Raw genomic sequence first — 120,621 nt, 5'->3', positions numbered from 1 at the left:
ATCATGACTTGTATTTTTTAATTATTCAGCACTGTCTTACACCAAAAATGTGGGTTGTAGGGGGGTGCTGCCATCACTTTCGAACACTTTTACAGTTTGGTAACATAAAAAAATTAATTTGGCAGACTGACCCCCCCCCCCCCCCCCCCCAAAAAAAAAAAAAAAAAAACCAGACACTGCAGCAAAACCAAAAAACGAAAGGATTTTCAAGTCTTAGCTTGGGACTACCCTGAAAATAAGTAAAACACTGTTTATCCCTTCTGTTGAGCTATTTATCTTTCTCTCATCTACTGGTTACCCCGAAGCCACACAAATCAAAACAGATCCTCATTCTTGATGGTGTGAGTCGATGGCTGGGTGACTTCTTGCTGTACAGCTGTGGCCAAAAGTTTTGCATCCCCCTATAGAATTCCTGTAATTTTGCTTCATAAAGTCGAATGAAACCTGCTGAATAATGTTTCGTTAACATATTGAATTACATACCGCTTTGTAGTTTTCCATATACTTAATGAAAAACTGACAACAATTGGAAAAATGTTTAATTTCGAAATCTAACATGAAATACTGTACTAGTATTCTGGCTTCCGGTAGACATTTTGTGGTTTCTTTGGTTAAATGACTTCTGTCCAGACCTTTTTCCTGGGGGAAAACCAGTTGGTTTCCAATGTGAAATGCATTCCATCACCTTGGTCATGAGTTATTTGTTCTATGTTAGAGAATGAGAAGAATGCAGCATTGACATATATTTTCTTTCCATTTTGACAGTCAGTGGTGCATAGTTTGAGGTTTACATTAATAGCAGATTCCAAAGTAAGAGATGCACCAATAAATGAATGTCTAATTGACATTTTCAACAAATATATTGTAATATTAATGGAAGCAAGGCACAGCCTTTTAAAGCAACCACTTAGCAGAAAGGATGTGGGAGGAAAGTTAAACTTATTTCATATACTCTTAACAAAGACGTTCACAAACTCGTACATAAGCCGTAAGTACCGTAGTTAGTGCTATTGATACAAGATGTTAAATAGCAACTTGATATGGGTATGAAAGATTACAGTTCCAGAGTTTTCACCAGGATGTGTACACTGAAACAGATGAATCTACACAAGAAAAATACAGTTAAGATTATTGGGATATGCCATACCTGTATCAAGTTGCTTTTTAACATGCAAGGTTGAAACCAGGCTAAGGCTAAAATTTTAGATTAATACAGTCCATTTCTGTGTAGGCTGGCTTTTGTTTGAGTCTGGAAACGTACATAGAGAGGCCATGTAAGGGGTCATAACTGAGCATAAGAATAATAATGTCCAGCAGATGCATGCGCACAATGTTCAAATCTACCCACACATTCCTGTGTTGTAAAACGTTTCTACAGCATTGCACATAGTAATACTACAACTCAAGTTGTTTAGAATCTTATACTGTGCAATAAACACCCCACTTCTGAAGATCTCCATCTATATACCAGCTCTCTACTGTACAATACGAAGAGTTGGAAATGTGTTTTATCCTGTCATAAAGACTAACAGATCATTCCAGTTCAACTGAACCAAATTCTGGCAAGGGGTTTCCTGTTTGCGACTGATAAAACACAAAACCAAATGTGATGGAGAAAAAGGTTCCATGGAAAATTTCTACATGACCTAGATAAATAACATTAGTATCATTTTAAATCTTGTTTCAAGGACTTTCTGATTAAAAAAAAAAACAAAAAAAAAAAAAACGCAATCAGCTGGTATACATAGCAAACATACCGCCCACATGTACTGCACAGTATGTGGGACCCAGTAAATAGTAGCACTGGGTATTGTACTACTGTATGTAAATCAGAGTTGTAACAAGTCTGCTTGTGACGATATGATCACAGAACAGTGCTACAGGCTAGAAAGATGTTTTCTATTTCCTTAGCAATGGTCTTAACAACCATGGCAGGAACCTGTTTATGTACAAAATGACAAGATGACTGCATGTGTTAGAGAGGGGCTGCATGTATTAAAAATGAAATGAGAAGACAGCAGCTATGTGAGGTACGGTTGGAATTACTATCAGTCTGACAAAAGCTCATGCTGGGGTCACGCTCTGTTGCTGGTGTTAATGAGCGAGTGTTTTCTGTATCAACCGGGCCATTACAAATCATTAAATTAATGCAATTCAGTAAAACTTTAACACCTACAGTTAAGGTAATGAAATACTGTAATTAAATATACCATATACCAAACATTGAAAATCAAAGAATACAATTCAGAACAACTTCGACACATTACAGAACTTTAGGAATCATTAAACTTCAAAAAAGCCCTTACTGACGAAATAGAAGAAAAATTAAGAACGAGATGACTTAACTGCAACAATTTAAAGCACACAATGCTCCATCTAAGGTTTTGGTGGTCTGAATAATTCTGTAACTAGCAGAAGCTGTGTGTAATACACACCACACGTAATTCATCATGTGATTACAGGTGCGTTCAGTTGATTACACATTACGATTGACAAAGATCGGATAATTGAGTCTCTACTGTAATAATTTCAGTTTACTTTGGTTTGCAGACAAGAGTTTAAAAACTTCAGATTTAGACTGCATTTTATTGTCAAAGTTACAGTACACTAATTTTATACACAAACTCCCTTTTAATCATCTTTATTTATTTCAAATTTGCTTATACCTTAAGCGCATAAAAACAGGAACAAGAAAATTCAAATACACATTACTGCAATACCACAGTACAACAAATTAATCTGTAAATGTTGGAAATGATAGTGCCTAATCGCATATCATTGAAAGACCCCAGCTGCCTCAACTTTCCTGCTTTGTAAAAATGAAAGTAATTGAGCAATACTTTGAATTGAAGGAAACCTTATGGATAGCAAGATAAGACCAACAGCAATACAAAAATGTGACCCCCATTACATATCACAGGTCAAACACCTAAAATATAAAAACTGGCAATTTCCCCTTACATTTGAAATTTAAAATTGAAAAAATACATTCAGACACTATAAAAACAAACAAAAAAAGCATACATGTATATTTGAATAAATGTAGAAATTGTGTTACTAAAAATACCATATTACTTCGATTTAACGCCACCCTTGAATTAACGTCTCACTCAGATAGCAGCGTTTTTAATAGACGCCGCCACCTTGAATAAACGCCGCTCTCAATAAAGAAATGTAAAGGTATTTTTTTCTACCCCTGCTCAAAAAATAAAGAAAGAAATGCACAACTCTGCCTATGTACATGACACCCCCGAAGAGACTGCAACCTCAATCCAGCATGTAATACAAACTAATGTACACCCACCTTAGTAAGCAAATGTTATTTTATAGTACAGTAACGACAGACAACCCAAGATGAACTACTTATAGCACAGCAGTCCTTCATGTCCCTTTTTTTCCAGCAGAGTTCAGTGCCAACACAGCAGGGGATAAAACAAGGGCTGTCTTTTTATCTCATCGTCAGCTTGGATGGTGAAAACTTAAAGTCACTCTAAGCACTATCCGAAAGCTGGCTGAAGATATCTTCTTGTAGGAGGTTTAGTTGTTTTGTTTTTTATTAAATTAGAATTTTACTCAGTCCTGTACAATTATATATATATATAAAAAATTGCTTACTATCTATGAAAAGATTTAGTTTCAGTTTCTCTTACAGAGAAATTACAAACAAGCAGGTAAATTACAGTGAGAAATAAATAAATAACCGAGTAGGATATATTTGAGATTTAACAGAAATCAAACCGATATTCAGAGGTAATATTTTTCGTTAAGAAAAACAACTGCATCACCAGGAGGTCCCCGGTTCAAATCCCACCTCAGCCACTGACTCATTGTGTGACCCTGAGCAAGTCACTTAACCTCCTTGTGCTCCGTCTTTCGGGTGAGACATAATTGTAAGTGACTGCAGCTGATGCATAGTTCACACACCCTAGTCTCTGTAAGTCGCCTTGGATAAAGGCGTCTGCTAAATAAACTAATAATAATAATAATAATAATCACACTCAACTACTGTTCTCTCTCCTCTTCTTGTCCCGCCCCATAGCAACCAATACACACTCTTGATTCGCTGGTACAGTACTCCCCTGACCTCCCAACTCCCACCTAATAGGATCTTGTTAACTGTCAGTAAATGTACTGTATTGAAACCCCCAAAACACACAAGAGTATAGTGCTGCAGATCGGAGCCTCTCATGGCGTCGTTTCTAAAATGCCTTAAATCATTTAATAAAATATTGCAGTATTATTAATAAAGGCTGCTCTCGTATATTCACCGCCCTCGCTTAAGGGCCGCAGTCATTTTGATCAATTTAAAATAAACGCTGCAGCGCCAAATTGAAGTAATACGGTATATATAAGCGACTAATATACTGTAAAACTTTACATTAGGTGACATTTTAACAATTTGCTTAAAATCTTTGAATGCGTAAACACAATACAATGCATCTACCAGCCGTACATGAAGGGTGCATTTTAATATTCATATACTTAAATATACAATATTTGTTCAATGACAACATTTAAAAACACTAGGATTTAATCATTTAGACATTTCAGATAGGACCATAACACAATAACACAATTGATAACACAATAATTTGTTATGAACTAATGTTGAGCCATTACCTCATTTGAAATACAGCACCCCCCCCCCCCAACACAATATATATATATATATATATGTATCTTTAAACAAGCTTAGTTTGCATGCCTTACTTTCAGATGGCCTTGCAAATCCTCATCACCCCCCCCCCCCCCCCCCCCCGCCCCCATGTCTTCTTTAAGATCATTACCAACAAAATGTTTTCCCTAATGACACATGCTGTCAAATGAGGTGAAATTACCGAGGAAGTGTTAAGTGCAAACTGAGAACTTTCTATAGTCTTGTATGGTACCACGCTTCTTTCAAAATGGCAAACATGATGAGATCTGCAATGTACACTACTAAATGGAAGTGCACACTAGGTATCATTGTTTTAATTTGCTCAAAGAAAAAAAGTATTAAGTAATTTCAGGCATGATCTGAGATGTTAGATTTTTTTAATCTTTTGTTTTCAGAGCTCATACCAGAAAAGGTTTAAGTGTATATGGTTGAAGAGATTGTCTTCACTTCCTCAGATAGTCAAATTTACTCTGAATATGGAGAACTCATCTGAAAAAACAAAAAACAAAACAGTAAATATGTTTAGCATTAAGCACCACCTAGAGGCAGAAGACAGAATTTTTCAAATTGTAAAAATTCTGCATTTCTGGACAGGTTGTGTGATGATAACTTGGCCTACCAAATTGTAAATACAAGTATGTTCCAAGTTCGAAATAAATGTCCTTGTTGAAAGGATATTTTTTTACTGAATGGGTTATGAAGCTTGACCAATAGAATTACAGAAAACACAGCTGTACTGAATATGAAACCAAGTCTCTAAGCGCTTGGTTGGTATGATCCAGAAATAAAAAAAAATATGAAGTCAGTCTCTCAAATAGAATATGGTGATAATAACAACCATAAATACATAAGCTCCCCTTACAGGATGCTTAAACATGTACATGGTTATGATGTATTTAGACCTAGGCCACAGTGTAATTATTTGGCATATGTGTAACTTATTGTTTGTTAAAACTGAAGGACATACAGCTGTCTCGATTTCCACAGGACTGAGTTTCTGTGTGAGTTCATCGAACATCCCGGGAGACATGGGCAGAAGGTCGAGTGAGGAGAATGAGGCAGTCGAAGGATTTGTACTAAAACAATACAAGAAGCACAATGTTATGTTAAAAGGACCCAACGGTTTTTTGTTAATAAATTAGTTAATAGAATGTTTTAGTTACTTACAACTGGGAGACCGGGATGAAAACAGATGGAATATATTGTGATTCTGTAAAGAAAAAATAGAAGTACAAAAGTATAATTCATCAGTTGTTGGTAGCCGTCTTTTTGAGAATTAACCTTGGTGCTAAAATCATCACATACTGTATGCCTAGTATTTACCACAGTATATTTTGATTCAGCAGGTTGTGGGTTGTGACTCATTTGGAAATGGCCATCATAGCACATGGTAGACAAAAATAATAATAATAATAATAATAATAATAATAATAATAATAATAATAATAATAATAATAATAATAATAATAATAACCTACCTGTACTTGGTTGACTGTTGTAATGTTTTCCAAAAGCATCATCTTTCGGGATGCCTGGGTAGAGTAACTTTAGCGGGTTCTCCGGAACGTTTCTATCAACTATCACTTTGTAGTCTCTGATAATGTCAGCGAAAGGCAGTGCAGTCAGACGACTCTTGGTGTAAGGCTCCACTGAATTAAACTTCACTTCTCCTACAACACAGAACAAGTCAGAGGTCAATGTCACTCACACGTGTAGAATGGAGTGTTAACCCTGTAAATATGAAGCCACTTCCTCTCTGAACTACCCACAACGGAACCTGACCTAGAGAAACATACAATAAAATGTGTACCTGTTCCAGAAACAAAAGTAATAGCAACATAATTCCATGTCATCAAGACATTTTTCGTTGCTTGTTTTTGTCATCTAACTTGCATTGCACCGATTACAAAGAATTAATAAACAGCAACAATTATTAAGTTAATGCTCATCTTCAGCACAAAATGAAATGTATCCCCTTCCTCAGAACACAATAAAAAAATGAGCTTACCGTTCTCCGACTGATCCACCCACGTGAAGGTGATTCCTCCTAAGTGGCTCTCGCTGAATCTCAACAGGAAGGTCCCAGGCTCCTTCTCTTTCAGCAAGACGCGCTCAGTCTCCTTGCTCACAAACCCCATGATATATCTGAAGAGGCAGTTCATTCGCATTGGGCTTTGATTTACAAAAACAACTAAAAGTACTTGTATGTTATGAAACTATGTATCTGATCGAAAAGATCGGCAGTATTTTACACTACTGTCCAAATAAAAAAAAAAAACATTTATGGAACAAGAGGCAGGCAGGCGTGTGTTACAAATCAGGATGAGGAGGGACAATGTATTATTGTTTCAATCTCATGATTCAGCCGAAACCAAGTTGGTTTAGGCTGTATCTGAGGTAGGGACTGTACAGTTATTGGCTTTTATACATGTATGTTTTTATTATATATATATATATATATATATATATATATATATATATATATATATATATATATATATATATGTTTACTGTTGCTAGTTGGGGGGAAAACCCTGACGGTGGACATTGTAAGAGAAAAACATTTATCTACCTAAAATGTTGATAAAAACTGCATTTAAACCAATACTTACCCATCTACCCAAAGAGGCAGGAGGTACTTCTTTATTAGTTCCAATATTGAATCTAACCAGTGCCAGAAACTGAAAGGCTTCCCAGGTATGTTCTCCTGCGTTGGAAAAGGTGTGTCAGTTAAACTTCAACAAATATAGCTGTCTTTCACTGCTTTTTATTGCTGCTTATTTTTAAAGGCTAAAAACAATACAGGCTGTGTCTGAGGCTAGCATATTCAGTGTTTACCTTCACATCAGTGGCTGCAGCTGTCTGTTATTCTATTGCTGTTCTGGTTGTCTGCGCATATTAAAGCACATTTTACATGACAACAAGTAGCCTTCTTAGAGAGGAACAAACATACTTTGTTGGGTAAGAAATGTTTTTTAGGTCCTATTTTTTTAAAAGCAGTTCAAAACAACTAATAATGCCAAATATGGAGTGTCTTATCTTATTCATATTATACATTGCACGTTTAACATTTCAAATAAAAAAACCCCAGCTGATTACTAGTGCTCCTTTATATAATAGGAAAGCAGAATCAGAGTCCAATGATTATATATTCACATAAATAAAAATAAATAAGTACTATTCATTTTTTATAGCTTACCTTACAGAACTTTGACCAGTGAACCTGGCACTCATTGCGGGAAATGTGTTGACCTAGAAAATGTAATATAACAGTCAACTGATCCATTTGAAATATATTTCAGTACCCTAAGATATGGCGATGACCTCCAGTCTAGTATTCTCTTACAGAAACAGCACTTAGACATCTTACATTATAATTGTTAAGAAAATAACTAAAAAATGTATAAAAAGTGATACATAATCGGTAATAAAAGATGGATTTTATTTTTCATAAAGAGAGGACAGAGGGCTGTAGTCAGAAATGTCAAAGTGACCATCAATGGGTACAGTTGTCTTCTTGTTTTTACAGTCTTATATTTTTACAGAATGTAACTTACTGTCATTACTACCTCCGGGAATTCAACTGGGGGTTATGTATTTGATGTAAAAAAAAAAATATTAACTAAGAACAAAACAAACATCACGTACATATAAGGACACTATATGATCAAAACAACATCACTCTATTTGCTCCTACCCAGGAGTTTCTCTCCCAGCATGCCGAGTTGTTCATTATTGAGACCTCGTCCAACAAACGATGAAAACTGCCAGCTCAGTACTTCAGACAGCTGGCTCCAGGTGGCAGGGGGAGGGCTGGTGAAGAAAGACAGGTTCTGTGGGGAAAGAAATGTATACATGTGAAGACTTGAAAAGACATGTTTTCTCTTACTCCAGGCTGTACTGAATTTCATGATTGTGATGCAAAGGCAAGATTCTGGATATTGATGCATTGCTGCATGGTGTAGAAAAAAAGACTAATTGAAGTCTGTTATCCTTCTAATGCTTTGAAACGCAACTTTAAACCACCTGAGCTGCCTACACCACAGCTTTACAGACTAGGCAGAGTTATATGTGCTAAAAGAAAAACGTTTAAAAGAAGACTCCAATAGCGAGTGGGAGATTGGAGACAAAAAAGGTATGTGTTAAATATGCAGCACACACACCTCACGCCATTGAACTGAATCATTAGACTACCTACCGTGCTGTGCTATTTTGATTTTCTACGAGACTGTGCTATAGCTTTTCTATGTGCTTAACAATAAGTTATTTTACTATACAGTATGTCCGAAATGTATTTTATTTTTCACTTCAATTAAACTCTTCCATTTTAGCATAGCCCAACCTCAATTAAAATACATTGACACCCACTTCAGAGCACACACAAGTTTGTTGTAAACCCTCCTATAAATTCAGGTAAATCCAAAATGTGCCCTTTTTTCCCTGTTGTAAACAAATCCAGTTACTATTTATATCTAGCACTGTTTGAATCTCTAAAGTAGGGCCCTGCGTTGTAGTTTCTATGGTGGGAAATGGTTTGCATTTTACTGTAGAAAATATCCTACCTTAGGGTCGTCTGTCAATAGGTTGTACCAAATAACAGAAGCCCAGCCACCAGGAAGCTGACTTACATTGGAAATAACAACAACAGGCAAAGAGCTTGTCTGAAAAAGTACAAGATTACAGTTTAACATTTACTGGATGACACCTAGAAATGCATTTCATAAATGTATAGATCAGTCGACTTTGAGACGTTAATGAAAGGTAGATGAAGAGCACACTGGGCTGGATTCTCAAAGCTACTTACTCCAAATCATCATCAATGAAATTTTGTTTTTGAATGGAACCCCCACTTCCACCCCACCTCTTAAATTAAACATCTAAAACAAACAGAAAACAACTTCAAACTTAATGCAAGCCCCTGAATTAAAAATCGTAGTCTTTTCATTTCTGGTTTGGTAACTGTATAGGGTGTGTTTCTCCTTTCTGAAATACAATTGTGCTAATGACGAACTGGAGTAAATTGCTTTGGGAATTTAGCCCATTACCTTTTTTTATGAATTTAGTTACAAATACATATATATCAGATACTAATCCATACCTCTAAATCTATTGTTAATCCCTGTATACAGAATTGTGCCTCAAAACTTATGGAATGAAGCTCTTCTGTGACGAATAGAGGGCCCTGTGAGAATATTGAACTTAATTAGTCACAATCAAGTACAGTATCTAATAATGCCTTCAAATGCAGTATAAGGTTATGCTTATGCATGTAAATCTAAGAGTGGCAGATGTAGTCTAATTTATAACTTCTTGACTATAACCAGATTGTAATGGTTTCGCCTTCAGCTCAATGTTACTGCAATTTGTTTTTGCAACATAACCTCCAGTTGGAATAATCTACATCTAAAGCATTGCTATGTGTATTAAATATGGACTTTGAATTATATACATATTGCACAGATCCATGTTGTTGTAAATGTTCAAACAGTGAAATATAAACACAGTATACCTACATTATAGAGAGTGCCTTAGTTAAATCATGATGCAGTTGAAAATGCGCAATATGCGTAAGGGAGGTTTATAGTATATATTGATATACTAATAAAGAAAATAAGTGGTAAACTCAGTGCTTTTTCTCACCTCATTTCCCTTTGAGCCATTCACGTATTTGCGTTCCTTGAGTTGCTAAATAAATATAATTTTAAAAAAAGTACATTTAATACATTCATTTACTGACAACAAGCATAGCAAAATTTCATAAAACAAACATCACATTACCAGGTGCCGGAACTCCACAGACAAGCATCCGTTGGAAAATTCTTCTACGTCCATCAGTTTTGTGGCTGTTCCTAATATGAAAAACTGACGACTCCTAAAAAAAAAAAAAAAACCTCAAAAAAGGCTCTGTGGCGGAGTGTCCCGCCCCTATATTTATACGTGACTGTTTATTATTATTTGTATTATTGTTTGCGGCGCGGATAAAAGCGCCGCGTATTTGTTATTGTTTTTATATTTTAAAAATCTCGTGAGGATGCGTGGCTGATCAGCTACTGATTTATTTAACTAGCTGACAGTCACGCATCCTTACTAAACTCGTGCAGACTGGGTAATAAGATAATTAACAGCTAGTTAACCCCTCGGCCAGAGTATAAGAACCTGCAGCTGTCCGTGCTGCGGGAGGAGTGTACAGAGGAGAGTACGGGGAGCGGAGAGAGCGAGGAGAGAGAAAACACATTTAAAAACAACTGCTGAGTATCGTGCTAGTGCTAAAACTAGCACACTTTTGTTTGATTATTTGTTTGGCCAACGTGCCCTTTGGTTTTGTTGTTTGTTTGAATCTTGAATCTGAAACATTTAGAGCTGAGGCTTCCAAGAAGACTTGGAACAGAAAAAAATAGTACTTGACATGGCCAGATATTAAAACAATGTTGCAGTGAAACGTAATGGAACTGTAGAGAAGAAACACAAGAAAAACTGTACTGTCTGTCATGCACAAACCTACAAAGTCACACAACCGTAATACGGCACGGTAGCCATATTATAATGGCTCCAAAATAAGCACTTATAATTTGGGAGCACTCCGAATGTATCATTTGGGAACAAGGAGAAAAGGACAATTTCAGAGCTGTAATTTAAACACAAATAACCCATGCACAGAAGACCAGGTAACAAGTATCAACAAGTGCAAGAATGCTGTGGCTAAATTTACATTTTCTGAACTACATTTTGTACTCTTGAGCCTTCATTTGGAATTACCCAACCCAGCTGAAATTACCCCATCCTCTCAGTTTATCTGCATATTTTGCCTCTAAAACAGATTCATACAAAGACAATCCCATCACAATGAAAAGGCTGTTTAATTTTAAATTCTCAGGTAGTTCCTTTTTAGTTTTACTGAGGAATCATCAATCATTTGTGCAAAAGGTTAATCCTGTTCTTGGAATATGGATTTGACTCTTGTGTTTTGTGTTACAGAATTAACATTCAAAGAAAAGAAAAATACAGTTGTATTTAAAGATTAAATATAATCTTTTTGTCTTTTGTCAATAAGGGTTTAATAAAGTAAGCCTATTTAAAAAGAATACTTACACTCTGCCTGCCTGAAGATCCCTAAAAAATTACAAAATAAAACATTAAAAGACATTAATTAATTAGTAATTGACCTAGATACAACAGTCTTCAAAAATAACACCCAAAATTCATATAACTGACTGAAGACACGCACATTTAATCTTCCTATGGGAATTAATATGTCAATTAATTACATTACAGAACTCTGTATTTATTCAAACAAGACTAGAAAATGAAGATTAAGATTTGATGTTGTTTTCAAAGACATGCCATTTTAAATGTAAGTGTTACATCATCCAGGCTGTGTGCTGCATACATTTCTATTTGTATTTGTTTACATTGGTAATGTTTATGTTGTTTCCTTCAGTTGAATGTTGTTGTGTCCGTATAATCCAAAAGGAATGTTATAGTTGATGTCGCAACTTGTATTTTAACAGGATAAAAACACCATCCTGTTTCTGAAGGCTTTTGCTATAGCTGGTTCCATAACCACCGGTTAGTATTAATCTTGGACTACCTTAGCTAAGGTAACATTAGCTAGTGCAAGATTAGTGCCAATCAGGGTCTGTGAAACCAGCTATTTGTCTTTATGCATGATCATGTGATTATGTATCTGTAGCAGGGGGAAGTCAGTGTTGACTCTTCTGGTGTATTCATAGTGCTGCAGGAAGAGGGCAGCAGCTGTTCAATATCCGCCTGTTGGTCATGGCAATGACACAGAGAGGTGGGAGAGAGGGTGTGTGGGCTTTCCCTCTCTCTGAGTGGCGGGTCTTGGGGGGGATTGCTGGTCCTATAAAATAACATTCTGCTGTTCCCTCAGGTCTGCCCTTCTAATACGTGCTGAGTGTGTGGAAGCTCTGGTCCAGGACTGAGAAACGGCCGGGAAAGAAATCCAAAAGAAAAGTAGTGGAAGTGGGGAAAACCTTGGGCAGACGCCATAAGTATTTTTACAGCAGGCTGAGGGAGCAGCGAGTGTAGGACGGAGACCCAGGCCGTGCGGGTAGCGACGGTCGGGGTGACGCTGCCGAGTGCAGCACCTTTTATTTGTAGTTTGATTACTGTGTTTTATTTTCCTTTTTCCTTTCGCCTTTTGTTTATTTTTGTTTAGCACCTGTGAGTGCACCCGCACTTGAACTTTGTACCGCTGTGGTTCTGTCTACCATCGTTGGTAGGCAGACCACGGTCAACAGCGCCCTCTGCGGGCTAAAACGTGGAATCACCCACCATTAATAAAACTGGGCCCCTGTGTGGTGTTTCAAGTTCACCTTTCTGTCTCCCCTGTGTCAGTGAATTACCCACCACCTTTCCACAGTATCCTTAACTTTTAATTCTTTAACGTACTTGTCAAATGTTGTCTTGACCTTCAGCTGATAGTTTACTTCTGGTAGTTTAACCAGCAACCTGTGCAGAAACAAAGCAAGAATTGTTTTGTATTTTAAACTGCTATCTTGCTTGTGTTTCTTCATTCTGACAACACCCTACGATTACAGGTATGTTCCCAATTCTGAGGCCCTTCTCCCAATTTACTTTAATCATTCATTTAAACTGAATTACCACATAGGTGCAAGGAGCTGTAAGGTGTACTAGAAGGCTTAAAACAAGGTATATCAATAACACATGTGGTGTAAATACCATAAAAATGTAAGAATACCATGACCTACTTTGACAGCATACAGAATAGCATATCATATCAAATGTCCATGCATACAGTCGGTTAATCAAAACTGGACACGCTATTCCCAAGATCTAGCCTTTAAGGCATATACATGCCAAGTTTCATCATAATTGGATGAACATACACATATTATAGTAAGTCTTAGTCAAAAACCTGGACTGTTAACAGTGCTTGACTTGAGAACCACTGCTGATTTTCACAAATCATCCTAACAAATTATGCACATCAAGCAAATATCTGCATAAACACGATAGGAAACAGCTCACTGTACCTGAGCTTGGTGGTGAACAGCACTCCAGTTTTAATGACAAGTGGCCTCTGAAGATGGGTTGGCATGCAAGGTTGCCTTTCGACCACAAAGGAGCTAGTGTTGAAAGAAACAAATCAACTGTTACTCTTCACTTACAAGACAACTAGGACATTATTAGATTTCACGGTTAATAGTAATAGTTAGGATTATTTATATTGATGTCGATATGCAGTACATGTTTTACTGCATTGCTTATTTTATGGTTGCCACCTTTTGGATTAAAGGATCGACAATTAAATATTAAAACTGTAAAACAGCATTCCCTCATTTTTCATTCACAGTTAGGCCAGTTTGGACATACAGTATACTATACTATACTGTGTAGTGTTGAACCCATTACAAATTCACTGCCATTCATATTTCACACATTTGAATCTATGCTACTATACCTTTTAATGAGGTGGTAGGTCAATAATTTGACCCTTTCTTCCAGCTGAGGTTTTTCTAAGGGAATAGGGTCTCCATCATATGTTACTTTCATCACAAGCTCTTCCAACTTATCCAGCTGTCTTCTGACTTGAAATAAGCTCTGTGCTGTCAATGTAAACCTATTGGCAAGATGGAAAAAAATAAACTGTGGTCTGTGATGTTTGTAATATGCAATGCTGTTATATGGCTTAATTAATACGGCTTTACATTGTTCTTACACATATTATTTTAAATACAGATTATTAGGAATAAGGGGGCTTGTAAAGGTCAACAATGATTACTTCATATGTAACATACATGGGTTTCACAAAACCTCTGTACAATTTGCTTGGGGCAGTTCTTTGTTGGGAAGCTCACAGTGCCTTAGCCCTGGCTGTCTGGTTAAGGCCAGTGTCATTGTTAATCTAGAAATGATTTGTACAAACAAGACATTATTATTAGAACCCACTGGCAAATTAAGAATAAAAAGCCAGCCACGTACCAGTTCTGGAGCTGGTCGAGCCCTGTTAGAAGAGGCCCTCCAATGCAGGTGATCTGCTGCCGTCTCTTCCAGTCCATTAGCTCCTCATTCAGCGGCGTGTTCATTAGTGATTCGATTTCCTTTATGAGGTCTGTCATCTTACCAAGCGTTTCCTAAAGAGAAATTGGACACATTGGCTAAGATACTGGATAAGGACATCTGACATCTATTCTTTTTTTTCTTTCTTTTTTTAAATTTAGTGTGTCCAATTATAATTTCCCACTAATTTTCTCCCAATTTGGAATGCCCAATCGCTTTTCTCCTCACCGCAGCAATTCCCCACATGGCTCAGGAGACCTGAAGATTCAGTGGGCGTCCTCCAATCCCACGACCAAGCCAGCTTCCTTCTGTGTTATCCCTTCAAACATTTTCCATGGCAGGTTTACACAGTGATTTTGCAGTTTACAATGCTCTCTTCTCATGCCTTTAACCTGCTTTATCACAGTTAACCAAGTTTATTTTTCAAGACATGCTTCATCATACTCCTACGTGTTCCTGTGCTTTACCAAGCTTTCAATTTGCCATGTTTTTACAATCGTAATCCGCTGGAAACCTTTACAAGTTGTATTATTGCTGAGCACAAAATGTAGTTCTGTTGGAAAAAAAGAGAAAAGCAAAAACGTGTTTCCTGTGCTCCATTCTTACCTTCCTCTTGTAGTCCAGTGTGTTCAGCATATCCTGCAGTCTGACAACCTCCTGCCTCACATGGTCATTGTTCCTTTCAGCTGGGTCTGACAAAGGCAATAAAATGACAAAACACAACAGTCACAACATTTAACTAAAGCGAATGTTTTAATATCAAAATACAGACTGACTACATTATTAAAGAGTAAGAATAGTACCAGTAATGTAATAAACCAATAAAACTCACCTCTGGATTGTAGTGTTTTGAATCTGAAATCAAACTCATCCTGCATGTCTTCTAAATATTTCACACCTTGTTCGATTATCTGTTTTATAGGTGAGAGAAAAGGGCTCAAACTCATTATATGATCTTTTATGTGTTCTTCAAATCTTTGAATGCTAAATTGCTGCTTAATCTAAGAAACAATGTACACCCAACTGTATATATAATAAGGATGCAATTCTGGTAGGATGTACAGCTATGGCCAAAAGTTTTGCATCACCTACAATTTTTGGCCTGAGACATAATTAAAAAAAAAAAAAAAAAAAAACCTATATGAACATAATTTAGATATTTTGTTTATCGCAAAAGTCTACCGGAAGCCATAATAATAGTACAGCTTACCAGCACACTGCTCCTTATCACAGCTACTCTGTTTTCCAAATTTCTTTGTCTTTCAAAAACAACCGAGTTCTGCATAGATGTCTCCAGTGGTCCCTGAAACAGAGTCAAGTAAAGAAGGTGTGTTTGTTTTTTTGTTACACCTGTGAAATGTTTCATCATAATGTAATTTGTGTTTCTCTTACTAGGCATAGACACAGACTGGGGTCTATCAAATGCCATGCACAAACGTAACTACGTGATGCCTCTGTGTGGAGTTTTGTGAAAACCCTCACTTCAAGGTAGTGATCTGAGTGTGGTTGTGGGTCAAGGCAGTGCAGGAAGTTTCTGTCATGTTTAATTCATCATTTTAAAAGCAGAGACCCAAACTGAAACACACAACAGCTTCACCTGTAAAGGTAAATATAATCTTTAACCTGTCCTTTTTAATTCTGTAAATAGTGATGTCAATACAGTACCTGTTCCAACATACTTGAAGTAGCGATTATTCTCCTCTCCTCTCTAAGGCAGTTTGATATAACTCCTGCCATGTGCAAAGGATTTGCTCTATATTTCACCTGGAAAAAAATAACACAAGTTTTCATAGCAAAACACCTGACTTAAGTCAATAAAAATTCCCTTATTTGCAGGGTTTCTATTCTTACAGTAAATATTAAGTTTTATGCTATGTATAGACAGGTTGTTCCAACAGAAAGAGATGTATCTCTTTAACTATTAAAGTTGTATCTAAGATGAACTGTATATGTTATTCATTGTAGTGTTAACATCTAAACATTGTTTGATACATAAACCTGCCCTTTGAGAAGTTTGGAATGAGAAAGACCTCATCAGCAAAATGAAGCCTAATTTATACAGTTTGTCATTTCATGGGGTCTCCGCTGGGACTGTAAGGATAGAGCAGAGAAAGCAGAAACAAGCTATTATAAGACAGTATCGACCGGAGGACGTTTGGCTAAGGATAGAGTGACGAGCCCGTAGCTCGGAATTAGGTGTGGGCTTAGAGAGGCCCGGGCTTGAAATTAGGACCGATGAGCTCTCCTTTGCGTGAGGACAGAGCTTGGTCGAAGGTCACGTTCCTGAGGATCTGAAAAACATATAAAAGGGCTCTGCACAGCAGAGGTGCCTCTCGGGGTGATAGGAATAGTGCAACAGCTTAGGACTGAAAGGGGCGATAGTAAAGGGTTCGCTGACTGGTCTGGTGCTGCCCTTACAAGAGGTGAGGCACAGGCCTCTGAAGCCGGGAGCGGGAAGGCATCCCGCAGGGAACCTGCAACAGAGATGGCTTTGTCTTGGACTTGGGCACTGACAGCGTAAAGTGAGCCACATCCTGAGCGAAGGAAGGACAGTGACTCATGTGGTGAGGTAGAATAGGTGCATGAGCTGTGCAAGGATAGTGTGGCCGGGGGTCCCCTCTGACTCACTCGATGAGAACCCCCCTAGTGCGAGGACAAGGTAGCGTGGCTGACCTGAGGTTGGGGGAGTGGATCTGCGCTTACCCCCCAAAGGATGGACCCCCGTCTCCTTGCAGAAACCCTCACTGTGAGACAAACAATAGAGTCCCGCCAGTGCATAACATAAAAGGAACAGCTGGAAAAGATGGGAAAGGAAGGGACATACGAGGCAAACTGGAGAGGTTAAAATAGTGTTAGTGTGGTATGATTATGCGATTACCTGCCACTCAGTGGAGAGGAAAAATTTGCTCCGATCCCAAATTAATGGGGGGGGGGGGGGGGTATAAGATTGGGGAGAAAGGCCGGTTCTGGAGACGAGAGTGTTGAGACCATCCTATGTGTTAGTTAATACGGACTCGATCAGCGGTTTGCTACTATAACTGCTTGGAATGGAAAAGGTGAACTCACATTCAGAGATTTGGGTTTCACAACTCCAATCATTCTCCTAATAGTGGAACTCCTTAACTCATAATCAAGACAGATTTCCAGTCTCATACCACATCTTTCACCATGTATTAATGCTTGTAGTATTTGAAAGGATGAGCGGACATATGACTAGATTGCTGAGGAAGTCAAGAGGAAATGGCTGCCACAATCTGAGTATTGGAGAAAAGCTGGAGCGTTGGAAGCTCTGGAGGAGGGCAGTTGCAGATTTAAATGGTAAACTAAAGCAACTTTTGCCTGCTGCAACAGTGAGCAGATCTGCTGTAGTGAGGAGCGATCAACAGTAGAGGGCGGGATCTGCTGAACAGTGCAGAGATCTGAGGAAGTAAACGATGGAGTGCTGTCAGTAGTGTGCAGTGGTCTGCTGTAGAGAGCAGAGATCTGCTGAAGCGGTGATCTGTAATAGTGAATGGTGGTCTGCCATCGGTAGTGTGCGGTGGCCTGCTGTAGAGAGCAGAGATCTGCTGAATGCGGTGGATATTGATCTTTGAGTGTTAAGACAGTTTAGATGGAGCCAAAGATGGGGCTGCCTTCAGGCATTGATGAACAATGCATAGATCTAAGGCCACTGCAGAACCTGAGAGGAGGAAGAATGCATTGCTCTGAGGCTGCTGCAAAACCTATTGATTTGATCAGGAGCAGTCTATGAGTGGATTGTCCACTGCGGGGTAGGAGGGCGCCTTGACTGAAACGTTGATAATCGTAGGACGTGGTTTCCATATCTGACAGGTGGCTCACATCGACTGAAATATTAACTTCTGAAGTAAAATTGATCCTGATTTGAAAATACATGACTTTCGTAGTGGAAGAGGACCCGCTAAAATATATAGAACTTGTGGTGTTATACTGCTATCTAGATGTAATAAAACTGTTGACTTTAGAAAGTGATGCAGGGTAGAATATTTGATCATTGTGATTAATAACCCTCATGATTGGAATGTTTATCCTAAATGCTCTGATGCTGTATCATGATTGTATTTTTGACAGAGGGAGGTAGAATGGGCTGTGAATGCGCAGAGTCTGCAGGCATTGGCTCGCAAACCGCTGAAAATGCTGGGAGGAAATGGTGACCATGACTGGAGTGGAGGGCGGTGCTGCCGGCCTGTCCTGGAGCTCTAGGCGAGCAAGTTTGCGGAAGTGCGCTTGAGAAGCAGGCAGCGTTGTGTAGCAGATATAAAGGTACAATAAATATTGAACAACGCCATACTATCGCTTCCAGCCAGGATGTTGTATTGTTGTCGTGCAGGATTTTTTAAAGTTAGGCGAGTGGCCAATCCTTATAAAATAGCTGCTCCGGAGGCTGAGCCTGCTGGCGGGGGCGTTTGGATGTCCGTAATGCCGGGGCAGCGGGTCTGGTTGCTGGGAGAAGTCTGCATTAGAAGTAGACGGTACTGAGTTTCCATCTGAGAAATTAATGAGATATTGTTGAGGATAATCCGGCAGGGAGGTTTCCTGATCTGAATTGGAGCTGCACAGAGAACGGGTCGCAGCGTATGCTAGAAAGCAAAACACTAGACAGAGGAGTGTGATATTGGGGTTTAAATAGGAGGTTAACGATGATTGACATTAATTAATTAAGCTGCCCAGCTACCACCCCCTGAATTTCACCCTAAGGCTAACATAAAAACACAAGATAGCACAACAGTTTACCAGCCATTGCAGTTTGAAAACTTCAGACCTCACTACAAAGCAAGTAATCAAGCTAGTAGTTTCTATTTTGTTGTTAGAGAAGTATTAAAAATATAGCTTAAGTCACTCAATTTAATAAATTCAGTATTAAACGTCACATATTGTAAAGCAGTTTAAAATCAGCTTGTAACGACATTTGTTTTGGGAAACATACTTTGTATGTTAAGTTGCGCTTGACGAGTTAATGGAATTTTGTAACGGTACGTCTGACGTCTCATATGCAAATGTACCCACGGAAAATGGGAGCAGTTACATAAACCTTAAAATGTCAGATAATGAGCTTAACATTGGGATTTAAGTAGGAGGTTAAAAACCAGCCATAATTTAAATAATGCTGATCAAATCACACACCACAGTTCAAAATGCATTTGTAGTTTTAAGCTGTAAATGTTCTGTTAATGTTGTTCATTATGCAGATTAGCTTAATCAAATACAATCAGCATTAGTCTGAATTACCCAGATGAGGTTGTTTGGATTGCAGGACAAATACAAAAAAAAAAAAAAAATTATGAAAGAACCTCCAGCTGCAACCCACATAGTGGAAGGGATTTCCCCACAGCTTCAGTTCAATGTGTTCCTGGTTAACACGTGGGAGAACGTTCCTTCTTTAATGGAAATAAATATACAAACAGCTTTCACCTAAAAAATGTCAGGTGACTCGTATTAACCATATGAACGGGGGGGGGGGGGGGGGGGGGGATAAACAACCACAGACTGCACATGACAGGAAGCTCAGAAAGTTCTGTGCTTTTCAGCTTTCTACAGTAACAACACAAACACACTGGGCTAATGCCTTATCACTTTTATGTCTACTAGGGCTTTGCATGTTTCATATCAAGTTCTACTCCCAAATGCCTTTGTCTTTGCTTGTAGTATGCTGAACCTTAATCACATCTATGGTAACCAATAGGTCACATTTCCCAAAAAGGACACAAAGCACACAGAACAGTTAAACAATCTTAACATATTAATATTTTTTCAGTGAAATAAATGTAAACCATATATTAAACTACAGTGATGGCAAATATTGTAACACAATGACCCCACTAACTAAGGTGTTAGCTATTGAAGATGTTTTAACATAAAGTGAAAGATAACATCTTGTTGTCTTGTTTTGAGAGGTGCCCTGTGCAAATTCATAGGTGTTGGAGAATTATAGACTGGCATGTGAATTAGTCAGGATAGAGGTGGAAGTTGGCCAATACTGGAAATTGAAAAAAAGTGTTTATCCCAAACATCGAACCAGGGTTGAGTGCCCCCCCAATTGAGCCACAAACACCACTTCCTGTTGCACATGAGGCTGCTATTTTTGCTTTGTTGAAAATGAATACAAAAAAATACAGCCACATTCTTTCTTTTTTTTTTAAATTTAGTAGTCACCAATTATTTTTTATTATTTTCTCCCAATTTCGAATATGCAATTATTATTTAAGCTCGGGTCACCGCTACCACCCCTGCGCTGACTCGGGAGCAGTGAAGATGAACACACGCTGCCCCCCGAAGCGTGTGCCGTCAGCTGACCGCTTCTTTTCACACTGCAGACTCACCATGCAGAGCTACAGCGTCGGAGGACAACGCAGCTCCGGGCAGCTTACAGGCAAGCCCGCAGGCGCCCGGCCAGACTACAGGGATCGCTGTGAGCCGAGGACACCCTGGCCGACCTAAACCCTCCCCTGTCCCGGGCAGTGCTCGGCCAATTGTGCGCCGCCCCCTGGGAGCTCCCATCCACGGTCGGCAATTAAATAGCTTGGACTCGAACTGGCGACGTCCAGGCTATAGGGCACATCCTGCACTCCATGTGGAGTGCCTTTACCGGATGCGCTACTCAGGAGCCCCCAGCCACATTCTTTCTTAATTCATCTCCCATACCTTGTACCAGGTACATGTTTTATTTCACTCCCAGTAACATTGAAAACGTTTTACATACATTATGGGGTCTATTTTAATGATCTAAACATTGACAACTCTAAATACTGCCACTCTTTAACTCTATATGGGCCTTTTCCCCGGCAATGATTTTTACACCCACGTATAACATTACAACAGTAAAACTACATTGCAATGAGGTTTGAGAAATCTGGTTTATACATTTTAGGACGGTGGTATTAAGCAAGCCCGACACATTTAGAATTAAAGGGCGGCAGCACTGAAATTTGCTGCTGTTTAGATGCCAACATGTTTACTTTGAAATTAAAGTCAGCACTATACTGAAGATGAAAAGAGTTTCAATAAAGCGATCAACAGTCAGAGCTGCCAAGTGCCTGTGTCCTGTTGGAAAACTACACACTCAACGCCCCCCCCCCCCCCCCCCCCATGCCAAACCTTTATATTCATGCATGAATAAATAAATAATCACAATAATATAGCAAGTGAACTGTGAGAGTGTCACATGATTTATTTTAGCTGGGGCCACCAATTCTTGTGTCTTTATAAATGAATGCATGTGCATAATGAAGAGGGCCTTGCTTAAATGTAAGCATTGTGTGGTAGGTTATGATACACAGGGGCAATCCTTTAGAATCCAGACGTGGTAAATAGCATTCAGTTACTGAAGGAACTTTATTATCCTCAAGTGGGAACATACAGTGCATGTGGTCAAAATGTATAGTATAACCTATATAAAAGTTTCCCATAGTAAAAGCTCAGTGAAGTAAAGCATAATGACAACATGGTATCATATCATTAAAGTGGTTTCACAGAAAAAAAAAAGAAAAACACAGGCCTGTACCCTCTGTTGTGCAAAAATGTTTCTGTCACACTTTGTACCTTTCATTTGAACAGGATGTTTGAAACCACACTTTTCCATCCTCTCAAACAGTTTGGTACTATAGAATTCTTTAAAAAACAAGACATGATTCTCAAAAGTCAAACTAATCCATCAACTTTCAAGATGGGAGCTTTTTAAGCCTTTAATCAATAAGCCCTAGTCACAAAGCTTTAACTTGTGAGCAACAATTCTACGAGATTTGTATTTATAAAAACTGACTCTCTAAAAAATGCATACAGAAGTTTTAAAAGAGATCCGCTCTATCCGTTTTTCTTTTTTTTATGTACTTGATGTAATTTTATTAACAATTGCTATTGCATCTTTGAGATGTTCTACAAGCACTATATAAAAATAAAATTGATTGATTGATTAATTGATTGATTGATTGATTGATATAAATGGTGGCAATACGAAAATGAGAACACAGATCCTTAAAGTAGTAAAATATTCACTGATAATATTTTAAAACTAGAAAGAAACTAAGAACTGATAACTGCCTCTATCAACAGTGCCCTGCAAGTTTTCAGAAGCAAAAGAAAATAACTGAAAAAGCAAAAGAAAATAACTGAAAAAGGTCCTGTTGTGGAAGTCAATATTTATTGCTCTCTCAGGTACGGAAATAATTCTTAAGAATATATCTAGGATGAATGTGCGTCACACAGTAATTCATTTTGTTCTTTCTTCAACAAACTAATGAGTCACAGATACCTCATCAAGTGAAATATCAAAAAGGTGGTTTTGGCTATTACAGTGAGGCAGATTTCTTAGAAAACTTTTTCTCCAGCATTAGAGAGGCATATGAAAGAAAATGTGGGGCAATAAAAGAAAAACTGTAAGTTACATAACTGGAAACCAATTCAGAGTCTCGTAATCACTGTTTTTTAAGTTTGTTTATCATTTGATAACATTTTCCCTATTGCTATAAAAGTAAAACATTCATCAAACATAATCAGAATTTAGAAAAACCTCTGAAGAAGCACTGTAATTCTCAAGCCAGAGAATGTTTAAAACTGCAGACGTTACATAAATTAGATTGACTGGCTTTAAACAAAGCATTTCCACAATCTGCAGTCTGCTAAATGTTTTCTTGTTGTTATCATTTTGTAAAATATGTGACACTTTAGTCTGGTATAACCTTCATACTCAGTTGCTAAGTGCACAGCATGGGCTTTTTAATTGTTTATAGGAAGCTCAGAAATAAAAGCGTCTCCTTGCATCGCATTGTCGCATAACACTGTGTTTGTAATATGGAATAAAAACAGCTGCAGTCTGCTGAAAATCCCAGCCTGCTGTTTCAGCTCTAATCTTGAACTTGTTTTACTTAAGGAAACATTTGAACTGCAACTTTTAGGAGCTGTTAACAATTAAAAATGTCTAATTAAGCATAGTATTAGTTCAATTAAGGGTTTAGTTAAGTAACTGAGAGCTCATTTGGAATGAAAACCAGAAGAAACATGGGGTCCCCAGGACCAGGGTTGGGAAGCCCTGCTTTAGCCACTATCACAAGCCCATTCAACCTTCAACCCTTCCTTATATATCTTTTCTATTTTTCATTAAATGGAACCATATGAACAATACTCTTCATGTCCCTTGTAAAAGTTTACCATTGTAAATTTGTATGGTAATTTTGCAGTTTTCCCATTTTTACCCATGGTTATACTTTGCCTTTGCCATAGTTTACCATGATTTGCTATTTTTTAAATATGCTTTACCATACCTCTCTGGGCTTTATAATGCTTACCTATGTTGTACCATGATTTCACTATGCTTTATTACACTTTGCTATGCGTTTACTATGTTACTCTTTTAAAATGGGTATACATTACAGCCCCTTTAACAAAAAACCCTTCCACCACACAAACAACATCATTTAATCTGAAGACACTGAAGAAAACTTTTCAAAACATGTGTCTGCTGTATATCATTTTAGAGGAATGCGTTTTGTTTGAAATTGTATTCTGCTTCTATAGTGTATATAATTAAGGAGTGACTGGCCCTGCCCTTACATCAGATGATCCTATCTGATGTGAGTCAGAGGTCGGTAGTAGTGTACATTGTTTAATAAGACAGGGTGGAGAGACTTACTTCAATCTGCTGTTTGATTCTTTTCAGGTTGTGTCTCTGGAGAAACATCTTCTCCTGGGAACACTGCTCTTCCAGCTGTGACAGTAGATTGTGAAAGAGGACTGTGGCCATTGACTCACTGTTTGAAGCAGCATCCCTGTTTAAAAATACATATATTCCCATGTACACATGAAAATAATAAATATGTTCATTTAACATCACAGACGTCACAATTGTTTTCCCCCCACCATAAAACAAAAGTCTTTAAAGTCTTCCTCAAGGATTTTACTCATTTATTTTAGTAGTTCTACTCAGATGTTTTATTTATTAGCATAATTGTACTGAGTGTCACCTGAAAGAAACAAGCTGCACTACAGCAAGACAGGGCACTTAAATGAATTTCTGGAATTCCTTGTGGTGTGTACTACTGTTGTCCTCCCACTGTTTACATTTGTATTTATGGATATGTGAGGGTAACTTACGGTTAACTGTGACTTTTTTATTTTATTTTCCTCAGTTATATTTGACTCTGCCTGTCTGCTTTTTCTGTTTCACTATTAGAGATTTTTTTTTCCCTGTATTTTTTTTTTTTTTTTTAAGTGGGCGATCTATTTAGCATTTTAGATTTGCTTCTGTTTCGGGTGTGGGCCTTGCTGATGATTCTGGTGTGGGTGATCTTTTCCCAGCAGTCTCCGCCTACCGTGTCAGGAAAAGCAGAGGTAAGATCCCTGTAGTGACGCTGATGTAAGCTTAACTTGATTTTAACCAGGAAGAAGCCCATTGAGATGGATCATCCCATTTTCAGGGGAGTTCAGGGAAGATCACAGAAAGAGATGGGGGCACATTCATACGTTGCTTACATATAATTACAAACAGCATAAACAGGTACAAAACAAAACATTTTGCTTTTAAAAATGTGCCTGGGTATCCAAATATTAAGAAAGAAAGAAAGAAAGAAAGAAAGAAAAAAAAGAAAGAAAGAAAGTAGTGTCTAGTTACTGTAAACTTGGGACAGATAACTAAAAGCAAAAACTGCTTCAGTGTATATATATATATGTGTGTGTGGGCAGCAGTGTGGAGTAGTGGTTAGGGCTCTGGACTCTGGACCGGAGGGTCGTGGGCTCAATCCCAAGTGGGGACACTGCTGCTGTACCCTTGAGCAAGGTACTTTACCTAGATTGCTCCAGTAAAAACACAGCTGCATAAATGGGTAATTGTATGTAAAAATAATGTGAAAAAATAATGTAATTGTATGTAAAAATAATGTGATATCTTGTAACAATTGTAAGTCGCCCTGGACAAGGGCGTCTGCTAAGAAATAAATAATAATAATAATAATGTTTATGTGTGTATATACATATATACACTGTCTCCTTTTCAAATATATGCAAATTATGAAGCTGCCTCATAAGTAAGGTGGTCCTCCAAATATTACAGCCAATACTGAATGACTGGATGGGACGTTTGTTCTTAATTTTACTATGAACCACAGTAATGGTCCAATAATTTCGGTGCTAATAATTTGGTCACTACATCTCCCAGGATGTCTGTGTTTTGACAGGTTTTCCAATATGAGCTGACTGGCCAAGTGTCTTTCAGAAAACACATTTTATGGAGAAACACCATGTTCTCACAGTGACAATGTGTATGCCAGCATACACAGACATGCTGGTAAGACTTAGGCTGCCTGCAAAAAGTTATTATAGGAACCAGATAAAGCATGGTTTTCCACAGTGCAAACCTTAAAGGTCAATCTAAAAATACAAAACAACCAACTACTCATACCAGTCCTGATTTTCAATCCAGTCTGCTAGAAACTGTCGAATTTCCATGGGGAAGTTGTCATCATAAAAATGGTCCACCTGCTCCAAAAACTTAATTTCTAAGTGCTGGACTTGTTTCCATTGAGTCATGCTGTGGAAAAAAACTTAATAAAAATCAGTTACACCAAAAATCTGACCTGAAAATTGATTGAGACTTATGAAATTATGTTTCCAACTGTAGCAATGAATTAGCTGACATCTTTAAAATAAAATGTTGGCCCTTGTATAATGATCTACTGCATTGCCAAAATAATCTACACTGTGTTGTCTGTTATTTACTCATAGAAAATACATTTTCAAAACTAATACAAAATAAATCCTATATATAACCAACTAAACATGTTCTGCTTTTCTCATAATTGATTATAATTTGAATATAGACTTTTAAGGTGTAACTCCAACAGTCTATAACTTTCTACATCTGATTCAAGCATTCAATATTCTAAAAGGTATTGCCAATGTCGACCCAGGGGACTTTTCAAACTTGAAAAAAGAAACAAGGACCAGGGGTCACAAATGGAGATTAGATAAAGGGGTATTCAGAACAGAAAATAGGAGGCACTTTTTTACACAGAGAATTGTGAGGGTCTGGAACCAACTCCCCAGTAATGTTGTTGAAGCTGACACCCTGGGATCCTTCAAGAAGCTGCTTGATGAGATTCTGGGATCAATAAGCTACGAACAACCAAACTAGCAAGATGGGCCGAATGGCCTCCCCTCGTTTGTAAACTTTCTTATGTTCTTACATCTTAATTTCTCAAAGCCCACTGACATGAAACTGACATCGTTCCATACTGAAAATGTAAACAACCAGAAGGACATTTTGAACTAGACTAAATGAGTGTAAACTTAAGATGAAATGCTACAGTATAACTTTACCAGTTTAACAGTTTCATTAATAACTGGCAGAAAAATATGTTCAAAATAAATACATTAAAAAGACCAGCTGGTGGGAGGCAAAACTCTTAAGACTGACAACTTTACCAAAACAGGGTGAGGTTTTGACTGTAATAAAACTTTTTCTTGATAGTCATGTGTTTTGCCAGAAATACTTATTAAAAACAGATTAAGGATTATGAAGAATCATGGCCCACATAAGCAAATATTAACAAACACAAACAATTTATTACAGGCATATGATATGGCTGCATATTACTGATATATCTGACATACTGTAGGATTCTAAGGTAACAACAATCTTCAATATGTAAACACCATTTTTATAACTCTAGGGATATATCTCTAAGGATCTAGCTGGGTTCTAATTAACATTAATCTGCACAGGAGTTAATTTAGTAATTTTACATGGAGAGTTTTTTCTAATCTCCTGCACAATCTGAAAAGCCATATACAATATTTTTGTAAACATTATAAAGACCCTGAGAATGAAGGTGTATGATGCAATTGCAATCACTCAGGTTAAACAATGTCTTGTAATTTGCCCAAAACATCCAGGGAGTATTGTAACGTCCTTCGGGTCATACAATAACACGTTTTTATCCATATGTCTCTAAGCAGAATACATAATAATAATAATAATAATAATAATAATAATAATAATAATAATAAAATACTTTACATTAAAAAACCCGAAATACTGTGTTTAAAAAAAGCGAAAAGTCTGTATGGTTTCTGAAGTACTTTACAGTGTTCCACAGTGTGTCCTGAAAAAAAGGACACCATTTCCAAGATGCTACTGTGAAAAATTGATTTTTTAGTGAATTTGTATAGGAAAAGTCCGATACAAATTGATTGCACATGTACCACAATCTGACGAAGTACCACTGCCGACATTACACTACACCGGTGCTTGGTAGGTACATGTTGTCTGGCTGCTTACCACCAAGTTACCAAAACACAATTTACTGATTATTATCGACAAATACAACATATTTTATTAGTGTTTGGACATCTACAGATCACTATAGCTTGCATTATTGTTTTCAATTACATTTCGACAATAATATTCATACTATTAAATAGTACGGTACCAAAATGAATACCCACAGCATCTTAAAGTAATATAATAATAATAATAATAATAATAATAATAATAATAATAATAATAATAATCACATGGCTATAGTGTAAAATCTGCACTCACCTGGTGTCTTTTTAGTAACCCCTGGATTCGGGAAGCCCCGTGGATTAAACTCGTTCCTATAACTAAGTAAACCTGTTTCTACTTTTTTCTCTTGAACAGCTCATTTGTTTTCGCTGGAAAGTGCACGCCCCCTCGCAGAAAATAATGTAACAGTTCTTTAGACTACCCCCGCCGCAAACAAAAAAAAAAAAAAAAAAAAAAAAAAAGCATGACGACTTTGGCTGTGAAAGGCAAGTTTCATTTATGTCAGTGTCATCCACAATAACATTAATTTACATTTCTGCATTTACAGCACGTGCTCAACGCCTGCCCTATAAAAAAACTTGTTTTTGACCCACATTATTCGTTGTGACATAGTTTAGTTAATACATTTCACCGCATTTTTGTTTTAACATGTCTTAATATTCTGTGGAATTTGAGAACTAATATAAATTCTTACAGTCAACCAAAAACATTTTTTATTGATTTACTAAGACATGTTATTTTTACATTATTATTATTGTTTGTCAATTACTATATGCGAGCGTGCAGTCCATCAAATAGATGCACTATTAAAATATCAGTAAATCGTTTAATATAAATGATACAATAGTCACGGTAAATGCGTTCCCGAGTATATTTGCATGTTGACAAAGCGTCATTAAACTCAGATGTCCTGTAATATACATATGCGTGGATAAAAGTGCCTGGGGTCTGTAAAAATCTGCACAAAAACAAAACAACAAAAAAAACCGTTGGGATAAAAAGGAGGAGAAGGCCATTTTATTATACTTTGGTGTCACGTTTTAACTTTTCACGTGCTCTTTTTATTCATATGTCTGCCCTGCACAAACTCTTAAACTCAGGGGAGACGTTGAGGAGGACAGAGATGTTTAAAACTCCTTGTGGTTTATGTTCGAGTACTGGACGAGCAGCGTGTCCATACAACCTTCGTTTAATCAAGGGAATCAAACAGACTCATTTATTTTGAAGTTTTTACGAATCAGAGCGACTTCAGTGCTCCTTCGGTTTATTAAAATGCTTTTAATATTGGATTGGTAGATTGCGCCTCTCACCAGAAGATTTTGCACTCAATTCTGGGAGCCGTGCCTATCTTGATAAGAGACTGCTTGAAGCCAGCTAGTGTATCAGGCAGTAGTAGTTTCTACCATATGGTTTTACATGGAAAGTATACATAGTATTTTCACAATATTTCTTACAGACTAAAGATTATTAAGCACTACTTCTGGTTACATTACATATCATGTTATCAATACATGTCGTTTTAAAATCATCCAGTCCATGTCCAGCAGATCCGCACGTTCCCAGCAGGTTTCAAAGTCTGTGTCAGGTTCAGCTCGAGTGGGTTCTGCAAAGACCACCACAGGCCCTTTAATCCAGTGTCTCAGTGGTCATCCGTGACATTGGCGATTTATTTCTCTTACTGGATGACACAGGTATTGATTTTTTTTTTTTTACATTTCACCTAAGAGTGTTGGGAACTACAAATTATAAGTGAAATGGTGCTTTTGCTGCGCCAGTATACCCTGAAAACACGTTAACTATCCTTGCTGTATAGAGTCTGGCAGTTCTTGCTGACAACTTTCTTGCAGGAACTGCCTTTCTTCTCAATACCAGGATTTATACGTTCATGTTAAAAAAATAATTCCATACTGCTCGTGCGGTTCTTATTTGTGTACAATACTGCCACCTTCTGTTGGCTGCCCGTAATTAATCGAGGTGGAACTACCCCTTATGTTCCCAGCATGCTTTGTGAAGCGCCAACCACTACCGTATAAATTGGAATCCACGTGGGTAGAGGGGACAGGCAGAGGGAGAGCTGTAGTAACAATCGCTGGAGTCAGAGCGGTAAAACAAATGAGAACATCATGGATACAACTGAAATAGGTAATGCATGCTACCAGTAGGGTACGGTGTCATGGGGCTAGATGCAGTTGCCGTCGTAGTAAAGTTGCTCTCAATTAGTTTAGTAAGGACATGCTGCTAAATAATGAATGATATAAAAATGAGTACCAGCTGGTTTTGTATTCTGCTTCCAATTGTAGTAACTGGTCAAATGTTAATGCTTAATTTATATGTGCGTCTGCTTTGTTTTCCCCTGTGCACGACGTTGCTGAGGTAACGACATGTACTTGCAGAGGATTACAGTACTGCAATTGTAATACATTGCCACTTTTCATTTTTGATTGAAATAAGAACGCCAAGGTCGAGATTGCAGGCAGATGATGTTGCAAAGGAGTCCAGAAGTTTAGGTTAAATGTTATGGGCAAACTTTTAGTATTTAAGGGGGTTATAAACCGGCTGTATATGTTTTGTATTTGGATCATAAAAAATTCAGATGTATACAACATTAACAACAAATAGACATTACATTGAACTATGTGTCTGGTTCTCTTTGGGCCTGGTTTTAAAAGTTCTGTAAAATGACAACTGCAAAGCTTTATGTTTTTGTCATTAGTGTTAATACTATGTTCTAATTTGTGATGCGTAAACAATACACTGTTTGCTGCACTGTTTTTTCAGCCCTGTTCAGTGTCTCTGATAAGACTGGTCTGGTAGACTTTGCTAAGCGCCTGTCTGCCATGGGTCTGTCCCTAGTTGCCTCTGGAGGGACAGCCAAAGTTCTGCGAGAATCGGGACTCCCTGTCAGGTAGGTCTGTGTGATACCTGGGGAACCTCACCCCCCCCCCCCCCCCTTTTGAAGGTGCGTTATCTTGTAGGATGGTTACAAATATTTTAGTTGTTTGATTTTGATGCTTAAGAAAATGAAGTTCTAACCTGTTGCTGCTTGGATTAGCAGGAGCATGTATATTTGATTCATAGAGGGATGTTGTGGTAAGAACATTTTAAGCAGGAAATTAGAACTAAAACTATGGTGAACAACTTGTACTGTCTAGTGTCTGCTTTTTAAAAAAAATAAAAAAAAATAAATAAAAAAAATCAAATGTAATTATATAGGGTGTATCAGTGGACTAATTGAGGTCATGTATTAATGGTGTGGGCTTTGTCTAATCCCTACAGCATGATGAAGGCCTTCTGGATGCTATGTTGCTTTGTTTTTAACTTTTTTTTTAATTAAAGAATTGATCTAGAGTCTTATGAACTTTTCATGGTGTTTTTCTCTGTTGTGAAGTGTGTAGATATACTTGTATTTATTTATTTCCACCGCAGGGATGTATCAGATCTCACTGGGTTTCCTGAGATGCTGGGGGGAAGAGTGAAAACGTTACACCCAGCAGTTCATGGAGGTAAAAGTTTCTGGGTGTCTATTCAACTGATCTAAACGGTAATCTAAACCTGGGGTTTGCCAATATATTACTGCCATAAAATAATTCTCTCCACAGGGATTCTGGCAAGGAAGACCCCATCAGACGAAGCTGATATGGACAAACTCTCTTTCAGTCTTGTGAGGTACAGTATGTGTAATATACTTGCAGTACATTTAACTGGGGGGGGGGGGGGGATTTTTTCACCTTCCTTTTTTAACCTTCCTTTTTTAATAGAGAAACTTGCATTTCCTTGTTCTTTTGGTGATCTTCAAAGGATTGTCTCCCTGTATAATTGAATGAAACTCATGTGATATACTCCTGAGTGTGGGGAAATCTGTGATCATGCATTTACCAGGGTATTGCTGGTCATGCGTGAACAATTTGAGTATGGCTAATTAAAGGACTGCTGTCTCCTGTTAAAGATGTGAATATAGGTCATGCGTGATATCTTGTATCAATTGTAAGTCGTCATGGGCTCGGCTATCTGTTTCACTCTGGTGTTATAGAATACCTGAATTCCGTTATTTGTTGTATTTTATTAATTCATTTAAGTCACCTTGGTTATTTAATTTGTTTTCATTGCTTTTGTAATGTGATCTCTTAGGGTTGTGGTGTGTAACCTGTATCCATTTGTGAAGACTGTCTCCTCTGCTGAGGTCACAGTAGAGCAGGCTGTGGAACAGATTGATATTGGTAAGCTTTAAAGCTGCAGAAGCAGAGTGTGATGCTCACACTCCACCACAGTCATTTTTGTTCCACAGTATACATGTTCAGTTTCTTTGGCTGTTCAAAAAAAACTTCTGAGAAGTGAGTTATGATTGGCAACTGTATTGTGTAGGTGGCGTGACACTGCTGCGTGCTGCGGCGAAGAACCACGCCCGGGTGACCATTGTGTGTGACCCTGATGACTACGACAGGGTTGCCAAGGAGATGGAAGGTTCTGAGGCCAAGGACACTTCTCTTGAGATGAGGAAAGTTCTGGCTTTGAAGGTATTGTAGGATAATTAACATTCACCTCCAAAGAACATTTGGAAAGAATTGGTATCCTAATATAGTTTCTGCAAATTACCTGCCTTTACTGTATAATACACTGTACTTGTGTAGCAACTACACCAAGTTGGTGGGCAAGTTTTAGGTGGCTTCTCTCACTTGCTCTGCAGGATATGAAAACTGTATTTCATTATAATTGATGTACAGCTATTGCATGGTATAGATTCTACAAACTTTAGAAAATAGTGTTGTAAATTGAACCTTGGCGTTGACATCGATTTTTATGTAAGTTCTAATGACGATTTATCTAATTATCGAGAAATGCTTTTAATAATAATAATAATAATAATAAAGCCCACTGTCCAAAAGAGGGGAAAAAACAAACATGGTTTGAAAACTACATTAACATTATGGCCTATCCATGGCTGCAGAGATGCAGTTCGCTTTTTGCTGCCCTATTTTAATCAAAACTTTACGTGACTTTGCATATCCACTTAGATTTGCATTATCTTCAGTGAATACATCGTCATTTTTCCAAACAGTACATAGAGGTAGCCTACCCTTTCCTGCAATGGAACATTCGACAGGGAGAACTCCTGTTAATTTTTTGTGTCTCCTTACTTGAATATGTATACGCTTTGATACATGTGTGTGGATTTATTATTAATTGATTTGCTGCCCACATTGCAACCAAGACCACGTTGAGACCACGTCTCAACCAAAAATGCGTCACATACTGGAGTGCTCAGAGAAGCGTTTCGCCCATATGGATTCGCTTACACTTTTACAGTACATTACTAAGGCCCTACCTATTTCACGGCTGTGAAAAAAGTGACCTGAACTATGAAATTCATTCTTCACTGTGAAATCTATTTTGTGTACTTTTTATCTTGCACTTAAATCCAGTTAAGTTGTGTATCGGTCTAGGTTCCTGATGTGATTTTTTTTAGCTTGTTTAAATTTCAAAAAGAGAACTGGACAGGATTTTTTGATTGACACTTAACAGCAGCCAATAAACACTCTGGGCTCTCCTCACTGATTGGTAGGTATGGGCATCCCAACTGATCTTGTTAGTGTCCTTCCAGCGATTTTGTACAACTAATGAAAAGTATTTTACGTACCCCAAAACAAACTCCAGTGTTCCGTTTTACTCAAGTTGCTGAAAGCAGTCTCCATTTTAAGTTTTTAAATCAGCATTTTGGTAAACGGGAAGCCTGCTTCAGTGGTTGCTATGGAACTCCTCTCGTTGCTATATGACGTGTGCAGGGGAAAGGAAGTGTAACAGAAATGGCATGGCTAAATATTAATTAAACTACTTATTTAACAGTGATATGTCTTTTGAAGTTTGACTCTCATTCATCCTAACAAGTACTAGTAAAGACTGCAGGTACATTATTTGAGTTCAGACAGGGGTGCCCTGATTGTGAAATAAGATATCTTGTTTTTATGAAATTACTTTTTTACAAAATGTTACTGTATTACTACCATGTTAAATTGTAATCTTACCCACGCTTTTGTAAGGCAGTCTCTGTTTTGGTGTTTGGACTGCAGTCTGACATCTTACTATGCTGTGCTGGGGGAAATGATTCTGATTCAGTGGTGCCCTCTACGCTATCCTTTGCTGCACTGTTATTTATGCTTTTGTGATCTTTGAGACTTGCAAGATCTGTTAAATAAAATAATTTATAATAGGACTAACAATTAATGGCATACAGGGCACAGATTACGTTCTTGACAGTAAGATAATATATACAAGACACGTTTTTTAATTTCATTAATGTTATCGATTTGTTATCCTGGGATCCCAATCTAAATAATTAGATTATCATTACAAAGTTGTTTAACTAGGACTCCTTCTGTTAAGGGTTTCCATTGAGGTAGACAAATGCGTTACAACCTAATCAAATTGACGCATCCAATTTTAATAATTGGTTCCTAGTAAATTAAGATAATCTATAGCTACAGATGTGAGGACCATTAATCCAAATTAGTTGTTCAAAGGGTTTGTAAAGCTTGTGTTACAATTTTGAATTAAGATCCTGATTTAGACTGCAGATGGGGTTATCAGGTCCACATGGTTCAAGGGGTTTCTTAAAACCTTTTAATGATTAACCATTAAATATGCATGTCCAAATATACACCAGATGTTGAAGTAGATTGTAAGTAAACTCGATGCCTTTTGTTAACCAATTCTTAGACAGGACACATTGTAAACACGAACATGATGAAGCACTTCGACGGTGTATCCTGTATAAATATTTTATTAAATAAAGAGAGTCTTTATTACAAACATTTCTCTGACCCTTGTGTGGTAGAGAGAGAGGGATTTCACTGTATATCATATTTTATAAAACTTCTTATCCATTCACCAGCACACCAGTGTTTTACAAAAGTAAAATGTATCCTCATTTTCCTTTCTATCTTCAGGCTTTTACTCACACAGCCCAATATGATGAAGCCATTTCGGATTATTTCAGAAAGGAGTACAGCAAGGGGGTCTCCCAGCTCCCCCTGCGCTATGGGATGAACCCCCACCAGGCACCTGCTCAGCTCTACACCCTCCGCCCCAAGCTCCCCATCACAGGTATTGCCCTTCACCCCCTCAGCACTGTCTGTTACTGTTTTATTTATAAAAATAACCAAGTGTTTCATCAGTCTGTCTCTGCCCAGACAGGATAGGGTGAAATTGGGCTCTATTTTAACATACTTTTTTTTTAAATGTTTTTGGAAGAAATAAAATTGATAATGTACAATAAAGAATAAAGGAAAATAAATTAATAAATTGACTAAATACCATGATGCCTGAAGGTTTAAATAGAAAGGAATGGTAGATTGTTGCATCAGTAGTTACCATGGCATCAAAAGTCTAGAAGCACCTCCACTGTTGGTTTTTAAACACACTTTCCCTTGACAAAGGTATGTCAAATACACTGACGTTGTCTTTTTACGGAGGGAGAACACTGTCAAATATTTGTATGTGTAAAGAATTTGTACTTTAAATTACAGGTACAAATCAAATACGAGTACTGTCTGAAAAAATACACTGTCTGTTAATAACTGTTTCATTTAAAGTTGCACATTTACGTCAAAATCGGCTTGTATTTAGCTCAGTTCTCAGTTGTACGGTAGCTAATCATGACTGAACATTTTAATACAGTAGTCTAAAAGTATACAAACATTATTTCACTTAATTATAGAGCAATAGTAGTTATTAGTATATTATGCGGATTGTGATTAACTGCCTGGGATGGAGCCTGGTGAATCGCCAGCTCGTTACTGCATCGCCAAAAAGGTACAGACAGGGAATTACCTGCATCCGTGGATGATCCAAGGCCGTGTACGTTACGGTCGGTGTAGATTAACTTCAACAAAACTAGTTGTTTTTGCTAAAGCATGCTTTTCAAATTGCAAATTCTTTTTTATACAGTATATAAAATGTATGAATAAACCAAAATAGTTCACCTATTATAATCCCACTGCTGCTATACGTTGTTCATAATTACATTTCTGCTATTCCATATAATGTAAAAATATTACACTGCATGTGGACCGCTCCCCCCCTTTTTGTTAAATTTAATTTTTTGCTGAAAAATCTCCTTGTGTTAGTCTCACACAACGTCACTTATTCTCTTAAACTTTATTTGATCTATGGATATCAATGTAGAATTAAATAAATTCACTGGCTATCCCAACCACTTGACAGCCAAACCACACCCTGGTCTTGTCTACTCATGAATATTCATGAGAGCCTGCAATTTCGGACAGCACTTCGGCGCAAAGAGCCCTTGTTAGGCCGAGTGAAAACATTGGTCGTAGAAATAACACGTATGTGTTAAGGAGGGGTATCTCTAAACAAATCCAGATACTTCAGAGAAAGCTTTGAATAGGAAATGAAGCAGACTTTACATTGTAGAGAGGAGAAAAGTTGCCACTGGAACACTCAGGATTCCCATGATGCACCGCATCAGTGGGGATGGGAGAAAAAAAGGGGAAGTTGACTGTCGTGTGTGTGTGTATATAAGGTCTTTGCTGAGACTGTCCATCTGTTGGTTGACTTTGTGCCATATTCCCGCTCTGACAATTCCATCTACACATTTCACCAACGTGCAGCCACTCCTTCCCTTCTATCAACAATGCAAGGTGCTGGACGCATGCGCTGTTAAATACTCATTGATGTGTTCCCCCAATCAGCAGCCTGTCCTGTGACCTGCTATGACGTATTTGACGGTGATTTCACGCTCTGTCCAACTCAATTTTGTGAGTTGTAATCGTACCTTTTTTTGACTTGTAGTCGTAACTTTACTTGATTTTTGTACTTGTAATTTTCTGATTTCTACTCTTTTTTTTTTTTTTTTCAGTTCTTTTTACGCATACAAATATTTTTGACCGTGATTTCCCTCTATCTGTTGAGCAAAAACTAGATATATCTATCTCTGTCTAATCTATCTGTAATCTCACATACAGGTATTGGGCCTTCTGGTTCACAATTAGGAGGGCAGAACCACTTATCTGTGCTATATACTCAATCTCCCAAAATGACAGCATTGTAATTTAGAGCATCTGTTGGAACATTCTGTGAATACAATAATGCACTCTGTCAAGGTTTTTATTTAAGTGACTGGATTATTTCCCTGTGTCTTCAGTGGTGAATGGCTCTCCTGGCTTCATCAATCTGTGTGATGCTCTGAACGCCTGGCAGCTAGTGAGAGACCTGAAGAAAGCCCTGGGCCTACCCGCAGCCACTTCTTTCAAACATGTGAGCCCTGCTGGTAAGGATAGAATAGGTTTCTTAACCCCTCCTTGAGACTGCACTCTGTAGCTCTGCAACTGTAAAATCATATAATGTACGTTGTCGTCATCATCCCCTTTAAACTTTCCTAGTTTAGGAGTCTTACCTGCACTCTACTAATTGTGGTGTTTTGCTTATGTACACTGCAGGAGTCACCCTTGCAAATGTGTGGTTTGATTCAAATTTAGTGGAGGTTATTTGCTAGATACATTTTCAGTAATTGTGAATTTAGAATACATGTAGATATATTTTAAATTTAACCATAAAACCTGTCTATCTTAAACTTAATTATTTGAAGACATAGTATGCAGTAGGTGTACGTTTTGCTCTCATGATAAGTTTGAATTAATTCATTAAAGTCCCATCTACAACTGTGTTCTTGCCGTTCTGGATGAATTTAGAAATGAAGTCTCCCTGTATCAATTTGTCCACTAGGTGCTGCTGTTGGTGTGCTATTGAGTGAAGAGGAGGCTAAAGTTTGTATGGTGCACGACATGTACAAGGATCTTACACCACTGGCAACTGCTTACGCAAGAGCTAGAGGTAATGGCAGCCTCACTGTTAATGTCAAAGAGAAATATATGTACAAATTATACATGGGTACTGAAACCTACATTTTAGAAAGTGATGTGCACTGGCCATTTTATTAGCCCTGCCTGCTGCCCCCCCCCCCCCCCCCCCCCCTCCCCCACTTGCATTGGCCATCTGCTATTTACATTTCCAAACTAGGTTGTATAGTTTATTTGGGTGGGTGCTAAGTGAATATATCATTTAAAGAATGTCCCAAAAAAAATTCTCAATAAAAACAGTGACTTAAAGTGATTATCTTTTCGTGTATTTATTTTTCTTCTAAATGTATAAGTCTGTTCTTGTTTGTTTCCAGGTTCCGACCGGATGTCCTCATTTGGAGACTTTATTGCTGTGTCAGATATCTGTGATGTTCCTACTGCCAAAATCATCTCCAGAGAGGCAAGTTCAAGCAGAATGGCTCGAAACAACAAGTGAATGAAACAGACTTTTGTGGAGACTTTCAGCGTGTTGAAGTCAGTTATAATGTATTTTCAGACTTGAGCTACATGCTTTGGATTTGTTAACAGTAACTTACTCTGAACAAAATGGGCAAAAAAGATTGTCAAGAAACACTTGATACACAACGTCATTGTCAGACACAAAACAATTTTGCTTCCATTTTATTAGTCTAGTTATTTAGAAGCACAGTATGTAGTATACAAATGCATTTGAATTTCTGATGTTCAGGTTGTGGTCTTTTATCTAACCCCCACTGAGCCATATTTTGGTTGGATTGAGGCCTAAAAGGCAAGCTTTTCCTTCTTAGAAAATGCATTATTTTCACAAAAGCCAGCATGATCATTTTGAATAAATGCCAAAGTGTAATCTTTTCATTGACAGGTATCTGATGGCATAATTGCTCCTGGTTACGAAGCAGAGGCGTTAAAAATTCTGTCCAAGAAGAAAAATGGAAACTATTGTGTCTTGCAGGTGAGATCTAATTTTAAACATGCTTCTGCTGTCTGCTATGATGATCTTGGTCAAGTAAGATTCAGTGTCCAAAAAAACCTGACTGTTTAGCGGTCCTGTTTAGCTTCAGGTTGTTGGATGTTGAACATACAGATGTTGCAAACTGAGAGCCATTATGTGCGTGCAAAGGGCTGCTTTGTTTCTGTTTTTATAAAAACAATGACCTTGTTTTTTTCCATGCTGTGTTTCAATTAGGTGGACCCCGAGTATGAGCCAGATGAGACTGAAGTGCGTGTTCTCTTTGGGTTACATTTGATGCAGAAGAGGAACAATGCGGTTATTGACCGGTCGCTGTTCAGCAAAGTCGTCACCAAAGGAGAAGTAGGTCGACCAAAATGACAGATTGTGTTAACAGTAACTGACATTTATTACTCTGTGAACCTTGTCATTTTCAGTGTGCCAGCATGAACTATGAAATTCAATCACCAGGGGGTAGCATAAGCACCAGCATATTAAATGAGAGATGAAGAGAATACAGTACTTACTAAAGTAGCAGTTGCAGTGTACAGGTGATGCAAGTGCGCCAAACGACAGACAAAGTTCACCGGTCTTATTTCTTTTCCCAGTTTGCAACCGGTTAAATAGTACTGGCTCTACACAACAATGTGTATCACCAGTATATAAACCACGGGGTTCAGTCCTGAAATACAAGAATCACACAGACACGGTCACTTCTCCTGATAGTGAGTGCTCTTAGTGCAGGTGTGGTGACCATCCAGTACGAGGCACACTGTTCCTCTTACACAGCGCCCTCACAGGTTGGGAGGGAGATAGTGAATGAATCCTAGTCAACAATCTGTCACACTCCCCCAAATTGGAACTTGACTAATCAAATGCACAAATTACAAGTGTACTTTAAAAAAACAAACGTAAGACTTAAGTGGTTTGCGAATATACCATCTGTACAGTGGTTGTTCAATGTGACCAATACAGCAAGGTGCTACCTGCATATTCTCATTGCTTACCTGCACACGTTTTCCATGGATCTCTGTGAACCAGTAACACAATTGTTTGTACACTAATGTTAAAAGAGTAGTACTGACATTTGTCTGTTTTTTTCCTTGCTTTTCCCCATAAAACAAAACCCATTCATTTTCCAGGAAAATAAAATAAAAAATAAACTTAAAAGTCTTCAACGATTACTGTCCAGAAAATAATTTTGGATAAACATTAAACTAGATGTTCCAAGCTGATTGCAAATTTTCATTGTTATTTCAGCTGCCTGAGCACGCAGTCCGGGACCTCATTGTAGCCAGCATTGCTGTCAAGTACACCCAGTCTAACTCTGTGTGCTACGCCAAGGATGGACAGGTAACTGGACTCAGAGAGAAAGCTGAGGGGATTGTCTTTTTGGAGGTCTGGCTTCACTCGGATACATTAGTTATAAAGTATACATGATGATTACTCATGAACAAGTATACAGAGCACTGCCTTTATGCTCATTGGGGTGTAGGCACAGGTTCACTATTGTACACAGAACAAGCAAGACGGTGATCTCATTGGACCTGGCCCCAGAAGGCAAAGTGACTGAAAGCCAGAAGACACAATGAATGTCTGGCCAGAAAAGACAGGATGACTTTAATTGAGGACTGGGGGTGCAAAGGAAAAAAGTTCTTGCTGTTAGAATGGCTTGTGAACAGCAGGAGACCTGCTGGGCATAAAGTGGGCTTAATATTTAAAACTAGAACGTTTTATTGTGAAATAGCTATGGATTCCGTGGTACTGTTACTCTAAATTGAGACTTGTATGACTGTTTGTTTTAGCATAAAACATTAACTGGTGTGTAAATAATGGCGGCAGCAAACTAGCCAGTATAATAAATAGCTGTAAACTGTTTTAGATTTTGGGGGTGGGGGGGCGGCAAGTCATATTGGAAATGTGTTTTTGTAGCTGGCAGCCATCTTGGCTCAGGAGTGGGAACAGCTGGGAGCCATGATGGCCACCTTTACACAGCCACATAGTTGTTTAAGTTGGTACTAGATATGGCAAGGCTGGGAAACAGTAAAGTGTAGAACATGGTGAGGTGTTAATTGATTTATTGATTGTCAGTTAACCCCTCGCCACATGCTTTAAAAGAAGCAAACAGTTTGTTTTGAGAAGGAAAGTAGAGGATTGGGAGCAGCAGGTTGTCTTCCTCGTTTATGCGGCGAGATAGCCGTAGCTTGGGTGCTGTTTTTGTTTTAAACCTTTTGTTTTGCTAAAGATTAAGTGTTTGAAAGCACTAAACTGCAGCTTCCTTAATTTTACCATTGACTGACTAAGCTTTTTTTTTTTTAATGTTATATAATATGTTATAAAATTAGTGCTGGGACAAACAAGGGATTTTCATGTTTGGATATTGGTTTGTTTTCAAAAAGTAATTGTATTGCTCTGAACGCAGGCAGAGACAGCATAGCAACAGAGGGTGTGGACGTAGCCGTGGCCCCTGTGTGTGCCTTTTATTTACAGCAAGACCTTACAATATGTAACAAGTTAAAATAAAAAATTCCCAGGAGTAAAGAATAAGTTGTGTATGACTTTCTTTACCCCAGTGAATTAACTACAAAACAAAGAATGTTCAAGTTAAATATTTTGTTTATTCCCGACACAAATAGCACATAAAGCTGACAACGCATTTTATTCTTTTTTTTTTTTTTTTTTTTTTTTTTTTATTCATTGCCGTTTCTTCACAGCAAACCGTGGCCATAGACATGTTTTCATAAAGTACAGTAATAACATGAAAGTTTACTTGTGCCTTTTTGTAGCTGAACAAGCAAACAAACCGAAATGTAACTTTAAACACTTCAAATAAAACAAACGGGGAAATGGCATTGTAAAGTGAAGGGGAGAAAATTCATTGTTTTGGTTCTTGTGTACTGCATTCCACATTACAAAGTCTTAACAAAAATAAATTATATTGCAGTGTACAATTTGATTTTGAAGATGGGGATTTATTTATTTATTTATATGTTTGTTTGAATATCTATTGAGACCTGAGGTTGAAAGGAATAGCAATTTTGTTAAATCATGCTGGATGGAGTGTAGCTCCTCTTACTATGTACAGCATTATTCTGGAACTATATTATTATTTATTTCTTAGCAGACGCCCTTATCCAGGGTGACTTACAATTGTTACAAGATAACACATTATTTTTACATACAATTACCCATTTATACAGTTGGGTTTTTACTGGAGCAATTTAGGTAAAGTACCTTCCTCAAGGGTACAGGGGCAGTGTCCTCAACGTGGGATTGAACCCACAACCCTCCGGTCAAGAGTCCAGAGCCCTAACCACTACTCCACACTGCTGCCCGGAGATTTGTTACCCCTGTGTTTAGAATTGACAGAACCTCATTTCATATATATATATTTTTTGTATTGTAATATAAGCATTGTGAACTAATTCTATAAAGTTGGACTATCAAAGTCACTGCTATCAACAGATATGTAATTGCAGTGTGTGTGAATTCTTCTTGCTGCAGCATCTGTTATGTTAAAGAGGAAGTAGTAACAAATTGCATTACAATGTTAGGGTTATCTTCCTGTTTTATAATTACCCAGAACCACTCAGAATGGCAAACAGCAAACCTTTTTAATTGACAAAGTAAAACAAAGAAACTAATGAAATTAAGCTACTTCCTCCTTTATGATAAATTGAGGGTCTTCAGGTGTCTTCCACCCATATGCAGAAATGTATGAAATGCCGTTTACTCATTTATCATATGCCCCTTGACTGGGTAGGCATAACGAGCATACCCTCACTAAAAGCAAAACCAGTGCTTCTGAACTCCAGGCCAACAAGGTGTGGTTAAACGTTGTACTGGTATTCCCTGCGGTGACTAATGAGAAGCTTCTCCATGCAGCCCACTCCGGTCCTTCTGATTTACATTGCTGTATTTGTGTTGAAGGTGATTGGTATTGGTGCTGGACAGCAGTCCCGTATCCACTGCACACGCCTGGCCGGTGACAAGGCGAACAACTGGTGGCTAAGGCACCACCCCACCGTGTTGTCTATGCAGTTCAAGACCGGAGTGAAGAGAGCGGAAATTGCCAATGCTATTGACCAGTATGTTAGCGGCACCATCGGTGAGGTAAGGAAACTCAAAGCTGAATCTTCATCGGCGTTCTAAGGAGGAGCAGACTTTGAGGATTTTAAAGGGATTGAATGGGCAGATTCCTTGATTTACCAAGGCATGATAATCTACCAAAACACTTTTTGTTTTTGCTGAAAGCATCATTCTAGTGCCTGTTATTTCAGTAATGTTATGTGCAATTACACCCCAGGCTTAAACACTCCTCCCCTTCTTCCAGGATGCTGATCTGGAGGCGTGGAAGGGGTTGTTTGAGGAGGTCCCTGCGCTGCTTTCTGTGAACGAGAAAAATAACTGGATCAGCTCACTGAAGGGGGTGGCTCTGAGCTCTGATGCCTTTTTCCCTTTCAGAGACAATGTGGATAGAGCTAAAAAGGTACCTGCCATCTGCTTTCATTCCTAGAGCGCCAATACAAGTGTGTTCCTGTCAAATTAATGTGTCTATATTCAAGAATATAATTTTGCATCAATTCACTATACTGGCCACTTGAAATATAGATTCAAAAGGCCACATCTTGGACTGATCTTTTGAGTTTTTGTAACCAAAAAAATAGGTGTTGCTTCAAAATGGTGATTAACCCCCTATATTTCTCTATTGGTAGGCTTTGTTATGCACACTATTGTTTTAAAAGTTGTTTTGGTTTTACACTTTTTTTTTTTTTTTTTTTTTGTTTCCAGAGTGGAGTGGAGTTCATAGCAGCCCCGTCTGGATCTGCAGCTGATCAGGTTGTGATTGATGCCTGTAATGAGCTGGGGATTGCTCTGGCACACACCAGCCTGCGTCTCTTCCACCACTGAATCTCCATCCTTCTGCTACATTCCACTTACATGTTTACCTCTTCATATGAAATACTCTTGCATTTATTTGTAATACTAGTGAGTATACTGGAACAATAAATGTTTTCTTCTGTATAAACTTGGCCTGTTGTCATTTTAGGACTGGATTAGGTGTTTATTTTCAGAAATCTCCCCAAACCCAAATAAATACAAATTCACTTCATTGTAAAAAAGTGGTAATTGTGTGCATTATTTAGGTACTCTATAATCATTGTACTATACTTTTGGTACAGTTTTCTGATAAATAAATAGTCCTGTGTACAAGCTGAAGTTGCATAAAGCTGCACTTCCATTTTAGTACATGTGCCTATTTGTGTGATTTTTATACTGTAAATATGGCATGTTACTGAGTGGGTTATCAAATATAAGGGTCATTCTACAGAAATGGGACAAATTGAGTCCCCACCTGAAAGTAGTGTATTTAAGTATTAAACAAAATGAAATATTCGTTTTATTTCTTTAGCTGTTAACATTTAAGCAAATATGCATAATTATTTTTATGCAATATCAACTTTTTTTAATATATAAAAGTGCAGTGTCCCCCACTTACAGCTATTCTACTTTCTCATCAAAACAAATGTATTTTATGGAATAATTTTAAAACATTTTTAAACTATTTAAAAAGAAATGTTGTATCATTGTATAATGTTGAACTAGTATTTTAAAATATTTCTTCTATTCTTGAATAAAGTGAAAGGTTTGAATGCTGAACGTCTGGAGGAACTCAGCAATCAGAATTCAGGTGAGAGATAGCTAGTGGGCATGACATGCGGCGAGAGCCTGAGAGAGTGAAAGAGGGGGTCAGTGGGTGAAGGAAGGAGTTAGGGTCTATTGGTTTTGTGGCGTGGTCTTGGCCCAAACAGGGACCGTGTTCTTTTGATTTAATAAATTGATTATTAATTGCATCTGGCAACGCTCTCCATCTGCTTTATCAAGGGCACGGGTCATTACAATATTTTGTAGTACATATTCCCTTGTAAGATGGCCTTGTGATTTGAAATATTTGCCTATTAATAGTAATTTAATATAAATATTTTGCTCTATTTAACAATGCCAAGATATGTAGTCAGTAAGGGGGTTATGTAAGGTGAAATGATCACTAAAGGCCTCAACCCCACCAAATCAGTGTAGAAATGCACACAGAATAAAGTGGCCGTGCAGCGCATAGCCTCATGCTTTACTGTGTTTACACTTCATTTTTTTTTTAGAGTAAAGGCCTCTACACATCGGATGTGATGCGACAAGCGAATGTGTCGTACTGCACCACGACAAAAAAAAACAACCCAAAAACTTTTCTTTTCTGTGTGCCAAAAGGGGCTTTGCTGCCCTTCCTCTGACATTTATTTTGTTTGCTTTGATTTTTGTGCCCCACAAATCTCACACAGCGCCTACTGCTCTCTGCACTGGCAGGAGTGAAAGTTATATTAGCAAAATGAAAGCGTTTGGTATACTTTTAATAATTGCTAACATAGTTTTTAATTCAATATATTGGTACAAAACCTGATAAGTGACAAAATTAAGTAACTAATTTTTAGTCAATAAATATGAATTAATTTCTTCAACCAACTAATCAATTTTTATGTATTTCTTTATACAACAGTTTTTAGTTGTGTTACAGTAATAACAGATTTATGTTTATGCAGATAAGATTTTTTCTTATTTCATTTTGGTTGTTTCACTAAAAAAATCTCACCTCAATGTCTCAATTTTTTGGAACCCCAATTTGTTTTCTTTATAGAATGACCCACATATATAATCCATGCCTCTTATTAAGGGAAATAGCATTTTAAAGTATTGTGGATTTCTCCCATGCCATGAATATCTGTGCAATCTGACAGTTTTTGAACTGTCCATTTAAACGTGCAAGTCCGACTACATCTTGCACAAATTTGCATGCACCATCTTGGCATTCTGCTGTCATCCTGTGCTTTAGCCTTTGTGGACAGCAACAATGGCTTTAAGGCACAAGAGACCTATTTTCTTCGAGACGAACTTCACAAAGTAGGCATTTATGCTACACTAAATTAGACTTGGAATGTTTTCCTTAATTACTGGATGTTGTGTTATGTTGAGAATGCCAGTATTTTTCCCTTTAATTAAGTCATACGTTACCGTTACAACACTGGAAAATAGTGCTCCCTTGGCACAACTCACCCTCACAGTTAAGTCTCACCAACTGTTTCCAGACAGTATTAAGTATTGCTCCTGCCCCAATACCAAGTTAGCTGCTATAATAACTAGCATACAAGTATTGGGACTGTTAGATACTGTCCAGTAGCTGGGGATTTGGGCACTTGTTGCAAACTCCAGCCACTTTGCTTAATATCTTGGTTTTATTGCACATCAACATGGGCGTGCATGTATTTGAAGATGGTTGTACCAACAGCTCCAGTGGGAACCCAGTCGTTAGACAGCCCATGCAGAACTGGGAGGGACACATTTATTTAATTCCCAATTGAGACTGGTAAAACATTCAATATAATATCAGTCTCCATAGCCGCCATTTAAAAACAAATAGTCTTACTGTGTCGCATATACAATTATATAGTTGGTTGAAGAAATAATTTTGGCCTCTGCTATTCAAACCTACAGAAGGCAGGATAAAGCAAAAAAAAAAAAACACACACACTCTACAACACTTGAGTTATTTGTAAAACTTTATTTTAAAAAAAAAAGGGAATTTGTCCACAGTAGTAATGACTTTGGCACCTACATAAAAAAAAAAAAAAAAAAAAAAAAAAAAAAAAAAAAAATAACCAACACAACATAATTACACCAAATCGTTTTCCATCAGTAATAAACTGTAAACAAAGTTTCATACACAAATGCTTGGATAAAAGGATTAAGAGTTACAAATAAAATAAAAAGGTACAGCTTGAAAATTACAACACAAATTACTATCAGTAAAAAGAGAACTGCATGTCAAGTGTCACAGTAAAAGCAGTGCGTGGATTCTAGACCATACCCTCCGAGTGGAATGGGTGCTGAATTACATTGTTTAATTTGAAGAAAGTGACTCCTAACCAGATGCAGTACTGTTTATTACACCTTTACTGGCGAGAGATGGGATGGTAAAATTGCCACAACCACAAACAGAATTTAGTTTGAATGCCATTACCAAAAGAGGTTGTGACATCAATGCATGTTTCCGTGATAAAAACAGTGCTTGTTTTATTAATACTACATTTAGTTATGTCAAAATCATGTAACTAATACTGGACAGGCAAGCCTAAAAAAAATAAAAACAAGAAAAAATTAGACAATACAGATCAGGGTGTAAAGATATTAACGATTTCAGGTCATCTTTATATATCATGGTCCCAACCACCTCTTGGCTTGTAAATGCATTAAAAACAAAAACACGGCATCAGTAACACTTTGCATGGAATGCTTAAAAGTCTTAAAACATTTTGCTTGCTTTCATTCAATTAAAAAAAAAAAAAAGTGATGCTCTGATTTGGAGAAGCAGCCAAACAGTTTTTATTTTTAAAATTTGGTTTATATTTAAAAAAAAAAAAATAAGCAGTTTTCAGGTGAAGTACTCTGCAGCATCACTGGCTTGGAACGGAGTCTTCGCTAAGGTACCCTTGCATGGTGGCCCTTCACTCTCCTGGTGGGTTATGTGCGTCGGCGAGGAGATCTGGTCTTATGCACTCGATGGGGCATTTCACATGCTGGAAGGGAGATAGATCAGGAGAAGTGAACATTTTGGCAATACTCAAAGAGAAACCCCAGGTTTTGTTTTTTTGGGGTGTCCTGTAGTTAGAGGTGCCAGCATAGTCAACAAAAAAAAACGAAGAGAAAGCAGTACTAAAATAGGAGTAGTAGTAGTCTTAGTCAAGCTACCAAAAGGTTCTTATTGATGCGACAGCAGTTACCACTGGCACCAAACCTCTCAAACACCAACTTGAGACCATCAGTGCTCTGAAATCACAGGACACTCCCCAGCAGTATTGACAAGGTTGACTGCAAAAGGTACCACACAACACGATTGCAACTGACCCACTCCCCAACTGGAACTTTCATGTAAAATACATTTTTATATAATTTATATATATATATTATATACACACACACACACACACACACACACACACACACAAGTAACTTACATATTTCGTGAGGATGTTGTCTCTGTATCGATCCGAGGGGTGCATGGCAGACAGGGTGGCATCCACATCAACATTGGGTCGGCGACAGTTCTCACAACGCCAGCCCTAACACAAGGAGAAGAAATACATTAGCCTGAAAAATCATTCTTAGTTTTAAATAAATCTCTCATGTCTGTCCCAGCACACAATGCAAAAATAGGAGTCTACATGAACTTCACATGACTAGGAGGCAGAAACTTTTGTTGAATACAAAGTGGTTATTCCTGTACCTAATGCTCGCAACTCAAGCCGTAAAGCTAAAATTATGACAATTAAGAAAACTACTGTAGTATGTCTACCATACATCCCCTGCCATGGCTGTTATACCAAAAACAGACTCATCACTTGCGATAAACAAATTTAACAAAGTAAGCTTTTCAATAGATATATGCATCCGCAGTGGCAGAACATGTTGCCATTAAAAAAGGTTAATTCCTATTGGTCTTTACATTTACAAGAGGTGTATTATTCTCAAGATTACTCATATGATTATTTTCTTTGTGTATGAACATTAAATAATACAATAACTAAATAGTCAGATGGAAAAAGCATTTACTGTTAATGTAATTAAAAACTAAGTGCTGGCAGATGTCCACAGCAAGTTGTAAGCTTAGTAAATTGGGACCTAAAAAAAAATATTTACAAGTGACTTCAAAAACAGCTATTTGGCTTTGATCTGATTTAAAAAGCCAAGACTTTATGCCAAGATATTAACTACATTAGCTTACCTGCTGTCCACCAAAGCATGTGCAGGTGCAGATGGCTCCAAGATATTCCTTCTGCCACTGCTGTCCAACTTTGTACATTGCCCCTTCATCGTAGCAAGTAGCCTCATCTGAAAGCATGGACATTATGCATGGGATGAGAAGACTGCAGCAGTAGATTATGCAGAACATTCAGATTGGTTTCCCCCACCCAAACACCATTACATAGTTACTTATCTGGCTACGTATGTATTCGCTATGTGCCAAGCTAAAATCCCCAGCAAACACTGCACTTAACAGTTTGCACCAACTAAAAAAATCCAATTAGTGAAAAAACATTTTGCATAACATCTTAACAGTATACGATCGATTCAGCCCCCTAGATCTACAGCACTTACGAGGTTCACACTTGAACTCTCCCTTTCCATTGCCCAAGCAGGTGCAGCTCATCATGTGGCCATTCTCAGCCTGCCGGTCCCATTTCTCACCGATTCTGTAGTTGTTTCCGTTATCATGGCACCATTCTGCATTAGAGGAAATAAGACTCCCACATCACATTCCATTCTAAAACATGGCTACTTCAATAAAAATGCATTTTGGGTAAAAAAAAAGTTTTTTTTTTTTTTTTGTTACAGACTATGCAGTTTCTAAAGTTTTGGCATAACTAAAACTAGTCAAAAAATAAAAATAAAAAAAAGTAGTAGTGTGTTGGCTAAAACATTTTCCATTGTTTTGCATTTTATTTTAAAATCCTGCTGTTACTGTGCCAGTATTTTTGCAATACCCTTTATATTCCCAGCATTAAAATTGCAAGCCATTAATATATTTTAGGCATAAAAGACATTCCTTGGCCATTTTTCTGAAGCTAACATCTGGCATTCAGTTGTTTGTCAAAAGCAAGTACAACATTTTCCAAAACAGAAACTCACTCCCATCTTTCCATGCAATTCATGATACATTTGCAAAATTGCTTGTAAATGCTTTTGCACTGCCTTAGTCAGTGGTCTGCGTGAAAAGGTTTCACTGTAAATGTCTTTTCTAGCTCAGAAAGTGCCCAACACACAGCTAGACCATTAGCTTGAAAAAAAAGTATTGCCCCAGTGTAAACTAATGGAGTTTTATTTTATTTTCACTTCCTATTCTCCCTGTGTAGGACCCAGTTTGCAGACATTAAGTTAAAGCGCATGTCTGTGACATTACGTACAAAAACACATTATTACACATGTTCCATAATGGATATACAACCAAAACCGGAGGCTAGGACACATTAAAATGTATAGCAATATTTCACTGTGGTATATGCGAATGAAAGCCATTTAGAAATTGAGAATAACTAGGCACTCAAAGAGCTTGCATTCTGTAACTCCGAAATGTATAGCAGTCTAACCCATGTGATTAGAAGCATCACAAACAAAGATTATGTATGTCTAAGTCACATGATGATTGATGTGGATGGTGTCAAGTTGTAAAAGGTTTGCATCATTTTGTTAAATGGCACGAAAGATGCAAACCTTAACTTTGCATTGTGCCGTATATGGAGGTTGAAGAGGGAGCTACTCACTAGATGAATCGCATCTGAAATGACCGCTGCCAAAGCCTAAGCATTTACACCACAGCTTAAAGCCACTTTCTGACATGCGTTCCCATTCGGCTCCTACTTCATGGTTAGATCCAGTGAACGTGTCATAACACGTGTCTTTAGAAGATGGGTGTACTCCTTCTGAAACTGGGAGAAGCCAAAACACAGGCATTGTTAAAACATTGCATTGGTTACACATTAAATGCACTCATTTTGTCAAAACAATGGAGGTGTCCCTGTATACATGAAGCCAAACAAAACAGTGTGCAGCTTTCTCAGCATAAAAAAGCTTTAGGGTCATTCCTATTTCATGTAATTTATTAATTAACAGCATAATGCTATACCATTTGAAATAAAATGTGTATGCAACTTCCTATAAGGGGAATTTGAGAGCTTTTATACTTTTTTCTAAACAAAAAAATACTGCTGGTTCATGCAAACCAGACTATGGGGCTCTAAGCTTCTCAAGTTTCACTGCCTTTGTGTTGGAGTGTCGGTAGACATCCAAGAGAGGAAGGGTTGAGTGAATACATTTGGCAGTTCAGCATTGTGCTTGTGTAGCCTGTTCTTACCGGAGTTTCCCACTGTAATAAGCTCTTCAAACACTTTTTGCTTAAGGGCTCCCTTGAGTGCCTCCACAATGACGTTATAGGACGCCCCTGCTGTCAGACCCGTTAGCGTGGCGCTGGTCGAGGTCCCTGGCACGCGTAGCTGTAAAAATAATTGAAAGCAAAATAATTTGGAGGGTTATTTCAATAGTCAGTAGAGTTATGAACACTGATATTGCTGAACTATTTGAAAAGGGTGTTCATAGTGCTAAATATCTGTTGGGTCAGCAACAAATCTGACAACGCCAGCCCAAACACAAGGTGTAGACAAACGTTAGCCTGAAGAGCATTAGATAGAAAAAAAAAAAAAAAGCAGCAGAACTAAAAACAAGTACCTTGGGCTTAGAGGGAGGCCAGGGCACAAAAAACTGTCAAAAAGCACTTCTTGCAGCACTATCCCTCACAAATATATATAAAAAAAATAAATAAAACACCCACAGACCACAAATATAGTTACCTGGTACATGTCTTCATTAGGACTCAGAGGGTTGCAGGAAATGAGGTATTCAGAAGCCTGCAGCAACGGCCTCCAGGAGATGGTGGTTTGGGACTGTGCTTCCTGTATGCCGTCGGTGCCATTGCCTGGAATACCAAATGGAGAACCCCCAATAGCTTGATTGACCTGTACTGCAGTGTGGACTGGGTGCTGGCCACCAATCCTAACCCCACTGTCACCTTCAGGAATATGCAAGCGATGGTCTGGACGGTGTGGCACTCCTGGTGTAAGCTGCCCGTTGTTGCCAAGATTCTGGTACTCTGTGTAAATGTGTTGGCCTTGCTGTCCCAACCTTTCCTGCCCATTGGTGCCCGTGAGTTGGACACCGTTATCATCCTCATCGAAGCGGGGGTGTGTGGAGAATGGGGGGTGCTCTATCGTCTCAGGGACGTCTAGGATATCGGGCACAGGGCGCTGTGGGTTTGGTAGGATTTCCAGCGTTGGCAGCTGAACTTCTAGCCGAGAAATGGGGGTTAGAAGCAACAGAGCAAGCAAATTAGAAACCAGCAGTGAGCTGCATCAGCAAGCATGTTGGATATAAACTCAGCAGTACCGCTCCATATAAAAACATGGATCCAAGCAAAAAAAAATAAAAAAATGCAAGCTTGGACATCAACTGTATATATATTTAAGCTTACACATTTTAAAAAGTGGACTAAAGCATTCTGTAAGCTTTCCAAATAAATCTTTTGATACAGGTTAATGGCTTGGAAAGGCTTTTATCAGCTTCCAAAGTAAAGCATTTTATATATTTAAAAAGAAGCCGTGTGCATTTCAGTGCATGAAAACACATATGGTCTATATAGCTGTAAATTCAAACTTCGCTTGGCTGGCACTATGAGCATTCAGTTGTGTTTTAGATGCTTGCAAATCAAGAGAATAAAGCTTTGAACATTTAGTACCATATCTGGACAGTGCCAACTTGTTTAGTATAAACAGGTTTTCCTGTACAGTATGTAGGAAATTCCTTACCAGTCCCATTACAGAACATACACCAAGGCATTCATATGATTCAACCATTGTGAACGCAAGTATTGACTAATTAGTCTGGCTAAAAACAACCAACACTATTTCTACTGTTGTACTGAAAGTCTGTTTCCATCTCTAAAATTCTCACTTACGTGTTCTGGCTTTTCCCACCAGCGGCTGGCTTCTCAAAGCATTCTGTAAAGCTATGATCCTGATGATGTATTCTGTTCCTGGTCGCAGGTCTAGTGAGGGAAGATAAAACAAATCAGTTTTGCTTCTAATATTGCAAATTTACTTCTGGTCTAGGGATGGGAAACATTTTTGTTGACAACTGATATTTCAATCTTTTGCCTGAATAAAACACAAAAAAGGTTTTTTTTTCAACATGCTATAGAAGAATCACAGCTGTGATTAAATACCATTAATTGTAGCCCGACTGATTCCTGCATGTGGCCGTGGAGTCAGTTCCCTGGGCGGGCCACCAGCCTCCTCGTAAGTGATGAAGTAGCCAGTGATCCTGGTGCGCGGAGGCTCCCATGTGAATGAAACAGAGCTTGGGGTTGTGGAGGTAAATCGCAGGTTTGTTGGAGACTCAACTAATGGGTTAGCTGGAATAGAAACATACCGCATTCTTGTTTAAATAGAAGGAAGTAGTTATGCTGAACGTGTCGTTCCAATTTGAAACAATTAGATTTGCAATCAAGAGCCATCAACAATTTCATTTGAAATCTAATCATGTATTGTTTACATTGCATATATAATCCGTTTTAATAAAACTATCAATTTGGTTGTTTTAGAAATATCTAGCTTTAGAGTTATATCTTCGTTGAAGTAATGCACTTTTTTTTCTAGATTTCAAATCCCAAAAAGCTCATTTGAGATGATCAATGTAAATGGGCCTACAAAAAAAGTCTAACAAAGCATTTTACTAATGCAGTAAATAGAACATGCTAAAAGTAATGTGAAAAAAAGTTGCAAGATCATAAACTGGATTTACATGACCAGTATGCACAAACACACATTCAAATGAAAGAGCGTTGAAGAGATACATACTGGTAGTGGCAGTAAGGGTGAACGGAGCACTGCGAGCATCCCCATTCAGGGTGAAGATATGGATGGTATATTGAGTGCCTGGATTTAGACCTGCAACAGAAAAAAAAAGTTATATATATATATATATATATATATATATATATATATATATATATATATATATATATATATATATATATATATATAAAATTAAGGTCTGGACAAAATTACAGAATTAAAACAAAGTGTTGTTAGCCCTGGTCTGTACCTGCGATGGTGAACATTCTAGCGTCGGGGCTGACCCTCTTCTGGATGGGGGACTGTCCGCCAGTGGGAATAGCATCGATATGGAAGCCAGTGATGGTTTCAGTTTTGGAGCGCCATGTGAGTGTGATGCTAGCATCTGTGACATCAGAGATACGAACTCTGCGTGGGGGGCTAATGTCTGCAGAAGAGGGAGAAACATTTATAAAACTTTTTTAAAAAGCCTACATTCAAATGTCATTCGAATGCAGTTTTTGACCCAAGGTCTTCTCACCAAGTGACTAACCAGAGTGACTGTACCAGATTCTCTCCCCCCCCCCTTTCAATGAAATCATTACAAAAAACACTTACTGTCAAGTGTAGTGACATCACCACGCACAGGTCGGCTGGTCATAGAATTCTTCAGAGCATAAACGTACACTTCATACCTGGTTGCAACCTATATAATAAAGCACAATCCTGAGTGGTCTTTCAGGGTACAATTTATAAAACCAATCCCCAATGCATCAGTTAAAACGTATAAATGGGCAAAATACACACGTTGTTAAATCAAAGCCAGGCATACAGTGAAGATTTTTATTTTAATGCTCAGACTAAACACAAATAGACACCATGTTCTTAAATAACAAAACTACAATTCAGGTGTCGACAATGAAGCATATTTAATTCTAATTTTAGGCTGAAAGAGGAGCAGCAGTTACCATTAATCCAGTCACAACGGCAGTGGTGGTGTCAGGTGAAAGGTTGATCTCTTTGGTTGGTCCGCTCTTATCCTTTGGATTGACCACTACGCGATAGCCGGTGAGCTGGACATTAGGGGCCCGCCATGTGATAGCCACACTGGATGGGGCAACCTGACTGAATGTCAGGTCAGTTGGAGAAGGGATTGCTGGGAAAAAAAATTAAGTAAATCATTTCTGAAATGTACTTTAAAAATCAAGCAAGTTGGTCCCTAGATCATACTTTTAAAAACACAGTTACCAAATGCTATGGTTTAGTTTACATTAGTTATATTAAATTTAATTACATCTACAAGAACCTTTACCTGTAGACTGGGTTCCAGTGAGAGGCTGGCTTTCCAGGTCCTCATGCAGAGCGACAACATTGATGGTGTAGTCAGTGCCAGGCCTCAAGCCGTGCAGCTCGGCTGTGTCCTCCTCGCCATCGGGGGCAGGGATGAGCTCTCTTACTCCATCTTCCGGGCTGGAGTAAGTCACTCTGTACCGAGTCACTTGTCCCTCGGGGCTTTCCCAGGAGATTTTGATGGAAGACATATCAACATCTGTGAAAGCAAGTCCTTTAGGACGGTCAAGGCCTGTTAAAGAGAAGAAAAAAAAAAAGTTTAAAAATATAATCAAATTCTGTTTATATGCAGAGAGTGCTACAAGGTAACCTGGACACCAACACTGGTGGTCCTTTATTGTAGAAGAAACCCGGAATTGTAAAAAACACTTACTGGTGACTGCAGTCTCAACTAGGGGAGCGCTCTCTCCATTCTGACCTTGGGCGTACACACTGAGCACATACTCTACTGCTGGCATCAGTCCTGTAATGGTCATTTCAGTTTGGTCTGAAACAAAAGGATGCACAGCTTATTGTTTGTTACACAAATGCTTGGACGGTTAAAATCTAGGCACATGGTACAAAACTTTGCAAATTGAAAAAGATCCCCCCCCCACCACAACATGTCAGGTTACAGTTGTCTAGCAACGTCTGCATACAGCTTGGTTAATGCATGGAATTGATTAAATAGGAGCTCTGTAAATGCCATTTCTTACCAGGGGGTGCAATTTGTGAAACTGTTTGTCCGCGACCATTCTTGGGCACGCCAGTTACTCTGTAACCCGTAACAGATCCGGACGATGGCGTCCACCTCACAGAAATGGTGTTGTCCTTCACATCAGTCACCTCCATGCCAGAGGGAGAGCCCATGTCTGCAAAACATTCAAACAGCTACCACCGTTAGCATGCAAGTCACGCATGTGACACTTTAGAACCAATAAACCCTATTGCTAGTAGCCAGCAGTAACTTTCCAGAAAGACACAATGGGTGTGCACTTCTATTGTGTTAGAAGTTTCTAAAAAAAAAATAATAATAATAATATCACAGAACCAACCCCTGTACCGAATTGGTTTGGTCCAGAGTCAGCCTTATTGAAATACCTGTTTTGTGAGTGACAGTGATGGGCGTGCTGGAAGCTGGGCTGTCTCCTCGTCCAGTAACAGCGAACACGGTCACGGTGTACTCTGTACCAGGATTCAGGTTTTCAATAGTGGCTGTGGACTGGGAGCCAGGCACAGTGAACTCTTTGACAGGACCGTGACCACCTTTGGGCATGAGTTGGGGGAGGAGGGAGAGAAAGGTATAATAACAAATTTCAATTAGTTTTCCCAGTAGAGTTGTTTGGCAATTCAAGCAATTGGTAGCGATCAGTGCAGACAATTACACTATACAATTTGCTTTCCCAATAACAGTAAGGAAGTCACTTTTTGGAGGTCTCTCTGGGCAGGACTAAATGAGAGCAATGGGACGAGGGCACACGCACACAGGAAGTCAGAGTAAGGGTCACCAACCTGTCTCTCCATGAGTGATTCTGTAGTATCTCACAGAGACAGAGGGAGCATCCCAGCTGACTGTTAAGCTTGTCGGGGTGGAAGAAACAATTTCCAGATCAGTGGGAGCATCAGAAGCTAAAGGGAAAAGCAGGGATCAGTTACTGAATGTATTATCACACAGCTAAAAAAATTATACTTGAGTATTAGTAAAAGCATGGACAAGTAAGAGAAAGACAATAGAAGGAACCCCTTACTGGTAGCTTGGCGGCCAGTGAGAGGCAGGCTCTCGTCGCCCCCGCTCACAGCAAAGATGTGGATGATGTACTCTGTTCCTGGGTTGAGGCCGGTCAGAGTAAAGTAGTTACGGCTAGGAGGCAGACGCTCATCCTTTGTCCTCCCACCGCTTGCCACCTGATACCTGATTCTGTACCCGGTGATGATGGCTCGGGGAGCAAGCCAATGGACAGTGAGGGAGTTGGGGGACACCTCAGAGAAGTCAATGCCAGTTGGGGAATCCAAAGCTGGAAGGTGTGAAAACAGAATGAATACTTGTGCCAGCTAGGGGTTTGAAAAAAAAAAGTTAGCCTCTGCAGTTATCCAATTCCATCCAACTGAAGCTCTTGGTAAAAATCTTTAAAATTGACATTGATGTTGCACAAACTTATTATAAAATAAGACCGGATGCAAAATTCATCCAAGGAATCAATCTAAAACAGCCAGTTTAAAAGGTAAATAATCTTCCCTGTTTATTCAGAACCACCTACCAGTTTTCTGAGTTCCAGTGAGCGGTGTGCTTTGCCGTTCCTCATACACACAGAAGACACTCACACGGTATTCAGTGTGAGGCAGAAGATCTGAAAAACAGTGGTGAAGCCAGATTGAGCACAAAGTATACATGCAAAGCTTACACCAAATCACCTTTCATATACATACTAGGAAAAAGGGGACCAGAGTTAGAGCTAAACATTAGGCCATTAGCAGTTTTGATAAACAGATTATTAAAATAAGTGAAACCAGCATGCACTTGCTTATGATTTTAATCATATCGCTTAGTTTGAAGTATATAGCTTAGTTTGAAGGTCTTACTTCTCAGTATGATGTTGTTGCTCGTTCCAGGTACACTCTGCTCAACAGTGTCATCCTCATTCCTCACAGGAGAGTAGCGCACAATGAATCTGGAGAGAGCTATCAATTCAGGGGCGGACCACATGACTTGCATGGACTCTGGACCCACAGCATTAAATTGCAAGTTGGTTGCAGGAGGAACAGCTGTGTTTTAAAATAAAGTAATCCAGTATGTTAACACATGTTATGTATGCTCTACCACGGAACAAGCTGAAATTAGCCCCAGCCATCAGAGGTCCAAAACAGACATTCGACGTACTGTAGTAGATTAAGAATATAAATATGTTTATCAGAGGCTCTAAAAAGCTCACTTTCCAGTCAACTTCCCAAGGCGAAGAAATGCACCCCCTCCCCCCTTCTAGAAAATCAATACATTTTGCAAGGCGTGCTAAAAGCATGCTAGATTTCCAGCAAATGATGCTTCCACAAAACAGATCGCATGGATTTCAAAATAAGAAAAATCACTTAAAAGGCAATTGCAGCAAAGCAGGTGAACTCCACAAAAGAAAGCTGGTGAAACATTTAATATAAACACTTGCATAAGACTGGGGGAAAAAAAAAAGTATTCAATTCACCAGTTTGCTGTGTCAGTGTAGTGGGCACACTCTCACCACCCTCAGTGAGAGTGATTACACTGATGTCATAATCAATCCCGGGCTCCAGTCCATACACTGTGTAGTATCCTGTAGTGGGCTCCACAAAATCTTCAAAAATGGGGACGCTTTCTCCTGCAGCAACTACCGTAATGCGGTAGCCAGTAATGGCGGTATAGTTAAGCGGGCTCCACCTCAGGCCGATGGTTGTGTCAGTAACATCGACAAAGCCGAGGTCAGTAAGCTGGGGGACTTCTAGCGGGTTTAAATAGCAGAGGCGAAAATCAGCAATGATTGTATTACAAGAACTATGGGATGTTAAGCATTTAATTAAAAGGTGATATGATGTATTCTAAATGTTACCATACCAATTTATTATTATTTTTTTTTTAATAGCTAGCTGCTACACAGACTAACTGGTTGCCTAAAATTTGACAGAATAAAATGTCCCTTTGTTCAAGATACCAATATTTAAGTTGCTGTACTTTCAACTGGTTTCATCTAACCCAATTAGCACCGATTTTAAATGACCAAATAAGGTAATCCAAAATGTGTCAATTAGGGTTCTAAAACTTCATAATAAAATTACTACTTAATTTAAAATGCACGGATTCACATACATTTAAAAAACTTGCATGGTAATTCTCATATCACCTTTACAATAGCATGACAATTAAAACCACCATTAAATGTAGCACATTGAGTTAGTAAAATGGTATGGAATAACTGTTGCAGGCAGCACAGCATGAATTACATTGCTTTCAATTATTGGGACAAGTAACTGAAAGCCACTTTCCCTTTCAATGGAAGCCATCTGCAGAGTGATCAGCTTTCCAAGCAGATGTCAAAAAGGCAAGACAGTAAAAGATTGATTTGTGGAAAAGTTCCAGAGAACGAACCATGACTTCCATAAGTTTTTTTTTTTTTTTTCTTAATGTTCCATTGGTTTAAGATTTAAGCCACATGCACCAGTAAAGCTTAGTCCTAGGTTTCTGATATTGTATAGCGATATACCACAAAAAAAAATAGGACGTTTCTTTAGTAGCCATCCTCCCCCCTACCTTGTGTTACTGTAGTAGAGACCGGCATGCTCTCCATGTCATTTTTGACAGTGTAGACGCTCACGTTGTATTCAATGCCAGGGCTCAGATTGTCCAGTGTGCAGGAGTTCTGTCCGATCTTGACAAATTCTTCCAAGGAGTTGCCGTGCTGTCCACCAGTTGGGGTGCAGGTCACTCGGTAGCCAGTGGCATCTGATGGGAAGAAAAAAAAGGGGAGGGGAGGAATTGAGCTCACAATTCAATGTTTAAAATAAATAAATCCATGAGAATGGATGCTTTTCAATCGGACACTGCATGGCATTGGATCATATATCAGCATTCAGTGAACTAAACTTTTCAGTTAAGTAGGGAGTCGGAAGTTCTGCATTTTATATCTCAAATCGGACTCCCTACTGAACTGAAAAGTTTAATTCACTGAATGCTGGTATATGACCCAAAAGCCATCTACTGTAAAACTAATTTATTTCCTCGTCACCAGTTAACAGCAGATGAGATTTCTCTACAGCGTGTAAAAGTGAAAATATTTACCAGGAGTTTTGGCGTCTGTCCAGGAGACGGTCAGCTCTCCAGTGTTTGGATTAGACTGTAGGTTCAGGTCGGTAGGAGGAGTCAGAGCTAAGGAAAGAGCAGAAGCAGTGCAGCGAGATCAAGGTTTTGTCATTTCAGCACACGTCTACCACTACTGCAACAAATGGGAAATAGACAAACAGAACAGAGGAAGCGGGGTGAGAAATCCCCTAGGTGCTTTACTGTACTGGGATCTCATTGTTACAAGGCTGAGGGTGAACTTACGTGTTACGACAGTCTTAATGACTGGAGTTCCACGTGCCTGTCCATTCACAAGTGGCTGGATGCTGTAGGTGTACTCCACGCCAGGAGTCAGGCCAGAGATGAAGATGCTGCCAGAGTCTGAGATCACTTCTCTGGGAGCCTCGCCTCCTTGGCTTGGTCTGACTTCCAGCTGAAAAAAATAGGTACAGTCCAAGGTCAGACAACAAATTGAATACAGTAAGCCCTGAATGCTAAACTTGATTTCCTCCCATTTGTGTTGGAATGCAACAACAAAAATATTAAAATTATATATTTTGTATGTTTAAGTTTTAGATGCATTTAACACGTTATTGCACCCAGTGGTCCAAGTTTCCTACAATTGAAATACCTAGGTCACTGGGTGTTCCATGCAAGGCAACAAATTGTCCCGTACAGCTAAAATAGGTTTAGCATATAACTGACGAATACAAGTACATTATTCTTAACAGAAAATACCTTGAATCCTATTCTTGGCACAGGTGTCCAAGTAATGACAATGGCTGTGTCGGTCACTTCAGTACTGTAACGTGGGGCACTACCCGTACGTTCCACTGCAAAAATTAGAACGTGGGTTACTAAATGAAGTTGCAATTACCATTTAAAAAACTAACACACCTGTTAACGTTCAAAACGCACGCTTTTGCTCAGATGCCCTTAAGAGAAAGGGCATAAAGCCCTTAAGAAAGCCAACAAAATGTACATTTTGAAGATCAATAGTTTTGGGCAACTTCTGTTTCTTGTGGCCATTAGCTGATCCAATATTAATCTTAACCCTGCTTTTTTTTTTTTTTTTTTACATATTGTGGAGGGGAACTTGGCACTTCCTTGAAACATTATTTTACAGTAGCCAACATTCTTCCTTTACACTTTATGAATGAGGTTGCAATTGGACAGTTTAGTTAACATTTCCAATAATAGTTGTGGGAACTACTGCATCTATAAGCAGATTGCAGCAACAAGCGTTTAACTGAATACGTACATGTACTGAAGCGTCCTGTGACTTCTGGACTTTGTTGGTTGCCCTTCACTGCGACGACTGCGACAGTGTACTGTGTATCAGGGTGCAGGTTTCTCAGATGATAACGATTCACCTTTGGAGCCACATTGAATGGTCTGGGGTGCTCCCCAGAAATACTCAGCAGCAGTCGGTATCCGGCGATTTTAGCCCGTGGAGCACCCCAAACCACAATGGCACTGTCCTCCGTCACATTGACAAACTGCAGATTGGTTGGGGCATCAATTTCTGTAAGGAAGAAAATTATAAAATACATTTCTATAAACTAGATGCAAGCATTCACAACCCATCATTATGTGGCTAACTACCCCACAGGGAGGCACTGAAATCTGCAAAAAAATGTAGCAAGTTCAATTATTTAAGTCACTGTGTGTGTGGTCTGTACACAATTTTTCCTCAGTGATACTCTACCACTATTCTGCAGGAATACATGCCAAAAACCAATGTGTTAGATGTTGAAGGTACTGTACAAAAGCTTCATAAATAATCAGCCATATCACAAGAAGTGGATATTAAAATGTGGTCAGCCTGTACAGGAAGCTCTACTTACTGGTGGTGTGATCCCCCTCCAATGGCTCGCTCGCTTTGCCCCTGTGAACAGCATAGATCTGGAAGCGGTAGGTGGTGCCAGGCTGGAGCCCAGTGACCTCTGCGAAGGAGTTCCTGCCGACGGGGAGCTCCAGTTTTTCTCCGCTAGCACCAGGGAGGTTGACTGGAAGAACAGTCACACGGTAACCAGAGACCTCACCCTGGGGAGGGGACCACATAATGGTGATCTTCACATCCGTCACATCCACAAACTGCAGGTCAGTGGGGCGTGGAACCGTCTCTGAAAACAATACAAAACTGACTGTTAAGGTGACTGCAGTAAAGCAGCAGGTTTTTCTACCAACAAATAAGTGGTCCAGGCCCTAGAGGACAGCACAAGTATTAGCCACGGCTTTGAGCCACTAGTTTGGACAGGCATCTTAAACCTTTTCAATGTGTGCACATTGGGGAGCATGTTAATTATTCTTGCACAGACAAGAACAAACCTGCATTCAAAAATGAGGGAGGGACAATCAGTTTAACAGCATACAGACCAAGAAAGATTTGCAGAAAACAGTTAAATTGGAAGAACCAAAATGGCCTTCGGTCTCATAACTCCTGCTGAATTGAAAACAGGTCCAGTCAGATACACAAGCCCATTGAAAATGCAGCACAGTCACGCAGATGATGATTCTTCGCTCAAGTTAGGATACTGTTACAGCCAACAGCCCTTCACCCCCTCTACAGACACACATTGTTGATTTATTAACAACACAAATCACAAGGGGCCAGCTGGTATATTTCCAAAATGTCCCAATCTGGAGTCAATTAACATAAATAAAATGTACCAGACACAATTTTGTCCCTATATGGATATACAGGCTCCCTGGAAACCCCGAACCTTAATTCTTCAGAGCATTCCAGTCTAGGAAAGCTACTGTGGTCAAGACTCCCTCATTTCCAGTGACACACTTTTCCACCTGGTGTTATTTAATTTATTATTATTTTATTTTATTTAAAAAAGTCCTAATTACAACCACCTTTGTTACAACCTGCTTTTAGTGATTTATTCCTCAATAAAAGCCTGCACTAGCGATTAAGATGGCAAAAGGGCTGCCACAAAAGCACAAATATTTTTTATAATGCAACACAGCTTTTAAGTGTTACCACATTTGGTGGGTCTGGCTTTGCCATTCTATTGTTCAGATTTGTTTACATCAGCAAGTTCTGTGGTTGAACAAAGAATCCACTTTTTAAAATGCCCCAAATCCTGGTCACTACTGTAACTTGATTCAACAGGAGCTGGGTATAATGCGAGTCTAAATTAATGTAAGTTTTAAAATAACACACTTTACACTTTCAATAAAATAAAAGGAAAGACCCAAGTCACTAGCAGTACTAGACAGTATTGCCATTTTGTTTTCTTATTATTTCACCACAATTAATTGGTTGTAAGTTATTCATTTTAACCATGTACATTCAATACTGCAGTAGACTCCTGCTGAACACAGTCTCCTGCAGACCATTACCTGGCCGTGGATCGCCAGCAGTGGTCTGCTGAATGACGAGCGGAACACTCTCCTGGTTCTCTTCCACTGCGTAGATGCTGATGTTGTATTCAATGCCAGGTAGGAGGTCGCTCAGGGTGACAGAGGTGGCTGTATCAGGAAGGGTAAGTTCAGTGCTTTCTCCTTCCAAAGAGGGGGTGTAGACCACACGGTAACCTTAGGGATTCAAGATGACATGTTTAGCATGATCAGTTCAGAAGTATGAAAAAAAATAAATAAAAGGTTCACCTCTCACTTCCCCTCTGTACAGTTAACAGATCTAAAGCACAGATTACCTGTAATAGGAGCTGCAGGTCTGGACCACTTGATGACAATAGAGGTTTCTCCTACTTCACCCACATTATAGTTAGTTGGCGCATCAGGAGCTGAAGAAATATGTATATTTTAGGTCAGTCAACGTTGATATTCTGTAAAGCATTGAAGAACCCTCAAGAAGTGCGATAGACTTACCAGTTGTCTGGGACGTGGTAAGAATAAGGTTCTGCTCTCCTTCCTCCGAGACTTCGTAGACACTGACGGTGTACTTGCGACCGGGGAGCAGGTCAGGGATGCTGACAGATGTTGCACTATTTGGAAGGTCTGAAAACGCAAGCAGTACTTTTAGTACGGGGCAATGTTTAAAAAAAAATACCACACACACATAAAAAATGTACAGAGCATTTACAATATTTGGCCACTAGATGACACTGTCAAGGAAACTCCAATAGAAGCAATATAAAATGCAAAGTTCAGCTAGGATATGCAAACTTCTCTACTTCCCCACCTGTCTTAATTGTTTTTGCAAATACTAAAATGTGTCTCACCAAGGACCTGCCGCTTGGATCCTTCTTCACTGAGCTCATACTCAACCCTGAAACCAGACACCGTGTCCGAAGCAGAAACCCAGGAGACCACAAAGCTATTGCAGGTAATCTCCGTCACAGATTCAGAAGTGTCCACCACTGGAGGGGGCTGGGTGGTCTCTCCTTCAGACGTGGGCACTGCATGGGATTTAAAAATACCTTTAATACGTAGCCCTATCTCAAATAGCAGGATTATGCACTAAACATTCATCAAACCAGTAAATTGCTTTATTTTCCTTGTAGGAACTATTGAAAAAAAAACCCAACACACATTGAGATAAAACCAGAAATAGAAGTCAATTAAGCAAATGTTTCAGCTAATGCCTTCAAATCAGTAAATGTACGACAGACAAATAAGGTCTGCTTGACTTAGTTTTATGGTTTTACCTCAATTTAGAATTCTGTGTCTGAAGTTATAGATGAATGGGTTTTAATGCTTACAGATAAAAAGCCTGAGGATATTCCAGCTTCCGTCTAGACAGGAATCAAGACTGACAAAGACTGTACAGTACTTACAAAATCCATTTGTTGTTGTGAAGTCAAAGCGGGTGACCTCTCTCTGTCCATAACGCAGGATGCTAATCAGCTGCCCCTCATAGGTGATGTCTGGCTGGAGGCCTGCGATAGTGTAGGAATTCAGGTGGCCAGGAACAGTGACTTCCATCCACTGAATATGGGTATTTTTCTAAGAGAAAAAAAAAGCTTTTATTTAGAAGAATCCAATCTCAAAAATGCGTAACCATTAAGAAATCAGGCAAGACTGAAAAGCCTCCTATTTAACATATATAATTAGTTTTATACTCGCATTTTATTTACACTTTTATATGTATAGTGTGAGCAAATATTTTCATATTCAGTTTAGTGGAGTAAAAAAAGCCTCCACCCTACTCCATATGTTTTACAGCCACCTCAGTTTCCTGAAACTATTCATTCATATGTTTTTGCATTATATCTATATAAATAAATGAAGATGCTTCTACAGTGCAAGAGGGATGATTATTTATTTATTTATTTATTTATTTACATTGATGGTGACCAATGCTGTTCTTGGTATTAACCTTTCTGGCTTTCTGTTCTGGAAGCCATGGTTAATATTGAAGAACATGAAATACAAATGTTTGCTTTAAGTCAAACCAACGTTTTCCAACGCAGCAAAAAATAAAATAAGGTTATTTTAGAAACATTTGGTTGTTTGACTAAAGGCCTTCCATTTAAAAAACACCACAACAAGTCAATAAATGTACTCAATGGATTCTCCAAGTTTTGCATTCATGCTATAGTAAAAGGGCAGAAGGGATTTGCGGTAATCTAGGTGGACAAAGTTCAAAAGATTAAAAGCAGTTTGCAAGAACAAAAAGACATCAAAACGAAGGACTGGAACAAGGCTTGTTTGTTTAGTTAATGTTCCAGTAAATGTTTAAAATGTCCCTGGCGGGTGGTGGGCAGCGGGCACAGGCTTCAAAACATTTTAGTTTAATCCGTAATTCACCATCAGTTCACAAAATATTCAAAAAAGTCAAGTCACTGTAACCTGCTGGCTTACTTACCGGCCTCCACTTCAGGATGTACTTGGCAATATGAGCGGACTGGGGTGCGTTCCATTGGATGGGATGAGAGTCGGGTTGGTTTCCAGACTCGGCAATAATAATCTGAACTGGTCGACGTCCTCCTGAAAGAGAAGTTACTTGCTTTATAAAAAAAAAATAAAAAAAAACACACAACACCCACCATCACAAATTTTACACACACACACTCTATTCTTTACCTACATGGACCAATTAACAATTTGAGAATGTATATTTTTTCAGTGAAGCAGCACTAAACAGACTTCAAACAGCCATGCCAGATTTTTCTGTTTGGTTTTCTGCACCAAGGAGCAGCAGCTGGGCAGGTTTAGGTACAGGCTTATGATGAATTGTGCAGCACAAGTAAAGATGCAAAAGAGTTTAAGACAAACATCAAGTCAGCATTAGCCACTTAAGAGGAGTGTTCAAATTGTTGCTTATCAGCGAGTATCTCCCCTCTAACCCAGTTGGCAATGTTGCATAAAAATGACAACACAAGCCGCAAAGGGAGGAAAAAGTCTTCTAGACAATAGATAAAATAAAAAGTACAGCCAAAAATGCACAGCTTAAAAGAAATTGAGAATCCCCATTACTCACAACAGCTGGTTACAGTCAATTGAAAATAAAACAATACTCTATTTGCCTAAACATTGGCCCACTGTATAGTAGACAGGCCTTACCACATACCAGTATATAACATTCTGTTCCCTCTTCCTTATTTGTTCCAAATTGTTACTTAGACTTAATGGGATAATTGACAGGGTAGTTGCCCTTTCCTCGGCACATTGGGAGTTTGACACAGCATTGGGAAATGCTTCTAATCTGATTAAAACAAAGCATTTAACTGTTTTATAGCTGAATTAAAAGTACAGTTAAAAAAACACAGGTTTCAATATTTATTATACAACAATTGGAATAGAAAAATGTATAGCCCCCCCCCATGATAAGAGCTTCAATTCCATGGCACTATTCTGTTTAATTACATGTTATCACATGAATGTGTGAGGAGATAAATGGTGACAACACCCGAATGTGAATTCAGGAAGAACACTGCAGCCAGGAAGCAAAGTCTCCTGCTGCAATTAATGAAAACAGAGCGTTTCAGGGGGACACCCCACCGCCCTGTCTGGTACACAGCACTTTGACCCCTGCCTTGACAGAGGCACACTTCAAAGCACACAGCTGCACTCCGTGACAGGCCTACCTGGCTGTGTCTGTGTCGGCTCACAGCTCAGCTCTCCAATTCCATTTCCATAGCAGTAACAATGGTACCGGATACCGTGGATCACCTTGTCCCAAGACTCGCCAATCTGGTAAAATGCACGAGTCTCAGGTTCTTGGCATTGGTCTAAAACGATTGAAAGGAGAAAAAAAAAAAAATGCACAAGCTTTTAACACACATGTAAATCATTTAAAATTCCACATTGTCCTATGTAGGTCTGCAGATTGCTTCCAGCTCAGCTCATTTATGCAAATGACAACATTAGCATCACTTTTTAAACTGCACAAGCTGAAAATGATTTGGGGCGATTGGTTGTGAACCGTAAACAAGCCCTTGCTTAAATCACTGTTGAGACTATTAAATAAAAAAAAGGAAAAAAAAAGTGCAACCCACGCACATACAAGATTAGCATATTAGAATAATTTACTGGTCAGTCAGTTGTACATTTATACAGAACTGTTGGATAGGTTACATTTCATATTTGCAACAGTAGGTTTGCCTTTTTCAATACTCCACCTTAAAATCCATATACAAAGATTTGCAAACTCACTATTTGTTTCCCCAAGCCTTCGTTAGGCAACTGCAAATCAGAAAAGTATTCCTTTCAATTTTGCCTAAACTTAAAAACCAGGTCTGGCCTTAAGTTGTGATGCACACAGTCTGGCAGCACTGTGCTTTCACGTGGCACAGAGAGACTAGTCAGATCACAGATAAGCATTTATTGTGTTTGGACACAGGCAAGAGATCACTTTGTTCTGGCTAATTTAACAGACACCCACATACAGAGAATGAGTCTTAATAAATTAAAATGGCAAAGTCATAATACAGGCTATGCCTCTCTAAATTATGGTAAAAAGCTTACAACATACCAATAGCATCACACTTCCATCTGCCACGGCCCTGCCCATAACAAGTGCAGTTCATCATGTATCCTTCATCATGGCGCTTGGTGAAAGTCTGGTTAACTTCGTAAGTCAAGCCATCAACAATGCACTGATCTGTATCAAGAAAGAAGATAAAATGATCTATACCGAATCCTGGAAATCATTTTTTGCCTTTGTAAATGCATGTCAAAACTTCACACAAAATAAATCAAAAACAAATTAGCGTGAACATTAGTTTCTTAAAGGCCAATATTTAAATTCAGTGAAATGCATGTAGACCTTTCAGCTGTGAGTATGCCAAGCAGCTCCACTCTCCACGACCGTTTCCAACGCACGTGCACCTCATCATGTGACCTAGTACATCATGGCGCTTGTCCCACTGATCACCAACACGGTACATCACACTGTCACTGGTAGTACAGACTTCTTCGTGAGCTAGGAAGAAGAGAGAGTCAATTACTCCAGGACTGTAACAATTTCATCTTTTCCAGAGGCCCCAATGGTTAACCCCAGTATTAAAAAGAGAGTTGAAGTGCGAAACTTTGATACATATGGACAAAAGCCAAAACACTGACAGTGCCAACCAGACTTCCAATGTTTTAGAGAGCTTTGTGCGTGTGTACATTGGCCTCAAGCTAGACTCTCACGAGCCCCTTTGGTGATGGATTTACAATTCATTATAAAAATCACCAGGTACCACCAATAAATAATTACTTGCGCCTTTGTTTACTACAAGGAACCACCATTTCAAACTTGTTTTAAAAGGGATAGATAATATAAAAATGTGCAATGTTAAACATTTAAGGCTGCCTTTTACCATTACTCTATTAATATATCTTTTGGGGAGAAAAAAAAAAAAAAAAGTGTGAATGTTGCCCAGTTGTAAATGAAGAGAACATGTATTGATGATCCAACATGCAACATATCCCCCCCCCCACCTGAATCGACCCCCAGCAGCTTCCTAACCAATCCAATTTGCATCACAGTAAATATACAACCCTCTGCTTTCATGAACTGAATGCAGGGTTTCTTAGTAGTAGGAAGTATCTAGCATGTAGATACTAGAATTCCTGGAAGTCATCTTACCGGCCATTGGGCAGAATCCAAATTTCTGTTCGCCATCATAGTTAGCAGTGGTCCCGCACCATTTCATCCCATCCCGCCTGCCGTCCGAAGTGCAGTCAGTGTAATTTCGCCCGTTGTACAAATAAGGCAAGTGGCACAATGCGCCGTTTGAGTTGCCACCTCGGGTGGTAACCATCACTGTCATTAAACAGCACAAAAAGGATGGGAAAGGGTTATGGTCTATTAAACAGCAGGAAGTCAGGTCAGGAAGCAAGGACAAAGCCATTTGAAAATGCTTCCAAAAACAACTTTACGAAAAGGCAAAAGCAGCACAACTTCAAGTTAAATGGCAGCTTACTTTGTTAGGATTATTTATAAGATTTAACCCTTAAAACCTTTAAGATACAATTTGATTATCTTAATTGATAAGAGGTAGATATGTTTTTCAATGAAAATTGCAATTGGAAGGGAATATGGAATACAATAAGTATACCATAAGTTTAATAGTGTTGACTTTCAATGAGCAGAATAATTGTGTTATTTCCTCTGCACATTAACCTTTATGACTCAAATGAAATGGAACAGACAACTCACCGTTCTTTTCTGTGCAGTAGGAGTATTTATGGTCCTGTTCAAAGTCAGAGGAAGTGCTACACCACAGCTGTCCATCGTTTCGCCCTTCCGAAGTGCAGGAGTAGTAGGTCTTCCCCATAAAGACAAATGGGAAGACACAGGGCTGGCCATCAGAATTGCCACCATACACCTGGGATGTAGCTTTATGAAGAAAAATAAAATTTGAAGAACACATGAGTCATTAGTGACACATAAAATCAATTTATACACATTAGGGGTACTTTTCAGTCAATATACAGTTACACTTTCAGCTTGTTTCATAGAGCCAAGTTAGCCTTACTTAAATTAAAGTTAGATTACCAATGATCAGGGTCTGTGAAACCAGCAGTGCAAGATCAGATGCAGGTATCATTTACACATTGTTTGTCAGTCTGTCTACATGGAGGATTCCACATGTTATTTTAGGAAAATACTCACTCATCTCTTCACAGCTGATGCCATTGCCTAGACAAGTGCACAACATCTGTTTGCTGCCTTGGGTCTTTATCCACTGCATGCCCTCAAAGTACGAAACTCCAGAGTCCGTTATGCAGCTCCCCTCTGTTGGGGGCTGAGGCTGGGGTTGGGGCTGGTAGATGGCAGTCTGAACATTGGTAACCACACGGGAGCCAGTACCTTTAAAAACACACACGAAAAAAAATAAAAAGAATACCACATTTTATAAAAGTTAGTACTACTCAACAGCAACAGTATAAAAGAATTCAAACTGCAACAGGTTTAGTTACCAAGTCCTGTAGTATGTAGAGATGCATGTCTTTCACATTTCCATTCTCCTCGCCCATTGCCAGTACAGATACATTGCAGTAGATTGCCCCTAGCATCAGGCTTGGTCCAGGTATCTCCAATTCTGTATGAGGTCTTAGTATCTTGGTCATTGCACCGGTCTACAGAAACAGAATGGAAGTTAGCAACACACCAGATGAATGAATCTGCATATGCAACATAACTACTGTATGCCCTAAAATACTGAAGAACCACAAGTATTATGGCAAGCCTCTCCTATTGCCAGTTGCAAAGGTCCAACCCCCTCAAATGCCCATTTACAGGTGGACTCATTAAACCATTAAATGTAGCACTACATTTTCAGCTAAAATAAAATAATCCACTGCAAAAGTATTTAAACTAAGAGGATATTTAAATGCATTATTTAAAAACAACCATGTAATAATTTTCCAGTAACTCTGCAGACACAGTTTAATAAGAGACAGACAAGTCAGTATCAGGACAATGAAGTCATAAGGCGTAACAAATATTTGGTGGATAATGCAATCATTTTGGCATAAGAAAGCAAACACAAGAACCTGTTCAAGGATTACATCAGAAATTTCCATTATTCAAGAAGCCTTTTTAACACGCCATTGTGTGTGTGTGTGGGGGGGGGGGGGGGGGGGGGGGGTAGAGTGGGGGCATTTTCTGCCAATTAGCAACAAACCATTCATTTCAAGCACTTACTTCTGGACGTGCATGTAATGCGTCCATTGCCTTCGCCCAAACAGGTACAATCTACCATCATCCAGCCCTGGTAGGGTTTCTCCCAGGTCTCTCCAACAACATAGGAGGTGCCAGCAGTATTATCATAACATCTTTCAGCTGGGAGAAAATAGACAGCATTTCATTGCAGCGATTAGTTCTCAGGTACCCTAAATGCAGCTTTGATTGGTTCATGATTTGCGGAGATATGCACTGTCCATAGTACTTCAGACAATAATATCTTCAGTTACTTACCTACTGGTTTGCAGGTCCATTCACCTTTCCCATTACCAAGGCACACACATTCAAGCATGTAGCTGCTGGTATCATGGGGCCTGCGCCAGGTATCTCCGATCTTATAGGACTGCCCACCTTCATGACAGCGGTCTATTAAAAAAAAAAAAGGAGCGAATAGATTTTCTTCATCTGCAAAGCCATTGTTAAAAAACAATGAAATTAGTACAAATAAAACACAGCACAATAAGCATCACTTATTTATTTTAAAACTTACTTGCAATGGTACAGCTAATTTTCCCTTTGTTAGCCCCAATACAGGTACAATCCCAGATCATCCCATCCTTAGGTCGCTCGTACGTTTGCCCAACCCGATATGACTGTCCATTGTGTTTGTCATAGCAAGTCTCTTCAGCTGCAGAAGAGAACAGTATATTGGAGAATGAATATTAAATGTAGTAGTTGCGTAAAAAGGAGTTATTTATTGTGGCGCTTTAGACAATCATCCTTCAAAGAGCAGTCCCTTGTACTCTGCGAGCAATTTATTTCTACAAAGTTATGCTGTATTTGGTAGGACGACATTCTGAGTTAGTCATGTACATGATGCAGTTTTGCTACACAAGTCACAAATTAGTAATATTATGCTGTTCACCTTCATGCTTGCTTTCACAGTTAATTCCTCGAGCACCTAGACAGGTACAGACCAAAGTAGTTCCTCGGTACGCGCGTTCCCATTGCTGGCCAATTTCGTAAGATCTGCCATTTTCATGGCAGCCATCTACGAGTGAAGAGAAGTTTTGATTATGCTTCACTTAAACTTTTGATAAAAGTAATTATAACAATACACTTTAATACTGTACTTTAACCCTTACATGCATGAAATATTGAAAATTGCTGGGGAAAAACAAAAAAACCAAAACACATTTGTAGTAGTTTTGGACACGTTTTTTCTCCCCACATCACATCAGTTCCTAGCCTCATATGACGCTATGGTGCATTAAAGGATTCATCTACATTACAATAATAATAACAATAATAATAAAAATAATAATAAACAAAAGATTTACAGCACCTGGCGACTATACTTTCAACAATTGTCTGCCAACACCGTTGCAAAAGTATTAAAAAATATGCACCCCACAATGTGATACTATGGAGTTTTGTATTTATAAAAGTTAACAGTATAGACACAGTTTAATATAAAATACTCGCAACATTGATAACGTAGGTCAACTTCATATAAAGCGATAGTTACACACTACGCTTAATCTAAAACAACAGCAGCATTTACATTGAAAGAATATGCCTCTATGTTGATTGGCTACATTTTTCATGGAACATACTTATTTTCTTTTAAATGCACTTAATTTTATGATTTTTCAAAATTCCATTAATAATGAAGTCAAACAAACTGTAATCTATATTTTAAAGCTGGACAGAGCGAGAGAAAAAAAACACAAAACAAAACCCACCAGAAAGCGGGTACAGTACTTACTCTGGTTATAAATCGCTCCATCGACCGGGTTTACTTGATGCTGCGCCTGTCTTCTGCTTTTGCCAGCATGTTTTGGCATACAGTGCACGGCGCTGCCTAGGCAAAGCGCAACCAGCAACCCCGTCAAAGGGCTACTGGTCATGTTTATGTTTCAAGGGGGTCAACAAATATTATATTTTAAAAATAAAATGTGTACGGCTCCTTTCTGCAAATGTACTTTCAAAGGAGAAGAAAAGTGCGCCGTGTTTAATCCTGGAGGCAGCTAACTTTCCAGACCTTCTCAAAGCAAGTTGTTACCTTGGCTTTCTTCCGTCTTGACTTTACTTGAGCCTCCAGCCCCTTCCAATGGCAAATATATTTTCCTGGCGAGGTTTATATGCACGGAGACACAACAAAGAGGAGGAGGGTTTACCTGCCCCTAACTGGAAACAGACGGACGTCATTGTGGTGGGTTATTCATTATTTTGCAAACAAAGTTTTGTGACAGTACACCTTTATTAAAAAAAATAGTTTCTCTACAGCTAAAAAAAAGCGATGTTTCTTGAATTTGGTTGCATTTGGGAATTTGTTCAAAGACTAATTACCTACATCTCTTTATCTTAGCGTTGATGTGTGTGTATGTTTTTTGTCATTACAAGACGTTGAATGGAGCTTTCCTCATGTTTAGCCAGACGGTCATTATAATTAACTACCTTAAACTGATTCAATTAGATTTTTCTCTGCGTTTACTGCGTTTTTACCTGAATGATATGCACGGGATTTGTAGGCACTTTGTCTATGTAAACATTAATTGCCTCGAAGTTGCAGGACTGGCATTTCGGGGTAAGTACTGTGTGGGTTAAATAATGTGATCTGTAACTGGTTTATAGGGGAGATGCATGTAATCTGGTACAGATAACTACATGTGACAAAAAAGGAACATGAATACAAAACTACTTTGATTCACCTGCTCATCATCGGTATCCCTTTAATATAAACTATTTTTGGAGGGTAGCTTTAGAATTAATTATCTTAGACCAAATCAGCTTAATGATACAATAACATAATTCAATGAAAAGCAAATAAGTACATTGAAAAACAAACAAACATACAAAGAAGCTCATATAATTCAAGGTCTATGTGTTTGGTCTAAACTTCTGAAAACATTTTCCATTTAAAACAACGGACTTGATGCAGTAAATAATAATAATTTGTAAATCAAAGATAATAATACAATTTAAATGCCTTATTTTATTAAATATATATTTTTTAATACATACAAAATTCACACAAGAAGAAAAACAACACATTTTGATGTAAGTAAAAAAAACTTGTAAGTAAAAATAAAACTTGAATATTTAATTGAGTCTAGACTCAACAACTAGTTCTTATATAGAGGTCAGATGTGTAACAGGATTTTGAATTCTGCCATCAACAAGCAGGGGCTGCGCAGGGCAAGGTAACTGATTTTGAACATGTCATGTGAAATCTCTGCATGTCATACATATTTTAAGTCAGAGAACTTTAACCCAGAACTTTCCTTTTTATACCCTTTGGTCCATAGCTTTCAATAAAATCTACAATGCATGTTTGCATTATTTTAAATGGTCTGTCTTTGTTTGTCTCAATATCTTTTTTTTCTATGAAACTCATAAAGAGCATGTATGAGTGAAAAAAGTTATTTAACTGCGTGTTATGTTCAGAGTCATTTTCATGTACAAAAGTATGTTGGGCTGAGCTGCAATGAGAAGATGTTTTTGGGTGTTTATAGCTGTTACAAATTCCTCGAATGTGTTTACAATGTGGACACGAAAAGTTGTCTCTTTAAGGCTGCAATGTTCCAAAACAGTTTTAATATTTAATTCTGCAATGTAGTCGGGTTTCTGGTTTACATTACAGTCATTTTATAGATTTAAATTTGCAGTGCAAAAATTTGCATCTTTATAAAATGGCCCATGACATAATACTAAAAACTCAGACCAAATCTTGCAAATTAGCCTAATTTATAGGGTACATAAATACCTTTTTATTTTATTATGTTACATGTTCCCATGTGTTGCTACAACTGTTTACATAAAGTGAGTGTATCGTTTTAATTTTATTTATTTTTTTACATTTTGACCACTTTTTTAAATTGCATTCCCTGCCTCAAGATGGCTTTACATGTACCCGCATGGACCTCTCAGAACTACATTTCCCATCATGCTCCTGCTCACTGGTAAATCCATCTCTGATGTGCGGTGAGCCGTGGATTGCCCTGCCAACCTAAGCCCTCCCTACCCGGACGGCGCTCGGTCAATTGTTCGCCGCCCCCTGGGAACTCCCGGTTACAGTCGGCAATGACATAGCCTGGATTCAAACCTGCGATCTCCAGGCTATAGGACGTATCCTGCACTCCACTCGGCACGCCTTTACTGGATGCGCCACTCGGGAGCCCCCCTTAATAAGTACAATCTAACCCCTTTTCCAAAGCACCATTAACAGTCTTGGAAGGGGGAGTTTTACTGTTGTCAGAAACTCCTGCTTGTGATCATATAGCAATGTTTGCGTCACCGGGGGGGGGGGGTTCAGACCAGCACCTCAACACAAGAATAATGCATTGAGGTTAATCTATATCTGTGCTGACCTGTGTAACTAGAAAGAGCTGCTGATAGCAAAATGTGAGCGAGTGCTTCCTGCAGCTAGACTATATTACTGTATATATTACCCGTCTGCGGTTGCTTTGTCAACTTCCTGAGTCACTTATTGCTCACTGTTTATTTAGGAAGTGGAGTGTGACAACAATGGCTGCAGGGAGGAACTCAGACCAGAGAGAGAAACACACAGACAGAGACGGTGGTGATGCTGAGCTGAGTGCAATGGCTGCACTCAGCGTTTATTAACAAAATAAAAAGGTTTACCAAACAGAACACAAAACAGGACACGGCACTACACGCCAAAATAAACAGACAGACAAAACGAACTACACAGACAAACACGGTGAGCTTCTTTTACTATTATTACTTTTAAATACCCTCCGTCTCCTAACCCGTTCTCCACTCACCGAACACCAACATTTACACACAACACGTAACATATAACACACACAGGGGGGGCACTTTGCCACATATACCCCCCCTTGTGCAACGCACACATGGCCTCAACGGCCACCTCCCCCCTTAAATACCCAGCAGTCCAGGCAAAAGTCTCGGGCTGGGACGGGAGGCTTCAGTGGGCCCATGGCTGGAAATGCTGTCAGCTCCCCTGCCGGTAGTGGCACGGCTGACAGCATGCTGGTCCCGTCCTGCAGCGAAAAAGCTGCGGGGGCAGGTGGTCCCCCGACCTCCCCCTTCTTCATAGCCGGCAGCTCCCTCCTGTGGGGCTCCGGCCACAAGAACTCCTGCAGCGAAACTGCTGCTGGGGAAAGTGGTCTCCAGACCTCCTCCCCCTTCTTTGTGGCCGGCAGCTCCCCTTTCTGGGGCTCCGGCCACCGTACTCCCTGCGGAGGTACGGGCAGCAGAGGCAGCTCCAGCTCCTCTGCTCCTGGCGGTGGTGGAGGCAGAGGCAGCTCCAGCTCCTCTGCTCCTGGCGGTGGTGGAGGCAGAGGCAGCTCCAGCTCCTCTGCTCCTGGCGGTGGTGGAGGCAGAGGCAGCTCCAGCTCCTCTGCTCCTTGCGGTGGTGGTGGCGGAGGCAGAGGCAGCTCCTGCTCCTCTGCTCCTTGCAGTGGTGGTGGCGGAGGCAGAGGCAGCTCCTGCTCCTCTGCTCCTGGAGATGGTGGAGGCAGAGGCAGCTCCTGCTCCTCTGCTCCTTGCGGTGGTGGTGGCGGAGGCAGCGGCAGCTCCTGCTCCTCTGCTCCTTGCGGTGGTGGTGGCGGAGGCAGAGGCAGCTCCTGCTCCTCTGCTCCTGGAGATGGTGGAGGCAGAGGCAGCTCCTGCTCCTCTCCCTCGGGTGGTGGAGGCAGAGGCAGCTCCTGCTCCTCTCCCTCGGGTGGTGGTGGAGGCGCTGCCGGCTCCTCCGACAGCGGGGGTAGGGCTGGTGGCGCTGCCGGCTCCTCCGACAGCGGGGGTAGAGCTGGTGGCGGGCGTCTCCGCTGGGCTCCCTTCAGCAGCAAAAACAGCGGCTGCTGTGGAGCCTGAGCTTCACGCCCTCGTCCCTCCCAAAAAAAAATAGGGGTTTGGGCCTTCAGCTCCTCCCCTCCGGACACAGGACGCACCGACTCCTCCCTCTCGGGCCGTGGACGCACCGACTCCTCCCTCTCGGGCCGTGGACGCACCGACTCCTCCCTCTCGGGCCGTGGACGCACCGACTCCTCCCTTTTGGGACGTGGACGCACCGACTCCTCCCTCTTGGGACGTGGACGCACCGACTCCTCCCTCTTGGGACGTGGACGCACCGACTCCTCCCTCTTGGGCTGTGGACGTTCGGGCTCCTCCCACTCGGGCTGTGGACATTCGGGCTCCTCCCACTTAGGCGCAGGACGTTCGGGCTCCTCCCACTCAGGCGCAGGACGTTCGGGCTCCTCCCACTCAGGCGCAGGACGTTCGGGCTCCTCCTCCCCTGGCTCCTGCTCTGGGCAGTCCTCGTCCTCATGCCCATATGCAATGCACATGGTGCACCACCTTGGCTCCCTCTGCTTCCTCCTCATTTTTCCCCCTCTCTGCCTCCTTCTGCTCACCTTCCTCCTTTGGGCTGGTTCCTCCTCCTCTTCCTGGAAGGGGCAGACAGCCACCATGTGCCCATACACCCCGCAGGCAAGGCACCAACCTTGGTCCTCCAACCTGCCGAGGAGATCCTCCAGCTCACTGCAGCCGTCTCTCCAGTTCCAGCCTTCCATTTTTTTTTTTTTTATTTTTTTTTTTATTTACTTTTCCACAAAAAAAAAAACTGCGGTTCCCGCTCTGGCCTGAGCCCTGGAGGCGCTGTTGTCCCGGTTCTGACACCACGTGTGACAACAATGGCTGCAGGGAGGAACTCAGACCAGAGAGAGAAACACACAGACAGAGACGGTGGTGATGCTGAGCTGAGTGCAATGGCTGCACTCAGCGTTTATTAACAAAATAAAAAGGTTTACCAAACAGAACACAAAACAGGACACGGCACTACACGCCAAAATAAACAGACAGACAAAACGAACTACACAGACAAACACGGTGAGCTTCTTTTACTATTATTACTTTTAAATACCCTCCGTCTCCTAACCCGTTCTCCACTCACCGAACACCAACATTTACACACAACACGTAACATATAACACACACAGGGGGGGCACTTTGCCACATGGAGATGCCCCAATTGGGGCTTGAATATATGCTTTGGGTAGATGTTTAATGTTTTGAATGGCAATCCACTTAATGGCAAAACACTCATACATACTGTAAAAACAACAACGGTGTTCCGCATCTTTAACATGTTAATGTATAAAGTATTCACTTTAAGGGCCCCACATTCATGAAATGTATGAGATATTTAATTCATTACTCTTTTACTGTAGCTTTATGATTCCTGAGAGGTACTGTAAGTGGTTCGGTTCTGCAACTGCAAAATAAGTTTAAACAAATGTTTGTTTTAAATTATATTTTGACAAATGAAAACTGTAATACTGTAACTACAGCAAATGGTGAAGTAAAATTGTTTCTAGTGGAAAAATACCTTATGCTGAACACAAAAATACTGTAGTCCCTAATAAGTTAAGGAAACTGATTCACTTCATAATATTGTTGCAGAAACATGCTAATGCCCAGCAATATTCCAGTAAGTGGCTATCCGAGTGTGGACGGATGACATGTTGATGAGGTTAACTGTTTTTCAGTTAAATGAATCACTGAGTCGCTTATTTCTCCAAGCAGTGCCAGCAACATCTGATTTTTCCATTCATGAAATGAGTGTTCCTGTGACTTTACAGCGTCTGGTCCGGCTGCATTCAGGATCCCCCACCCAGATCTCTCTCTCTCTCAGGTTGCCTGCTGTCTGCTGTGTCTGTAAGAATCAATGAAACCAAGCTCCAGTCATTTGTAAATGTACTTGAAATCACGGGTCTGTGTGAAGGGGGTTTGTACACATGATAAAAAAAAAAAAAAAAAAACTCTTTTCAGACCACTTCTCAGCAGGCTTCTATTCAGTGAACAGCAGATTTGTCTGACAATAAAGTTGCCTTGGGTGTCATTGTACCTGACAGTAATTTCTTCAAACCCAGAATGTTCTCACACTTCTTTTTTTTTAACCTCCATTAATTAAGTTAAGACTCTGGGGTGCGAGGATACATTATCAAAGGGTTGAGCATATACTGTAGCCTAATCAGCCGTGATTATCAAGGGTGATGTGTGCTGCTTACAGCATATACTGCAGAAGGAACCCTTATAAAAGTTTCCCATGGTAAGTTAGTAGTTTTCCCATGGCTATATGCATTTACCAGAAGGTAACATGTTTTTTTTTTAATATGCTTTACCATAAGTCTGTGCTTTACAATGCTTTATGCTTTTACTATGGGACACTTTTTTAAGGGAAGACTTGGGATCCTCTGCATTAGGCCAATTGCGCGCTGCCCCCTGGTCAGCAGTGGAATAGCCTGGACTTGAACCGGCGACCTCCAGGCTATAGGGTGCATCCTGCACTCCTTGCGGAGCGCCTTTACCGGATACGCCACTCAGGAGCCCCTCTCTGTCTCATTCTTAAGAATAACTCTCTCATTAGTGTACTCTACAATTTTTGTTTTTAACTTGTATGATTATACTGTATTGTATTTTAGTTGTTTTTGTAGTAATGATAGTTTCACTGGTGTTAGTGCTGTGTAGTTTAGAAAGAGAAGGGGTTAAGAGTGGCTGTGCATATTCCTGCCAAATAGTTTATTTTGTAAAGCTTCAGCAAAAATATACATGGTTGCAATGGGAACTCTTTTATGTGTGGGATTCAGGGCATGGCTGTAAACAATCTCCAGATCTTTCCAGCTAGACCATGACTTCATTACTCAGAAAGAAGATATTGAACATAAATTTGACCGATACAAAATGGGTACATTTGGAGCCCTTTTCTTGACCTCTCTGCCTCCTCCACACAATGTACCAGTTAACAAAGAGCCATATATTCAGTTTAAAGTTTTTTGTATCATAAACAACATCATATTGGACGTGAAGTTGGTGTTTTTTAAATGAACATGCAGGTCTGAGAATCCCAAAGTTTGTTCAAATGAAAGAAAGTTGTTATTTTAAGAACATGATGTTTTCTAAGATTATAATTTATTGACGTGTAATCCGTCAATGATGCATTTTATCCTATAAAATGATATCATCACTCATAACCACATTTAAAAAAACACTCCTTCCTATGAGTTTCATTTTGTGTTGTGTTTTACTGCTCTTCGATGTACTGTCTGCTGGAAGAGAACCAGGGATGTAATACAAGATACCCAATACAAGAGCCGAAGTCGTGCTCTGCATGTTGATACCCTGCCCTGTTATCAGAGTGTTGGGGGCAGTGAGAGGAACATGGCTTGTCTGCAGGCTCCATGCTGGGGGAAAGCACTATAGCATGTGCATTAATTATTAATAAAATAAAAAAAAACTTAAACAATAATACCTGTAATATAATAACAAAGCTGCTAATATAAAGTAGCGTACATTTGCAGTAGCTCAAAGGGTGTCACTATGATGAAAAGAAGACTGTGTTGGGCTATTATGACTGAGAAATGCAGTGGGGGCATTTTCTCCACATTAGAACATGTTTTTCATTGGCCGTTTCTAAAAGCAATCCACAATAGAGTGTTTATGCTGGATTTAACAGACGGAAGCAGCAGTTTCTGTTAAGAAACTTGGTTTCCATTGTATTCAAAATAAATAAAATTCAGCAGACATTATCACATTGCAGTACTTTCCTGAAAGTGTTGAGTCATATAGATTAGGGTTCAATTAAGATGGAAGTGCATCTTCCTTTAACAAATTACAGACTTGAGCTTTTTACCGGACAATACCATCACATAGTTGCACCATTCCAGCATCTGTAACAGCTGGGTGATTTTCATTCTCTGCATAAGAAGTAAGACCATGGAATGTAATGCAAACAAAAATGCCTTGAGAACATCTTTTGCATGCCCCAAAGCTGGTGTTCTTGTGCAATCCCCCAAACCACACCCAGGATTCTTTTGCTCACTACAGATAGGGCTTAGTATTCATCTCCACTATGTTTATGTCGCACCCCTTTGTCAACAGCCTTGGGCAACACCTTTAGCTGTATTTATAAAGCATTAGTGTTCTGGTAAATGCACTGCAGTTTACTTGTGCACTCAAATGTGATGAATAAATCTGCTTTTTGCATATTTTGCCAAGCACTTTACGTCAGATGTACTTTTTGGTTTTCTTTTTCAGCTACAGTAAATAACACCTGTGCAGTATTAGTTAAATGCTGTAAGGGTGGAAGGAATGTTTCAACAAGAGAACAACTGAGGAGGCATGACTTAATTTAGTAAGGTCAAAATACGTGCAATTATCACACTTTCTGTAGTTACTTTCTGTATTGTGGTTATTACTTAGTTATATTTTGGTATTACATGTATTTTAAATGGGATATTTAATGCAAATTAAGGTTTTTTTTTTTTTTTTTTTTTTTTTTTTTTTTACAAAACACAAAACTTAATAATGTTTCAAGCTAGTAACAAATATGTTTGAGTTCAGGCCTTAACAAGTCTCCTCCAAAGGCAGTGCTGCACCAGGTGTGATCAGTTAGTAGGAGTCAGTTAGTTTGTGTTCATCTTTGAAAAACAATGGAATTTCAACAAGACATTAAAAGCAAAGTATATGAATTAAAGTTCCCATTTCTTAACTTCTGTTTTTCCTCCTGAGCTATAACAGAACATGTGTGGCCATATTTTGAAAGTGTTTTCTCCAGTCTTTAATGGTCAACACCAGCAAAAAAAGGAACCAAAAAACAGCATTGTATATTTCAAGTTCTCTTCTGCACTCATGTCACATTAACATATTATTTCTCATTTTTAAAAAAAATAGGTGTTGATTGACCCATATAACCTTATACTTCAACAAGTAAGCACAGATTGCAGGGAGAAAGAAGCATGTGTCTCAACAAATTAAAATACCATTAGGGTAAATATAACCAAACAAACTCTAAACAAGCATTTCAGTAAGGTCTGCTGCTGCAGGTAAAAGTATTAGAAAGGCTAAGCTATGGCAGACTAAAGTAAACACTGATAAATTAGATTTTAATGTAAAATTGAAGAAAATTGTTTTCATATTTAGCATCCTGTACAGTATAATCTTGCTTTCCACTGTATCTTTCATGATCTATCTATTTGCCTCCATCTAGAAAGTGTGCAGCCCATTTATTTTAATTTACTATGTATTTTATTTTTATTATTTCCTGTAATGCTTTCAAATCCCCCCTTATTAAGTGCTCTGCACACCGTTACGAGGAATAGACTCTCCTGCTGTGTTAGACTGGCTCTGGGTAGGATGCACACCCCTTGCAGGTTGACAGGTGTTGGGATTAACAATATGATATAATTAGGATTGCTGAAGTTTTCACTCTCACCCCCACACCTGCCCTTATAAAGGAGCAATTAAGTGAGTTGGTGAGAAGAGCAGCTGGTACTTCCTCACACCTGACCAGTACATATCACAGCACTAGGCTGTGATGGAACATATGAGTGTAGCATTAATACTTTTGTTCAGGTAATTTGTACTCATTTTAGAAGCGGTCAATATGTCTATATGACTTTTTTGAAACTATAACTGCATATACCCTTTATAAAGGTAGTTCCAGATAGGGTAACCCAGTACAAAAATAAAGAGCCTGGGTTTATCAAAGGAACTGAAAGACTAGATTGTCCAACTTTAGACTGTCTAGCAGTATTAGAAAGAGCATAATAGTATAGTGGATCAGACTCCTCTGCAGGTGCTGTGCTCCAGAATCATCATATCTGTTAACAGACTAATTTCAAATCAATTATCAAAGCAAAGGAAAGCCAGCGTATATAATAAAGACAGGTGTTTATGTGTGCGATGAATAAGATTTAGTACGAGGAATCCAGCTGCAGATTTGTCCGCACACTGTAGTTTAGAAATAGATGATTAAGCAACCTTGGAAGTAAGGAGTTGCAATCATTAATAATTTGGATGAGAGAAAAAAGTTATTAACAGGAACTTAAGTAGCAGTATAGTAGAAGGACAGTGTAGTGTAGGTTATTAAAAAAAATTGACAGCAACGAATAATTTAGATGCAGAGTGGGGCTCTCAACCTAACTGTTGTGCAAACAATAGCTGACATGAGTTCAGTAATTTACAAATAAGCACATGCTTGCTCTGTAAAGGGAGACTGTCTTTTTCAGAAGACAGGGCATTGATCTCTAGAGATCAGGGTTTGAACATCAGTTGATACAAGTGCCTCCTATGCTATATTCTTACATACTGCACGTGTGCTCTCTTGGTTGAAAAGTGATTTGTTTTTTCCATTCAAAGTTCCCTTCTTACCACTTTTTTAGGGGACTTCCAGGCTTTAAGGATCTTTTTCTGTATGGGAAAGCTAAACGGGGAGGGGGGGTGGGGGTGTTAAACATTCAATGTGGAGTTAATAATTTCCCTGTTATGCTAACAATGTCCCTGCTTGCAACAGTCTTCCTCGCCAGACCTTATCCAAATATGGACTGAAGATTATAAATGGAGTTGTTAGGTACATTGCCCAGCTAAATCAGTCCACATCACAAGTACAATAACTAACTAAAAAATACTGGCATGGGGTCTGCACATGAGCGCATCTGTGAGCGGGATGTTGCAGACACCATCATTCATTATTTTTACTCTGTAAAGCACTTTCAAATATGTCCTTGTATGGAAGAAAGTACTATACAAATGTTAACCCTTGAAATGAAACATGGACATTCAATCAGCTGGATGAAGCTTAATTAAATTAAGCAATAACAATATGTAACAAAAATAAAGAGAAACTTCTGGTCAGTAAATGAGCTCACCCCAGTATGGGCTTCCATTTCTCATTTTCACACCCCCATTCGAAGATGTATGCAACCAGAAATGGCATTGCAGCTGTTTAACTGCTTACCAGTTGGGGAAGGCCTTGTAAAGTCAAAGAAGTCACACATAAAGGAAAAAGAGGTGTAGTGTGTGTCATTTTATTGTCAGAATATGTTAAGCAGTATTAACTATGCACAAAGTCAAACTACAACTGCCTTTGGAAAATATATTTGAGTACTGCCCTTCAGGTGGATATTTTTGTCAGAGGCCCCTGGAAACAATTAAGAAACTTTGTTCCGTCATGTTTCAATGGCTTGGTTTACATGATTGAAAATTGACTCTACAGTCATGACTGTGTGATGTCGTCATGCAAATACATCGTAAAACAGCAAAAGGACGTCCTTTAGGCAGCGCGACTTTATGGGCAGGGTCAATCGCTTTCTCATGATAAAAATAGCTGTAAAAACCCATGTAAACCTGAGCAGGAATCATGCTTGTGGCTCACGAGGTTTCAGCAGTCAAGATCCTGTTTTTCTGACTTGATATCACGTAATCTCCAGCAGAAAGGAGGTACAAAACATAGACACCCCCCCAACACCCACCCCCACACACACACACACACAATGTATATTTATGGACTACTTCAACACTAGAACCGCCTCGGTTATACTCATACCTACAACCGCTGGTACATTTTAAACACCATCAATATTAAAATGAAAGACAAACTATCGGATACAACTCAAAAGTTTTATTCAAGCACATCATATCAAACATCTGCACAGCCGAAACGCCATATTTAAATGAACAATTGAACATAAAAGGCATATAAAGCACTACTTCAGAAAATGAAAAACTATAATAAAATAAACATTTCAAAAGAAACTAGTGTGTAAACAGGTATTGGCACATACAAAACTGTACAAACAAAAGTAGTTTTTAATCTAAAATGAAAGTAACTTGCGTGTTATCTTGCGTGTGTGTCACTCGTGGCACAGAATCCAGGTTGAGCTGCTGCAGCCTACAGCTTTGCAGTTTTCTGATCAAAATGTTTCTGCTGAAGCGCTGTGGCTAGCTTCAAGATGAAATATCTCCTACCTTGTACAAAATGAAGGAATTGATGGCTGCCAGGTCCAGTAGAGATAACAACAGGCTTGTGTATATATAAAAAATGGAATATTGTTGGTTATATTCAAAATACCTTAAAAACATGTGTTGTAAAAGGCGGTTCTAGTGTTAATGAAATGTAACTTTTAGATGTTCCACAAACACACACACACAAATATAAATTCTAAGTAGTAAAACTTGTAGAAATTATATTTTATATAATTTTGTGTGTGTGTATATGTGTGACCTCATCTAGAATACTATGTTCAGTTCTGGTCACCTCGTTACAAAAAGGATATTGCTGCTCTAGAAAGAGTGCAAATAAGAGCAACCAGAATTATTCCAGGTTAAAAAGGCATGGCATATGCAGACAGGCTAAAAGAATTGAATCTATTCAGTCTTGAACAAAGAAGACTACGCGGTGATCTGATTCAAGCATTCAAAATTCTAAAAGGTATTGACAATGTCAACCCAAGGGACTTTCGATCTGAAAAAAGAAACAAGGACCAGGGGTCACAAATGGAGATTAGATAAAGGGGCATTCAGAACAGAAAATAGGAGGCACTTTTGGATTGAGAATTGTGAGGGTCTGGAACCAACTCCCCAGTAATGTTGTTGAAGCTGACACCCTGGGATCCTTCAAGAAGCTGCTTGATGAGATTCTGGGATCAATAAGCTACTAACAACCAAACAAGCAAGATGGGCCGAATGGCCTCCTCTCATTTGTAAACTTTCTTATGTTCTTATGTGTGTGTGTGTGTGTGTGTGTGTGTGTGTGTGTGTGTGTGTGTGTGTTGGAAAGATAACCAGACAACACGTGAATTAATTTCTCTTATTAAATGTTTTTATATTCATGGCAACGCATGAAGCTCTCCTCAGAGTCGTTCTTTTCCTACTTAATAAGCAGACATGGACATTTAAATATCCGCTCCCCTAAATGACTGTGAATTGAGTAATCTGCATTGGTACGGACAGTTTTTTTTCCTAAATCAGAACTGAATAGCAATGCATTTCCTGAAAAGTACGGCAAACAGGTTGTGAGGAAAACTGTCATGACTTGTGCATGTAAATGCTGCCTATGTCAATTGAAAGTTAATATTTGTTTCAGTTAACATTTAATTCCTTATGTTCAATAGTTTCTTTACAGTTTGTCACTCATGTTCCAATTGTTTTGCTTTTGGTCTATTTGTTAATGGGTTATCCGGCTTTCCAGGTGAAAAACCTTTATATGGTGGCAGCATATACACCCACTGCCCCATGTAGTCTCCATGAAGACAATCTGAACCCAGCACCTGGAATACATACTATGCACAGTTTTACAATCTGGAGCCTGTAAAACTACTTCCAGGATTTCTGAATATTTTCTTGCATGGTAAAGTTGGCATGGAGAAGCCCAGGAAAGTAGTTATATATTTTTGATGAAACATTTTTAAAGCCCTCTTGTAAAGTCCAGAAGTGCCTGGATTACTCAGGTATTCTTGTCTAGACTGTAGGGGAGAGGTGAGAAGGGAATGTTTTGTCACCACTGGTCTGTTTGGTCACTTCATTTGAACTGTGCTGATAACTTTAATCATCCGCCCAATGTTAGTTATGTGAAAGAGTTCACTTTATTTAATTTATTAGCTCACAATACCCTTAACCTCAAAACAAATGTGAGCCTGAATAATGTCTGAAGCCTTTCCGAATCAGATTTCAAACTAACCCTCTGTTACTGTTTGATAAGGACACCTGGATGTTGCTTAGCCAGGAACAACTTTATCTGAGTGCCAGTCCTTCTGCTAGTCCTGACTCTGTGAGCGCAACACTTCCTAGAATCTGTTGCTGCAAGCAATGCCGTTTAGTAGTTACTGGTGTAAAGGGTAGTGCTGTTTTTGTGCAGTAGTTAAGACACTTGCTTGCGGTATGCCTGGTCATCGCTTCACACCCAGTCTCTACCTTGTAAGCTTTCAGACCCCTCTGGATCATATGAAAGTAATTATGTAACATACTGGCTTGTTCTTGGGATGGAAGTATTGACTGTATTCTAATGTAGACTGGAAAGCGCAGCCAAACCATTGAGCTCATAAAAGTGAGCTGTCTATTCTGCTTCCTGGCATGTAGTGTGTGCATTTTTTTTGTTTTCAACATCAGATTTTAATAGTTCATGCAGCACCCTCCTGCCACCTTTCCACCAGCCTCAAAACTTTCTACATTTACTTTTTTTTTTAGATCCCTTTCTCTGGATTTGACTTTTAAGTTGGGCACAATGAGTAGGGGCAATTGTAGGACAACAGTGACACTATTTAAAACATGTTACTGTATACCGATGTATCTTTTTAATTGCCTTAATAATGGATTTTCTTCTATGGTGTCTTATACTGTACGCAGCAAGACCCTTTTAAACAAGCAGGTTATAAATCCAAGTGTGAGCTTCCCCACATTGTCCCCAATAAGGATGCCTCAAGCATACCCATTCACTAAGAGTCAGTCTTTTCCATTACCTTTAGAATTCATTTTGATATTGTGTAAGTTGCTGTATTTTGCCTCTCACTCTCGCTCTATGGTACGGTATGGTGCATTTGGCCTATTTTCCTTTTTAATGCCAGCATTTGACATGGAACAGTATTTATTGGTTGAATCTATTCATAAGAGATTCACATTCAGTGTTTAAGATTTTGGTTTTCATAACCTTAATATAATAGGTGTGTTTATTTAATTCTGCAAAACATAATGACGAGCCAAAAGAAATTGAAAAAAATAAATTACGCAAAATGTTTTTTATTTTAAGACACGTTAATGTTGCCAAACCGTACTCCACCCAGTGTGCGAATTAGATGGGAAACCACCAATTCTCCAAAACAGCAGGACATTTACAGTCTATACTGTTAAACAAACAGGGGTTCACATATACAGACTTTCAAATGGAAATGATTTACAGATACCTTTAATATAATACCTTTCTTCATTGATTAAAAATAATATTGCTTTAAAAGTGAACTTCTTGCCATAACTGGTCTGTTAGGAACATGCACAACTGTTTGTCTGGAACACAGATTGAATTCAATAAAATTCTTTCTTATAAGTAATACAAACATAGAAAAAAAACATTTTAATTGGAGTACAGACTACAAACACATCCTAAAACACATCCTAAACTCCAGTTCATGTTGTTTTTCTCCCTCAAGTTAAAGAGCTCAAGCCTCGTATTCACCGCCTGCTTACATTACATTACATCATATTTTTCCTCTGGTATTACCTACTGAATATTGAGACACTCGTGCAAACTTTAAATTTGCTTTAAGGTACCAGCAACCCCAAAAGTCTCTTTAAGGTGAAGCATTTACTAAGAAAACATTTTATAAATAGCTAATAGAACACCATTTTTTTCTGGATGCAAATAATATTTTTTGAAACCATTCAGTGGCAAAAGGTTTTGAATTTGTGTCCCTGCTCTTCTTAAAGCAACTGACACATTTTCTTATGGGGGACAATTCCAAATGCTTTAATATATTTCGCATTCATTTCAACAAAATGTTTGCAACCACTTTGAGTTACTAGTAGGTTTCTGAATGCAGTAAACATGTTGCCTCTGTAGATACTCCATGTTTCCGAATCACAGGGACGGCTAGAGAGAGCTGTTTTAGAGTCTTCATTAAAGAATGTGGGATCCTTGTGTCTGTCACACTATACATGGTGAACACAATAACTGCCTTGATTTTACACAAATCTTCACCAAACTTTTGTCATACACTCTTAGCCTCCTATAGACATTTTGGATTGCATATGGAAATAATCCAATAAACTCTGGATTTTAAAGAAATAATTGTAACTGTTCAGATTTTGTTCTGTTATTATTCGTTTATTTAACAGACACCTTTATCCAAGGCAACTTACAGAGACTAGGGTGTGTGAACTATGCATCAGCTGCAGAGTCACTTACAACAACATCTCACCAGAAAGACAGAGTGCGAGAAGGTTAAGCAACTTGCTCAGGGTCACACAATGAGTCAGTGAGTAAGCCAGGATTTGAACCGGGGACCTCCTGGTTACAAGCCCTTTTCTTGAACCACTGGACCACACAGCCTCCTATTGTTATGTGATTATGGGGACCCTCAGTATGTATGTATGTATTTTATACAAGTGCTGGCGCTCTATTCTATACCTTTATTCATTATAGAGAAGCTGGTAATTGGATGTACAGACATAGGATAACATAAGATGTACCAAAAGAAAGACGTAACTTTTCAAAAGAGTGTTACATCTCTGTAATCCCATCCTGGTTAACAAACTCAATAAACAAACAAATAAATAAAATCAATGTAAATACACCACAATTGTTGTGATTAAAATAAAAATAAAACAAAACTAGAAAAACAAGAACTCTAAGTCAATATATTAACGTAACTGTGAAGGTATTGTGAGTGTGTTCAATTAGAGTAAAGAAATACCTTTAACTTTAATGCTATTTCCAGAATAAATCCTGTTTATGTGCTAGACACCCGTGTTGAATTCATTCACGCATGTGACTCTGCTGTCCTTTCATGTCTTCCTGTGAGAGCCAAGCCTAAAAGAACAAGGAACCACAGTGGAATGAGTTGTACTTCAAAGGATGGGTTCCAGACCATCCTGCTCCAGAGCTAGTTGACTTTGTGGTTTGTTTTTGCCTAGTCTGACTGCCCTGCCTTCTCCATCTTAGTCGATTTGTTTAAAAATGTGTTTAAGCTATCAAGTAGGGGAAAACTCATACTGAAAGGATCTTGTTGGACATGTTGCACTGCCAAGGCTGAGTCAATGAGATATTTTGCTTGTTTGGGTGTGGACTTTTCTTGTACATTTACATCACACCAGTATTTACAGTGTCATCATCCTTGAGTACACCTAACAAGCCTGAAGTCTCCACAGGAAGTTGTCTGTATTTACCAGTCAGTTGTTAAAACTAAAAAAAGGTATTGTGTTAATTCAGTTGGATCCGTTACACAAGTTTTAGAATTTTACATTTTCTCGGAAGTAACTCTCATAAGGTTAGGTTTCAAATGTATGAAGTATAAGATTCCCAGAAGTAGTATGGTAAGCCAGCAAAGAAAAACCCAAGACAGGTTGTGTGGTAAGACTGCACTTACTGCATACCATGGTGCTGATGATTGGGTTATTGTGCTTATATGGCTCTATCTTTATTTTATATATATAAAAAAAAAACAGTAACATTTTAAACTTTAAATTACGTTTTATTGAATGTATCCTTCAGCCAGTGCAAAATAATTTCTATATATTATCTTTAGAAGCTATACATATGCAGGAAAAAATGTATTTCTGCTGAGTATATTTTTCATTTATTTAAGTATTATTATTTTTTTTTTAAGATAGTCAAGTTTTTTTTTTATACTGCAGTTTCAACGTATTATTTTAATGTAGAGGAAAACTACAAAAAAACTAAACAATATGGTTTAAATTTCAGCTTCCTGTGTATGCTTTCTTTTTTAAAATTCTATTACAAAATTATCCAGAGGATCAACCTGGAAGTCCTTTGCAAGAGGTTACAAATGTACAGTGTTTGATACATTAACCCTTAATGCTCATTGGTGTAAAACATTTGACACTCAATTCCCCTCTGTAGCATTCTACAATTCAGCCTCAAAAGCCAACATTTTCCTATGCAATACATTATACAGTATGTTGTGGGCCAGATCTGGTTGTGTCAAGGAATGGTGACTTTAAATGTAGTAGCTTTTCTCCATTTAAATACTTGGGCATTTCAGAGTTAAGGACGCTGTCCTTCCCACCTAAATTCACAAGGAGCAGTATCCACTCACCCAGTGTTTACATAAAACACAAACACAATTTCACAATCAATAAAAAAATAACAAATGTAATGCATTCCCACTGCTTTAGTATTGTGCAAAATAAGCTAGTCTGTGTAATTGAGATCTGGCTATAGTTAACTATGTTTATAAGTCAATTAAATAATGTATTTCTGAAAATATGTTTTTGTTTTTGTTTTAAGGGTTACCTGGAGGACAGCCAAAACAGCAGCCTACTTCAACACAAATTATTTAGTAGCAGAATATTCAGCTCTTTAAATGGCCAAGGAGGTCAGCAAAGAACTAAGAATATAATGCATATTACCCACACTTGTGTATGCTTTGGGTTATACTGTGTCTTTTATATACAGTGTACGTTTTGTACACCATTGCATCCAATATCGAATACTATTACCCCAGTATACAGCTCACAATACTATATATAATGTGCAGCTTGCACAGTACATAATGCTCAGAAATTATCCTAAAATTTGAAAAAGGGGATAGCGTTATTCTCCGAAAATGATGATATTGGACCAGATGTATATTGATAGTGTTCAAAGTCAGGGATTCCCATGACAATGAATCCATACAAAAATACAATGTGTGCTTGTTTTTCGGTATGTTTTCTTTTCATTCATTTAGAGCTCATGAAAGGTGAATGACAATGGCAATGGCTACAGCACAGAATACCTCTGTCCTTCAGAATTAGGAACTCTCTGAAGTAGAGACCAACAATTGTGCTGAATTGTGTGGTGGGTCTGTGGTGTGGACTGACATTGGTAAAAGCAGCAGTGTGGAGTAGTGGTTAGGGCGCTGGACTCTTGACCGGAGGGTTGTGGGTTCAATCCCCAGCTAGGGGACACTGCTATTGTACCCTTGAGCAAGGTACTTTACCTAGATTGCTCCAGTAAAAACCCAACTGTATAAATGGGTAGTTGTATGTAAAATAATGTGATATCTGTATAATGTGAAATAATGTATAATGTGATATCTTGTAACAATTGTAAGTCGCCCTGGATAAGGGCGTCTGCTAAGAAATAAATAATAAAAATAATGATAGTAAAAACCCACTGAGCTACCTAGCCCCCTCACAGGCTTGCTGAAATGATGATTCATGAGGTTGACAAATTAGGAACCCTTGAAAGAGGAACTAATGTGGCAAGGGCCTTCCAAAGTGGGAAATCATATTATCCTTGTGTTAGAGCTAGAGGCATACATTCTGGTGAAGGGAAGAGAGAGGGTGCTTGGGAAAGTCTTTTGTAAAATCCCACAAAAATAATGATCATTAAAATGTTAACATTTCTCATGACATGGAACCCACCAGTCTTAAAGCTTTCTGCAAACATGAATTGGCCTTTTCTTTTTATTTCTGTTCACAAACCACATGGTATTTGTGTTCACAGCTGCACCAGATGAAGGTTAGCTTTAACAGGGGTTCCTGTGTAAACAAGGCACATATTATTATGTACTTTAGCCATTTAAAAATGTCATTAAAACAATTGGAAGTCAGAATCCCATGGAAGGTTGTGCAGATTGTGAACTTGGGAAAGAGGTTGTTTGGTAGTGGTTCGCATCAATCAAGTACATTTAGTTCTGTTATAAACATGCGTTTAGGGTTGATTTTAAGATTAGTAAATGAAAAGCATCCAATGAAAATACAAACACACACACAAATATAATGCGCTCCAACAAGTATTCAAGCAGATTAATGTATTAAAATATTTTGTATATACAGTATTTGATAAGGAGATACCTAGCTATTTAATGAGAGAGGGGTTTTAGTGGGGTATAGCCAGCAACAGAGTCCCCATCCTTAGGTCCTTTGTCTTCATTCATGTCCCACTTCTTGTTGGAAGTGTATAAATGGTAATATACAGTAGTTGCAAGGCAAAGTGCCAGTGATTTAAAATGTTTCATCCCTATAAAATGATAGAAAACATCCCATTTTAATATGTCTCTATTTATGCTATTTAACCTGTTAAAAAAAAAAGTTTCGGGTCTTATGCATTTTTTAAAGGTTTGTCTTACTTTCTGAGGAGCTGTTTAGTTTCTTATTAGCCCAGGAATTTTCTATGGATTTTTGTAATTTGTATTTTAGCCATGGGCAGGAACCCAGTTTCTGTTACCGTAGAAACCTAAGCAATTTATAGTTCCAATTCAGCATGTACAGTAGAAAAAAACATGTTTAGAATTCAGAACTTCAGCTCTAGAAGCCAATATAGTACTGTACTTCAGGATCAATATGCAGAGTCACATGTTCGGACGCAGACTTTGTTGTCTTTTACCAAGGCAAGATTAGTGCATATTTAGAATATACAGAATGCTACTATGTATGTATTCTATAACTAAGGATTGCCGGTCATTTCTTCCCAGCCCTCCTTTCCATGGGAAATTCCATGGATTTTGTGGTTGTGTACAGTGAACAAGTTAAACAGCATTACCACAGTTTCCTTAGCAACAAGACATTAACAAATACAGATGCTGAAGATGTTTCTAACAAGTTATTTATACTGTCAACTGGATTATTAAATTATGTTTTATACTAATTCTCACATCTCTGCTCTGCCAACTCATAATTATATACTTTAAGGCAAGTATCCATAATGTATAATGCAGCACTTATGGTAATATTTGACTGGCAGACAGCTGGAATGCTGAAAGTCTACTTGCCATAATACAGCAAATGAGAAAGCTTCCGTGCTACAGTGGTAATAAAGTATCATATTTCTCTGAGTCATTTATGAACTACAGTGGGTCTATTGATGCACTAAAACCCACAGAAACTGAATCAAGAAACAAAACTGAAGAAATGTTGCAGAAATGGTGCTTCCAGTGTGGATTACATGTGATAATAATCTCCAGTAGCCACTGTAGTGAATCTGTAAATAAGGTGAGGAAATGCGAGCACAATGCTGAGTTTTTGCAGGCATCCATTTGGGTCAATTGTCAGACAGAGCCATGAACACTAACACACACTCTCACAATTCAACCATATAAATATACAGAGCAGTTTGACCCAATATGGCACCCAGCAAAACAAGTTCAGGGTGATGTTTTCTAACCTGCCCTTTCTACAAACCTTGGGATAAGCATACCGCTATCTGTGTTTGTGTATGTTGAGTAGAACTAATTGTGTTTCTGTTTGGAAACAACTCAATGCCATGGTTTTCATACATGCTCTGTGTAATTGTTGTTCTATCTGTGGTTTGGTCTGATGCCATAAGTCAGACCCCGCTGTCTGTTTTTTTTCTTACTTTTTTCTATCAGCTGTAGACCTAACTGGTGACTCACAGTCTGTAAATTTGGAGACTTGAAAAATAATTTTATACTTTGGCTATGAAGAAATAAATACATTTACTATTTAGAAATATAGTGGTGCTCATAGGTATTGCAAGTTTGCAGGCTATTTATATATACTATTGTAAACCTGTTTTAGTCATCATCATTCAACAAACATACATTTTTAACCCTTTTTATCCTGAATTCCTCAGTGTGTAAAGTGAGTACTGTACTTTATTTAATCTCCTTCAATATGTGTATCAGGCACCTGACTTCAGCTCCAGAATTCATAACAGACATACTGTATTCTTTGACCAAACAGATAATGACGATGTATCACTTATCACTTGCTGTATCACAAGTCGAGTTCTAAGAGTGGAGGACCCCTCTAATTGTTTTGACTGCTACCACAATGACATGCCTGGACGTGTAACATGTTCATGCCCCAAAGCTGTTTTACTTGCTTGGCTAATCCCTGTCTTTTGATTACAAGTAACAGATGTGAAGTTTTAGAAATTGAAGAGAATGTATGCATCCCCTATCCTTTATGATTAATGTTTATATCCTGGAGATTTTATGGGATTCAGAAAAGGTATATAATTATAAAGCTCCTACAAATTCCTGGCATATCAATGGTATTGAAATCGGTATACTTTATAAACGTTCAAAGAAGGTGGCATAAATGTTTTCCTCTGGGAAAAAAAAATCACCTCAAGGTGGCGTAACCACAGTCCATTGGTAGCATTGTAGGCTGTAGCTAGCAGAGATATCAGATGGAACTGAAAGAATAGTTGCATGCAGTAACATTTTTATTAGCATCTTCTTCTAAAAATGGAGAATGACTCCACATAGCAGAGAAATGCTGATTCTATAGGTGATTTGAACCTCCAGCTGGGAGAGCTGGTGGGTTATGGGTGGTGTGGAATTCAGCCTGCTTGGTTTCCTGTAGTGAGTCACTCACAGTGTAAAGGGGCTGATAGTTTGGTTCAGAGCTCCTCATCTGTAATGACAGTGGTGATTCAGATCTCAAAAGAGTTTCCAAGTTGTAATCAGCTCTTCAGATGGGGGGTGGTTTTACTGCCCCTTTTTGTTTTGGCGAGCACCATTCGGGCATGAAAGAAAAGTTCAGTAGCATGTCCAAACACTTTTAGTAATTGCATTTTGCCTTTCTTCTTGTTTCAGTGAAGAAAAAGCCAGGGTACCTGTAGACACTTAAAAGGGTGAAGTAACATGTCTTCAGATGTAAAAAAAATAAAATACACCATGTACTGTATCTTAAAACATTTATATCTGGGTATTGTTTGTCATTGTTTTGAATTTATTTGTATTTATTTTTTGTGATTAAAATACTGTTTTTGAAAATGAACGTTTATGGTAATGAACATTCCCTGATTCCTGTTCATACAAGTTAAAACAATATGTACCCTCAGATCAAATAGTTAGTGTATTTACAAATAAGGAAATACCACTGCATTATTATCTGGTAATGTTTTCCAAAATGTATTGACGATGTGATCTGATTAATAGCTGGCACTGGGCAAAACAACATTAATCTCACTTAAACAAGCTGCTCAGCTGTTATCATGTTGCAGGATAAAGAGGCACACGATTGTTTACCAATGTACTGTACTTGCTGATAATATCAATTCATAGGCCATCTTGTCTTTCATGTGGTGAGTTTTGGCTAAGTATTGGTCCACTTTATTTTTGAAACCTGTGATAGAGAGAGAAAGGATCGATGCTGTAAATCTCCCTCCTGATTAGAAAGAGCGCTGTGCAAGGGGGAAGGTAAGCTGCCTCCTAGATCTGCCTCGGTGGTTGGTGGAAACCGGAAGGTAACCATATTAGGAGGGGCGCGTAGCTGCAAATACTCGGGACGATTCCATTGCAGTCAGCTGCGGGGCAGCCCTCTATTGGAGAAACAAGGCGACGCGTTGATTGCAGGGAGGAGTTTTCTGGGTACAAGGGGGAAGCAGCTGCGTCAGTATCTCCCCTTGCGCTGAGACAATAATTGACCGGCCGGAGCTGGTGTATGTTTGTTTGTTTTGTTACGTGTTTGTGTGTTTTTGTAGAGGAGCAGGAGGACGGGAGGCTGTCGCTACCAAGCCAGCACTAACCCCAGAGCACTCCCCTCATCGCACAGCACAACACAGCACAGTGCATGCACCACAGTCCCCTTTGGAGAGAGCACAGTTTCGTGCACGGAGGATTGTGGTTAAGGAGTGTCTTTTTGTTTGTTATTTTTGAAACGTGGGCCTTGTTTTGTTTTGCCCTGATTACCATCGCTGGTATCAGGGTGTATTATTTTCCTGTTTGGATTATTTTTGTGAATATTTCTGTTTTTGTGTGGATTATTAAATTACTTGTTTTGGGAGAATACGTTTGGACATTGGCAATCTTTTGCACCACATCATTCATCCTGTCACAGTTGGTGTCAGAAGTGGGATTCAGGATGGACGCCGCCGCGTTGCTAGCGATATTGGAGGCACAGGAGCGAAGACACCAGGAGGGAATGGCGACCATGATGGAGCGGATGCATGCCATGTTCCTGGAAGCCAATCGGGGGGGACCGGTGACAGAACCAACGCCACCCTTACCGAAGATAAGGGTGGTAAAAATGTCGCTGGAGGATGATCCCGAGGCCTATTTAGTTGCCTTTGAGAGGCAGGCAATGGCAGCGCAGTGGTCTCGGGATTGGTGGGCTACCCAGTTGGGGCCCAATTTGATTGGGGAGGCCCAGGCAGCCTACCAAGCCTTATCCAATGAAGATGCCCTCGACTATGAGCGAGTGAGGCAGGCCATTCTCCAGCGACTTGACATCACGGAAGAAACCCACTGTCGCCGGTTCCGGGAATACCAGCGACCCCCAGGACTGCGACCCCGCGTGGTGGCGCAACAACTGGTGGACCACGTGACCCGTTGGCTCTGCCCCTGCACCAATAGCGCAGAGCAGGTCACCAAGCTCATTGCCATTGAGCAATTCATTAAGGTGCTGGGGTCCAGACACAAGAAACTGGGTCAGTCGCCACCGTCCCACCACGCTGGATGCAGCGGTCAGGTTGGCTGAAGGGTTCGAGGATGTTCTACCTGCCGCTCCGGTGGTTGCCCCACCTGCTCCTGCCTCCAATAAACCGCAAGCGGCGGCACCACCACCACCACGCTTCAACCCCACTACCCACGGACCAGCACTGCAGCATCACTCCATGGGCGGCCTCCCTCCAACACAATGGAGAGCGAGGGCGACCCCCAGTGGGGTAAGAGCAGAGTACCCCTCCCCGTTGCCCAACCGGCAACGGGACATGCAGGCTCCGTGGGCACCCTTTCGCCCCACTTGTTACCGGTGCCAGGAGGTCGGCCATCTGGCATGGAATTGTCCAGCAGCCCTGGAGTGTGGGGTGACCTCCCATTTGGTTCTGACAGCACCAGGTAAGACCAGGGGTAATGATTGGGAGGGGCCTTGTATTGTTAACGTACGGGTTGATGAGGTGAGCACCCACGCATTAGTGGACTCAGGATGTGGCCAGACTTTGATTAGGCGAGCTCTATTGAAGGGGGTACCTTGGTGGTCACGAGGGGTCGTGGTCATTTCCTGTATTCATGGGGATAACAAGGACTACCCCCTCACTAAATTAGATTTGACAGTTGGATGTCATGCCCGCCGCGTAATCGTGGCTGTGGCAGAGAAGCTGCCATATCCAGTTATTTTAGGTCGATACTGGCCATATTTTGACAGCATGATTAATAAAACGGTAAAGCCAGTCTCCAGTAAGACCATGGGAGCAGCGGGGGAAACTATTGGGAATATCTTTCCGCTGCACACCGATTTGTTCCACTCTCGATTTCGCCCAAAGAAAACTAAAAAAGAGCGAAGGGTTGAAAAATGGGAAGGAACATTAATGAAACAAGGCTGGGGTTTGGTGGGGAAAGCCTCAAGATCAGTCAAATGTAAGGGAAAGGGGGTTGGGACCCAGTGTGACCTGCAGGGGCAGGTTACTGAGGCCCCCAGTGCTGAAGCTACTTTAGCTCTGCTCGATATCCCGAAATTCTAGGACCGAGATGTGGACTTAGCGTTGGAGCAAAAGAACGATCCTTCGCTGGCACACATCTGGGGGCATGTAGAGGATAGCCGGCCGCTTACATATCCACACCACATTATTGTCGGGCATTTACTGTATAGAGTATCCCAAGCCATGAGCACAAGTCAGATTGTAACACAACTACTTGTTCCCCAGTCTTTTCGACGTGAGATCATGCGGTTGGCTCACGATGTCCCCTGTTCGGGTCATTTAGGTATCGATAAGACTCGGGAACGAATATTGGCTCGGTTTTATTGGATGGTTTAGTGAGGTGGCGCGATATGTAGCGGAATGCCCGGAATGCCAGCAAGTAGCGCCGGGGCGGGTTCGCCCGGCCCCGCTGGTCCCACTGCCCCTGATCTCAGTTCCCTTTGAACGCATTGCTATGGACATAGTGGGTCAATTGAGCCAGTCTGACTCTGGATATACGCACATTTTAGTAGTGGTGGACTACGCGACCAGATATCCAGAGGCAGTACCATTGAGATCCACTAGTGCCGCAGCCATTGCTAAAGAGTTAGTGAATATTATATCGAGAGTAGGGATTCCAAAAGAAATCCTCACTGATCACGGAACGAACTTCATGTCACAATGTTTGAAAGAATTATACAAATTAATGCAAATTAAGTCGATCCGAACCTCCGTTTATCACCCGTAGACGGACAGTTTGGTGGAACGTTTTAATCAGACCTTGAAACAGATGCTGAAGAGGTTTGTCAACCAAGAGCAAAAACATTGGGCTAAACTCCTCCCTTACCTAATGTTTACAGTGAGAGAGGTGCCTCAGAGTTCGACCGGGTTCTCTCCCTTTGAGCTGCTGTATGGGAGGCAACCACGAGGTATCCTTGATCTTGTGAAAGAAGGGTGGGAGGAGCAAACAAAAACCTCTAAAAACATAGTCAAATATGTAATTATGTTAAGAGACCGCCTAGCATTGGTTGGTCGTTTGGCGGAGGAGAACCAAAAACTAGCTCAGCATTGCCAGAAGCAACAGTACAATAAACAAGCACGTATTCGGACTTTTCGGCCAGGTGATAAAGTACTGTTGCTACTTCCCACATCGGAATCTAAGTTGTATGCTAAGTGGCAGGGGCCATATGAGGTGGTTCGGGAAATTGGTAAAGTAAATTATGAAATTAGACAACCCGATCGCCGAAATAAAACCGAAATTTATCATATCAATTTGCTAAAACCCTGGAATGAAAGGGAGGCCCTATTTGTAGCTGGTGACAGTTTGGAAGAGGATTTTGGTCCCACTGTCAATCCATCAGCTACAACTCATATTCCAATGGGGGAACAGTTACTTCTGGATCAGAAACGAGAGCTCTACCAGTTAGTGGAAAGGTTTAATGATGTTTTCTCTGACTTGCCCGGCAGGACTAATGTTATTTCTCATGCTATTATTACTCCACCAGGGGTCAGGGTCCGGGAGAGACCGTACCGGATCCCAGAGAGTCGCAGGGTTCCTATTCGCAAGGAGGTGGAGGATATGCTTGAGCTCAGAGTCATTGAACCTTCCCGGAGCGAGTGGTGCAGTCCTATCGTGATGGTGGGCAAGAAGGACGGCTCCGCTCGGTTCTGCGTGGACTTTCGAAAGGTTAATGCCATCTCCAAGTTCGATGCATATCCAGTGCCCCGGGTGGATGAGCTCCTCGACCGACTGGGTAAGGCGCGGTTGATTTCGACCTTGGACCTGACAAAGGGATACTGGCAGATTCCACTGACTCAGAGCTCGAAAGAGAAAACTGCTTTCTCTACCCCAGATGGCTTGTTCCATTTCCGGACCATGCCCTTCGGGTTGCATGGAGCTCCTGCCACCTTTCAGAGACTGATGGACCAGGTCTTAGCTCCCCTTCATCAGTATGCTGCCGCGTACATTGATGATGTGGTGATTTTTAGCTCCACCAGGAAGGAGCATATTGTTAGAGTTTCAGCCGTCCTCCAGTCTCTGAGGGAGGCGGGGCTAACAGCCAAGCTGGGCAAGTGTACATTTGGCAAACAGGAGACCCAATATCTTGGCTACATTATGGGTAATGGCCGGGTGAGGCTGATCACCTCCAAAGTCCAGGCGCTGGTGGAGACAGCGATCCCGAGAACCAAGTCACAGGTGAGATCGCTACTGGGGTTAGCCGGCTATTACCGCCGATTTATCCCCGAGTATACCACCATAGTTAACCCCCTGGTAGATCTCACCCGAAAGGCTGCTCCAAAAATAGTTAAATGGACAGGGCAGTGTCAGGAGGCATTTGATTTGATCAAGAAGCGACTCTTCAAGCTACCGCTCTAATTTCACCAGATTTCAGCAAAGAGTTCATCCTGCAGACCGATGCCTCCCACATTGGTCTGGGGGCGGTCCTGTCCCAACAAGTTGACGGGGTAGAACACCCTGTTATTTATTTGAGCAAAAAAATGGCTCCTAGGGAGATTAACTACTCCGTCATTGAGAAGGAGTGTTTAGCCATCAAATGGGCTACTCACGCTCTTCGCTATTACTTGTTGGGGCGTTCTTTCTCTCTCATCACTGATCATGCTCCTTTAAGGTGGTTACATACGATGAAGGACAATAACGCTCGAATAACTCGGTGGTATCTGGCGCTGCAACCCTTCCACTATACAGTGAAACATCGTGCGGGTAAGGAGCATCAAAATGCAGATTTTTTTTCAAGGGAGGGGGGGCCATTGGGGAATGTAGAGTTGGCCAAATGTTCCTTCGGCATCACTCTGAGGAGTGAGATATGTGATAGAGAGAAAGGATCGATGCTGTAAATCTCCCTCCCGATTAGAAAGGGCGCTGTGCAAGGGGGAAGGTAAGCTGCCTCCTAGATCTGCCTCGGTGGTAGGTGGAAACCGGAAGGTAACCATATTAGGAGGGGCGCGTAGCTGCGAGTACTCAGGACGATTCCATTGCAGTCAGCTGCGGGGCAGCCCTCTACTGGAGAAACAAGGCGACGCGTTGATTGCAGGGAAGAGTTTTCTGGGTACAAAGGGGAAGCAGCTACGTCAGTATCTCCCCTTGCGCTGAGACAATAATTGACCGGCCGGAGCTGGTGTATGTTTGTTTGTTTTGTTACGTGTTTGTGTGTTTTCGTAGAGGAGCAGGAGGACGGGAGGCTGTCGCTACCAAGCCAGCACTATCCCCAGAGCACTCCCCTCATCGCACAGCACAACACAGCACAGCGCACGCACCACAGTCCCCTTTGGAGAGAGCACAGTTTCATGCACGGAGGATTGTGGTTAAGGAGTGTCTTTTTGTTTGTTATTTTTGAAACGTGGACCTTGTTTTGTTTTGCCCTGATTACCATCGCTGGTATCAGGGTGTATTATTTTCCTGTTTGGATTATTTTTGTGAATATTTCTGTTTTTGTGTGGATTATTAAATTACTTGTTTTGGGAGAATACGTTTGGACATTGGCAGTCTTTTGCACCACATCATTCATCCTGTCACAAAACCATAATGGGATTTAATTACATGTTAAGTCCGTGTCCTTAAGTTGACACTGCAATAATGGATTTTAGATGAGAAGACCCTCCCCTCAAGTTAACATGACATCATTGATGATCCCTTACACGCTACCTTGGGAATGTTCAGTGTCAGTAGTTTAAGGGGAAGGTAACCAAAGGGTTTAAAAATGCTGTGCTTACCGCTCATTAAAATGAAGGTGTTCTTTAAAATCACTTTATTTTCACTTTGATTCTGGCTCATTTAACCTGTAGATTAACTCTCTGTCAACTCATGCCCACTCTGAAAATTTATTTTTTAAAGTTTAATGGAGTCACATTATAATAACCATTCCCTCTTCATCAATAGCATTTTATAAAAGTCTACCACGGTATTTTTACATAGTATTTTTGCAGTTTTACCATTGTTTACCCTGGTTTGCCATGTTTATTAATTTACCATACCTCTCTTTGCTTTACCATGCTTTCAAAATGCTTTGTTACACTTTGCTGTGCTTTTTAGTGTGGTAAAAGTTTGTAAGGGTATGTTTGATTTGTAGGTTATTTCTTCTTTAAATTAACAGAATATTACAGCATATTCTACAAAAATATGCACATACATTATGTATATATTTGACTGTAAGTCAAAATATACAGCAAGGGCCGTATTACAGAACAATTTCATAACTTGCTTTCCTATCGTATCTCTCATGGCTAGGATAGGATTATAGCAATTTTCTTTTTCTAACCAACAGATAGGAAAGGTCCCACCAAGTCCTAAATGTTAGGAAAGAAACTTAGAAAATGAACAAGCTAGGAATGTTCTGTAATATGCTATGTCCTATCTTAAATGAAGATAGGAAAATAAGTTAGTAGAGCATTTTATGTAATATCAACTCTCCTAAACTTGTAATTAGTACATTCTATCTGTGAAGATAGGGTAAAAATGTCACTCAGGATGCTTTTGTAATATGACCCCAGGTAATTAACTGTCTGTTTGTATTTTACTGAAGACAAAAGTATAATCAGATGTGCATAACATCCGATAGAAATCTGCTGAGCTTTGAGAAGTCTTATCCCTGGAGGGTGGGTGTATATTTTGGAAATCAAACTAGTCTTGATTTCTAGAGGCATTAGGAGAAACTTTTGTGATTTATTCTGTCTAGGAAGCTTCTGTCAAGGATCGGAAACAAAGAATAGCAGTTTATGAGCCTGCTGACACAATCTAGACACACAGGTGAAAATATATGAGATAATATATTAGAAAAACAATTCAATATGCCATTAACCCCTTGCTAAACAGCATTGACTGGAACTGGTCCATGAACAGGAAGTATCTTTATTTTTTTGTGTAAAAGTATGTAAAGCACAAGGGAAGATGATAACGATTTAAACAGCAGCAGTATACAGTTTGTATTTGTATCATCAGATGTGGGCACTACATAGAGGGTTTTTGTGGCTCTTGCTAGGTTGTGTTCTTCCCCTTATAAAAGTGTACCACAGTAAAAGCACAGCAAAGTGTAATAAAGCATAGTGAAAGCTTGGAAAACTGCAACATTACTGTGCAAAAAGTAGCATCAATAGTATGAGGTAAATATATACATGTAGGCAACATTCTTCTACCTTATTAACACTGTATAGATGTTTAATATGGTAAGTGTATTACCAGAGTATTACAGATCCAGTTATACATTGTTGTAACATTGTATTGTGTAAACAAGCTTGGGTGACATTTGATGGGGTTCAAAATCCTGCTGTATGATTTTTTTTTTCCTTCAGATGAGGTCCAAACGCCGTGTTATTATTATTTTTTTTTTGTCTGGCAGCTTCACTTCTTATAAATCAACAGGAAAAGCAAGTTACAAAAACCTCCTATGTGCATTACACATGTCTAATACTGTTTATTTAACCTGGCAGGCTATGAGAAAAGAAGTTAATTTATTTTTCTAAACTTTCAATAACATTTAAGGATTCACTTTGAGTTTGAAACTTTGTATACCTGAATGCAAAACTTGCAAACTTTTTGCCAACAAAATCTATTTTTTTTCCAGATTTGTTTAGTGAGTTGCAACATCAGATAGTCCATGGTGTTCCAAAACTTAAAGTCAATACTGCACTGCCAGGGTTCCTTGCCCTCCTCTGACAGCCTTGGTAGAATGATCCAGTCTGGAATTGATTTCCATGCTCTGTAGAAATAATAGCGTCAGTGACAAAGCTGCTGGTGAAGTTAGTATCATTGAATTATACCCTCAACAGATTAAAAATGAAAAACAAAACAAGTTTGAATATCCACAAGCCTTTCTTATATGAAAGGCACTACAAAATTTTCCCTGGAATCCTACTGTGTTGAGCTGTGTTCAGCATTATTACTCTATTACAATGTATATTATATATACATTTTATATAAAGCCTTATATTTTAACATTGGAAAATATAAAAAGGGAAGATAAAAGTTAAACGTAGCACAAAAGCAAAAGCTTTTACATATGTATTGTATTTCCCAATGCTACAGTGTGTGTGACTTTTATTATCACAGGCACATGTGATACAGAACATCTGCTCTGAACTGAGAACATCTACGCAAATTGTGGGAGATTTTTCAATACATTCAGAGTCAGAGAAGACAACATCTGTGCGCCTTTTTTCATTCCCAAGATAGCTACTCCCCCTCAGTGTAGTGCGGTGTGGGGAGCTGAATGATAAATGGATAACATGAATATGTGCTTTCAGGGGCCAGTTAGGTTCATTAAACTGGGAAGCTTCAGACAATGGATTATCTACAAAGATGATAGAAAATATTGAGACTGTTTAATACATTATTTTACCCACTGTATAGTAATACAATATTCCTCAATAGATTATTGTCCATACTTCAAATACACAAAATATTATCCATTCTCTACCAATGCAGAATGGCTGTGTGGTTTTTCATTTTAGAACACTGAAAGCAACTCAAATTCAATGACAAAGGGTTCAACTAGAAGTCTTTTTCAATGTCTTCTAATGTTGTTATGGTTGGAGATTCACTATATTATTTTGGAGTGTGGACTCCACCCTTGATTGATAGAAGTGTGGATAATCTCTTAATGGTCAAATGTAAGATAGGTGCGCATGTTCTTCATTTTACAGCAAAAAAGGGAGTAATGGTGACTGTCAAGACTAGGCCAGTTAAATTACTAAAAAAAGAACAACAATCGAATTAGAGATACAGTAGTCTGCACGACACGTTTTGCCATTTGTTTACATGCCATTTTATAGTGATGAGGTGCACTCGTGGAAATCAGAATACAAAACGATTGAATAAACCAATCAGTTTCCCCCTCAAGACACTCTCGCGATGATAAGTCACTTTTGAAAAGACTGAATAAACCATTTTAATTTAAGTTTGATGATGATGAGTTATCAGACTACCAAACAGTACTGTGTCAGTTGTGAACGAATCACTATCGGCGTCAAAAAGGTGTTCTTTTAAGTGGAGTTTCTGTTCTGTTAGCCTGAGCATTTACAATGAGAAAAATCTGCTTCACCACAAGCGTGTTCTCTTAGCCGAAGTGTTCTCTTTGGCGGTGTTCCTATACGTAGAGACTACTGTACCCAGATATTTAGTAAGCAACGGTCATTCTTAGTAGTTTTTCATTTATACATTTCTATTAGTGGATACTGTACATCAATAATTTACATGTCATAAGTTAATATGTTGCACTTCACATCTAGACAGAAAATGTCCTGAACATTGAACACATTTATCTACGGCACAAAGCCGGAACCTATGCCACAAAACACACCGATTCTTATTTTGACTGTGACATCTTTCTGATAATAGACAGAATTAAAGCATTATTCACCTGGAACTGACTAAGTTTATCTAATTAACACCAACAAGCCTAAATGTGTCTGCACTTAATTGAGAGACAGAAAGAGAGAGTGTTAATAATTTACACATTGTTGGTAACTACTGTATATCAATCGTTTTTATCAAAGACGAAAAGCAAAAGGAGGGAATCTGTGAAAACCCTGAATGAGACTTCTAAATTGAACCCTATTATATATAAGACGTTTTCCATAGGATAGAGTACTTTACCTAACAGCTTAAATCTTAACACAAATTCAACAGTTTTTAGGCTATTTTCTGTGATGACATTATGAGTTCATTTGTACCTTCATATCCTTATGTAAATGGAAGTTGACCTGCTATCTGTGATGTAAAGCAGCTGTTTAATAAAGTGTCTGTACTGTATACAGTAAGTCTCATTAAAAGGAACCCCTTTAAGTACTACATGAAAATCTGAATATAATCCTCCTAAATTATGATCCTTTTAAAGAGCCTTTCACAACAGCTATCTAAAAGACCAGTTTAACCCCTGATCTCTTTTCAATGTAACAATATTAAATATCAAATAGCACATACTCAGTCATACTCCCTCACATAGGACAATGTACTGTATCTTCAGAGATTTCACTCTCAGAATCCAAACATTCTTCTGGAGAACACTAGAAATATATAAATATGTTGGTGATAATAATAAAAAAAATTGTGTAATACCGTATACTATAATATAAGGACATTTAGAAAACCAGAATGCATGCTTCATAAAAATACACACAGATAGTCCACCACTTGTCAATGTTCTTTAAGTTTTAGGCTGAACATCTTTATTCATTTACCCAGGAATTTATGCTGAGTTGTGTCAGTCAATGTAGATTCTACAATCTACACTGACTGACAAGCAGAGGCTGGAAAGCTGCATTACTTATCATGGGATCCAATGACTTCAACAGTATCGGCTGGTTTAACAGACCCCACTTAGCACTAATCTTGGACTACCTAGGGTAACATTATGCAATCCAAGTTCAGAGCTCATCAGGGTCTGTGAAATCAGCTGAATGATTTACCACGTTGTTAGGTGAGCTGGGTTAGAGGGGTAAACTATTTCAATTTCCTTTTAATAAACTCATTACTTTTGAGCCGACTGGTATTCTTCATTTAAAAGCAAAGAACCATGCTAAATGCACAAGGGGATTGGTGTCTACACTTCACACTTTGGTAATTTCCTAATCTCTTGTTGAGTGATAGTTTCTATTTAGAATACAGATTGTGTAATTTAAAAAGCACAGGTGCACAGTGACCTGTCTTATCTGACAGCATGTTTTCTGAGAGGCATACAACGTGTGTATTAAACAACAGTATAAAACAAGTTAGCAAGAAGTCACTCAGTGCAGAGAGGAGGGGTTAGAAAGTCTCTGAGTAGTTTCTTGCTAGTTACAATTGTTTTAGTACCTCAGCTTCAATGCTGTCAAAAGAAAAGAGTTATTGGGTTTCATGTTTCAATTCCCTCAATGATAGGGAAATTAAATATTTAACATTTATCGAAATGTCCAAAGGTTGCTCAAGAAGAACATGATCTCAATTGGCAAACCAAGCCAAGTTTGCATTGGCTTTCCTCCGACTTTGTTTGTAAGAGCATAGATAAACCACCAACACCAACAGTAATGCTATTGCATCTGCACCCAGCTACCTCCAGACCCTCTGCATCTGCACCCAGCTACCTCCAGACCCTCATCTCTCCCTACACCCCAACTCGACCTCTCCGCTCCTCCTGCACTAGAAGACTAGCTGTACCTCTTCTACACTCCCCTGCCTCCAGAGCCCGCTCCTTCTCCACCCTCGCCCCGCAGTGGTGGAATGACCTTCCTACAGATGTCAGGACTGCCCAGTCCCTGACCACCTTCCGGCGCCTCCTTAAGACTCACCTCTTCAGACAGCACCTGTAGAACTCCTCTTTTCCCTCTGGACACTTTATCACTCTTCCTTAATGTGCTTTACTTGCTCTTATCTGCTCCCTATTTTACTGCATTTATCCTGTACTTTAGAGTACTGTAATGTCACAAGTGTTATTTAATCTGTAGTATTTTGTATTTAATTATATCCTGATGTAACTATCACTGACACTGTTATCTGCTCCGTTATTGAATCGTATTTTGTCATATACTTGTACTTGCTAGAACCGAAGTCATTGTATTTTATTAATACTTATACTGTGATTCTTGAAATGTATTTTTATTTACGACTGTATGTCGCCCTGGATAAGGGTGTCTTCTAAGAAATGAATAATAATAATAATAATATTGCCCGTGTGAAAAAAAAGACACTGGCACTGAGGAACAAAGTTATGTTTTAGCTGCTAAGAAGTTCCTTTATAAGGAAATCCTATCTGGTCATAGTCACAGAGCAAACACTCCTGTTACATTCCTATACACTAAAATCATTTTAGAATTAGCCATGGATATTCTCTACTGCTTGTAGGATCTGAAATGTAATACTCACACTGGAACGGTTATTCTTACGTAATCAGGCTTAGAAAAATATAACTGAAAATTCTACTGTAAGGGCATTGCTGATTGAGTTGAAGAGCTGAAAATGTTGGTGAAAAGCAGACAATCTTCAGTTTAAACTGATCTGTAAAGAAGAATGACAAAAGATATCCCTTGTGCAAAAAGCACCTACATGCTATGACAAGTTATCTAGAAGCTAATATACCAAGCATCAAAAGAAACTTATCACTATTATAAAACATTTATTTTCGAAAAATAAATAAGGTATATAAATGATGGACATTGACAAAATGTTTTTGGTTTCTTTTTAATCGCTCGATCATTCATCCTTGACCAGGACACGCTTGAGTGACTATGACTGAAGCATATGCACTTAATCACCTAATTAGTGAGACAGTTGATTGGACACTGGATATGGAGTGATTTCAGCTGTTGAATTGCAAGCTTGAATAAAAGTAATAAAGAAAATCACAGAAAAAAACAATATGCCACATCTGTCAAGAGAGCCTTCGTGCAAATGTTGGAGGCTGGACTAGGGCAGCGTACTGTGGCTTGCTGTCTTGGGTGCTCACAGCTAGCAATTTCAAACCTGGTGAGACAATATAACCAGACACACTCTGTCAAAAAAAGGCCACGAACTGGGAGACCAAGAGTCACAACACCTGCCCAAGATCGACAGATGATTTTGCAACATCTTCGTGATGTCAATTGTTAATCAGCACAATAAAAAGCCACTGCACCTGCTATAAAACAGAGTTTGTCATTTTTTATTATTATTTATTTCTTAGCAGACACCCTTATCCAGGGCGACTTACAATTGTTACAAGATATCACATTATACATTATTTCACATTATACAGATATCACATTATTTTTACATACAATTACCCATTTATACAGTTGGGTTTTTACTGGAGCAATCTAGGTAAAGTACCTTGCTCAAGGGTACAACAGCAGTGTCCCCCACTGGGGATTGAACCCACAACCCTCTGGTCAAGAGTCCAGAGCCCTAACCACTATTCCACACTGCTGCCCACTACTCCACACTTTTTTGATCATATCTAGTGAATTTTATCCAAATATAAGTGATACGTTTCTTTTAATGCTCAATATAAATCCGAAGTGGGTCTGTGACAGGATAGCGTCAGGAAATTAGAATGAGGCTGGAAAGCTACAGTGAAAGCACTGGTTGCACACATTTATTAACAAAATAACACCAAAACAGGAACAAACAAAACAGGCACAAGGGCCAAAATAAAAGGTTTAAACAAAAACACAACAAAACAAACTCTGATATTCAGGCTGGGCAATGGCCTCACCGATCAGTCTCTAAACAGTACAAACACAGTTTCATAAACTCACCCTACACTCCATTCCAAACACCTTCACCAAACAAAGGAATTTCTTCCATTATATACACATGTGGCCATTCCCTGATTAGCACTTTGTTATCTAATATGGGAATGGCCACATTCCACCTGTGATTGTAGGCAGGGATGGATTTAGCCCCATCCCCACCAACCTTACATTCCTCCATACACTATTTACACATGCAGGGCTTTCGCCCTGCCAAAAGGTCATACATTTTAATAAAATCTATACACTGATGATCAAGACTATTTTTTTTTATTAAACATATGTTGGTAACACTGTACTCTGTCTCTAAATACACATCAATAACACTGTAGTAACACAATAATTACACATATGGTTGCAATGTAGTTACAATGTTAACATAATTACAGTGCAATTACAGTGCAGTTAGAAAAGCTTAATGTAAAGTTGAAAGAGCTCTGAAACCACAGGGTGTCAATACTTACGGCATCACTGTGTGGTATTACTTTTACTGGAAGTGCTCTGTGGAATGTTCTAAAATCAAAGACACACTTTGTTCAGCTGTATTCAAGCCTATTTAAATATTTTTATACCAATTTTACTGCCATTACAAGTGACTCAGAGTCTTAAAGAAGTTTCTGCAATATATTTTTTAGCTCCAAAATATCCCTGATGAACTAAGCCAGTTATTCTTGTACCTTTTTGGATGGGCGGTGGTGAGTGAAAACATTGAGAACAGTATGTTTGCTCTAAATATCTTGTAACTAAAGAGCATTAAGCCACTAAATAAATCAGCTGTAAATGACATAACCCGATGAGTATATACCGGAAAGCCTTGTGAGTGGATAGATTTATAGGGAACGACAATTACACAATTTCTAATTCAATACATCTGGTGCTACATGCTCACAGATTTGGATAATCAATCATGTATTTGTCATGTTTTAACAGTTTAACTGCTTGTACAGAGTACAGCAGTTGTGTTTGTAATATTTGCTTAAAACTTTCAGAGAGGCTACACTTTTGTAGTTGCTAACTTAAGAAAGGAAGAACAAACTATTTGGCACTGCAGACTTTTCTTGCATTAAGGCACAAAATTAGCACAAAAAAATACTAACATTGATCCTTTAAAATCCCAAATCCACTTGGTACTGGATCTTCCTAATTCCAGTTTGAGTCAAGTCTAGGGCTCTGCTGTAGAAGCCCTTACATTGTATACATTTTAAATGATTATTATTGCCAAATATCATGAATACAACACAACAAACTGTATTTACATTGGTCTATGCTCTAGTGGTTCATACTATACTACCGGATATATGAAATATTATGAAAATGTGTTGCCGTTTTGCCTTTGCAAATGAGCTGTTTTAGGCGATAGTCATGCAATAGAAGAAAGCAAACAGACAAGCAGCTATATTACTGACTTCCCCTGGAAAAGTCTAGCCAATTACATGACTTAATATCCCTACCGAGGGATTTTTTTCCTAACCTTTCCCCCTTATCAACATTTGGCCTTGCTTGTTAGACACCCACAGTGCTGTTGACAACCTGTTAATCAAACTCAGTAAAGCGTGTTTGCACTTCTAATTTGTTTTTTGTCCCATTACCAATCCAAAAGAATCTCCACCTTTTTGGAGAATTTACACTTGCATGAGCAACAGGGGGTACGGAATTCCTCATGTGTTCCTGAAGATTCAGTCCACACATGCACTGCAGCACTGTGACTGTCTGACACCAAGCTCTGTTAGCTGAAGGACACATGCAGAATTCAAGAATGCAACTGTTAAGTTGTTCCCCCACTGTTTGGATCATTAAAAGTTGTCAATAATACCCTAAAAGTTGAAGTGGCCTAAATGAAATAATGTAGAGCCAACCAAACATGCAGCTTACTAGCATCACCACTAATTGGAGGAACCCCAAAGTAGGTGTGTTATTTAGGCTAAATATGTAGGTGCCGGTATTGAAGACTGAAGCTTCTCTTTCCAATTTGTTGCAGAAACATTTTGATAATGTTCATGTGTGGCTGTGATGGGGTACGCTGCACCCCTGTGGTTATCTGTATTATTATTATTATTATTATTATTATTATTATTATTATTATTATTATTATTATTATTAGTGGCATATTAATCAAACCATTGTTTCAGAGAAACCCTCTTTTAATTTCTCTTCATGACTTAAACATAACTTCTCATTATAATTAGATTCAAAACAATGGCTAAACATTCTTACACTCAAATGAAAGGCTATGCTGTTGGTCTGGCAGGTTTTTTTTGTTTTAATGGGGAAACAAATACATACTTGTATTAGATTTTTAGATTTGAACTTATGATAATTTCAGACTAAACTCTTTATAGCACAGAAGGCTGTATGGTTCTTTTCACTTTCATACATTTGCAGTAAGACAGAACAAAATACAACACAACACAATTATGTTATTGGTAAAGTTACCACAAAGAAATATGTCATATGAAACCTCCAGCTGGCAAGTATAATTGTTGTTCCCTTTAGCTGGTCTGACAGGCCTAAACGCATATTTACAATCAGTGTCACCTTGGGTCCTAACCAGCAGTCAGTTGGATCTCTTTGAAGCTGCTTCAGAAAGGCAAAACATGTATTTCTTTTATTAAGAATGTCAACACTAGGATAATAAGTCCTTGCAAACCACCCGTTGTTATGAATTGTCCCAAGAGACAGAACATTTACACTATACAAGATAGTATGGTGCAAACCCTACAGAATCCATTCTTTTTTTACTATTATATACACATTTGTTGAATCAGTCTTTCCATGAACATAGTAAAAAAAAAAATAAAAAAAAATCAATAAATTATACAGCTTTTTCCAGCAGACTAGCCCCTACAGACAACAAGAGACAATGGTAGAATGGAAGAATGGAACCACAGGTCCGTTACTTGTATCCTTTTACATACTTGTGGTGACTGTACCTACTATAAAAATGTCTGTCAGGGAAAGCGCTGCATAACCGTATGCAATTTTACCCATTAAAAATGGCAACAGTTATCAAAAGAGAAAGTGGACAATGATATAAAAAGTTTATCAAAAGTTATAACTTTTCCACTTATTACATTCCAGTTCATTTGTGGGTTGTTTTGTCTGAGGTAGCAACAAACAGCATTGATCGATATAGAGATGAACGTGTTGGGCATGATCAGAATGTACGTTTCCATGATAAAAATCTCCACCCTGTCCCAAACCACAGTGGTCTGTTTCTTTTGGAAGGCTTTGCTGCAGTAAGGATGCCTCTGCCCCATGAGCCATGGCGTAGGCTTGGGAAGTCAGACTGTGTGTTTTCATCCTGGCCACCGGCTCTCCTCAGATAATCAGACCACTATGAAAGAGAACAGCATTGTGTTCCCTTGTCTGGTGATGCAACTGTTCAATTAAACTTCATGGAATGTGCAAGGTTATTATGTGCTCCTGGGGGGCTATCACAACAGGAAATAAACCAGACAACCCCAGAGTTAACTCTTATTATCAACTCAGTACAGTTTTTTCTGAGGTGCTTCTAATTCATGTACAGTGCTCCCCCTTTATAACTTTGTAGTCAGGAGCCATAGTTAAGAGACCGTGATGTTTGTGTTCCGCCTTATAACAAGAATACTAGTGTTAGTGTAATGGCATTATGGGGCAAATGGGAGCCATGACCGTACTGCCTTATTATTATTATTATTATTATTATTATTATTTGTTTATTTAGCAGACACCTTTATCCAAGGCGACTTACAGAGACTAGGGTGTGTGAACTATGCATCAGCTGCAGAGTCACTTACAATTACGTCTCACCCAAAAGATGGAGCACAAGGAGGTTAAGTGACTTGCTCAGGGTCACACAATGAGTCAGTGGCTGAGGTGGGATTTGAACCGGGGACCTCCTGGATACAAGCCCTTTTCTTTAACCACTGGACCACACAGCTTCCTTCTAACCTGTTCCGCAGTATAAAGGGATGCCTTATAAAAGGGGAGCACTGTATTTAGGTGAGTGCTTGTGATGCATGCTCATGATAAATTCTAGATTGACAGTGCTGGAGATCAAAGGACAGTAGCTATGATATTCCCCACATCACCCTATGATATACAAGCCTGCCCTGAGGGACCACCCTTAATGGGTGTGGAAGCAGCTACAAGCCTGTTCTAACATGCCCACCCAACATTTGGCCTCTTTTTCCCCACATTATGGTAATTGCATTTTTTTTTTTTTTTTTTACACATTTGTTTTAAACACATTTTAATCAGCTTCAGGTCTCCCATCTGACCATAACATTTTAACAGTAAAACTAGAAACCTATTACTAACATTTGTACTGATGTGACAAGATTCTAAATAAAGTACTCTCTCCTTGCACATTCTCCCACAGACATGCAATGAGGAGTCTAAACAACTAAATGCTGTTGGTCAAAATAGAAAAGTGTAAAGATAAAGTAAAGCCTGGTTATCTAAAGCATGACTATGAGCAGGAAAGATTTCCTTTGTCTGTTTTTTTTGGCATGTGATAAGTAATGATGGAATTAATACATTGTCGTGTATCGATTTTAGGGGTGATTGCTCTAACTTAAAGGATCGGTCAGGAGAAAGGTTCGGTCAGTGGTAGGGTCATACAGGTACGCAATTCATTATCAGTATCTCTACTGTGCATGTTTGAATGCTTTGATAGAAAACAGGGAGGCAAGACTTCTAGCTTGTGTTTGCTTTGCAAATCAGTGTAAACTGTGTTATTTCCTCACTTGAACAATGTTGCTTGCAAAGATTACTGAAACAAAAGTTCTCATCTATGAGTTAATCTTTTGAGGAACAAGTTGGGGTGGAATAATCTCCTGTGGACAAGTTCCAGGTCCACCGGAACTTTGCCAAAACTTTCATTACACATCAGACTTATGCCCTCGAGCTGTGCTACCCCTGAAACAATAGGAACAAACTGTAATATGATGTAGTAAAATGTTTATTTCAGCTGTCAGTTATACACTGACCTTGGAGTCGTGACTAATTGCAGTCTCATTCTGAATGATGGATTTAACTTTACTGTGCTTTATCTGTTTACGTGATCCTGAAGAACATGATAACTGTCTCTTTCCCACTCAACAGAATCTCTACCCATCACTCTTTTAAATGAATCTTCATTGTTTCAGCGACAGTATATGCAACTGTTTGCTTAAACTGTCCGCTGGGGATTACGAAATTTGCATTCCCATGATTAAAGAGATTACCTAATTAGTCTGGAGAGCATTGTTTGAGTTTAGTTCATTTAAAAATATATCAACATATTTGTTTCTGAAGCCATAAACAAACAGCCTTTTAAAATGGCCATTAACATCATTGAATTAAGTCAGATCGTAGGAGTTACGGATTATTGAAAAAAAAAATAATAATAATAAATGCAATCCTGTTTTAAGGTCTCTGGCAGAATACTGTATGTGTTGATTCAGCTAGTTCACCCCTGGCCATCTCAGACAGCTGGGTCACATAGGGGTGGGTTCCCTATGAGACACTGAGAGGCTAAAACTTCAGCTGCAGCCTACAGCTTTAATTCAGATATATAGGCACATATTTTGGTGGTTTTGAAGTCACACTTAGAGTGGAAGCATAATAGATGCTTTTCTTTTTAAAATAAAATCCACAAGCTTAAAAAAGGAAAGTCCAAAGTCACCTAATATCTAAAGCTAAAGCATCAAGTGTAATTAGAGACAACTGTCTCTATCGAAATTATAAAATCCTTGACTCTGTTTCAAAATGTACCCACTCAAAGAAGAAACTTTTATGAAGTTGTTGGTTAAACAACATTTTTAGAAAATGTCCATTATTTTTAGAAACTGCATGGGACTCATAGATGATTTTATTCTAAATAATTTTCTTACAAATTCTTTTCTTACAATATATTTTTGTAAGCTGCTCTCTGTCCTTTGTCAGTAAGAAGGGGGCAGGTAGTAATTATGGTTTAAATCATGATGATCATCATTTTTAGACTTTGTTTCTCTTTGTCTGACCATTTTTTTATGCACTGTAATCAAAGCAATTCAACATCCAAGGAAAATTTTAATAACTACAGAGACTGCAGCTGCCCTGTGTGGTTAGCCAGCAGTGACAGGAGTAATTTTTACATAGTTTGTAATGGATTCTACTCTGCAAAGTCAGGCAAACGCCTACTCTGTCTACCCACAGAACATCACCTTAAACAGACTCTAAAACTATTAAGATTTTCTTCCTTCTTTGGGAAGCTCCGAGTCCATTCATTCTTCGGTGCTTTTATCATCATGCACTGTTTTGTCCACTATTCCAGTTACTTCCAGTCTAATTCCAATATGCATGAAGGAAATTATGCTGTGGGAGACTGTAAAACAGGCAACTACAAGATAGCAGAGTTGCAAACATTAGTTTCGATAAGATGTGACAAGTAACTGTTTGATATGGTAAGGTAATATGGTGTCCATTTTATCAGAATAAACAATACTTTTATTAAATATTACATATTTTAGAAATATTTGAAATACCATGCTACTTTTTTGCACTTCAATACATAAAATACCCCAACTATGAATAAAATAAAGACTATGAGTTTACTTTAAATAAAAGTGCAATACAGTATAAATAAATGCATGACATATATTCTTTGGAATGATGCCTCTGCTGAAACACCCTCTCTCTCCTGATTCTACTCATAATAACTTTGCAATGCCATCTGCTTAATTTCATTTTTTACTAGTCATAACTACTTCATCGTTTTGGTTAGGTATTGCAGACTATTTCAACAATAATACCCAGGAGAATTATGGGAGATTATGGACCGTTTATGTATTCATTTATTTATTTATTTATTTATTTATTTTGGTCTATTCCTAAAGAAGGCTAACTAAAAACATGAAACATTTCAATTTAAAAATAAATTTAAAGCAAAGACTGGAACATGATTATGTGTTATCAAGAATCACAATATCTGTTGATGATTTATTTTTGGAAACATGTTTTTGTTACACTGTCTTATACAAATCTTATACATTTAAAACACATATAGGTATAACCCCATGTGAGAAGCTGCCATAGCATTTATCATAAGAAAATAGGGGGAGGTTCAGTAGTTCTTCTTTCACTATTGGTGCACCAATATATATATATATATATATATATATATATATATATATATATATATATATATATATTATTAAAAAAAAAAACCTTTAAAGAAAGTTTATATTCAGCTTTCCATTGCTGTTGAACTCTGGATAGAAATCATAAATAATGTCAAGGGCATTACTCACAATTTTCCAATGTTTGCAACATTCATGTGCTGTTTTTGCAGCCAATCTAGATAATGCAAGTTCTGTTTTAATTGGGAGTTGTACTTCTAATATTTAAATGTGTATGTTTTTTTTAATGTTATTTCAGTCCTGTTTCTTTTTAAACACTTCTGTGTTATTGATTTCCTATTTTGGAGACATGGTGATTTCCACTCTGACTGTAGAGTCTGACTCTAAAAAACAACTGCGTGTCTTATGTCTTTCCTTCTTTAGCCGTGTGTGGGCACACCCTTACCAGACATGCAGTAACTTTTAAATACTTCTATGAATGCATTTTTGGTTCACATGCCACACTTTCTTGGTTGTTAACACCAAGTGATACAGAATTAACATATCATTGCTTACCTACCGTATTTCTATATTATTAAACTTTTATTTCAACACACTGTACATTATAGTGATTTGTGGCTGCAGAACACCCAGGTCATCCTAGAACTAATAGCTGAATTTCACCTTTTCATCACCTGGTTGACTGTCCTCCTGGTAACACCGACAGCATTGACTTTCTCCACTATAGAGGACCATATGGCCTCTTTGGTAGCATAACTGATGTTGGCTGAGGCTTTTCCAAATAACTACATTTCATGCCGAGTGACCTCAGCTGTAAGGACTCTCAGAAAACTTTTATTTTATTTTCTGTGCGCCAAGAGGAATTTGCTGCCCTTCCTCTAACATATTTTTTTGTTTGGTTTGATTTTTCATGCTCCACAAATCTCATACAGCGCCTACTGCTCTCTGTACTCCTAACTCACCTCACCTCTGGGCTGTAAGTGCAGCCGCTAAATAGCCCGATGCACAGGCAGCGCTAATTGCGACCCTCATTATCATGATTGCAGCTCATTATTTGTGCATGTTGAGTAATTTGTATTGCTTTTAAGCTTACATAGGTCGCAGTGCAAAATAATTGCCTGGCCGCTAGGCAATTTGGATGTAAAAATATAAGATGGAGTTGGACCAGGATCATAGCTGTGAATCCACCCCTACTTCAGACCCTCTTCGGTGCTGTAAAATCAATGCACATCCACCCTCCATCAAAAAAAAGTGAGCTCCCTGACTAACATTTTCCATTAAACTCATGTATGTTTTTTTTTTTTCTTTTACAAATTGAAAACATGAGTTATATCTAGTTTCCTTTTTTAAGAGTTAACAGAGTTGGTGCCCCAAACAGAGTGCATGTACAAAAACGCAGGAGGAATTAGAGTTTACCCTGGAACTGTTGTGTTCTGGGCTATTGGATTTCTGCTGTGGTAATCCTTCTTGAACATGTAGTACCTGATGCAATTGAGGGAAGTTGAGAAGTATGTTATTTTATAAGTGCAAGCTGAGGACAATAATTTTTTTTTATGATGTGTCATGCATCCTGAGTTATAACAGACCTCTTACTCCTACAAGTAGAATTAACCACATCATATTTGTGAAATGGATTGCTCATTAAAATTTTTGGTCTTAGTGAGAGCCTCCAATACCACATCCAGACTCCACTCGGGGACGGAGTCTTTTCTAGGAGGACGTAGCTGCCAAGCACCCTTTGGAAAACAGGTCACCAGAATATGAGCGCCTGGGGAAACTGAGTCAATGGGGACATGGCATGCAGATATAGCTGCCAGGTACACTTTCAGCGTATAGGGAGACCTGCCCTCCTCTAACAGATCTACAAAAACTGTAGGATAGTTGCTATATGGCCATAAATACACCAGTTTTGAAGCACGGGAAGGGAGCATCGCAGCTACCTGTCAGGACGCCTCCCGCTCTCTGTGGGAGCGTTGCAGGATCTCCTCCACCGCTGGCCCAAATTTATGGCAGGGGAGATGGGCCAACAGGGCCGATTTGTCTGCACATTAAAGCCTTTTACTAGTGTTATTAGTGTAGTGTTATACCTGGGTTGTTGATTTCAAGTTTTGTAACTTCAATAGGTATTTTTTCTCTGTTCAGAAAAATTGTGCAAAGGACACTTTTGCTTTGTGAATTCCCCTAGTTGATTAAATAATTATTTGTCTTGTTTTACGCAACAGAGTTTTGTTTATAGAAAATCAATATTTAGATTATGTGGAAGAAGCCTTCAATGTGTTACAATAGTTGTAATTACAATAAATGCACAGGCTTCAGTACAAATCAAAATAAATACCTTGTTTATATAAGCATTTGTCTATTACTATTAGAATATAAAGTTTATTTTGTTTTAATCATCCTACTAAAACTGCTTCTGTGGGCAAATCTAAGAGGAGTCTTAATTGCTTCCTTAGTTGCTAAAAGGGAAAGGATAAACCTTATCATCATTCCCACCCCCATTTATTATTTTAGCTGTTCCTAATCTTTTGTTTCTCTTTTTTCTGGGAAAACCAGTGGACGGTACTATCTTTGTAACCTTTGCTTACACAAGATAACCTGATTTGTAACTCTACAAATGTTACTGTCTGTTTGCTCTCAGTCATCTTCCCGGCTGCCAGTTAACACAGAAACCTTACTGTTGGTACGGAGTGGGATTTGACAACAAGATATAGGAGATCTTGCTGGTGCTCTTCCCTTTCAGAGTTTATAGCACCATCTGTTCTAAAACATGTCCCTGTATTTCAATAAGTGCAAATCACAGAGTGTTGGTAACTCACTAATTCGCACACCTGGGCTTGAATTACAAAAACTCAGGTTCTATGTGAGGCACAGTAAACATGGGCATACAGGCACAAGCTATCATGGGTCATTCCTGATAGAAATTCCACTGCAATTACACTGAAGTGGAATTTATGGCATCTTTGGGGTAGAATTTATACTGTTTTATACTGCATATTTTGAGGTAGAATGTATATGGAAAAGGCAATTCAAATCTATTTCATTTATTTTTAGATCATTTTGATATTTTATTTCAAAAACAATAAAATAAAACAATGCCTTCAGGACTGTTATGTAACTTAGAAAGTACTGTAGTAAGTAGGCAGCAAATTATGGTTCCCATTCAGAAAATCAGTTTCTCTTCAAGGTCTGTGACTCACATTGGTTACACCATTTGAGGGCAATAAGTGATTGATTTTTAAAAAGGAATATTGTTTATGTGTGAGCGCTTAATTATAATCAGCCATCCTTTAAAATTCATAGCAGCTGCAGTGGCACAGACTAGTACTTGGTTGTGCCTTGCCACTCCCGGTGAAGATGCTGAGAACCCTTAGAGCACAACCTCTGCAAGCAGCGGGGACGGTCCTGAAGGATTAATGGCAGCCAGGTGCTTCTTAAGTCAGAGGACATCACTCACAACCTACAGGACGATTCCTGCTTTCCCTTTCAGGAGCTCACGGCTCAAGGCATCCCAGACTTCTTTTCTTTCTTCAGCAGTTACATCATCCTGAGGGTCTAGGGTAACAATCAGCCACCTGGAAATCCTCTCTGTAGTACTGCTGTACATATATTCCTGTATAATATAGAATACCAGTAGTAATAAAATTACTGGTGCATTTGTTGATTTATGATCCTTAACGAATGCTATCCCCTAATAAGCAAATAACAGCACTCTCTGCAAGTCATCTTTCGAGGTGTGTCATGTAATTCAACAGTAGCGCTTTAGATTACCGGACATAGATGACCATGTGACAACATGATAATAACTACCAATGTTTCCTGTTCTTACATGGTAAGCACTTGTGCAGTAAGTCTTTTAAAATGCATGGTAATGGCCTGTACCATGCCGTTACAACGAAATTAGATAAGGCAATAAAATGCCAGCACATCCCTATGTAATTACTCAGTAGCTACCGTGAATGACCAAGAACAATCTATAACTACCCTCTTATTACAATGTGATTACATCAATTCTCTTTTCAGTGTAATTATATTGTGTTTCTTAATATATGCTGCTTTACACACTGCAGACTCAGCATGCAGCCACCCAGAGCTACAGTGTAGGAGGACAATGCAGCCCTGGGCACTTACAGGCAAGCCCGCAGGCACCCGGCCAGACCACAGGGGTCGCTGGTGCACGGTGAGCCGAGGACACTCTGGCTGACCTAGCCCTCCCTCCCCACGGGCGGCGCTCGGCCAATTGAGCCACCCCCTGGGAGCTCCCGTCCTCAGTCGGCAATGGAATAGCCTGGACTCGAACCGGCGACATCCAGACTATAGGGCGCATCCTGCATTCCACGCGGCGCGCCTTTACTGGATGCGTCACTCTGGAGCCCCCTTAATTTGTGTTTCTTGATGTCTCCCTTTCAGCACTTTATATCTTTGTCCAATTTATAACATTTGTTTTTTATTATGTGATCTGCCAACTCTAAATCCTAACACATAAATAAATAACAATAATAATAATAATAAAATCAACTGTATTATCAGCAGCATAAACAGTACAGTAAGCGAAATATCTGAACTACTCCACATGATGTCAGCTGTCATAAAACCTTCAGGAGATTGATTGTCATGGATCTCACATCACCCTGTGAATTTATGCAACTGCTACTCCCCAGCTCTGTTTAATGCCTAATAGTATTTAAGTGACACTAGTTGGAATGGTTTCCAAATAAATCACAGGGGTTGATAGATGGAAGCCAACTATAACTATGACATTTGAAAGGACTCCAAGAACAGTGTTGCAAACCTTGGCAGGCTTCCTCCGATGTTGCTTCTCTTCCTAGAAGGGAGAGCATCAGATCTCTAGCCTGGGTGATAAGACTGATGTGACTAAAGCAAGAGGCCCCTTGGGTCTGCTTTAAAAAATGGCTTGGTTTTACAATGCAAAACAGCTGTTTACTGAAAGACAACATATGCTGTTTTGTACAATGCACATGCATGTTTTTTTATTTTATTTTACTTAAAGTGACCTGTTTTGTACTAGAC

The 120,621-nt window shown here is 39.1% G+C and overlaps 3 protein-coding genes across 7 annotated transcripts; 1 reads left to right on the top strand and 2 right to left on the bottom strand.

Annotated features, from left to right (window-relative positions):
* Positions 1–4,762: 4,762 nt before the first annotated feature.
* LOC117426897 (signal transducer and activator of transcription 4-like) lies at positions 4,763–28,349 on the bottom strand. The gene is made up of 24 exons (XM_034045077.3): positions 28,251–28,349; positions 26,109–26,237; positions 24,345–24,480; positions 16,367–16,465; positions 15,912–16,004; positions 15,534–15,612; positions 15,308–15,393; positions 14,624–14,775; positions 14,103–14,261; positions 13,675–13,767; positions 13,070–13,129; positions 11,747–11,767; positions 10,436–10,529; positions 10,298–10,342; positions 9,756–9,839; positions 9,220–9,318; positions 8,355–8,490; positions 7,857–7,909; positions 7,270–7,364; positions 6,666–6,802; positions 6,136–6,327; positions 5,825–5,867; positions 5,625–5,733; positions 4,763–5,146 (listed from the first exon to the last, which is right to left on the bottom strand). Exons 2-24 carry the CDS (start codon positions 26,234–26,236, stop codon positions 5,123–5,125), a joined length of 2,217 nt encoding a protein of 738 aa, XP_033900968.1. The 5' UTR covers position 26,237; positions 28,251–28,349; the 3' UTR covers positions 4,763–5,122.
* Positions 28,350–30,031: 1,682 nt separating this feature from the next.
* LOC117426442 (bifunctional purine biosynthesis protein ATIC-like) lies at positions 30,032–43,824 on the top strand. The gene is made up of 16 exons (XM_059033588.1): positions 30,032–30,137; positions 30,774–30,900; positions 31,422–31,498; positions 31,595–31,661; positions 32,124–32,212; positions 32,358–32,509; positions 34,937–35,093; positions 37,153–37,278; positions 37,734–37,841; positions 38,182–38,267; positions 38,709–38,798; positions 39,033–39,158; positions 40,056–40,148; positions 42,726–42,908; positions 43,129–43,284; positions 43,587–43,824. The coding sequence occupies exons 1-16, from the start codon at positions 30,119–30,121 to the stop codon at positions 43,704–43,706; spliced, it is 1,776 nt and encodes a 591-aa protein (XP_058889571.1). The 5' UTR covers positions 30,032–30,118; the 3' UTR covers positions 43,707–43,824.
* Positions 43,825–46,384: 2,560 nt separating this feature from the next.
* LOC117426324 (fibronectin-like) lies at positions 46,385–72,851 on the bottom strand. Of its 5 annotated transcripts, XM_034043788.3 has the most exons (47): positions 72,215–72,851; positions 71,372–71,497; positions 70,997–71,134; positions 70,741–70,872; positions 70,468–70,605; positions 69,741–69,899; positions 69,433–69,630; positions 68,977–69,156; positions 68,404–68,580; positions 67,597–67,752; positions 67,303–67,431; positions 66,416–66,559; positions 65,194–65,315; positions 64,163–64,331; positions 63,608–63,784; positions 63,255–63,383; positions 63,080–63,169; positions 62,766–62,960; positions 61,259–61,537; positions 60,673–60,936; positions 60,150–60,244; positions 59,676–59,844; positions 59,412–59,498; positions 58,884–59,075; positions 57,805–58,077; positions 57,191–57,373; positions 56,869–56,958; positions 56,359–56,625; positions 56,123–56,239; positions 55,712–55,876; positions 55,327–55,482; positions 55,005–55,118; positions 54,594–54,863; positions 54,250–54,437; positions 53,900–53,987; positions 53,553–53,729; positions 53,306–53,395; positions 52,672–52,860; positions 52,405–52,494; positions 51,463–51,738; positions 51,245–51,369; positions 50,752–50,890; positions 50,162–50,326; positions 48,999–49,124; positions 48,625–48,731; positions 47,858–47,962; positions 46,385–47,419 (listed from the first exon to the last, which is right to left on the bottom strand). In XM_034043788.3, the coding sequence occupies exons 1-47, from the start codon at positions 72,354–72,356 to the stop codon at positions 47,348–47,350; spliced, it is 7,359 nt and encodes a 2,452-aa protein (XP_033899679.3). In that variant the 5' UTR covers positions 72,357–72,851; the 3' UTR covers positions 46,385–47,347. The 5 variants fall into 5 exon arrangements, with proteins under 5 accessions (XP_033899679.3, XP_033899677.3, XP_033899678.3 ...); XM_034043786.3 differs by having other exon boundaries at positions 51,245–51,738; XM_034043787.3 differs by having other exon boundaries at positions 51,245–51,735.
* Between the last annotated feature and the right edge of the window lie 47,770 nt (positions 72,852–120,621).

This window comes from Acipenser ruthenus, chromosome 11 (genome assembly GCF_902713425.1).
Source record: "Acipenser ruthenus chromosome 11, fAciRut3.2 maternal haplotype, whole genome shotgun sequence".
Lineage (NCBI taxonomy): Eukaryota > Metazoa > Chordata > Actinopteri > Acipenseriformes > Acipenseridae > Acipenser > Acipenser ruthenus.
The sequence above is the reverse complement of the archived record's forward strand: the minus strand, read 5'-3'. Positions and strand labels throughout refer to the sequence as shown.

Coding starts and splice junctions, on each gene's coding strand:
- LOC117426897 (XM_034045077.3), bottom strand. CDS start 26,236: ATGACTCAATGGAAACAAGTCCAGCACTTAGAAATTAAGTTTTTGGAG. Junction 15,613..15,911: donor TGATAAGGAGCAGTGTGCTG/GTAAGCTGTACT, acceptor CCTATAAAACAG/ATAATCGAACAAGGTGTGAA. Junction 14,262..14,623: donor CTCGACCAGCTCCAGAACTG/GTACGTGGCTGG, acceptor TCTTGCCAATAG/GTTTACATTGACAGCACAGA.
- LOC117426442 (XM_059033588.1), top strand. Junction 31,662..32,123: donor CTCTCTTTCAGTCTTGTGAG/GTACAGTATGTG, acceptor GTGATCTCTTAG/GGTTGTGGTGTGTAACCTGT. Junction 39,159..40,055: donor AAGTCGTCACCAAAGGAGAA/GTAGGTCGACCA, acceptor TTGTTATTTCAG/CTGCCTGAGCACGCAGTCCG.
- LOC117426324 (XM_034043786.3), bottom strand. CDS start 72,356: ATGACCAGTAGCCCTTTGACGGGGTTGCTGGTTGCGCTTTGCCTAGGC. Junction 53,988..54,249: donor CCGTTGTGACTGGATTAATG/GTAACTGCTGCT, acceptor TTTATTATATAG/GTTGCAACCAGGTATGAAGT. Junction 51,739..52,404: donor GGTGGGAAAAGCCAGAACAC/GTAAGTGAGAAT, acceptor TTTCTCGGCTAG/AAGTTCAGCTGCCAACGCTG.